Here is a 117840-nt window from a genome sequence, read left to right as displayed (position 1 = left end):
TGTGGCAGGTGGTTCTAGTCGTGCAGAACCAAAAGAGAGCAACATTTACTCAACACTAATATTTAACGGCACAGGAGCTCAGTCCTCCCTTGCCTCCTGTCACCTTACAGGTAGGCAGCATTTCTGTAGGTGTCTGTCCTCCAGACCTTTAGCAACACAGACTGAAATATTCAGTGTAGGGCATATGGCTTCTCTCTGCATTGCAGAAGTGAGGATCCGTCCAGCAGGGCTCAAAACAGGGATGGGCAACCTGGGATAAGTCAGTTGGTAGAGCACGAGACTCTTGATCTTAGGGAAGTTTTAAATGTTTGATATTTTATCGTGTTTTTAATATTCTGTTGGGAGTTGCCCAGAGTGGCTGGGGAAACCCAGCGAGAAGGGCAGGGTATAAATAATGTATTATTATTATTGATCTCAGGATCAAGCGCTCAAGCCCCATATTGGGCAGAAGATTCCCGCATTGCAGGGACTAGGGAACTAGATAACCCTTGTGGTTCCTTCCAACTCTACGATTCAATTAATGTAATTGCACCACAACGCCTATCAACCCTGACCACTTGGTCATACTAGCTGGGACTGATGGGAGTTGGAGTCCAACAGCACCTGGAAGTCCAGAGGTTCCTCATCTTTACCTTAAGCACTGTGTTTTGAGAGTACAGACTTTCAGGAATGAGGGTCCACTTGAAACTGCGGGACCGGTCCAAGTGTGGGGTGTATCTTTAGAGACACACCTGGAGGAGAAGGTGGTGGGGTTGTTCTTCTGACTTACAACAACACCCATGTGAACCTGCGCTGCCAGTAAAACATCCACAGGTCTCATTACCCTAGCAAGCATAAGGAGCATCTCCTTGAAGAGCTGGGGAGGGGAGGCCTGTGATACAGTGAAAATGCAACTAGTGGCTAATGGCTTTGACAACTACATGTGATCTAGCACTGTGAATTTTCTCACAGGGGCCAAGTCTCCCTTCTGCTCTCCCCACAGGCTAAATCTCTGGGAAGGAAAAAAAAATCCATTATAAAAGAAGATTACAGTCATCAGGGTTGAATTGAGACCCCCTCATAAACTACAGTGCAGAGGCTCCATTGAGGTTTAGGGAAGCTGCAAGTATGCTGCTGCCCTGAAATTCTTACCACCTGGTTGCCCAAGTGCCCACCCCAATCATTGTAAAAGAAACAACACAGGAGGAGGGGGACCCTTCCCTGCAGGAGCAGGAGGCTTTGATGATTTGGAGCTGTGGTTAGTGCCTGGGTGTGAATTGTGGCTCCCTGCCACCAGCACAAAGCTACTGACAAAGGGCAGGGAAAGCGCTGTGTCTCCTGAACTCAGATCAAGGGGGGAAGAGCACTAGCAGGATTGTGGTCCAGCAGTTCCTCTGGCTTTACCTTTAGGCAGGCCAGGAATTGCCCTCCAAGCCACACTGTGACCAACATATCCTACTGAGTTTGTCTTCTAAAGCAACAATACAGTAAGTCAAGATGGAGAGCACTTCAAACGCTTTTACTTTCCCATTAACAGTTCCATCACTCGCCAATAGGCCAATCCACAGAATCCTATTGCAGACCAGCACTGATCTGAATTAGTCCAATTACTGTATAAAGGGTCTTGTTCTACATCTCTGTGACAGATCAAAGAGTCTACTGGCTCCGCAATAATATTATATTAGGAAAAGGTGCCCCCCCCCATACCAGATCAAGCCACCTTTCAATTTAGTTGCTAAGTAGGTTGTATTCCTTCTCCCTTTCCCCTCAAGTTCTTCACTGCATCAGCAGTTTCAAATTCCTCTATGGGAACACTACACAGCATCCAGGCGGTACTTACAGCGAACATGGAGGCAGCTTTAGAATGCTATCCCTGTTGCATCATTAGTCCAACCAAGGATCTAATTCATAACAGAACTTAAAACATGTTAACAGGTTTTATTGTCTTTCAGCAATCACAGCAATCCTTCGTTTCCAAAGGAACAGAGCACAAGGGGACCTTATTGTGGTGATCCCCAAGTGATACACTGCAGAGGTACAACATGGAGGTGGGCAAAGGAGCCTGTGCGGCTAAGGGGATAACTACAACTCACTAAGGTGTATTTCCCTAAGGGTCACCTAGTCTAACACAAGAACTGGGAAGGGCCCATGACTCAGTGGCAAAGCACCTATCCTGCAAACAGATGGTCCCAGATCTTCAGTTTCTAGCATCTCCTACTTAAAAGGATTATGTAGCAAGAGACTGGGAATATCCCTGAGACCCTGGAGAGCCACTGCCAGTCAGAGTAGACATTATTGGGCTAGATGGGAAAATAGTCCGATCTGGTATTAGGCAACTTCCAATAAGTTCTGACTCATCAGCTAAGGCAAAGTGTATTCTGCTGTTTGCCTCCTAATCAAGCCATACAGATGCAGGATGTGGTAAAGCACTGTGTCACAGTTCAGTACCCTGAGAACTGCAGCTTCATTTTTAAAAGGGGGGAAAACAAGTTTCAAGCCTTTAAGGCTGTGAAGGCATGTTTGAAAGTGTGCAGGTAGCGCTTCAAGGAGTCTCAGTAGTGTACGGGTGTTTCAGCAGCATTTCTGGGTAGATGGACCTCAGTGAGTGTATTTTTGTGTTTTTATATTGTAAACGCCCTGTGATCCTTGGATGAAGGGCAATGTAGAAATTTAACAAAGAAATAACAAATTAGTACAGAATTATGTTTACCTTGGCACAGAAGTTTGATATTTAACTGCAAACGATATCTGAAACGTTCTTGAGAGATGCTGATTCAACCTCTTCTTGGTACTCAGAGAAGCATATACCCCAAAGTTGTTTCACTGCCTGATTCTTCTTAGTGCTAGAAAAGTACCTCCAAGTTATTCCTTCCAAAGCTACCCTCCTGCTGTGTCTTCACTTCATGCCGTTCTCTGCCCCTTCCCTACTGGCTTGCTGCGTTCAGTAGCTCCCTCTCCTTTATTCACCTCCTGAAAGTACTAACAATAAGTTCCAAATCCTGAAACCATACCAAGCTCTACAGTTAGCATAAATTACGCAAATAAACAATCCTGTGCCACCATTTGGGGAAGGGTAGGATTCTAAAACCTTTAAAACATTTTCCAAGGCCAGCAGCGGGGTGGGAGGGAGAATATAATGTCAGCTAGAAGAGATTAATCCTGAGATGGAAATCCATGACACTTCATTTCTTGGCAAACAAACCACAACCCGCCCCCCTCTCAAATGTACAGCCTTAGCAGAAAAGCAGCCTCTCCAAATAAGGGAAGATAGCAGCCTTAAAAGGATGCTACCTTTGCAAAGGTGTATTTAAAACCCATTCTTAAAAATTTATTCATTCCCCCCACCACTCTTCCTCCGCCTTTCATGGAGAGTTTCAATGTGCAAAATCACTTTACAAATTTTCTCATTCATTAATTAAAACTGACTGGTGAGGTAGGTTAATTGGCCCTTAGTGCCTCTCTAATGGCAATCCATTAAAAAACTGAATCCATTCAGGGCCTTGGGCTTTTCCTCCCAATAGCACAGAGAAGGACCAGCTCCCCTTAATCACACAAGTCCTCCTGTCTTTAGCACCTGCAAGAATTTGCCAAGGAAAGCAGACAAGTGCAGAGGCTGGAAGGTCCCAAGTGAGTCACATGCAAGCACCAAGAGGGCATCCTCAAATAGCTCTCTTCCTGTCCTTTGTCACCAGTCCCTCTCGGGGGGCTCCCGGTAAGGCAGCCCCAGGTGAATGAAGATATCCCTCTCGGTGGGAGTAGAGAGGGCCACGCCAGGCACTGTTTTGAGGCCACCGGCTCCACGCACCACCCCGCTGCTGAGGGCATGCTCCGACAGGCTCATGCCCTTGGTCTTGGCCAGAGCTCGCATGGAGCGGTTGAAGTGGGCAGAGCCAGTGAAGTAGAGCAGGGCACAGGCAAACTCACTGTAGGGCACCACAATGATGTCAAGGCGCCGGTGGCGCCGGCCTGGTCCTGGCAGACGACAGACCCCAAGGTATTTCTTCTGGCTTCCATTGTCTTCCTGACTCACCAAATCGTCTGTCAGGAAACCTGTGGGGAAAAGCACAAGTCAGGGAGTTTGGCTGGCAGAGTGCCTGAACATGTGCAGGGGACGGCGATCAAGATGATCTGGAAACCAAGCCTTATGAGGAGCCATTGAAGGAGCTGGGTGTGTTTGGCCTGGAAAGCAGAGGCTGAGAGAAGATGTGACAGCCATCTTCAAATATCTCAAAGGCTGTCACATGGAGGATGGAGCAAGCTTGTTTTCCCCTGCTCTGCAGGGTAGGACCTAAACCAATGGATTCAAGTTACAAGAAAGGAGATTTCAACTAAACATTAGGAGGAACCTTCTGACAGTAAGAGCTGTTCGATAGTGGAACAGACTCCCTCAGGAAGTTGTGGACTTTCCTTCCCTGGAGATTTTTAAGCAGAGGTTGGGTGGCTATCTGTCATGGATGCTTTAGTTGAGATTCTTGCATTGCAAGGGGTTGGACTAGATGACTCGGGGGGGGGGGTCCCAATTCTATGATTCCTGCAAGGATTGTTTTCTGTCCCCACTCAGTGGTAAGCCTGTGCTGGAGAGCTCCCTGCTTGCTAGCATCAGTACTGGGCTCCTGGCTCACCAAGATGATTGGTAGGGAGTCTCCTGGGATCTGGCGGACCGCTGTTAAGTACTGGCCTGATTCTGCAGGGGTCTTCTTATGCTCTTATCAAGATTGTGCAACACCAGGACAATTCATGGTGTTCAACATACAAGAGACCTGTACTACCTGATCATGATCAGCATTCTGGTCTCTCAAAATATATATTCTCTCCTAAAAGAACATCTGAGACATAGCTAAACCAGTATCTTGGAGAACGGCAAGAGTAAAGCCTTTCACCAAAATTTGGCTAGAGATAGTGGCTCCATTGCCCTTGTATGTTGGCACTAAGGGCAAAGAGTCCAAAATGTGAGCAAGAAGCTAATCAAACCTGCTATATTCATTAGGTTGTGGCCTCATATTTACAGTATAATAGGTGAGAAGAGGCTCTGACATTCATACAGAGAAGTATGTCAAGAAACAGAATCACCCATGTTGTTATATTATGGCAGGCACTATAAACCATTCCTTCTTATAAAGTCCTTCATGCAGGGAGCCCAACTATATACACGGGGGGGGGGGGAGAGAAAATGGTTTCTTCCAAAGAAGTCCCAGATACAGGCACTTTTAGTGCTAAGATGAACTGCCAAGACAAGCTCAACATGGCAGTGCCAGATACATATTCTGGATTCCCATTCTGCTGATTTCAGAGTGGTGAAAAGGTTCAACAGTGTGACCCCTTACCCTGCCCTGCCATATTCCAGCCCCACAGGTACCCTCATACCACTTTTCCGGAGGCTATCAAGCAGCTTGCTGAACACTCCTTGGTGCGAGTGCCCATCAGGGTGAGTCACCAGCACGTCCACATCCCCACAGGTGGACTTTTCCCGCCGGAACGAGCCACACGCAACACACACCAGCCCAGGATTGATCAACTGGGCTGCTTCTCTGACCTGCAGTGAAAGACAGTGTAGAGGAACGGGCAGAGGTGTAGTTGCTGATTTCAAGTATCTTTCCATTCCCATCCACTGTGGTGATTCAATTACCCCCAGCAGTGTGGGTAAAACAAAACAAAACAAAAAACAAAACAAAGCATACACCATAATTCAAATTCTTTTGTCAAGACAGCTGAATTCTTTTGCTTGTATGAATCATTAAATCATTAAATTTATTCTGCTTCTGCTGGGAATGAGGGAGGGCAAGGAGTCCAGCCCCTTTGCAACAGAAAATTGTACTGAGCCCAACTGGGGTTTGGGAGTTTACTTTCAATTATCTATATGCTTGCAAATTTAAACTTCAAACTCTCACAGTGGTGATAATGAATGCTAAAATTTTCAGGATGCTGAATTACATGAGTTGTTACGTATGCAGGTTAGCTAACTTGTGACCCATTTGTAGTTTGGGTTATAGGTGAAAAAATAACCCTTCAAAATTATGGGATGTTAGTCTGCTGCATAAACAAAGCATTCTGTCCAAAGCTGTAATGAAGCAGGTTGGAAAAGAGTGGGACCTGGGACCTTTTAGCAGAGAAGGGTGGTAGCAAAATATGTGACGCAGCAGAACCAGTCCTAAAGTCACCAGGACATCCAAAATTCATAAGGGATCAGTATTTTGGGCTGGCGTAAGGCTGGCTGACCCTGGCACTCTCCTCCTGCAGGGCTGGGCCATTTCCCATTTCATGGAAGGAAAACTCTTGGCAGTGAAGAGCAAAATGTCCTGCTGGAGCAGCAGTCAAACCCTAGACTGCTGGAAATCACATCCCAGTGGGTGGGTGCCCAAAGAGTCCCTCGCCCAAGAGCTTCTCTGCACCAGCATACTTCTGATGGCTTTATTTAAAAGCATCGCTTGAAGGTGATTTCAGAATTCAGGATTATGGGTATCACGGTGCCAATAATCCACCTTACTAAACAAAGACATGATTGCTGGTTCAGAACATAGAGAGTGGCATGGGTAGAGGGAAAGGAAGCAGTTGTGGGGCTGGGCGGTGGTGGGGGGGGGAGGGTCTGAGTGCTCCTTGTCAGTCTCCAGGATCATCCTTCATTAGTGAGGGATAAGCTCATTAACCTTTGCCCTGCAACATTTGGGAACAGCTTTCATGGCTTTTCGAATGCAGATCTGTCCCTCTGCATCCTCAATTAAGTTTTCTTGAAAGCAGCCAGCCCCACACAGCACCTTGGGTCTCAGACGGACAGCAGCTAATCCCCTCATTCTCTTGTCTACTCCCTGAGGTGGGCAAGAAATGGGTAATTCCATCAAACCCACAATAGGTCCACTCCCAAGGGCAGGGGCTTCCAAAAGAGCTTTAATCCTGTGCGAGGAATGATGCCCTACCTGGCAACGATGCATTCTTCAGGGGCAGGCACTGTGACTGAGTGACAGTATCATGCTGCCCAGTGCTGCCATGGTGATTTCAATGTACAGGAGAAGCAGTGATAAAGGATCACGTAACTTCAGCCTATAAGTCGACAACTTGCAACCCAAAAACAATTTTATGAACTGCCTATTGGCTTCTATGAGCACCATCCTGGTCAAACCCACAAAAGGAAGAGAGACCTGTTCAGAAAGTTAGAAAGTTCCCTTTCCCTACCATGGGGGGGGGGGACCACAAAGATTTTCAAGGTGTTATTGCACCACTGTTCTGCCATGATGCAGTCTGAGGGTCCTTTAAGAGAAAGACTGGCCTATCAGGTTGGGAGCTTACAAAAAAAGGGGTGAGAATTGCTGGTTTGTAGCAAAAAAAATAGACAGGTAAGATTTCTAGGCTCTCTTTAGAGCTGGGATGTGGAGCCTGGGGTCCACCAGATGTTGTTGGGTCTCCAAATCCCATCAGCCAATGGTCAGGGATGATAGGAGCCAGAGTCCAACCACATTTGGAGGACCAAAGCTTCCCATCCCAGTTATACATGTTTGCAGAATCTGGTATGTGCCAAATCGCCACCTGGAGAGAGGAAAGGCAAAACAGGCAGCAGCTTTGCTCATCATCCTTCCCCTTTGAACTGCCAGGAAGTCCAACTATGTGGGACCTACCAGAATCGTGGCTGCCTCAAGAGCTGATTTGATGAGGTGTGTCATGTGACCTGTTAAGCCTCAACATTGCCCTGCCCAGAGTCCTCACAGGGGTACTCACCGTCTGCTCAATTTGGGCAGCTTCTTCACGTGGCATGCGCTCCAGCAAGTCCTCATAGTGCTTCAAGCCAATGGCCTGCTGGCTGGTGAGGGAAGCCTTAGTGCGGATGTCATCCAGAGTGCGGAAGCCCTGCCCAAAGGACACATGGGACATGTATGAAGTTCCCTCCTCTAGCGTATTAGCAGGTTTTTCCATACCAGTTTCAGCAATGAAACTAAAGAATTAACTCACATATAGGGTCCTTGTAACAATACCACAATACAAGCAAAACTGCAGCACTTGTTGACAGCAGAGGAGAGAAAATTACCTGCTGGTACCACATCTGAGCAGTCTTGACTCCTGCTCCCCAGATATTGGAAAATACTTCCAGCACTGACACACTCTCACTGATGTGGTCCAGCTTTCGAAGGTGCCCACTCTCCAGGATCTCCACAATCTTTTCTGCCATCTGCTTCCCAATTCCAGGGATTTTGCAGGCTTCCTGAAAAACAGCCACAAACAGACAAAAGGCTACAATGCTGATTTAATCTGGAAATACCATCTGTTTCCAGCTTGGAGATGACTAGGCTCAGCTTGGGCAAGGGGGAATTGGTTCTTGACTCCTGAGGGTATCTAACACAGACCCTCCTATCCAAGAATCCACCTTCCTAAATTGGGATTTAGAAGCCTATGAATTTTTTGCAAATAAAATCTGATCTTTATTCTTTGACTATAAGATTTTTCTGTCTTTCTCTCAGTGCAGACAGAGGCTTCCTCTGCATTCCTTTTAAATGACCAGAAGCATAGTGTAGGCTTTCATACTTAAGAAATCTCTCTATACAGTGGCCCAAGTAGAAATGGAATAATGCTGCCAAGCCCAGGGAAGTTAAAACACAAGCAATTTGGACCTTACAACTGTCCGGTGCAACAAAGCTACTGGCTAACCACACAGGATGCAGTGCAGCCAGGAGTTGCAAGTGTGAGGCAGGAGAAGAGAGGCTAGTTGCTCCATAGACTTAATGGCTGCTCCCAAGAACATTAAGCTGCAGCTGCTTTAGAGAAGACAAGAAAGGATTTGCTTTAGAAGAGATCTATCTGAGTTACCTGATAAGAGGTGATTGGCTTGTGGTAGCTCTTGAGGGCGTTTATGGCTTTTGAGTAACCCAGAGCCCTCCACTTGTCCCCTTGGACAGAGTAGGCTTTTGCAACCTGCTCTAGCTTCTCTGTAATGCTCTGGTTATGATTAATTTTCTTGCTTGCAGAGGAGTGGGCACAAACCCACTTGCTAGTGGGAAGCGCCACAGAAGAATCTCCTGGCAAAGTGTTTGGGTCTTTGCCTGACCTCAGTGCTTCCAGTTCTCCCAGAGTGACAGCAGGCTCTTCCCCTTCAGTTCCCTCGTTGTCCAAGATTGTCTTTGGAGAGAGGTAGAAGAGGAAGCTGTGAAATGTAGCCATTATTTATGCAAGCAATTGCAAGGCACTGGCTCATAATGCACCAAAGGCAGGGAGACTCTGAAACATTAAAGGGGATTGGTAGTCCCTGTGAGATCCACCACAACCGTTAGATAGGTTGAGAGAGAGAAATAAAAAGGTGTCAATCATGTCCACAGTGACAGCAGTTCTCTAAGATTTCAGGCAGGGCTTTCCCCCTGCCTTACCTGGAGACGCTGGGGATTGAACCTGGGACATTCTGCATGCAAGGCAAATGCTCTGTCACTGAGCTACAGCTCTTTCCCAATAAAAACCCTGGCATAACCTACAAAAATGCTCGAAAGCACAAAAATGGGAATCCGCTAAGTGGGCTCACCCCTTTAACTTCTTGCTGTCCTGAGGAATTTGCTGCACTACAGGGAGTGCTGGAAACCTCTGCCTGAGATTCATCCTTCAGTGTCAGGACTGCACTCTCCATTTGAGGCTGGACCATCACTTCATCCAGAAGTTGTGATTGCTGCTTTGAAGCGTCTGACACATCCAGATACCTGCCAAGAATCAAACGTACAGCAAGGTGCAATCACTGCTTCTGAAGGCAGCCATTCTATCCATAACAAGAGTGTGAGAAAATTGAAAAGAACTGAGGAATTCAATTCTCTTTCCTCTGTGTCCATTCCCAAAATAAGAAATGGATTTCCACATAAAACTTGCCACCACATGCTGAAGTAAGAAAGGCACCTACTTCTCCGGGATGAAGAGGCTGTAGCCAGTAGTCTTCAAGATCTGCTGTGCTGCAATACAGGAACTCAGCCAGGATGCCTTCACCAGTTGCAATCCCTGGGGTAACTTGGCTAGTTTGAGAAGCCGGAAAGCTCGGTCACAGTCCATGCCTTCATCCACTATAACATGTGTCACATCTGGGGAAAGCTGGCTGCAGACAATTCCCCCGTTCTGGACAATCTGCTTGCGGAAGATCTCAGCCCTGGCCTGGCCAATTCCTGCTTGCAGCACATAGGCAGTGATTGGTTCCAACCATGCTGCTAATGAAAGCCAGAGAGAAATAGACTCAGCAAAGCAAGAGTGGGCTTCATGTCTTATCTGAGTGATGGGAATCTGACAGCCTGAAGCCATAACTAGTATGGAGAAGACCAGATCTATTGTAGCACACAGATAAGACTTCAAAACTCAATGCTTCCATTTGATTGGAACCTTCCAGGTTTAAGTGATTTCTCCCAAAGTAAACCTCTTGCACTAAAAGCTAGGCCATAGTAATCTCAAGCAGAGCAGGCCAGGCTGTCTCATAGCTTCACATGGCTGAGGAAGCAAACAGAAAACTCACCTTGCTCATTCTTGGTTTCTTCTTTCAGTACCTTTGTAGGCACTGCCTTCTGTGAATCATATCTGATCTTCTTTCTTTTGGGGAAAGCTTTGACAATTCCTTGGGGCTCCATGGAACATGGATGCCTCCTGCCCAGGCAGGAGTAAGCAGTCTTACTGAGGAAGATGGTAAAGATTGCAAGAGTTTGAAGTGACTAACAACACAAAGGTATTTGGAAACCTGAAATGAAAATCAAGCTATCATATGTCCCATGCCAACAGGTGAAACGTAACCTTATACGCAACTTTAGCTAGCGGTGGAAATGAATGAGGTGCAAGACTCTGACATGCCAATAGGGTAACTTCAGTTTCTAGGAGGCATGCCTTAGCTTGTGATCTACCTTAATGACAGAGAATCCTCTAGCAAAAGGCACTCCCTATGTTAATTCAGTTGTGTGTTTAGAGCTGGCCATTTATTTTTCTGCAACAGGTGAAAGGCTCTGGCAGATATCCCACCAAATCATTAATAGGGTCTTATTCACCTCAATTTGCAAAATGTGGTACATCCAAAGACCAAGAGACTTAGTGCTTCATAGCAGTAACATAAGGCCCCTCCCTCAAGAATTCCTGAATACACACCAGCTCCACAGATGCTACTTTTTATTTATATAGCATCCTCAGTGTGCATGGTACTTTACAGAGTATGAGGGCAGGCCCCTGGCCAGGGGAGCTTTCAATTTAAAATTCAACTCAGGATAACAGTTTGGCTCCAGTTGTTTTTTTAAAGGGGGTACAGGGCAGGCTGTCTTCAGTAGAGCCCCCAGCACAAACCAGAACATACATTCCAGGATCTGCTGCCCCTTGGGCCCTCTAGTGGTGATGTTCCTGCAGCCACCAGACTTCCCTCACACTTCTCCACAGTGGCACTATAACAGGCAAGGTCCCAAGCAACCACTCAGTTCCTGGCCCATTACAGAGCTGTCACCATCTCTGAGAAGATCCATGACAGCACGCAGGGAGGTGCTGGAGAAATTATCAGCCTCCTCCTGGCTCACCTGTTGTTGTGCTGCTGCAATGGGCTGGGAGTAGAGTGACTGCTCAGCAATTCATCCATTACGTCACTGGGGTCTCAGGCAAGCTCACAGGCAAGCCTGTGAAGGGAGCAGGATGCTGGTGACCACAGCAGTGCTGCCACTAGGGAGTCTAAATGGTGGTGGATCAATCCTGGTGGCCCTGCTGGGGCCCTGAGAAATAAAAGTGGAGGCGAGGATAAACAGGGAAAGAGCACACAATTGTTTGAGCTGCATGTGCTTAGGCTCAGTTACAGCAAGGCATAGGAACTAGGGAGCTGAGCCAAGGGCCTCACAGAAAAAATAGGATTTGAGGAGGAATTTGAAAAATTAGGAGACACCACACAGGTATTCTGGGAGACAGTTTCAAGCATAAGGGGAGAAAGGGTAGAGTATTTTGAGGGAGCAGGAGACTTTAGGATGGCTGAGGGTGGTGGAGCTGGAGGAGCCAACGTCACAAGCAGAAACCTAACAGGGTGTTGATTGTAACAGGGCTAAAGAGAGCGGAGGCAAGGGACGTGGAGCTTGTGCAGAATGCAAGAAGAGACAGGAAGTCAGAAGGAAGTGTCTCACTTCCAGAGTGGAGGGCCGGACAGATGTGAGGAGACCAAGATGAGACAATGCAAGACCGTAAAGGAGAATACTGCCGTCGCCTCAGGGAGAGGTAAACAGAGCCTGCTGGACTACGAATCCCATCAGCCCGACCAAGCAGGCTGGGAGATGGGGCTGATGGGAGATGGAGTCCAACACCGCCACAGGCCCCAGGTCCCTCTCCACGTGGCAGCGAGGCTTCGCGCCGGCAGGAATGCAGGTGCGCCGACTCCTCCTGCACCTGTGCGCTCGCTCTCTTCTGAGCTCCCCTCGGGTAGGATGAGGCCCACTAAAGAGGGAGGGAGGGAGGCGGGGCTAAGGAGACGCGCGGAGAGGCCTAGAAACGCCCCTCGGGCGGAGGAGGGAGAGCGCGCGTGCGGTGGGGGCGGGGAGCTATTTCGCGTTTTATTTCACTTACCCGGGGAGGCGCGGGCGCGAAAGAGGACTGGGGGAGGGCGGGGGGGAGAAGCAGCAAAACTTCCCCCCGCGCCGCGTTTTCTTCCGTGTCCGGTCAGGAGAGGCCGGAAGTGTAGGGCGGTTGCCCTGGCAATGCGTCCGGCGGCATCATGGCCGGGCCGAGTTGGCTGGAGCAGCTGCGCGCGGCGCGGAAGACCGCCCTGCTCGGGGACGGTAAATGGGAGCGGGGCGTCCTCGGCAGACCTTCCTCCGGGGAGCTCGGAGGGAGCGGGGAGCGGCGAGGCCCGGATCCTGACGGGCTGAGGACGATCACCGGCGAGGGACGGGGGTGGACCGGGGCGAGTACGAGGAAGCGGGGAAGGTAGAGCCCCGGGGCCAGTGGGGTGTATGCAGTGCAGGGCTTAGGACTGCCGGCTGCGGTCCACGAAAGCCTGTGCCACAATAAATTTGGTTACAACACTCTCCTGTCCCGTGTCTTCTCCGAAATAAGACTCATTGGTTCCAGTGGGGCTTGCTTCCAAGGTAAAGGGGTCTAGGAGCGATCCAATGCATATTTACTCAGAAGTGAATCCTACTGTGTTCAGTTTGGGCTTGTTTCCAGGTGAGTGTGAGTTGGGCTGTCACCTTTGCATTAAGGCTGCTTTAGTATGCGGGCGGCGCTGTGGGCTAAACCACAGAGCCTAGGACTTGCCGATCAGAAGTCGGCGGTTCGAATCCCTGTGATGGGGTGAGCTCCCGTTGCTCAGTCCCTGCTCCTGCCAACCTAGCAGTTCGAAAGCACGTCAAAGTGCAAGTAGATAAATAGGTACTGCTCTGGCGAGAAGGTAAACGGCATTTCCGTGCGCTGCTCTGGTTCGCCAGAAGCGGCTTAGTCATGCTGGCCACATGACCCAGAGGCTGTCTGCGGACAAACGCCAGCTCCCTCAGCCAATAAAGCGAGATGAGCACCGCAACCCCAGAGTCGGCCACGACGGGACGTAATGGTCAGGGGTCCCTTTACCTTTACCTTTAGTACGTACAGCCCAAGGGCTCGACTGAGGCGGCAGCCCCTGCTTGTGCTTATCTGGGAAGCAGCCCCAGTGAGGTGCCATGGGAACTTGTTGAAGGGTGGGGGTATAAATCCCTTAAAATAACAATTAAAACTGAACTTAACTAAGAGTAAATTTGCAAAGGGTTGGGCCTTAGTCATTTACGCTTGGGTCAGTCCCATTGAAATCTCTGTCCGCTGTCCCATAAGATCAAGCTGTATGATTTAGGGTGGCAGCCTGTGAAGGCCAGAATGCCACAGATGCTGTGGTCTAGACTTTTGGCTTCTCCAGCTAAGTCTTGGGGTAGCTGAAAACAGGGTCAGGGAGTGTGTCAGTAGGTGGGACTTTTCTCTACATTATTTCTGTGGATTCACTCACCTCTGCTCTCCTTAGGTATGCGAAAAATCCATTACTTGTTTGACAATGGGAAGGAGATGGCAGAGGAATATGACCTGAAGACAAACCAGCTGCTTTGTAAGCAAGCTTCCTTTCTTTATTAGGAGTTTAAAACTAGTCATAACAGGGGCTTGGCCTATTAATAGTACAGGTTGATGAGAAGTAGGAGTTTGCATCTGACAGTTGCTGTACATAGCACAGGTCCGGGTTTCATGTTGATCATAGCAAAGGAAGTTCCCAGTCAAAAATGCTTTTAGTTATAGCGCAGTTTTGAATTAGGCCACTTGTGACTCATTCATTTCATCCTCCCATTCAATTTGGTAATTATTTCCAACATAGGAGAAGTAGAATAGAATTGTACACTGGTACCTCGGGTTAAGAACTTAATTCGTTTTGGAGGTCCATTCTTACCTGAAACTGTTCTTAACCTGAGGTACCACTTTAGCTAATGGGGCCTCCCGCTGCCACCGCACCACCGCTGCGCAATTTCTGTTCTCATCCTGAAGCAAAGTTCTTAACCTGAGGTACTATTTCTGGGTTAGCGGAGTCTGTAACCTGAAGCGTCTGTAACCTGAAGCGTCTGTAACCTGAGGTACCACTGTATTTTGAGTTAGGAAGCAAATTCATACTTGACAGGACCACAGGAAAGAATACTCTTCTAGAATGAGCTTGCATGTTACATATTAGCAGTGATGCAAGTAGGAAATTTTCCCAATACTACATCTATCCTTGGACATTTGTTTGTTTCTAAAACTGCATTATTCCATAAAATTCAGCAGTAACATGCATTAAGCATGTATGTCTGAGCCAAAAAAGACTCTGTGAGTATATTTCCATGAAAGCTGAAGGCCTGATTGTTTTGACCTTGCCCCTGAGGCCTCATGATCACACTCCCAACATCTGCATATTGAGTGTGAACATCTGACCTGGGTAAGGCCACATATATCGACTTCTATAGGAGCTGAAACTCTGAGCATGATAGCCCCACCCTCAAGTTATGTGGTTCCCCATACCCATGTGGATCTCATGGGTGGGGAACTGTGCATGGCTCTGCTGCCCCTTTCAGCATGCGGGGCATAACTGAGGATAAATTAAAACTTAAAGTATAAATAACCCACCATTGTTAAATCAGCTTCAATTGGTTTTTAGCATTGGGAAATTTTCTTATTTCATTTTTTTCCAGAAAACCTACACCATGCCTAGTGCAGTTTCTTGTTAATCATGTCTTACTCCTATATCAAAATTCTCAGTCATGCAACATCTGAAGTTACTCCTTGAAATGTCAAGAGAATCCCATCCTCAAATGCAAATTTACTGAGGCTGTTTCCCTGAAAAAGCAATTGAAAGAGGTGCTTCCTTTCTGTTTCTTTGCAGTGAGGAAATGGAGAGAGAAGAATGCCTTGGGTGCTTGTGGCGCTTGGCAGGTTGAGGTGGGAGAGCCAAACTTGCTCGCATCAGGACCTCTGGATCGTGAGCTCATTAAGGAGAGCAGTACTAATGTAAGTAAGGCAAGTTCCTTTCTACATCACAATCACCTCTGAAATTGCTACGGGTCTCATTTTCCTAGGTTGTTGTTGTTTAGTCGTTTAGTCGTGTCCGACTCTTCATGACCCCATGGACCAGAGCACGCCAGGCACTTCTGTCTTCCACTCCCTCCCGCAGTTTGGCCAAACTCATGCTCGTAGCTTCGCGAACACTATCCAACCATCTCGTCCTCTGTCGTCCCCTTCTCCTTGTGCCCTCCATCTTTCCCAACATCAGGGTCTTTTCCAGGGAGTCTTCTCTTCTCATGAGGTGGCCAAAATACTGGAGCCTCAGCTTCAGGATCTGTCCTTCCAGTGAACCTTTCCTAGGTTACCTGTTCTGAATTCTGAGACTACAGTTTGGCTTCTTAAGATGAGTAGTAATGCTTCCATTGCAAAGTAACATAATGTAGCTCATCTTAGCTTTGGAACAGAGAAAGAGGTAATGCATGGTTTCTGTTTCCTTGGGATGTATCCTGGTTGAGAAACCTTACGTAGTACTCTGTTAGGTGACTTTACTTTGTGACTCACTGGAGAACACATGCCTATGACATTAGTGCTGGTATAAACTTGTAAAGCTGTCTCACACCAAGTCAGACTATTGGTCCATCAATATTACCTGACTGGCAGCAGCTACTTACTGAATTAGGAATGTTTCCAAGTGCTACTGTTTAAAATAATTTAACCAAAGGTGCCAGATCCTAAAACTTTCTGCATGCAAGGCATGTGCTGTCCCACTATGCTATGGCCCTTCCTTAAGATAAATAGCTCTCTCCATAGAATGACCAAGGGAGATTCATGATCTCACCACCAGCATGGGGTAACCAATGTTCCTTGTTGAACAGTCTCATGATACCTCTACCAGAGACCACATTGTTCCTCATCTATGAGACCTTTGTTTTCTTTCCTGTTTTCTTTCCTTCTGGCTTAAATCTAATACAGCTTTCTTCCTCCCCATTCCTCCAGATCAGTTTCATTTGTGTATCCTGAAGAAGCCTCTGACTGCTTGGAAATTATATAAATGACTTACAGACTTATAGAATTCCTGATACATTTGAAGAACTATAAGCGAGGGTGGGGGTGACCTCAAAGAAACTCCATCCTCAGTACTGCTATGTGGGTCCACATAACTAGACCAAGCACCTGAATGTGCAAAGCCAAAAACTCCCCACTGCTATCTATTCCATCTGAGTGATGCCAGGATAACTGAAATGTGCCTTTTCTCTAGCCTATCTTTATGCGCAAAGACACCAAGAACAGCTTCCAGTGGCGGATCCGGAATTTGCCCTATCCTAAAGATGTCTATCATGTTTCAGTGGAGAAGGATGAGCGCTGCTGTGTGGTCCGTACAACAAATAAGAAGTCAGTAAGCACAAGGTTCCCCTGAGGTGGGGTGAAGCTGAGTGGGGGGCTGCAGATTTTGATAAAGCCCAGGACCTGGAGAAAACTTATTGCAAAGTTTCATCACTTCTCCTCTTCCTGCTTGACAATAGCATTACAAACAGAAGCAAATGCATTTCTCAATCCCAATTTTTGATGAAGAAGTCGGGGGAAAACCATTGATTTTCCCTTCCGTTCTCTAACCTATTTTTTGTGCAATCCCTGAAAATTACCTAGAGGTGGTGCTGTTGGCAAAGAGCTGCTTCGCTCTCTTTGGCCAGTTATGTTTTTAAGTTAAAGTTCTTCTGAGGGCAAAGAATACTATTAATCAGTGACAGTAAAGGACCATGGTTGAGACTTGTCGAACACTTCACAATGAAGGCCAGGCTACATTGACCCTGTAGGCCTTCCACTTAGCATCTTTGCTATCTGACTGCAATTGGCAGGTGCAAGATCAAGTTCTTGCTGCTCAATGGCCTCCTCTTGATAGGTATGGAGATGCTTAAGTACTTCTTGATTTAAGCAGCCCTTGACTAGCCTCGACTTTCTGCAGAAACGCATGGTGCATCTTATAACACAGGTATTCAGGGTCAACCAACAAAGCTGATTACCAGTAGATTGAGGCCACACAAAAGTGGGGACTTATTCACACTTATAACTCATAAAACAGAATGGACCGATGATCACTGGCTTTGATGGCTTTAAAGGAAACATGACAAATTGATAGGGGATTTACCTTTCATTGGCTACTAGATATGATAGTTAAATGGTATCTCTATGTCCAAAAGCATAGCATCTCTGAATACCAACAGTAGAGAGCCGTTTCATTCATGTTTTGCTTGTGGGCTACTGGTTAGCAGGCCTGTGAAGAAGGGAGATAATTTTGGTTTTCACAACTGTGAGATTACCAAGAAGGGAAAGATGAGGTACATCTAGGTACATTAGATATACCTGGAGTGAACTGTTCTTAACTGTGTGCAGGATCAAATCCCCAGGATCTCCTCTTCAACAAGCAAGACATGTATTGTGAAAGGCAAAAGTGTTGGGTTGGCATCCACATCTTGAACTTAAAAGGTGACACATAAGGAGGAGTGTCTCCTGCCCTGTAAGCCTCTCTGTAGTTTAAGATTTACAGGAGAGGGCTTGCTCTCTTTTGTAGCACCTCCCTTATGGAACTCCCTTTCCAGCAAGGCCTGCCCAGCTGCAGTCCCCACCCCTGCTACTCAGAATGCCGGTGAAGTCCTTTTTCAAAAAGCTTCTGGGACTACAGATGGCTGCTAATATGGTGAATAGTGGTGGTGGGGATAAAATAATCTGAATTCAGGTTTCCTGCCCTTATTGCTAGTGGTATATTATTTAGAGAGGAGCAGAGATGCTGTGTGTGTTTGATCTTCTTTACAATTGTTGTACTCTTAGTGCTTTTACCAAAATCAGGCTTTTGTTTAGGCTAAATATAAACTCCTAAAAACCGTGTCAATTCTTGTGGCTGGGTAAACAAGTCCATGCCTGCACTTAGGAGTCCAAAGAGACTACAGTTAGGGATATCTTTATGCCTCCAACAGCTGCATGGCAGGCAGAAGTTAAACAGATGAAATCTCCACACAGGGAGATGCACTGAGGGAGAAAACTAAACCTATTGAACATTGACTATGCAGCTGTTGACAGCACAGGAGCCCTGCCAGAACACACAGCTGCCCCGAGGGACCTTAAAAAAGAAAATATTGCCATCCGCTCCAACTCATTCATTGTTGGCCCCTCTAGCCACAGCAAAAGGCTGCTCAAGTGGGATTTGCTCTAGCCCTCTTGCTGTAAAACAAATCCATTAAAGCAAACTTTCCAAACAAACAGGCAAAGCCTCTTCAGCCACAGCAGATTCAATTATTGCAGGGCAAGGTAGCAGTTAACATTACACTAGAAGGGGGCAAAGCAGCAGATCTGTTTTCCTTTGATCTCTCACAGATTTTAGTTGGAGACCATACCAGGTATTATTTTTCCCACTACTTCAGTCCTGGGGAAGGCTGGGGGGCAAAGTTGGTGTTCCCAGTGCGGGCTCCTTAGGCTCTTTGAAACACTGGGCTTTTTCTGGGACCTGCTTTTTTATTGTCTCAATCAGTAAGAAGTTAACACTTCCTTAACATGTCTTTGTGTTCAACTAATCTTTGCAGTTTAACCTTTGACACCCCTATTATTATCCATGTCTGCCACCTTTCCCAAATTTACGCAGAAGGCTCCGAGCCCTGCGGTAACATTCCTTGCTAGCAGGCAAAGCATCCAAGGCTGGTTGTCCTTTGTATGCATTTTCGCTAAGGCTTGGAAAATAAAGGGTTCATGTTTTGTGCAGCAGTAGTTCAAGCAGTCGACCTCTAAGCAGAACGGGCTTAATGGAGAAGGATTGCTTATGGGCCTGACACCAGGGAATAAATTCTCCCATTCAGTTTGGGGCACCAGAAACATGTCCATGTGATGGAGGGAATTTCACAAGGGAAGAGTAACAAAGGGGCTAAATGGTAGTAGTGCAGAGGGTGGGGTAGGGGGGAGATAAGAATAATGTTCACTCAGTTTTGTTAAGTCATAGTTGGGTAGAAGACAGACTGTTTAGATCCACCAGATACTTGGCAGGACAAAGGTGTATGAACCAGTACAGATTCAAGGTAATTGAAAATAAACAGCCCTTCAAACTGTTAGGGTTCTCTCCCACTTTACCCAGCACACTGCAACCATATTTGGAAAACACAGCTTTCACATGATTAAGAAATCTTAAGTCAGTTGGTGTTACAGTGGTACCTTGGTTTTTGAACGTCTCGGAAGTCGAACATTTTGGTTTTCGTTACAGATAGGTAGCCGTGTTGGTCAGCCATAGTCAAAATAAAAAAAATCCTTCCAGTAGCACCTTTAAGACCAACTAAGTTAGTTCTTGGTATGAGCTTTCGTGTGCAAGCACACTTCTTCAGATACACGTGTATCTGAAGAAGTGTGCTTGCACACGAAAGCTCATACCAAGAACTAACTTAGTTGGTCTTAAAGGTGCTACTGGAAGGATTTTTTTTATTTTGATTTTGGTTTTCGAATGCCGAAAACCCGGAAGTAAATGCTTCCATTTTCGAACGCATCTTGGAAATCAAAATTCAATTTTCTCTATTGAATTTGCAGACCACCCTTTGTGCCTCGGGTTTTCGAACGTTTCGGAAGTTGAACGGTCTTCCAGAATGGATTATGTTTGAAAACCGAGGTACCTCTGTATTCATATTGACTTATTAATAAAAATAAAATTCATTAATAGAGCTAGTCCAACCTTAGCTGGGGTGTGGGACAGAATGGTGTAGCCACCACTGCACCCACTCACGCTGGCAGGAATGGAACGCAGGGCACACAGGCAAACCTGTGTGGCAAACGCTGCACTATGCTAGTCTGGGGTTGGTGTAGCAACTGGACCCATATCTGGACCAGTGCCATCAACTAACACCAGTGGTGCTGACTCAGCTCCTTCTGCCCCAGAACACTCCATCTGGGGGCTTTCTGTGAGTTAGTGCCAATGGGAATCTTGCAAGCTGTACCCCTTCCTGCTCACAACTTTGGTAGGAGGATATAGAAGCTGCACACTGGAGGAGTGGAGCTGCTGGAGCTGTTTGGGACTGGGCAGAGGGAGACCTGCACAGCAAATCAGGGAGATAGTTTGCAGCCTAAATGTGCACATGAGAAAATAAATCTAAGGGGAAAACAAGCACACTTCATTTTTGAATGATGCTGTGTTGTAGTAGATTTCATCTGTGGAATCCCTCCTCTCTCATAGCAGGTGGGATATCTTAAAATGGTGCTTGCCATTGCAATTTATATGTACTTGCATTAAAAAACCACTATAGTCCCAGCAACCAGGGACATCTTCAGAATCAATCAAAATGTGTGCTTTTAAAATTAATTAAACATGCAGCCATGTTGGGAGAGTGATCAATGTTAAATATTGAAAATGTTTCTGGTCAAAACAGAAGTATGAATGCATTTCTGTTTCTCTAACTTGTAGATTAGGTTTTATGTACAGGATTACATCTTAATGAACTAGCATTCCAAAGATGACAAAAGTAAAAGCAAAAAATAGTCTTACCCTCAAATTCTCTCTCATGCTTATCTTCAGATATTACAAGAAATTCTCCATTCCTGACTTGGACAGATTCCAACTGCCCTTGGATAGTACTGCTCTGAGCTTTACTTATGCCAATAACACATTAATAATCACGGTAGGTACCTATAAGACTAATTTGTCAATGTAACTCAGAACTTTTCCTGGCCTTCCTTTTGGTATCACCACTTCTGTGAAAACTGGGGAAACAAATAGAAAAATAGGCCCATAAGTACAATGGAAAATTACAAAATTAGGAGCTAATAAGTCTCTTGAGGCTTAGCAGGAAAAATCCTAATCACTATTTCTGTTTCTGCTTCAGAGTTTAGAATGCCATAGGATTTACACATTTCCTCCTCTCCCATGAGTAACCATCTTTTTCTTATGGCTGTAATGTTTAGTGTAGATATTAAAAACTGCTTGGGTATATGAAGTAGAATGTAATAGCCAGCAAAGTTAAGTGCATAGTTTGCCAGGGGAGACTGTACAGTCCAGTAGTCTAACCAGGGTTAAGTTCCAATATGAGATAACATGCATTAAATCAGATGCATTTGAGATACAGTTTTATGCTATATTTCCTCTGTAAATTCTTATGCTCAGTGTTATTGAATTTGGGGGTGACTGCAAAGACTTCGCAAGTGTGAGAATTTCCAAGGGCTTGCAACCATGACACTGTGTAACAGCTCTGTTTGTGCTAGAGATATATGCGGCTTATTCGTTTTCACAGTACCTGAAGCCAGCAGAGATTCTGGCTGCAGAGGAGGAGCTGCAAAAGGAGCTAAAGAAGATCAAGGCAGCTAATAATGGAGATGGGGAATGCAAGACACAGTAGCCAGCAGTTGCAGAATCTCATCTGTATATATTTTACTACTTTTATTTAATAAAGGAGATGATTGGAGACAAACTTTTTGGGGAAGGACTTAAGTTACCTGAGTTTGTAGATTCTGAAAGAGCTTTCTCGCAAAACTTTTAGAGCTCCCCATCAGCCTGCTGGTGTCCAGCACAGGTGAGAAGCACCAGTCTCTTAGGAGTTGACGTCTTTGTATGTGTGCTAATTACAATTCTCGGGGAGCCAAAACTCCCATATTGGCCTGAATATAAGCCGCACCTTTAAAATTGGAGGGGAGGAAGAAAAAAAGAAAGAAATGCCCAAATATCAGCTGCTCCATTCCTCGTTGCTGCTGGCCGCATTCTGGGGGGGGGGGGGGGAGCCGTGCTGCGTTGCCAGTGGCCTTTTCCCTTCCTCCCTCTCTCCCTTCCCAGCCTTGGGGGACTACATATGGGGCGGGCACCACTATGCTGCGCTCCTGGCGCTGTTTGCCTCACACTCCTGGTTGCATACTGTAAGGTCGTGAATATAAGCTGTGCTTTCACTTTTCACAGTCGGAATTTGGGGGGGAAAGTGAGGCTTATACTCAGGCCAATATGGTATATGCATCCTCTATAGCACTATGAATTACTTTAAAGGTTCTAAAAACTTGTGTCTTTGTCTTCAAGAATATGGCAGGAGAGAGGTCCCAGAAAAAAGATGAGTACCATTACTTCTCCTACTGCATGCAATAGCATTTAAAGTTGATATAAAGGGAAGTGCAAGAACCAAGTAAGCATATCTTACATAGTTTCCAGCTGACAGTGTCAGCTGCCCGCAGTTGCCCCTCAAACTGAACACCCAACCTGTTTCAAACAAAGCATAAAGGATTTTTTCCCACTGCCTTTGCCCTAGAACGTGTATATTCTGAGCTCTCAATACTTTGACCTCTCTCAGTATATCATTTATGCCAGTTTGTACCACTATTGAAGGTATCAATTTCATTTTAATAAAAGCAAATGTTCAAATTTCTGTGCTGGTTTCTCAGTCCCGTATGTGTGGAAGAATAACCTGATCTTGTAACAATATCTGTCCATTCTGTCATTCTTCTATGAAAACTATATCCCTCCCAGCCTGATCCCAATTTTATATGTGAATAATGGCTAGAATTTTTTAATTAAACAACAACATAGGCCAGGCACACAACAGGCAAAAGGTAGATGATTATCTTTAAGCTGCAGGTTCACAAACCTTAAAAGCACAGCCTTTCCTAGTTTCCATAGAACTCTGCTATACTAATGGCAAATAGAACCAACAAGCTTACTTGCAACAAAATGTTATAGTCTGTAGAGCTGCTGTTCAGCGGTCCAGCCATTTCCCCCTCATTGGACATTCAGTATTCTTTGGCTAGGCATGCTCAGTCCTCAATGAGTTGCTGCTGGGGGCTGCCCTATAAATTTTTGTATTCCTGAAGATCTTTTAACCTTTGGGTTCTCTCCTAAGCATGCTGATTTCTCTGTCGCTCACTGAATTTGTTAGGACTGTATATCTTAATGGAAGGCTGGAGATAGGATGATCAAGGAACGTGTCACAAACACAGATGTTTGTTGGGAGTGGCTGACGGGCTAGGGTACTTGGCTACTTTCCCCCTGTTGTGTCCTACTCTTAGAAGTAACCAGGAATGGATATTGCACAAAGTTCTCGGAGGAAAACATCCTAGTAGATTGCGGTCAATCGCAGGCAAGTAATGTCCCCTTAATGGACTGCAGGTGCTAGGTCCCTTCGTTGGCACCGCAGCAGCAGTGACTGTTGCGGGAAAGCGAAATTAATGTTAGCTGTATCACAGTGTGTGATATGCACCTTTTTAATAATTTTCCCCCCTGATTGTCTTTTTTCCTCCCCCCTCAAAAAAAAAGCTCAACACCTCCATTGACAATGGGTAGATCATTGCCAGTTATTTTATACTGGGAGTAGATCGCAGTCTCTTGGGAGTTGGATGTGCCTGATGTAGTTCATTGTTTCAAAAGTTACAGCTGTAGAAATAACTTTATTTTTAGGTAAGCAAATCAATGCATTTGATCCTAGGAATCTATTCAAATTATACAGCTATTAGTCAGTCACTGGTTTTGAACTCACATTCTTTCTTCCCATTGTAAAATTTATTTAGCACATTGACCTGACAACACTCTTCTAGTGCAGCACTCCTTGTATGCAGCCAGTTAAAAATTGGTACAATTTGCACAGAGTAATCTAAGGCTTTGGTCTTATAGCCCAGTGTCCATTTATGTGGCAGTGATGAGAGTCAGTGAAGTAAGCAGCTAGTCCCATCCTCCTAAACTAAATCCAAAACATGAAGAATGGTTGGCTTGCAGCATTCAGAGGCCCAAACAGAATCTATGCTGATAGCAAAAGAGAATGCACAAGTTGCCAAGCTGAATAATGCCTTCAAATAAATTAAAATGCAACACAGAACCCCAAAATGTGCAAAATAAAATGAGGCAAGGAGACATTAGCCTTTAATGGAACCAGAAGGCAGGTGAGCATTCCTTCCTTGGGTTCCCCCATAGCACTTAGTGTGAGTTTCAGGCTGCTTGTTCTGTCAAGGTAATCATTTCCTTTTTGTGCTCCCTGAGCTGGGTATTATATCTGCAGTCCAAGCCAATCTCCATCAGGAGGTAGTAAAATCAAGGGCATACAGGGCAGATGCCAGGGTGGCATAGAGATGAGTGGTGCTGAAGCGCAGGCAATACACAGGACTGCTGGTGGGTGATGACAAGTAGAAGCTCTGTAAAGAAGATAAAAGATAAAAGATTCTCCTAGATAAGTGATTTCTGTTATTCAGGAATAAGAGCCAGTGATAAGATGGCAATCATCCAGCACCCACAAAATTCCATTGCACCCTGTAAATCTGCATCTGCATCATAGCAAGAAGATAACAGAACTGAGGTGAGGCAACAGTGAGGGCACTGCCAGTTGTCTTTCTGAACGAGACCAGCTCAAAGTGGCAGCAATAGCTTGAGAAATCGCCACTACACAGATATATCCCTACTGACATCTTTGGAGTTTGACTGAACCCAAAGCTGTTGTATCAGATCCCCATAGGCAATTCCTTGCTCTCCCAGTTAATTTGCATTCATTTATTTAGAACACTTCTTGATTGCCCAATCAACAAAGTCCCCTGGGCAGTTCACACAGAGTTCAAACAATGAAAACTTTAAAATTATTAAAACATTAAAAATGAATCAGTTCAGTTTCCTGCCTAAAAACCAGCACAAAACAGCATGTCAGCATTTAAAACCTGTACCTGGTCTCATGAAGTCATAAACACAATTCCTTGTCCTAGTACCATGACAATAGGGAGCAGCTGGCAGGCTTGTTTTGGTCCTGTAAGAACATTTGTACCCCACCCTTCTGGAGCTCAAGGTGACAAACACAATTCCCGTCCCCCAGCCAAAAATTAGTGTGTAGCAGGCTTATGCCCCAGGGAAGTCACTTTGGTGCTGCTAATGCAGTGGTTGGACTTCACCCCCAAAGGCACACTCCACTGTGTCTCGAGACAGACGGATGCCAACCAACCAGCACTGAACAAGTAAGCTACTAAGCTTCATGGCTGAGTAGGTATTTGAACTTCCATCTATTACTGTTTACGTAAAGCAATCAGGAATGAGCAGAAGTGACACACATCTCCACACCCTTAGTCCTTGTACGGGAAACTTGATATAGTTCCCCTTTTACCAACTTTTGAAAAGATAATGGTGATTCCTTACCTGTAAGCACCTGGTTTGTCGCTTATCCCAGAGACGGACCACGCCATAATAAGAAGATCCACTTGCAATCATGTGATTCCCATTGCTCCTAATGCAGTACAGGGCACTGTCGTGAGGCTCTTCCCATTGCTTGACACATTCCCTTTTGGGGAGAAAAACGTCACAAAAGACCTTTATTTTTATTTTTTTTAAATAATATTTATTACTTTTCCAACAATTTAAACACTACACACACACAAAAAATAAACAATACAATACAATACAAAAACAATACATAACACTAACACATTAAACTAACAAAACAAAACAAAAACAGTTTAAAACACATCAAACAGTTTCAATATCTTATCTTTCATTCACTTATTTCAATGACCTCCTCGCACCTCCCTTTTTGTATTCCACTTCTGTTAATTGTTTCAGCAATTCCTTTCCATCTTCCTCTGCTTTCTAACCTTTAATTATCTTAACACATTCTAACCTTATTTTTCCCTTTAATACTCTATTAATCTATTTATACTTAATTCCTTATAACATTTCTACTAAAGCCATATAACTTCATTCCAACATTTTCCTAACATTAATTAATTTTACAGTATTTCTGTAAATAGTCTTTAAACTTTTTCCAGTCTTCTTCCACCGACTCGTGAGGCTCTTCCCATTGCTTGACACATTCCCTTTTTGGGAGAAAAACATCACAAAAGACCTTTAAAGCATTCTTTTCCACATACTGGATCACCAATCCTTATGGATAGCCTGGAATGTCAGAGCAAGACACCTAGGAAATTAGCAACCAAAGCTGGTATTCCCAACCAGCTTTGATAAATAGGCTGCAAGACTGACCTTGTGCTCGTCCGTAAATCCCAGTATCGGATATAGGTATCATACCCACAAGACAGCAAGGTGGAAGGTGTTTCATAGAAAACATCCAGGACTCCAGCTCCTCGATGGAAGTCTGTCCCAAGGCAGGTGACTAGTTGCCCACTGAAAAGAGAACCGATTATGGTACTGAACATCTTTTTATTACATATGTTAGGCTTCTGTTTTGAAGCAGTTCTTCTGTCAGGGAAGATTAATGAAACGAAAGTGTTGAAAGATCATTCAAATGCAGGTTAGTTTGTATCCAGTTTTTTTTAAAGAAAAAGAGCACAGGTTGCATACCAGGACAAATAAATAATAGCCATTTTCCCTCTGAAAGTATAAAAGCCGAACTAGTATGTTTTTCTGTAAAGCAAAGAGCATTGGTAAGCAGCCCTTATATTAGCAAAGATGGAGATTAATTTAGATAATATACTAGTTGTGGAATCCATAGACACCACATTAGTGGTCATTAGAAGATCTCTGTAAATATGAAGGGGTATATATGCTTGGCTGTAGTATAGTTCTCCCTCTGGTGTACTTATATTATTTTCTTAGCACTCTGCTTCTACATCTAGCCATAACAATTTGGGGCTTCCTTGGCAAGAGAGGGCAACCACTTTGTGAACAGCAAGACATACAACTGTGTCAGAAAATAAATCTTTGTTGAGAGCACTACTATCCTTGACAAACAAAGACTCACGCAAAAGACCTCCCTGGTAGACTGAAGGAACACTTACTTGATATAGTGGAAAACAGCATGTGCTGGAAACAATTGTGCTTCTCCAAGGGTTCTATGTATTTTGTCTTTGTGCTAATAGCCCTAAGCAATCCTCTCTTGTCTACAAATACCAGCACAGCAAGGAAGGAGACACTCAATCAGTGCAATCCCACATTATGGCTGGAAGATCACTGATCAATTGTAAACGCAAGAGTTCAGAACGGAAAGCAGGTTTTCATGAAGACTGTGGACCATAGCAGTGAGCTGCATTCTACAGCTCAATTGTTTAGGAAGCTTTTGCCTGTTACTACTCCCCCCACCCCCCAGCATTCATGTAAAATGGTTACTTGTATACCTGAGAATGTAAAGCACGAACATGGCAAAAAAAAAAGTCCAGTGTTTGGAAGCATGTGTACCCTGAAAATCGCTAGGAAGCCTTGACTCCCTTTGTTGCACATACATGGCAAAAACGATATTTGCTGCCATGTGATGAGTAAAGCTGCCCTTGGTTTCTGATCTGTCCAGCTCTGAATGAGTGAAGGATTCTTCTCATGGGAAACATTTTCTGGCTCACTGCATTTTTAGGCAGCATCTCTGCAGTACTGAAAAGCAACTCCAATTTTCCAAGACTCATTTCCTTTTTTATTTTGTTCACACCTAGATGGGTTGTACTGCATTTGTACTCCAGATATGCTTTATGTTTTCAGTAAACCCTTTCTTTCAGTTCACCTAGATTGGTTCCCTTCTTCCAGCCAGCCTCTTGCATGTAATGTTAGTGTTAGAGATGACAGCATTCACTGCACTTCCATCATTATCATGAAAGCATTTCAACCTGCTCTGTCGTGAACTCTTAGCATTGCAAGACAACAATGCCCAAGGGAACTATCTAGACTTTTTCTAGTGCTCAAATTACACAGGATACAGCAGTCCCCTATCTTTCATGTCAGCTTATCTCTCATGGCAGCCTTCGGGGGGAGGTGGGGAAGCATGATACGGCTAAAATTGGGGAGGACTGGGGATGGACCATATCGTTGTTGTTTTTAAGTGTCCCCACATCACACAACCAACACTGAAAGGCAGGCTGTGTTCATTCCCATCATCTGAATCAGTCTATTGAGCAGGCTCACTTTAGATGAAAAGCCATCTGAGGCTGCTTTCACAGGGACCCAGTCTCACAGACATGGCTCGGGTTGCAGAACTTTCTGCAGCCACTTCCCCATGGCTGGAAGGAGAGGAGCTGCTTCTGCAATGCCCCACCTTATTCAGGAGGCATTTTCATAAAGGAATGAGAATGCAACTTTATATCAGGAGACAGTTAAGGACCAAATGGGCACGAAAGGCAAAAGGATTGCAAGGAATAAGAGGCTGAATAAGACAGCTGAGTAGTTCCCTTCCTTCATTACAGCTACAAGGTCTGTCTAGCACAGGGCTCTCTGATTAATTAATACATGCTCCTAATCCACCTCCCTTGCAAGAGAAAGCTGGGCTGCCACAGTTCTCACTACCACTCAGACAACAGTGTCCAATGAAGCCCATTCAGCCACTAAAGACCCACATGTTCCCAGCCCTTCTCCTCCTCCCTAACGGTCTAATCAGAACTGGTCACAAAGCACCGAGCGCCTGCTTTTCAGGCTGCCGCACTGGCTCTCGCTCCGTGGGACAATGCAGCCCCACTCCCTGAAGCAACTAGTGCCTCCCCCTCCTCCCAGTTATTTTGTTACTTTCTGCTCCTTGATCCCATATCAGTCTTTCTGGGGCACCCGAGCCAGAGGCCTTAATTCCATCTGTAATCTGGGCTAAAGCCCCATCGGGGGTGGGGGGGATAAAGACCACACAATAGGCGAAATAGAGTCCCGGGAGATGTTCAAACAAGTAAACACCGTTGTGTCAGAGGAGCAAAATTGCTGAGAAAGCAGATTAGCACCAGCAGCACTGGTGTCCCCCAGATCAGAAGGTGAGCCCTGCCCTGCTCGCCAGAGCCAACACGCTTCCATGATCACAGCACCGGCGGCCTGCTGGGGCCGGCCCATCTCCCCCAGTCACTCTCCAAAAAGCAGATTACGGAGAATAACAATTTCTTTGTGGCTGTGTAATTCCCTCCGTGACCGTGACTGTGGAACACTCCATCGGGCCGTAATGCCAAGGCCTTAGCAACCATTTAACACAACCAGTCGGCCCTAGCGATGCTCCCCCCAAGGCAAACCTCTTGGGCAAGCTTTAACATCAAGTGCAGGAATTAATCCTCATCCCTCCCCCCCCCCCCGACCCACCCACAAAACCTGAATCCAGGGGTGCTGTGTTATTGCACTTTGTGTTTCTCAAGGCAGGGAATTGCTGGACAAGTTCTTAAAACATTAACCCTTGGAGGGAAGGAGTGTAGCCCATCTGCTCTATACAATATGCAGCTAGAGGTAGATGAGGGGAAGACGTTTGCAGGATCAGGGCAGGAGTAAGAGGCAGGGGACCCATCATCTAAAGAAAGAGAGACTTCTAGCCAAAACAAAAACAAAGAAAACTGCCCCGCTTTGCAATTCGGAGGAGGAGCTGGGGGAAATGAGGTTAGTGGGAGCTATACTTAGGCACCCTACTTAGGGATGCTGGCCAGATGTATATGGAAGCATACAGAGGCAACTATATCACCACATACTGGGAGCTCTCCAGAGACCTGGCTTTGCTTCTCTGGCTTTGCCATATTCCTCAGCCTGGCTCTTGAAATGCAGAAACTCAAGATATGAAGAGGATTTCCTGTCTCTCAAAAGGAGGAACACCTGAAAGGATGATCCTTTAACTCCTGGGCAAGAACATCCTGATAAGTTGAGGTTTGCCTGTCCAAACTGATCCAAAAGTCATAGAATTCATAGAAGCATAGAATTGGAAGGGACCCTGAGGATCATCTAGTCCAACCTCCTGCAATGCAGGAATATACAGTTGTCCCATATGGGGATCGAACCTGCAAACGTGGTTACCAGCACCATGCTGATAACTGAGCTATTTGACCACATATGACTGCGATTATACTGCAGTTGTGTGACTGACAGAGTTGTCTGAAAAATGCTCCTTAGATCATGGCTGAACTGCAAATAAGCTTTCCTCTCCTACACTCACATTAGTGAAAAACTTTCCAAGTTGTAAAAAAAGAAGAATAAAGCTCTTGACAAATGCCAATAAGCAGAACAGAATTGGAAGCACATCATCTATAGAGGTGCTTCTATGCACATTAGAAAATCTAGAGATTACTTGGGCAGAGAACATTTATCAGGAATTGAGACCATGGCACTTAAGTTATTCATGGTTATAAAGTAAAATAATATTGTGTAACATTAAAATGAAGCCACCCTAATCACCTCACAAAAACTTTTTTTAAAAGCAAACTTCCAGAAATTCTCATGGGATGCTAAATATTTAACAGAGCTTCTGTCCTTTCTAATGAAAGCACTTGTGGTTTTTCTCCCTTGATACAGCATGAGTAGCACTTCATTTGGATGGAAGAGACGTACAGGCATAACACACCCTAAGCCAGTGGTTTTCAAATCTTTTTGTTGAGCAAGCCCTGTAACAAGCTCCCCCTCCTGGAAAGTGAAATAAAAACATTTTTAAACTTACAAAATTCAAAGGCAAAAATTTGCAATAACTAATCATTACTTGGAATTATTCAACATCATGGGACAAGAATGTTCACAAACATATTTCCAAGACTTCATTAAGCTTTCAGTGTCAAGACTTGAATTTGGTGAATTTTGCAATATACAGTATGTCATGAGACAGACTCAGGCCATGTGTTATTTGTGGACACTTCCCACTATTGAAACGCAGATGTCTGGCCAGCATGAGAGGGCAAAGCAAAACGCCTAAGATGGGAGGCTGTAACATTTTGCAGAATCCCATGGGGATGCTTGCTGAACCCAAGGTTTCTATGAAAAATGCTGCCCCATGTGGTACTATACTAACAGAGCCTTCCAACAGCTCTTTTTGTGTGAAACTGTAACACTGAGAAGAGACCCAGGGAGCTAAGGACATGTTGCAAGGCACTTTTGGGTGGGGGTGTGTGGATATGGAGGCATTTCAGTCTGAAAGCACTTCTAAAGGTGGTATAAACTACATTCCCATTTGTAAGGAGGATCTGCTAGTGCAAATGAGCTCTCAAGTCCGCAGATGCATCCACAGGAGCTCTCCACCCTTTATCCTGACATGAGATCTGTAGCACTTACAACTGCTACATTTACTTACTCACCCACTCATTCTCTTTTGTGTCTGAGACACGACTTCTCCATCAGCACCTCACCTACCTTCCAGGCTGGGGAAGGATAACATCAAAATGTGCTGGCAGATGGGGACTGTTCAACCTCTTCTGCTTAGACTTGACCCTGAGCCCTCTCATTTATGAACAAAATGATTTCCAAAGGGGTGCCCCTATCACTCTGTAGCAACAAACACTAGAGTCTCTCCCCTGTAAGAACTATATTGTGTCGTCACCTTTCATAAACTTCATCAGATGCATGGAGTAGTCTGAAAAGTTTAGTAGGCCTATACACAAACTGATTCAGATAAAAGCAATCAAAAAACAAACAAACACACATTAAAATGTAGCCACAAGGCAGAGAAAATGCAAGGGGTGTTCTACCCAGAGTGCAGGGGGAGTTCAGAATTCAGTTTCAGCCAGTTTCATCACAAAATGAAATCTGAATGGAAAGGGGCAATCAACAATTATAAAAGCAGTCAGTGATCAAAATAATTGTTTAATTCTGTTCACTCTTTTTGTATAAGAACTGGAAAGACCTTTCTTGTATCAGAGACTGTGGGGTTAGAGGCAGATGAAACAGAGAAGCAGTTTGCCATTTCCTCCAGATAAATGACGAGACAGCTTTAGAATCTTATTTTGGAGGCTACCTATGTGTCTTCCATAGTGTCAAGGTATTCTGGGGCAAGAGCAAACCCCAACTATATGTTCCACTGTAGCTGGTTTAACCACAGAAATAACTACATGTGTGGGTAGATTACTCATTCCACTACTTGTTCAAGTAGTAGACCATTTGTGTGAGTGGTTATTTCTGCAGTAATGTCTGTCCTGGCTCGAGCAATTCAATCATTCTGCTGCCACCCATTTCCCATAAAGATCACCTTTCAACTCCACACATCATAGAAAGGTTGAATGGCTTCTGGCTAGGTTTAAGGAAGCCAAGAATCTTGACGTTCAACTCACTGTACCCTCATCCCGGAAAAGCTTTTCTGTTTGCAACACTACAAAGAGACATTTCGACTCTAAACAATGCCCTTCTTCAGTTGGCAAGAGGCTCTTGTATCTCTTGCTACTACCCAAGCCCCTTCCAAGTGGCACAAGCATCATCTTACTAGGGTGAAGGCTGCCTGCTCAACAATTTGACTGCTGAATACACAAGGTCATCTGGCAGGGGGGAATAGAATTTAGTTTGCCAGCAGCTCTCCTGTTTTGTCACAATACCCTTCCTGAAATAGTATTCTAACCACACTACTAGCACTAGGAAATCAGCAGCACAACCAAGATTAAAAAGGCAGAACAAAATGAGATGACCTGGAAATTCTCCACTGGGTTGCTGTTGTTTTTTACCCAAACCCGGTCTTCCATTATTCAAGTTGGGTTGAGAACAGAGGCCATAAGAAGTATTGTAGCACTTTCAGGTCCAGCAAATTTAGGAATGAATTCTCAGAGGCAAGAACCTATTTCAACAGCTGCAGTGCACTAGAACTGACATGAATTTAAATTTACAAATTAGATGTATCAGAAGCTAATTTTGATGCTGATAAGTTAACGTATTCATCTCTTTCTTTTCCAGAAGTTTAGACAAAACAGAAGTGGCTAACCTTTTCAGGTCTAACAGCTGCATCACCAAGCAGACCTCTATTTCACTGCATGCACATGTATTAAAATAAAGTGGGGAACCTTTTTCAGCCCGAGGCCCAGATCCACAGTTGAGACGCTTTCCATGGGTCATTTTGCATTTCTGGCAGGTGGGTGGGGCTGCTCACCTGTGATCTCACAGTGCTAAGATCTGAGAAAAGCCTCTGCTGCTGGCTTTTACCATCGAGGAGCAAGCAGCACTTGAGTATTTAGACAACAATCTCCACACCTGATGTCATATGACTTCAGGTGACTAACAGATGGGCATGATTTGTCCAAAATGGCCTCACAGGCCAAATTCAGAGGCCTGGCAGGCCTAATAAAGCTTGCAAGCCGGGGGCTCCCCACCTACTGATTAAAGCAAACTTGTGCATGATCTTAACCCGGTATATCATCCATGCACGATCATCTACACTGGTAGAAAAAAACATGCCCAAGGCAGGCTTAATGACGTTGCCAAAATTTGATGGAAAGTTTCATGCAGTTATGTTTGGGCATTGTTCGCAGATGTTGTTTGGGTCTCAATAGCCAAATGCTTTATTTCAATCAACTGCAAACAGCATGCCAACAAAAGTCAGAAACTGGAATGTTCCAGAGCCAATATAGAATTGTGGTACCAGTAAGAAATGACTGGGTGCTTAATTTTAACCAGAACTGAATTCGCAAAGGTAATTCCAAGATGGTGTTGCCCAAAATTATTAATTAAAACGAAGCTAGGATTCTCTAAATACTAACAAAAACCTGTGAGTCCCAGAAAACTACACAAATGCTTATTCCTGCCACTGCCCCCCCCCAGCCTTAGTTCTCCATTTTGATACATTCCAATTTGTTTTTTTAAAGTCACACTGTTGCTTATGCCTATGATTCGCTAATAATATAGGGACGGAAAGCATACATGGTGAGAAGCATAGAAGAATCAGGAGGTGGTCTATGGCTTTTATGAACTCACAGCTAAAAGTTTATTAATAAAGAATCAACAAGTGTTCCTGGACCATTTACAAATGAACCCGAGTGAAAAGAACTTGGAGGTGTAGCCATAACAGGATTCTTGGGACAAGGCTACTTTTTAAAAAGTTAACGCTGGACAGCACATTGCTTATAATGCTCCCTGTGCCAGCTGGAGGCACGCAAGCCTTTCGCTACAGCAGGGGTGGCAATGATAGCGGTGGTAGCGAGGCTGAAAAAAAAAGCTTTGCCCTCTTTTCTTCTGGTGACTCTGAATTAGCCCACACACACTTTAAAGGTTCCAATAAAGAGATACAATTTCTTTACCTTTCCTGGCTCTGAGACCCTGGAAGTTTTTTGTTGTCCGGGTTGTCGTAAGGTTAAGTTCAGAGGATAAACTGACATGCTAGCTATGGGAAAAAGCCAGTTTTCTCAAATAAAGCCACAACGGTGCAAAAGAGACCCCTCTGGGGCTTTTATTTGGGAAAACAAACAGAAATGGCACCAAGCCCTTCTGCTTTACGGGCCAATTTAACTATCAAACCAACTCTCTCCCTCCCAGAGGCAAAGAAGGGAGAGAGACACGGCAATATGACAATGGCAAGAAACATTCAGGGGAGAAAGGACAAAGCAAGCTGTCTGTCTCCTTGTCTTTCTTGTTCAGGGTTCTTTTTCTTAGCACACGTGTGTTCTTGTAAAAACGATTAGATTGCAATTTGTATAACATGGTGACCCCCAAATTCAGACGTTTAACCCCTTTTCTCTGCAAAGAATGTGAAGAATGTCTCAAAGATGGGGGGAATTCACTCAAATTGGGGGGGCAGTAAGGAAAACCGGCGGGGAGTTGTGTGGGAATAAGCCACTGTATAGCTTCTTTTTGAACAGACAGCACTCTGGAGGTCTCCTTCGGCCGTCAGACAAAAAAAAAAGGAAAAAGAAAAAGAAAAATGGAGATTCCAAATCAAAACAAAGCCATCTGTTTAAATGAGCCAGCCCAAAGGGTTGGGGGGGGGGAGTGCTCTGTGTGTGTGTCCATCCCACATGTAGGTGCTCTTATTTTTTATAGCTTCTGTTGATTCTCTTGCCACCTAGAGGAAAATAAAGATTGTCTTATGACTCATGAGCATGAAACTGATCAAAGACCGAAATCTTCTGGAGGATTTTGTTACAGATATTGCAAGATGCTGTTTGAGCACACAAAGGGTCAGAACAGAAGTCAGGAGTCCAAGGTAGATTGAAGGGTAGATGCTGTTGCTTTAACTGTATAAGAACTTCAAATGCAGCAAAAGAGGGTTAAGAACTAAGAAAGTTCAAGTCTACCTAGAACTGATTGTAACCATGGTCCTATGCACATTGACTTTTAAATAAGCTTCACAGAAAGTCCATCCAACTTACTTCTAAATAAAGGTGGCTGGGACTGAGCTATAACTTGCACTAAAAGGCAAGACACCGCGAGAGTTATAAGGTAGAATCTTTGACCAAGATTTTCATGCACACGAAAGCTTATACCCAGAACAAACTTAGTTGGTCTCTAAGGTGCTACTGGACAATTTTTAATTTTTTAAATTTATTTCTAATTATTAGAGTTTGACTCTATCCATAAGGCGTATTTATACAATCCCCCCCCCCCAAATGCAAAACACAGACACTAAAGCTCTACAAAGTGTATTAACCTCTACAAAGTGTACCCAACGCTAAGGTCGGACAAGCCCCTGGAGATATACCTGGAGAAAAGTCTTACTTGTTCAACTCCTCTTGACTTGGGTATCAATCTGATAAACCCATATGCTGCCCCTCTTAGCAGTAAAATATATTAAGCTTCAGAGGGTGAAAGTGCATTCTGGTTACATGTCAGCACAGAGACAAAAAGGCTAATTTTTATATTGTGATTTTTGAAAGAGACTCTGCTTCCAAAAGTGAATATCTAAATTCTGATCAAGATTCTTTAGCCAGGAGCGTTAATATTGAAAACAACAGAAAATAAGTCAGTCCAAAGCTTTGAAAAAAGTGTATGTCTTACACCCCTTTTGAAGAGACAGCAAGAAGGTAGCTTTCCTCACATCTTCTGGAGGAGGTTCCATAATTTAATAATAATAATAATAATAATAATAATTTATTATTTATACCCCACCCATCTGGCTGGGCTTCCCCAGCCACTCTGGGCGGCTTCCAAAAAAATATTAAAATACTGTAATGCATCAAATATTAAAAGCTTCCCTAAATAGGACTGCCTTCAGATGTCTTCTAAAAGTCTGGTAGTTGTTTATCTCTTTGACATCTGATAGGAGGGCATTCCACAGGGTGGGTGCCACTACCGAGAAGGCCCTCTGCCTGGTTCCCTGTAACTTGGCTTCTCGCAGTGAGGGAACCGCCAGAAGGCCCTCGGTGCTGGACCTCAGTTTTGGAGAAGTCACTATAAAAGGCCTGCTCTGACTAGTTGAAGCTTATTTATTTGGTTATATTTCATAAGTTTTATATACCACTTGATTGCAAGAAAACCTTAAAGCAGTTTACAAGAAGAACAAAACAACAAAATTATCAATAATAAGAGTTAAAAGCTGCTATTTGAAACATTTTTTTTTTTTAAGTATAAGCTCAAAGCCAGAATAAACACATGCCAGCATTCCACAAGTCTGGATAGGCTTGCCTGAAAAGAAATATTTTTCGCAGGCACTGATAAGGTGCCTGCCTGATGTCACTAGGCAGGGAAGCTATGTCATCTACAAGGGAAGCTCCATGTAGACTGCGCTACAGCTATCCAGCTTGGAAACTACAGTGACATGGATCAGCATAGCAAAGTCTGACATTTCTATAAGAGGGAGGAAGGAAAACTTCATTATGACCAGAATATCGTAGGAGACCCTCCTGGCAACACCTCCAAACTGTTTCTCAAGAAGCAGTGGTAGGTCCTGGAGTATTCCCAATATTCTTTAATAAAGGTCTCTGTGATTTATCTTAATTGGGGAATCACAGGCAGGCTGATCTCCTCCACATCCTTACCATTCCATATCAGCATGAATATATATTGATCTCACTGAACAACTACAGGTAACTTGGTATGTTCTGAATCAACAGTAGGAATGGGGAACATGGAACTATGCAGATGTTGTTGTACTACAGCTTTCATCTTCCCTAAACTACTGACCATGCTGATGGCATTTAGAGTCCAACAATATCAGGAGGGTCTTATGTTTTCAATCCCTGCTCAATAAAATTGTGGAAAAGGTCTTCATTTTATGGATGCAATATGTTGTATAAAAACTGGCCTTAAACTTTTGCAGGATCCTATTCAAGCCCCAAAAGAGAAATTCATCTTAGAATGCACTTCTTTGCAGATATCTTTACTGGATTTCAATGAAAGGAAAGCAATACAACTTATGCTTTCCATTTTGATTAGAGGCCATGTTTCTATGGTATTTGCAAATAAAAAGCTGAATAAGCTTGAATTCATATATGAAAAGTCACTCTAAATCTCACCTGGAAGGTTTCTTAAACAAAGATATTTGAATAATATGTAGCTTTGGGATATGTTTGGAGTGATTTTGCTCAGAAAATATTGAAAGAAGGCATAATTAAATCATACTATCAAATTAAACAGGATATAGGTCAAGCACAGATACATTTCCTCCAGAATCTTCAAGTGAGGCAGATACTAAACCATTTGTTGGTGCAACAAAGATCCCTAAAAGACTACACAAAGTTTGAAAAGTCAGTGTTATGGGTGAAAAAATGTGAGAAAAAGCCAGATACACACTCCCTTCAACAGTAGCCTGGATAATAAGAATGAGGGATATAGCTTATATATGATTAAACAAACAAATGTAATGGGTCAGAAGAGGCAGGCAACAGGATAACTTTGTTGTGAAATTGAGTTTATTCATCTTTCACTGGAATAAGTGTAATGTGCAATTAATTTGTATACAGTATTAGGTGAAATATAAATTGAACAGCACCAATCCAACAAATTCGCATATGTCAGAATGTGTGATGCTTAGCGTGGCATTTACACAGGGCTCTCCTCTTTCACTTTACAGTAATATCTTTGATTAGCATTTCAAATCTCAAGTCACTTATTTTAAAATCCCTATTATGAATGAAGCAGTAGGTATTATTGTGAATGTTAATCAAATTAATCCAATTAATCTGGAATGAAGGAGACTGAAAGTACAGGAGAGAATTGTTAAACAATGTAATTTACAGCAGAGTTGTGAAGTATATTCATTATGTTAAGCATCTCAGGAATTTAATGAAATGTTATGCATATTATTTTACTGACAAGAAGAAGTGGGGAAAGAAACAACAAACACTGATCACTCTTTCTCTCACACACACTTTTAAACTGTACCCAAAAGGACATCAAAAGGGCCCCACCTAAGCACTCGAAGGGGTAAGAAAAAAGGCACCAGAGAGGAAAGGAACAGAAAACCCAACTGGATGAGAAGTGAAGGTCTGTGGCTTTGGCTTCACATGTGCCCCCTACCCCTCCTCCCTTTCTTCTTCTTCCTTGGCAAAGATAAATGAAGAAGAAGAAGAAGAAGAAAAAAGCCACAATCTTTGTCCATCCGCCCACCACTATTACCCAAGGGGGAAGGGACTTTTCCAAATAACCCAAAACCACATGTGCTCAGACACAATAGCTCAAAGGCAGGCTAGGTAGCGGACCAACCCACTTTGTACTGCTAACAAGGGGAACCTAATTACAGGAAGAGGTTAAAGAGGGGCAGATAAAAGGGATACAAAATTTCAACATCTGTTGCTATAAAGGGATAAGAAGTGGGGAAAGGCAAAGGTGTCAGTTTGGTGTCAGAGATGGCATGAAGCCAATTTCAAAGAGTTAAAAAGATCGAGAACTGAAGAGGAAAAATTAGAGGGTTCCTTTAAAAAAAAAAGCTGTCACAAGTACTTTTAAGAAAAAGATTATTCAGAAGAGGGAAGAATGTTTGGAAATAGTACAGCTAATTATGACCAGTGTTCACAGGGTCTCTGCAGAGCTGTGGGATCAAGGTGCATGTTAGAGCACAAGAAAAGTCTCATTGGATCAGGTGAATGGTCCATCCAGCCCAGGACTCAACAGTAGCCAGTTCAGTTATTCACTCGAAGAAGAAAAGCAGGTGTATGCAAGGTGTATGCACATGCATATACACACACGTTCACACACTCATTATCCATGCCCTTCTTTTCACCTCCACCTTCTGCTTAAAGACATATTGCAGAGGGTGCATTGTCATCAATACTGCCATTCATGACTTTGTCAGATTATTGTTTGTTTGTGTGCATTATTATATCCAGTGACAGGGGGATTCAGGAACCAACTGTGAATAGCATCAAAAGTGTTATTTACTGTTTTAAATAACACTAGAAGGAGAAAGTACCCGAAGTTTGTCCAACAGTTTTAAGGCACATGCAAGCTTTGTTTCCCAGTTCCCTATTGGCCACCAATCACCATGCAGGCCTCTCCTTGAGCCACATCTTTTGAAAAATACCAATCTTCTTTATTTACTTTCCACCTGAATGCATTTTGTGTACCTGACACATATTTCCCTCCTTGGGGACAGTAACCAGGACATTTATAGTACTGAGGCCACAATACGAAAGTTTAGAACAGTTCTGTTGCAATACTGGATATTTATAGCAAGCTGCTGGTTTTACCTAGGCCAAACAAACAGCTATCTAAGCATATGACCCAGATTTTTCTGGGCAATATCCCTATTTTCCTTTCCTGTAGAGCAGATAAGAGAAAGTGGACCCAGAACAAGTGACAATGGCAAACATCTTACACAGATGTCAGTGGCAGAGGTGGGGGCAGAAATATGGATCTGAACACATAGTCCAGAGTACTGCCACTGCAGCATAGTCCCAAAAGTGGTGAGCTGCATGGGTAAATAGAAACATTCAGAAGCAGCATCTGTTTCCCATCCCCCTGAGGGTGGGAGCCCTCCAAGCTCCACTAAGATTCTGTGCTATGTTTGGTGTCCAAGCAGCATGGCATAGCTTTTCACACATCCAAAGTGTTAGAAACACAGGGTCAGGAAAAAAAGCAAAGGTCATCCCATCACCAACCAAGTAAAGTCACAAACAGAAACCACACCTCTGGTGTAATTCTGTGGCATGTTCCAACTTCTTGAGCCAATGCACCAGAAAGAGAGGCACCCAAACATCTTTCTGAGAAAACAACACCCAAATGGACCACCATAGTTCAGCTAAAAGATGAGCAGCAAAAGGGCTTTGGAAAGAAACAACTACTAAGGTAGCAGAGTCCATTTGGCCACAGCCAAGCCAACATTAGATTAGAGGGGAAAGAGAGGGGTCAGGCTGGAATGTGCTTGCTTCCTTGGTCTCAGTTCTGGGATCTTTAGTAAAGCTCTGCAGCTGGATCACAATGATCAGCAACCCAACAGTGTCCTGTGGCCCCGTGAGGGCAAAGGAGAGAGACTTAAATACGAAATAGAGAATCTACTACTGCACAGACATATGTTTATCTACCTAGAAGTGCCAAAGCAGAGAAAAGGAGGTACAAGGGACTTGTCAGCAAGAGTGGGGAAAAGATATAGGGAGAGGTATATGACAAAGAGATGTGCAGCTGAATGGGCAAGAAGGTTACAGAATATTGATAGGAGCAGCAGAGGAAGGAAAGAGAAAACATGACACTTGAAAGATTAAAATTGTGAAGAAGCACAAGGCTGTTTGGAGAGGGAGGGAGGAAAGAAGGGAGGGGGGAGGGGGTCCAGTATTGAGGTGGCGAATGAGCCAGAAGCAGGAGGGCTACAAATAATAATAAAGAAAATATTCAAACGCTTAAGCTATACAAAATGAGCTGGGAGGGGGAATCTATCAATTGTTTGCTTACTACATATAGCATTCTAGAGTGCAAGTAAGCCAGGCATGTCCAAAGTCTGTTTCGGGGGCCTAAGTTACAGAAGTATTTATGGACTTGCAGGTATTCAGCAGTGACTCCTTTGGACAGTGTGAGGGCTAGCTACATTGGTGGGTCCAGAAGAGAACACAAACTCACAAAAAATAACCCTTGGCTGGAAAAAGCAATGCAGTAATAGAACAAAAATTAAAATACCAGTAGGGAGAAACACTGCTGCTCCTTCTCCTCCATAATTGCCAAAATTTCACCAACTACCACGTCTCGTGAGAAGTTGCCCCACCAACTATAGACTTCCGATTAACCTGTATATGTGAGAGACCCAAATTGTGTAGACTTTTGCTCCTCCCTCCATGTGCGGCCTGAGATGGGCAGCCCAGTGGCACAGTGCATTCCACTAAAAACAAATGAAAAGGGAGGAATCCGTGACACTCAGCAGCCACAGTAGGTAGTTTCCCATTGGTTGGATGGTTCCAGGCTTTAGCTCTGCCTGTCAGTCAGGCTTTTGCCTTATTGAAAGATCAAACTCCATCCTGCCTGTTCATTACCTTAATCCTATTTTCTACATAGCTTTATTATCTCTAGAGGCTTCCTTTGGAAAGGCAGAAAAGGTGACACAGCCACTCCTCACTTGCTCCTCGGTGCTGCTTCTATTTGAGGTAAGCCAGGAGAAGTTCATGGGCAAGGAGGATGGGGACAGAAAAAGCCAAAGAAGCCCTCATTCTTCCTGTAGTCTAAGCAGAGGAACCACATTACACGTAATTCACCAAGCACAGAGACTGTTAATCAGCAAACCCACATTGCTATTTTATTGAACAACATAACAACAAATCTTATTATCAGCACTGCTCTGACAGACTGGAAGAATTGCAAAAAGGGTTAAATCTAGCAAGGCAGGACACAAATTTACAGATGGTGAAATGAGGCAAAGAGACAACACCATGCCCAAACTTATAGAGTGAGTTGTTTGCGCCAGATCCTCCCAGGTCCATCTAACACTGTCTATACATTCTGTACTTTGTATCTTATAAATTGTGACCTGAATGTGGAAGGGGCCCAATATACAGAACATACTGGGGCCCAATATACAGAACATACCATGTCAGTTTTTAAAGAGCTGTGCGGTCTATTATTATTATTATTCATTTCATTTATATACTGCTTTATATTTGAAAGAAAAAAATCTCAAAGCCTTTTACAACCTACATTAAAACATCAAATAAAACAATCCAGAATAAAACATTACAGAAGAAAGTCCAAAGCAACAAGGTTAACAGGAAACTAAAATATTATCTTAAAGATTTCAACACAAAACATTACAAAGGGGGTTGAACTACAGAATGCACATTCAGTGCAGCAAAAATAACAACAACAAAATCTTAAACATTTCAAAAGAAAATATTACTAAAGGAAGTCAGATATAAAATGCATGCTTCAAAGAGCATAATTAGCAAGAGAATAAAATATTATCATAAGCATAGTCTACCAGTCCTTTTCCAAACACAATTCGAAGTGCTGGTTTTAACCTAACTGGCTTGAGACCAGGGTATCTATCTGGACCTGTCTGGACATAAACATCGGTCTCTGAGGTCCTGATTCACATTCTCCCACCTGAAATAAGTAAGATGCTGTTGACCAGAGATAGGGCCTTTTCACTTGTGGCTTTCATCAATTCCAGTGCCATATATGTTTGCAGTGCCAGGTGAAATCCTTTTTTTATTTGCCTTGGCCTTATATTACGTTTGAATTTTATTGGTGTAAATGAGTGGTGGAGTTCTGGAATTCTCACTGGTTTCAAAGGCTAAATGATTACCAATTTAAAAAATGAATCCAGGAATAGATAATCTAATCTCTAGCAAGAAGGAAAATGCAAGGCTAAAGTCAATTGTCCTACCTTGTCAATAAAACACAAAAAGAAACGGGTATAAGTCACTAGAAGACAGATGAGAATCAAAATTTGGAAACAAGCCCAAATTACTTTTTTTTTTTAAAAAAAACTGTTCAATAGAAGAATTTGCAAAGACAAAGTATGAAAATATATTCATTGGTGTGTGCATGCAAAGAAGAAAGTATACAAACATCTCTAATGCAGAGATCAATGACTAAGCTGAACCAGATGACTTCAAGTCTTGGCTACTTCTGAGTTAATGGTACACATTAATTTTCAACTACGGTCAGGTCTTAGAAAGTTTCCACAAGTATTCATCCCACAGGCAGATTTTTCTATTCACTGCCACAACTGTAAGAGAGTCTTACCTCCCCAAGTCCCAGATTCTCAAAGGTGAGGTATGTCCACAGCAAGCTGTTCCAGTCACAAATGAACTGTCAATTAAGAAAGAAAAAAACAAAACATTATTAGCCATCCTCTTTGTACCATTACTAAATACTTGTGTGACCACAAGCAGATGAAATACACAGAGGCCAGATGCCGAAACATTTGAGAGATGTAATGCATTAACTTCCATGCCCTGAAACCACAGCAGTAAAAAGCAAAGTGCACAAGCTGGAATAGAGTCTGCAATGGGGCTGCGGTTCAAGTCAAGGCATTGGACTAGGAAACATGGAAAGGTGTTCTTTTAACACGAGCTCTAGTGCAACTGTAAACATTATTGAGGTTTATAGTCTCAAGATAGTAATATGACCAGAAAAACTAAATGCCTACCATCATGACAATGCCAGCATAAACAGATGATTCCCAGCTCCCTAAGCCATTTTCTTTAAATGAAGGAAGGGAGGAGCATTTTTCTGCAAAATCTATTTCAAGACAAGCCATCCTACACCTACATACATAATGAACTGGCTCACATGATGTGCTAAGCCAAACCTTTGCTTTGCAAGACTGCACAAACATGTGGACTCCCAGAGAGTTGCACTCAGTCACTAGGTTCCTCCTGTCCTTTTTGCTGCCTCGCTGAGTATCATCCAAACAAGGACTTGTGGTTCAATTCTCTCCTCACTAACTACGAGGTGAAATCAAGAGCAAACATTGGCTACAACTGATGGTTAGTGAGGAAAGAGCATAACCACAAGCTCCAGTTCAGACAACATGCTAAGCCAAAGCTTTGAATACCTGCTTAGAGCAACTCAGCGACAATCAGGACCAGGGAGGAACAAAGGGGCTGCAACCGCCTCTTAAGAGCCCACAACTCTGTGCGGTCTTGCTAAGCCAATGTTTGGCTGAGCACATCGTGTGAACCAATGTAATACCTTTCTCCAATTTGCAGCACTGTTAGTGCTGATCCATGAACTCAGGCTTGCTAGAGAGGTTAAAAGCAACAAAAAAGGCTTTTATGGGTATGTTCGTAGCAAAAGGAAGAACAAAGAAACAGTGGGGTCACTCAGAGGAGAAGATGGTGAAATGCAAACAGGGGACACAGAAAGGGCTGAACTCCTCAATGCCTTCTTTGCCTCAGTCTTCTCCGATAAAGAAAACAATGCCCGACCTGAAGAATTTGGAGCAAATGATTCAGCAAAGGAAACACAGCCCAGAATAACTAAGGAGATAGTACAAGAATACTTGGCTAGTTTAGATGTATTCAAGTCTCCAGGGCCAGATGAACTGCATCCAAGAGTATTAAAAGAACTGGCAGATGTGATCTCAGAACCACTGGCAGTCATCTTTGAGAATTCCTGGAGAACAGGCGAAGTCCCGGCAGACTGGAGGAGGGCAAATGTTGTCCCTATTTTCAAAAAGGAGAAAAGAGAGGACCCAAATAATTACCGCCCAGTCAGTCTGACATCAATACCAGGGAAGATTCTGGAGCAGATCATTAAGCAAACTGTCTGTGAGCACCTAGAAAGGAATGCTGTGATCACCAATAGTCAGCATGGATTTCTGAAAAATAAGTCATGTCAGACTAACCTGATCTCGTTTTTTGACAGAATTACAAGCCTGGTAGATTAAGGGAACGCAGTGGATGTAGCCTACCTTGATTTCAGCAAGGCATTTGACAAGGTGCCCCATGATATTCTTGTAAAGAAGCTAGTAAAATGCGGTCTTGACTATGCTACCACTCAGTGGATTTGTAACTGGCTGACTGACCGAACCCAAAGGGTGCTCATCAATGGTTCCTCTTCATCCTGGAGAAGAGTGACTAGTGGGGTGCCACAGGGTTCTGTCTTGGGCCCGGTCTTATTCAACATCTTTATCAACGACTTGGATGATGGACTCAAGGGCATCCTGATCAAATTTGCAGATGACACCAAACTGGGAGGGGTGGCTAACACCCCAGAGGACAGGATCACACTTCAAAACGACCTTGACAGATTAGAGAACTGGGCCAAAACAAACAAGATGAATTTTAACAGGGAGAAATGTAAAGTATTGCACTTGGGCAAAAAAAATGAGAGGCACAAATACAAGATGGGGGACACCTGGCTTCAGAGCAGTACATGTGAAAAGGATCTAGGAGTCTTGGTTGACCACAAACTTGACATGAGCCAACAGTGTGACGCGGCAGCTAAAAAAGCCAATGCAATTCTGGGCTGCATCAATAGGAGTATAGCATCTAGATCAAGGGAAGTAATAGTGCCACTGTATTCTGCTCTGGTCAGACCTCACCTGGAGTACTGTGTCCAGTTCTGGGCACCCCAGTTCAAGAAGGACACTGACAAACTGGAACGTGTCCAGAGGAGGGCAACCAAAATGGTCAAAGGCCTGGAAACGATGCCTTATGAGGAACGGCTAAGGGAGCTGGGCATGTTTAGCCTGGAGAAGAGGAGGTTAAGGGGTGATATGATAGCCATGTTCAAATATATAAAAGGATGTCACATAGAGGAGGGAGAAAGGTTGTTTTCTGCTGCTCCAGAGAAGCGGACACGGAGCAATGGATCCAAACTACAAGAAAGAAGATTCCACCTAAACATTAGGAAGAACTTCCTGACAGTAAGAGCTGTTCGACAGTGGAATTTGCTGCCAAGGAGTGTGGTGGAGTCTCCTTCTTTGGAGGTCTTTAAGCAGAGGCTTGACAACCATATGTCAGGAGTGCTCTGATGGTGTTTCCTGCTTGGCAGGGGGTTGGACTCGATGGCCCTTGTGGTCTCTTCCAACTCTATGATTCTATGATTCTATGATTCTATGTTGCCTATGTAGGAAGATTACTGCAGCACACAGTCAGAATTATTACATGAAAAGCTCTTAGAGCTCCTTATGCAGGTTGAATGAAGTACAAAGCTAAAGGTATCAGGGCAACTGCAGTCATAATGGCTGCTTCATCCCCCATTTTTGTGGTGTAGTAAGTGTCCAACTGCCCTTTTCAGTTGGACATCCGGATAAGAAGATTGTCTCCTGGAGCGGTTTCATAAACATATTCACAGTAATCACACACAAACGAACACAAAAGCAGCAACTCCCCAGTCTCACCCCAAGTCCCATAGCTTCTTGCTGAAATCCTGCAACTTTTCAGACCGAACGTGTCCTGGTTCTTTTGTTGCTGTTCTGTTTCCCACTCCACCCTGCTTTTCTTCTGTTGCACTATAGTGTAAGAGCGCCCTTTAGAAGGCAATTAATGTGGCAACATCAAGGAAATTCTGCAGAACAATAAATAATGAGCATGGTCTAACACTATGACATACTGCAGAATACACTTCGCAAAAAAACCAACGAAACACCAGTTGAGAGGGCCCTGAGACTGCTGAACCATGCTTTGAAGAAAAGAGAATCACTGTTTTTCCTTTCCATGGCATCTAGCTTACAGGTGTTAGATCTTCTAGAAAACCAACTGTTGCTGTTGACGCTTCAGGGTTTGTGGGCAAAGAATTCAAGGAATCTCTGGTTGGTTGGCTTCCTTCCTTCCTTCCTTCCTTCCTTCCTTCCTTCCTTCCTTCCATGTGCCAACCAGAGTTAGTTTTTTCTTAGCTAATTCCCTGGACTGTGGCACAGAACAGCCTAGAACCCTATAAATGTGATATTGGTTTCCCTGACACTGTCTGTCTAGGTTTTATGCTGCTGAGAAACCGTTCTTTCCACACATATATATCATAAACAGAATAAAGTTTATGGACTTGATGTCATCCTTCGCTGGCTTAGATGGCATATACTGCTTCATTGGATGTCCTCCTTGGAATGGCACCACTTGTTCGTCAATTCTAATGTTTTCACATGGCACAAAGCATTGTGGGAGAGTGTTGGTAAACATCCCAAAGTTTTTGCATGGGGGAAGCCTGTCTCTCACAATGTTTGCTCCGCATTGAAGCTGATCATCAAATCCCAGGCCTTAATTGACTTTTGAAGAAGGCCAGTGACATATTGGTCTGGAAGTGTTGAGGGCAACCCTTAACAGCACATTTCGCACATAACTTTTTGTGAATAGAGGAAAGTGGCCATCTCAAGGTCCTTGACTGAGAGCTGTCATTAAGTCTGCCACCTGTCAAAGTAAGAGTCCTAGGTGCTTGTAAACATATGCAGATCCATCTGGGGGCTCAGTGACCCCAAAAGCAACCAGTAAACTTTGTACGAAATGATAGTTTGATTAAAAAAAAAACCTGTTTTGGTGGGTCAGAAGGAATGTTTCAGCTGCAGAAAAATGCTTTTAAAAAATCAGGTTTGTACAAGGTTTTTGTAAACATGTGGAATGCTATTGATCCCCAATGTCATTTGTGGTAATGTTAAGGAAAGTGAATGATTCACCCAATATGAAAATAGTCAAAATAATGGGTGGTATTCAACTATATTTTACTCAGAATAGACGCATTGAAATTCATGAACATGTCTATGTTATATCCATTGATTTCAAGAGGTCTACCCTGAGTAAAATTTGATAACTATCATTCAATTTTCCCCACTCTATATGCGTTTTTCTCACACAAAATGGACAGAATAGCTTCTGAGGTAAGTACCTGTTGACATGACAAGTAACTAATGAATCAAGAGCATCTGACAAGGCTGCTTTCACCCCATCGCCTTACAAGCATAGTTCTTCATTTTCTCTGTCATTCCAACAGAGATAAATTTGTAACCACCAACCATAAGAGTAAAACCATAGGTTTTTAACTAAACTGAGGAGAGCCCTAAAATATCACATGGCAATTAATTGCTCACCAGGAATACAAAAAAAGTGTTATTGTGCTTGGCCCCACTGTTGATGGAGGGTTAAAAGCCAGAAGTGATTGATTTCTATCAACCAGCTAGCAGGTTCCCTTGAGGTCTAACTGAAGGTCCAAGCTGCTGACCTGATGCCCATGATAAGAATCTGCTCCACTCCTCACAGGCTATCAAAGGTGAGATGTCAGAACACTGAAAAGCTCTTAATATGGAAACGTGAAATATAAATATTTTAAAATAAAAAAAATTAAGGATAGAGCATCATATCAACTGACACACATTTCAAAGTCGGCAAGCAATCTTCAGCAGCCCAGAACTACAAACTGAGGTGCTGGGTTTTTGTCTCTTTCCCCCCTTTACCATAAGCCATTAGTAAATAGTAACGCCAATTACTGTGATCAGAAACATAATAGCAGCTTGGAAACCACTGAAGTGGGCAATTGGGTTTTAAAGGTTTTTGCTCCCTCTCCCCCTTGCTCTGTCTATACAGGCATACAGATCTTTCAGAAGAAGTATGTAGCATCCCTCCAGAGACTGCACAGGTCTAAATTAGCATCAAGGTATGCCAACAAGAAAGGAGAAGTGGGTGGAGATCACCAGCACTAATCCCTGCCACTCTGCTGGTACAGCCTCCAAGCCAGTCTGTGGTAGGGATTAGAAATTTCTCAGCAGTTGACTTCCACATTGCTCCTTAGCTTTGCACCACTTTCCTCTAGCTAAACAGATCCTGACCCACTAATGTATCCTGCCAACCTAGTGCAGAAAAGGGTCTGTAGGAAATCTTATAATTGAAATGTTTCTGTTGTTGAGGTTAAAGAGACTGGTGCCATTTCATGCACATTCAATTCTAAAACTATGGCTTTGTTACTATTTTTTGAGAGCACAAAGGGGCTATCCACATTTTCAACTTTTTAGCTACTTTAAATGAATTCAAATCTCCATGGCCTGATGAGCTGCATCCAAGGGTACTAAAGGAGCTTTTGGGTGCAATTTCAGAGCCTTTGTCTATGATCTTTGAGAATTCTTGAAGTACAGGTGAGGTCCCTACAGACTGGAGACGGGCAAATGTTGTCCCCGTCTTCAAAGGGGGGGGGGGAAGGAAGACCCAGGTAACTACTGACTGGTAAGCTTGACATCAATACCAGGGAAGGTCCTAGAGCAGACAATTAAACAGTTTGTGTGTGAACACTTGGGAAAAGATACTGTGATTACTAAGACCCAGCATGGGTTTTTCAAAAACAAGTCATGCCAGACGAATATAATTTCTTTTTCTTTTCCTTTTGTAGAATTACAAGCTTAGTGGATCAGGGGAATGCTATGGATGCAGTGTATCTCAATTTCAGTCAGGCTTTTGAAAAATTCCCCCTGGTATTTTTGTGGAGAAGCTGGTAAAATATGGACTGGACTAGGTAACTGTTGGGTGGATTTGTAGCTCGCTGGCTGGCCAAACCCAAAGAATGCTCACTAACATTTCCTTGGCATCCTGGAAAAAAGTAGCAAAAGAACACAGGGTTCTGTCCTGGGCCCGTTGTTGTCCAACGTCTTTATAAGAGACTTGGATGAAGGAATTGAGTGAATACTCAACACACCTGCAGATAACACCAAAACTAACAAAATGAATTTCAATAGAGACAAATGTCAGGTTTAACACTTAGGCAGGCTGCACAAACATAAGATGGGGAACACCTGGCTTGCCAGTGGTAAACGTGAGCATATTACACCCGTCCTGGCCTGACTGCACTGGCTGCCAATTAGTTTCTGGGCTGAATTCAAGTTCTGGTTTTGACCTATAAAGCCTTAAACGATTCAAGACTACAATACCTCAAGGGCCGCCTCTCCCCATATGAACCAATACAACTATTACAGCTCTAGAACCTAGATATACAGTGAACTATAGGATAAGCCAGGCCGACAGAAGCAGGCAAATTGTTCATTGTTTGCCATAAAAGGAAAATAAAGATTAAAGTTGCCACTTGAATATATTCTCAGCCTTGATGTACTGTAGATGAACCCCAGGCAACCAAAAGCATCCAAAATATAGCATATGCCCTGCAGGTATTACACTTTATTTCCAGGTACCAAGACCACTTCCAGGTTGTCAGTTGTTTTAGAACTAAGGCTTAATATGCTACCCTGTCTCTTGCACCTGCATCCAAATTAACCATGTTTCAGTTCTTTTCCATTTTATCCCATAATTCTACCCATTCTACTCTATTAACCCAACACTTTCCACCAAGTCCTGCACAGCTCTTTGCATATGGGACTCCAGAATCTGGCTGCATCACACAAGCTTCTATCTCTGTTCTTCTCTCCCGCCTATCCCCACACCCTTTAAACTGGATGTTATCATCGCATTTTGGAAATTATTCTATATGAAGGATCATCGAACCAAGAAACAAAGAACCTATTACTTAGCAAGAGCCAGCAGCTGGGAAATGGGGGGTACGACAAAGGGGGCTGAGGGCGGTCTCGTTGGGACAAAGAGTCTGGGCGTCAGGGAGGAATGAACCCAAGTGTCATAAAGAAACAAGGGGAGGAACTGAGCGCACAGAGAGAGGAGACCAAAGAGAAGGACACTTTTCCTGAGCCTCTTTCAACCCCAGAGCTGTGCTAGCCACATAGACCCAAACTGGTGCAGCCTTTGAGTCCGCACCGACACGCTCTGGCAAGGGCGGCCACCAAAGCTGTCAAATCCTTCACCAACTTGCCCATCAATTGCATTCAGCTCTTCCCGACCCACATTGGCATTTTAATTACTGTTGGGTAAACTAATTTGTCCAAATGAAGGCAACTCGGCCTAATAGAATATGCAGGCTCCCTGACCTCTGACAGGCAATGACACAGGATACAAAAGGAGGCAGAGGAAAGCTTTTTTTTAATCAGAGCCTTATTACTCTCTATTACTCCAATTAGTCAAGCTCCAATGCTCTGAATTGGGGGGGAAATTGCAATTAAATCAATTTTTGATGGTCTGGAAGTGGGTTACCGAACCGCCTGGCCTGTGAATAACTGATATTATAGCAGCAAAGGTCAAAGTCTTTGTCGGCACCTGTGGGCCCCCCGCCTTTCCTGCCTCTTCCTCCTCATTGCTCCTGCGCTCCTGCTAAAGCAAATCATTAGAACATGTCACGTCTTATCGTGGCTGCCACCAGCCCCGCTAACCTAATCAGTTGACATCATTATAGAAGGTAACTCCTGCAGTCTGAATTTAGTGCTAAGGTCACACAAACTTACTGCGTCCCCCCTGCTGGAGGGTGATGGGAGGAGGGGCCCCAACAGTAGCAACATTGTAAAGGGCAGGAGGGAGGTGGACATTGCACAGCGGATGGTCCTAAGCTGAATCTACAAAACGTCATGGAGTATATCCAACTGTACACACATATCCAGAGATGATTGGATGGTGAGAGAAAGTTCATCTCTCCCAGGAAACATCACCCAACAAATTAAACTATCAGCAGTTTAGTTTTAATTGACCAGTTCCAGGTCTCTATATACCACACATGAGCATGGATGGAAATCAAACAATTAAAAGTCAGCAAGTGGGTCTCACAGAATTCAACAGAACACCCACCCCCATAGCACACCACCATATTTAACTGGTTATAACAAGCACTGTCTTGAGACCCTGCCAAAATTTAGACCAGTTATAACACATGCAGCAGAAGGAGGTAGCGGTAGAATGGACTGCACCAGTTCAGGCTGTGGGGAGAAGATACCATTTCTGAATTCTCAGCCTTGTAAAAACACACATACAAACGCTGCAACTGAAAAACACATACACACTGCGGAGACAGGTTCTAGCTGAGCCTGGACCCTGCTGGACTACTTGCAAGGAATTTATTTGTTTTTAACAGGGAGAATACAGAAATGTAATCCAAAGACTGTTTCTAAGACAGTCTCCAGCCTGAAGTGGTACAGCCCATTCTACTGCCACCTCATTCTCCCACAAGCGCAGAATCCTCATTGGGATTCAAACTAGGAATGAAACCAGACGTTGGATGGGAATCATTGTACTCCCCACCCCATGTTTCTCCCATAATGCAAATGGAGTGCCTACAGAGGAAAATCAGCAGGCAAAAGAAAAGGCGTACATAATTCTCCCTTAGCATCTAATTCTCACCATTCACTTTGCCTTAACTTTTTTATTTGATATTCTTGGTACAGGCTATTTCTGAAATATTTATTTAAAATTATTCATAGCCCACTCTATTTCCAAAAAGGTATTCCAGAGCAATTTCAATAATAGAGACAATAATGATATTTTAAGGTTTTTAAAAATCTTATTTCGTCCGCCAAGTTTTCCTGGAGACTGATTCTTAATTTTTATTATTATTGTTTTACACTGTTCAGTTTTATTTGTGATATACTGCTGTGTGTTTTTTTTTTAAACTTATTTTCATCTAGCTTTTATTGAATGTTTTCCTCAATTTTGTACTTAAATTGAATGTTGTATTTTAATTGTTCTATGTAAACTGCTTAAATATTTTAATTACATTAGGTGGCATTACAAAATAAAAACATAAAAAACACTAGAAAACCAAATAAAAATAAACATCAATGAGAGCGGTAAAATTTCATTGGAACAGACTAAGTGGACAACAAAACACCAAAAGGTCCGGGTAAACAAGTAGGTTTTTCAAGGTAAAGGGACCCCTGACCATTAGGTCTAGTCGTGGCTGACTCTGGGGTTGCGGCGCTCATCTTGCTTTATTGGCCGAGGGAGCCGGCATACAGCTTCTGGGTCATGTGGCCAGCATGACTAAGTCGCTTCTGGCTAACCTATTTATCTACTTGCACTTTGATGTGCTTTCGAACTGCTAGGTTGGCAGGAGCAGGGACCGAGCAACGGGAGCTCACCCTGTTGTGGGGATTCAAACTGCCGACCTTCTAATCGGCAAGTCCTAGGCTCTGTGGTTTAACCCACAGCACCACCCGTGTCCCTAGTAGGTCTTTAAGTGGCACCAAAAATTCACAATAGTAAGTACCAGCCTTATTTGGAATGGGAGGGAATTCCATAAGCAGGGTGCTTGTAGTGGAAATGCCCTCTGCCATGTCACCACACGCTGAATCTCAGGTCCTGATGTGCCACACCATACCGAGTATATAGGCATGTGGCACTTGCCGACATGCTTCCCCAACAGATCCAGTAGCGACATCCAACTCTGTACATATCTGAACCATTTCACAAAACAATCACCTTCGAAATGTAAAAAGTCTCCATAGAGCATTTGTACGTGGGAGTGTTTTTTGAGCAGGAGCAGTGGGTTTAAAGCAAGCCTGCAATGCATATGGAGAGCACATACTTTGCATAAAGAAGGTCCCAGGCTCAAACCCGGGTGTCTTCATAAGGCAGCAGGTGATGTGAAAGCCCTCTGCCTTAGACCGCAAAGAAACACTGCCTTTGGGAGTAATACTGGGCTAGTTGAACAAATAATTCCACCTGGTATAAGGCAGCTTCTTATAAATCAGGAACCAAGACTCACCAGAACAGCAGCTTCCTATAGGACACAGTTGGCAGGATGAGGGGGTACTTTAGGCAAAAGTGATCAACTTTTTTCTCCAGGACATCTCATTGTGGTGAGTGCACCATGATAATACAGTTCATACTGGTCCCTGCCAACCATGGGAAATGGTAGCGACCAGCTTTATCTGAAGCACCACACACACTGGATTAGGGCTATTGGAAATGCTGAAATTAGACTCTCAGCTCCTGAATTAAACCCATATGGAAAAGCACTTGGTTTAAATTTTGCAAACCAGAAAGTGTACAGAATCCAACTCTCTAAACTGCCTTCCCCCATTAAAAAAATCCTTTGGAATCCACGTTCATCCAACTTTAAATCCCTACATGTTGATTCTTTATCCATTTTTTAATCTCTGAATATAGAGCCCTTTGATGCCCACTGAATTCTGCCTGCAAAAGCTTTGACGCATCATTTTATATTTGCTTGATCAGCAGATTGTAGATGAACTTACCACATGGCTTATTTTTCCAGCTCTCAAATCTGTCTCATTACATTGTTCTGCACATTCAAACCATTTCTGTGCAGCTTACTGCATAAAAGCATAGTATATTTAAAATACAATATGTAAAACAAATAAATAAAATTAATGTATCAAAACGAACAGCACAGATGAAAGCAGCTGACACTATCCCCCTAAAGAATGGTAAAATAAAATATTAGCTTGCTTTTATAATGCCAGTAAGGAGCTAGGTCTTTGGGCTTGAGAGGGAATACCATTCCAAAAAAGAGGTACTACCACCGAGAAGACACTGTTCCTACTAAACATCAACCTGGTTTCTGCCAAGGGAAGTACCTAGAGATATTGATGTGCAGGGAGGTGAATAAAGGAGAAGGTAACCTTCTTAGTTAGCCTGGACCCAGACCACTTAGGGTTTTAAGTATCAATGCCACTGATGCTTTGTTAGGGGGTGGGTCAGGAGGTCTGAGCAGTGGGGTTTTTAAAATAAAAAACTTGTGATTTTCATTTTATGTTGCTTCCAGAACTACTAGACAAGCTGCAAAGCATAATGCTGGTGAGGCCCTAATGACCCACAATTGTAATTTGCTCAAATTCCCAAATTTACATATATAAATATAAGTGCGTATGCATATTTTATGCAAAAGTTGTACAATGGGCTTGTGCCCTGAATCTTTTAAGATAATGCCTCTGCAAGCACCACTTAACATCAACATAAAATGCCCAAGCAACCAGTGCCAGGTAACAGCCACACTGCTCCATTCTGAACCAGCAGGATCTTTTGAGTTGTCTTCAATGTTGTTGTTGTTTAGTCGTTTAGTCGTGTCCGACTCTTCGTGACCCCATGGACCAGAGCACGCCAGGCACTTCTGTCCTCCACTGCCTCCCGCAGTTTGGTCAGACTCATGTTTGTAGCTTCGAGAACATCTCGTCCTCTGTCGTCCCCTTCTCCTTGTGCCCTCCATCTTTCCCAACATCAGGGTCTTTTCCAGGGAGTCTTCTCTTCTCATGAGGTGGCCAAAGTATTGGAGCCTCAGCTTCATGATCTGTCCTTCATTCTGCATTTTAACAATGATCCAATTTGTAGCTTGCAAAGGCATCCATTACAGGGATGAACTTTGTTGTGAGTCTAAAACACCACTATGAATTCCTTAGAATCATGATGGGGAACCTGTGGCCTTTCTGATGTGGTTGGACTCCAACTGCCATCATTCCTAAACACTGGCCATGCTGGCTAGGGATGAAGGAAGCTGGAGCCCAGCAATATCTGGAGACCCACAAATTCCCCAGCCCTGGCTAAGAGATAGGACCAGATACAAATGTAATACATTAATCTTATTACTACCCCAGCTCTGTATCCATGTTGTTCTAGCTCTACCTGGTCTTTCCTCCTTGCTGCCCTGCCTAAGTCTCAACAGCTACAGTACTGTCCTTTGCCTTCTCTGCAACCCTCTTCCCTGGCTTTGCTGGTGGCCCCAAATACCAAACTACCGTTCCTACTTGTAGAGAAGCCAATCAAACTCTTTAAAATATACCTGCCAAGTATTTAATGCTAATTTATTACCAAAAAGTAGAAGCGAATAGGAAAGTCCATCATATTAGCAGAGTTATGGACAATTAGCATATTAACCACTGCTCAAAAAATCTTTACATACACAGATATATGCACTATGATGCTATTTTCATAGATCTCCGCCAGCCTGAGAGTGAATGGCTCTCTGGGTATGCATCATAAATTGTAAACAGAAGAGCTACAGAAGAACTTCGCCTGGTCCCTTCAGGTCCTGCAATGGAGACATTTGATGTGCAGAGAGAACAAATCTTGAGCAAGGAGATGTGTATATTTCCAGGATTTACAGTATTCCCCCTCCAGCACCAAAGGAGGAAATGGTAGGGACCACTAACGACAGAAGCACAGAAAGATACCAATAATTCATGTGTGCGCCGTTTCCCACCCTGGTTGGAAAATTGGCCCCTGGGAAGTGGGTGTTTGCATTTCACACCAAGGAGAGCATTGTGAGTTGTAGGGAAAGCCATAATTCCGGACCCGGGATTTGAACAGAGATGCCTCTCAGTGAAGGCTGGGTTGAAGGCTAGGGCCAGTTGCGTCACTGTTCCAAGTCTGGTTTACGGATGAAAAGCACCATCTTCAGTCTCTGGCAAACATACTGCTTTTGTGTATGAAAATTTGCTCAACCCAAATCTTTTACAGCAGGGCTGGGGGATAAATCCCAGAAGTCCAATTGCCCAAGGACCTAAAAAGTCAACCTGGTTTATAGGAATTCAGAACATTTCTTCAGCCCATTCCAGGCCTCCAGACTAAATGGATTAGAGCAAGCTATTTCACCAGGTTAAGAAAATCAAGTATTAAGCATACAGCAAGAATGGCAACTTGTGGCCATCCAGATGTTGTCTGACTCCAACTCCTATCAGCCCAAGTAGTTAGCATGGTCAACAAGCAGGGATGATGGAACAACATTTGAAGGATCACAAATTCTCCATTTCTGCCTATTACCTGACTATTTCTATAAGTCCAATGGTGGGCAATTTGTGATGCCCTTCAGCACAGAGTGTTTTGTTTTTGCAGGCCATTATATTTTGTGAGAATTATAAATGTCAGAGTTTGATTTTTGAGAGGCAGTATAATTGAATAGAAATGATGGCAATCGACTTTAAAATCCAGAGGCAGGTCCCAGATCCCAAACTTAAATACTGTATAAAAGTTTTAAAAATCCAGCAAGTTATAGATTTCCAGTATGCCACAACTGCTTGCTGGGTATGAACTGCAGCATAAAGTCAGTCATTTGACGTCACTAAAATGTCTGCAGCAGTCCTCTGTATTGAAGGAATCTCTTCCCACCCCACCCACTAATCCACTAACAAAATGTAGGAAGTCAGACTGTGCCCTGCTTTGTATAGCAGAAACAGGTGAGCACATTGGGGATACTTAAACATATAGTTCATATGCAGCAGTTCTCTGGCTATTATGCTGTTTCTTGTTTGCCTGTGGCTGGTGGGTCCAACAGACACCAGGTTGTACCGTTATCATTTCCATCCAACATTTGCATGCTTGTTGCATCTGGGCATTCCGTGGAAAAGTGAAACAGGATGCATATTATCTTGAACATATATGACATTGTTACAACTGAATCTGCCATTACTGCTGATTGTTCTGAGGCAGTCCATTTAAGATCAGTACCTCCAGCACAACCGCAAAAACAGATAGTTCAGGATAGCTTTGGAAAGCCCAACGTATCCAGTTGCTAATATTATGTCAGCTGTGGGGGGGGAGGGGTTGATTGCAAGGGCTAGGTAGCATCAGTTCACCACAATGCCATGATTTGATTGATTAATGAACTCATAAGCTCCCTCCTTCCCTTACTCCTGTGTCCGGTCAATTCTCACATACCTTGATAAACCACAGTTTACTGAACAGAGAAAACTATAATTTGTCTGCACACTGGGATTGCATGCAAGATTTGAACTGGGTTCACAATAATGTTTTGCCTAATTTGGGTGTAATGGCAAACTATGGTTTGCTACTAAATCAGGAGGAAAGCAGAGAATACAAGGAGACAAGAGAAGGTGTAGCATAAGGCTCATTCATATAGCCTCAAACCATGGTTTAGTGTTATATTTGAACCAAGCCAGTGTATTTCCATATGGTTGCTTTACTGTTCACAGTCCAACTAGGTTTAAATTCTGATAGGGGCTGGGCTGCTGAGGCAGTTCATATAAATACTGTAATTTTAGATCACCACATTCTAGAGTCATATTGGTTACAGAGCTTTTACTTAAGTCATAAGCTATTCAGAAACTGTAGGTGATTTACTGTGCAAATGAATTTGACCTACCGCTAACTAAAGAAAAATATTTAAACCAAAATTATAATGAATGAATGAGTGAGTGGTGAGGAAACTATCATGAGACTTAGCTTTTACTCGGTGTATTGAAGATTCAAGGATTCAATTTTGAGACCAAGTATGAATGCTATGCAGTGAAATGACACAAATGGGGCAGAAAACCAGGACAAATTGGCCATACACAGTCTGCTGCATATAGACATCCCTTAAATACTGCCTTGGCTTTCACTGAGAAAATGCCTGCTGAGTTTATTACTTCAAAAAAAAATAGATAAAGGAATTATAGGCTGTGGCGGGGAACCCTTATTTCAATTGCTAGAACAGTAAATCACATTAAACTACACAGTACTCTAACATTTAAACTCGAGAATACAAGAACGGGCCATGGCCTCTTTTTCAACACATACCCACACAACTGATTCTAGGTCTAAGATTAAAGTATTGATGCTGAAGACATTGACTAAATTCAGAAGTACTACAAAACCAAGGCTTCTTCTAACCTTAATTAAGAACCCACATCATAGTTTAAGCTTCCAGACTTACAAGAGGCAAACAGAGGTTTTGATTAGCCTTTTTGTTTCCCATCTGATGAGCATTCAGCTTCATAAATTTACTCCTATTTCTATGATGTGACAGTCTCTTGAGGCAAAGTAATGGCCCTAACTGTGGTCTGCCAATGGTCTGTGAATTCATACACAACAGCAAGCCATAGTCGGCTCAAATAGTGCTCTACAAATCAGTTTGAAACTGTAATCTACATCCTGGTGAGTCACATATTTTGAGATCTGACTTGGGTTAGACACTAAATCCACTAAATGGAGATCAGAAGCCTCCATTTCCATTTTAAACTAACTACTGCTTGTCCTTTCGTTCAAACTGGGAGCTGCAGTTAATTCTAGCTATGCTTATTATAAACAAACCAGGATCAGAAACGACAGCTTGAGCTTGGTTTGTTTGGTGAAAACTGATCACAGTTTGTTCTGGACCAGATGACAAGCTGTGATTACCGGGTAGTTCAAAACAGAAGTATATGCTTCTGATCACCTCCTCGTGGCCACACTGCAGCAGAGGAGGTGCATCACCCTAAGGCTCAGCCATGTAACTCTAATCTATGGTTTAAGGGCAGGGATGGGAGACCTGTGGCCCTTCAGATTTTGTTAGACACTAACTCCCATCAGCCCCAGCCATCTTAGCCAATGGTCATACAGCCAACAGCATCGAAGAGCCACAGATTCCCCAGTCCTGGTTCAGCCTAACATTCAAAGACAGCCATTATAGATCATAAAGCTGTTGAGCTATGACCAGAGTTATACTCATATGAAGAAATAGATGTTGGCATGTACCCAGAAGAGTTTGCATATCACTCAAAACAAATCAGAAAGTAAGTATGTTAAAAACTGGTTTCGGTAGGGAGATTAGTGGTAGAATTCTCCTTCAGTGACCGGCCAAGTTTTTTTGTTTTTGTTTTTGTTTTTAAACTAAATGGGAATATCTGAGAACTGGGAGGAAGGTATGTTACATCTTTGCTCCACCCACCATCTCCTGTATCTGCGGCCAGGGCTGAGGCTGTGAGAAACACCAGCAGTAGCCACCTAGTAAGGACATCCTCATTTATGTGGGACTAATATCTAGCTGCTTCAACTGCTAGGAGATTCAACTGCAGAACAGCATTTGTTGGAACACCAGAAAACAAATAGAGGGGGGACTTATATATACTTTTGCCCTGTTAGGGCATCACTGTCCATTTTATTGTGTTTTAAACCTATTGTAAGTTGCCTCAAAAACTTTGGTTTGTATGTAGGGTATAAATACAAACAAACAAACAAATTGATAGGTCTGTGATCTCATGGAAAATTCAAGCTCTTTTATTATGTTCCAAGGTGCTGTTCTTGCATCGCTGTCTGCTAGCATTCCTATCTACATTAAGGGTGGAATTTTTGTTGTACTCTTAATTATAAAGCTGTGCTGTCATTAGTTTCCTAGAACATGGGTTGTGAAGAATAACAACTCCCATACAAGATTTGTATGGAACATTGTCAGGACGGAATTACCTGGACAAAACAGGGAGGGCTTGCTATGTTCTCTGCTCAATGGCCAACTCCATAGACGAGGAACCCCTTGGTTCTCAACATGTCACCTTCTGGCCTTTAGGTAGGGCTTAATGCGTCTGCCACAGAAAATCCTTCCACCTATATGCACAGCAGTTCCAGCAGCTACTCAGAGACAGGACAGTAGAGGGAAATGTGGGTTTTCTAAGGCTTCCACAGTACTGTGGACAAAGAACACAATTTCTGTTCAACTGATCAGATGGGTCCTCATGCCCCCTAAAGCACCTTACAAGAGGCAGTGAATGGCATTGTTGAATTTTTCAAAGCTTGCTCAGGTGTAAAGCTCCAGCGATTCCTTTTTGTGACTTATTTGTTCTCACTCTCCCTCCCTCACTTGCTCCCCACTAGGTACATTCAAACCACTTAACAAGCAGGGAGGTTGGGATATATTTGTGGGAATCCTCCCTCCCTCCTCAAGGAAGGCATTTTATTTCCCCACCCAATGACAAACAAGCGCAAGAAAAAAGCCACAATTTCTAAGCAGCAGTTCACTCCCCCCCCCCCCACCTTCACTGGGTGACATTATTTTCCCTTAATTGCCTGGCAGGAATCGTTTATTTGAGGAGGAGGGATTCTCCCCTCTTCCCCCAAGGCTATATCGGGCTATTGAAGTTTAGTGGGCTTTCACCTGGAGACATTGGTAATTACCCCCTTTATTTTAAAGCTTCTACCTGTAGCTTCATACTTGGGGCTGGACACACTCTGCAGGGGAGCTTTGTTCCCACTAAATACAGCCCCTGAACAAATAGTCCCAGCAGCAGGAGCGCAGGGCAAAGTGGTAATTTTCAGTCCAGCATAATTAGCCAAGGTTCTTTTAGCCACCATCACTGAATGGAGGGACTTTGCCAAGGGAGGGTGGCCCATGTGGGAATGGCAGGCCCAGACATGCATGCAGTATGCAGACAAAAGCTTCTTGGGGGTCCAACCTGTTGAGGAGGAGAGGGGAGTGCAGCGGCACCTCTACCCAGAAAGGTCTCTCTACAAAGACCAAAGCACAGGTACCAGCACAGAAAGTCAATCTTCTTCTGGCTTTTATACTAAGCTCCAGACCCTCCTCCCCTCAAAACCAGATTAAAAGGGAAGAAAGTTGGCCTGTGCTGGGATGTCTGATCACCTATGATGTGTTAATTACCTGGTCCTTCCAAGGCTGCATTTAGGATGAAGTACTACTAGGGCTGCAGCAAAGGAACCAAGCTTGAAAAAACACTTTCCAGTTGCAAGTCAACGTGGATAAAAGAGTAAAAATAATTAAGAGCACTTTCTTTAGTGTCTAAGTTGCCCACATACTTTCACAGATGGCACTTTTCAAAAAAAGCAAACCAACTCCCCACTCTCAAGTTCATTTTGATACAGGCAATGAATGATTTATGTGCGTTTGATAAGTGTGCAACCACGCATGCAAGCATCTCAGCAACCTGGAAATGGCCGGAAAAGGGGATGAAACTGGGGCATAGTGGGTTTATGCATGCTCTACCACCGTGTGTGATGATCCGCAAAGCAACCCCCTTGCAAATCAGGGGTTGCCTGTACTATGTTGTGAAAGAATCAGACCAGGCACTTGTTTGAGCATATGAACTGGCTTTGGAAGTGGAAAGCACAATCTAATCTGGTTTTCTGTCAGTTTCTAGAATATGCATTTTGTTGAGGTGCACATCATGCCCTGTCAGAGAAAAGGGTGGGATATGTATGTATGTATGTATGTAAATAATGAACAAACACGAGCAAAATAAGGCAGTGTATCATACAATTGACCAAGCATTTGCAAACTCTTGGGTTTTGACTGGAGGACACTTTCATGTAAGTAAACACTTGGTGGTATGGAAACTTCATAGCACAATCAATAGTACCACTAAGCTGGGCAATGGAACAGCTTCAAATCTGTGTATTTGTTATAAAGAAAAATATTCCCTTCGTAATAAACAAGTTTCTTCTACACATTTTCAATAAAATATAAATATTTAAAATAAAAATTTATTTGGCACATTATCTCTGCATAAAAAAGCCCCTAAATTTATAAAGTGGCCTTGAATCAGGCACAAAGCCTTCCTTCACTCAAAAGAAAATGTACTCCAGAATTAGAAAAGTGTAAATGTAAATTGTAAATGTACTCCAGAATTAGAAAAGTGTGACTATGAAGCTCTATTTTAACAGAGAAGGAATAAAATCAGAAAGAGACCCAAAAAGTTAATGCGACTCTCAAAATTATAAGTATCCAACAGTCACAAATAATAAATATTACTTCAGCCTCCATTAGCAAAGGTATTAAAGGGTGTGGGGAGTGCAGCTCTACTGGCTGTAACTATACAAACATTTTGTTAGAAATGCCAACAACACAGAGAGGCAAAAAGTCTTTTTATTTTTAAAGTTTAAACCAAGATTTTTTCTCTTTTCATTTTACCCTGTAAACAACCTCACATAATAAGAATGCTTATTGAAATAAAAGCCAAAAATTCTCAGCATAGTAAGCAGTCTGCTGTTGAGCAAGATGCTTTCTTCTAAAAGAACCTTGATAAAACTAGCTAAGGTGATAAATTACTATTGTATCACTGTATCAAAGGGAAGAGTCTAGACAGTACATGGGCAATGAGATATAGAGACACAGACGCATAAGATGGAAGTGGAATGTCATTTGTCAGCCATGAAATTACAGTGGAAGCAATCCTTCTCTAGTCAGAGCACCCTGGCTCACCGCTGTATAAATGGAGAATTTTCTGCCATGCATACTGATGTTGGACACTTGCTTAGATGAAAGAAAGAAAATTGGATAATTTCCAGAATAATACTCAAGCTTCAAGATAGGTCCTACAGTGTGACCTCCCAGCTTATTTTCTGCTTGTATCTTTACCTAGATCATTCCCCTATTCAGGTTCTTTCATATGGACAGATACAAAATGACCAAGTATGCATCTGATCCAATGATAAGCCAGACCTTCTGGCTTATTGTCATTTACTGTGAATGAGCAGCAAGCTAGTGCACACTGCCCAACTGTTCCCATGTGACACTTGCCCTGGTACAAGCAGGATATACAAGCCAGGAAGCCTTGGCTTCCCATTATGTCTGAACTACAGATCGTTCTTTGTTGCTCCCTAACAAGTCATGATCAGCAGACTTGCGGATTGGCACCTCTGGCAATGGCGGAGCTCCTCCGTTCGGGAGGAACTTGCTCCGTGGAAAACAGGGTCTGACCGCCACAGCAAAGGTGGAGACCCATTGAAATCACAAGCGGGAGAAGCTTGTGAACCTGGGATTCGACTGGCACCTTTTGCGCCCCCCTACTCGCGGGGGATCCGGAGCGACGTGGGGTGAGTGGCGCGGCTGTTTTGAATCGACTGCTTCTTTCACGGAGTGAAGCCACATTGCTGTTGCCGGAGAGCGCTGACTTTTTCCTGTGGACAATTGGATTTTAAACAACTACTCGTGAGTAAAACGTAAAATTGGATTTTTAAACACTTTAATTTGGCACTGAAGCGGGAAGGTCATAAACAGGAAGTCCGCCTTCCGTTTTTGTAAATAGACTGAAGCAAAGACGTTACAAGTTAAAGTCTTTGAAAGCTTTTGGCAAAGGATTAAATTTCCATCGGTTTAAAATACAAAACCCCCCTTGGAAGCAGGAGAAGAGGGGGAAATTTTGGATCTAGTGAGCCTGCAGGAGAGAGTGAAAAATCAAATTACCACTGCTCTGAACCTGGGAACGGGCTGCCAGATGACGTTTGGAGAGAGTGCATTTGACAGAACGGATTTGACAGCTAGCTAAATAAGAGTAAGATACTGTTTCCATTGTCCTCTTCTGCGTTTAAAAAAGAGGAAAAGTAACTGAAAATTTATCTTTAATGCTTGAGTTGTGCCTGAAAGAACTGATACAAGTGGAGACTGTTTCCCTCTAGAGGGAGCTTTTGAAACTGTTACAGGAGTGTAACTGGGGGATTTCCAGCTGTAGATAAGGATTCTGAGAACCAGAGAGTGACCTTGGACCATTTTAAAATGTTGACAGGAGAGGCCATTGTGACTGTTTTATGTAAGATAAGCTGTTCGCTGGGACAGCTTCACAAGAAGATGGATGACATGACTTTTAAAGTTGATAATTTGGAACAGAAAGTGACTAATTTGAGTCAAAAAGCGAACACCAACACAGAAATAATTCAGGACTTGGTACAGGAATCCATTTTGGCAGGACAAATGGTGGAGGAGAAGGAGGAGGAGAATGCTGCTGTTGTTGAACATAAAGTAATACACGTGAGATCCGTGGCTTTACAGAAACAAATTGAGGAGTATAAGTTGAGGCCTTTTATGATTGAATCTAGGAAAAGTCAGACTCTGAGGAATGGACTAAAGAAGGAAAGTTGGAAAGATCCCTCTATGCAGGATTAACTGACTTTTGGGACATGGACTCGGGCCTGGAGGAGATTGAAGTTTTGGGGGCCTTTGGACTTGGAGGAATCTTGAAATATGCCCTGAAATACTTTATGGACCGTAGCTTTAACTATGGAAATTTGGCTGATCTGTTCAGAAGGAAGAAAAGGATTGACAGGTTGGAGTTTCCCCGAGATTTGCTCTTTAGCATTAAAGAAAATGAAGAAGACCTACAGAAGGGACTTGGAAAAGAGTTAAGAGCCTCGGACATAAGATCACCAGGTTGATGGACTTTATGGAGTTGACGGAAAGGACTGGCAGAATCCGAAACCAGGGAGAGGAGATGGTGGAAGAAGATTGGAAAATTTAAAGTTTATATATAGACTTATGGTAAAACTAATGAGTGATAGAAAAATGGTGGAATGATTTTTTATGGGCTTAGCAGAAATGTTATAAGGAGTTAAGCATATATAAGTATTTTAGTTTTAATGGAAAATAAGGTTAACAAATACGTTATTTACAATATGATAGAAAATGGAGAAAGATGGAAAGGATTTGCTGAAACAATTAATAGAAGTGGAATACAAAAAGGGAGGTGAGAGGAGGTCGAGGAAACAAGGGAATGAAAGATAGAGTATGGAAAAGAGATGATGTATGTTTTTAAATTGTTTTTGTTTTGTTTCATTTAGGGTTAAGGTTAGGGAGTGGGGTTTGTTTAGTTTAGTTTAATGTGTTTAGTTTTGAGTTTAGGTTGTGTTTTGCATTGTCTATATATTGTATTGTATTGTTTTTTTCTTTTTGCTTTCCTCCTTTGTCTTTTTTTCTGGTTTTTTTTCTCTCTTTTTGTAATCTAGAAAAGTAATAAATATTATTTTTTTAAAAAAAACAAGTCATGATCAGCAAGCTAACAACAAACCATGCCTTAAGGTTGACTAGTGATTGTGGCTTGTTAGGGTGAAACAAACTGCAGTCCCTCACTGGGGTGTAACGGGAAACTTGGATTTCCCAATTCACACCAAGAAAAGTGTGGACTGGGAGCAACTGAGTGGTGTCACCAGCAAGCTGCTTATTCCTTGTGAAACACAAGTAAGACAGAAAGCCTGATTTACTGTTATGTACAATTGTGAATGTTGCGTGTTGATATATGCTTCCTGCAAAATCCTGATTTAGGAAATCTAGTACATCAATGTAGAGAAAACACAAACAAATGACAGCAGAAGACTGGAGGGAAATGCTTTCTTTTTCCTCTGCTACTAACTGACTGTATTTAGGGAAGCTGCAGTGGAAGCAACAGGTGTGACAACAAATAGCTGCCCTTCGCTTTGAAATTTCAGAATCAGTCTCAAAATGCAAGAGACCAAGAATTAAAGGCAGCCTTCTGGTTATGTTCAAACAAACTGCTCCTTCCAATTATCCCCCTTTATTTTTTTCACTCCTCTTTCTGGAGTAGGGGAGGGGCAACGGGTGCTTGTTCCTACCTTCTTTTCTGAAGGGAACAAGCTGCTGGTGCCGATTTTTAAGCTCCCAACCATGTGCTAATAAATCTCCAGCCTATCCGTCACCTCTGCGCAGCCTGCACTCCTTAAAGGAAATGGGCTCTCTCCCTCCAATTAGTTGTCTGTGTCCACCAACCATGGAACAGTCCTCATTTAACTTTCCCTCAACAGGTGGAAAATCGGACAAATACAGGCACTGCCATCTTATGGGGTGGGGAAGGGGGCAATGTTTACAAATTAGCCCCCCTCCAAAAAAAGCTACGGCATATTTTGCATGAATACCAAGCTAACCACCAGCATTTCTACGTAACACCCAATCCCTAAAAAAAATAATGCAAAGGTACCACATAAAAAAGCACAGAGGACAATCAACACTATGCCTCATTTTAAGCTGCTTCCTGTATCCAAACTGTACCTTGTACTAGAAAGAACCCTACAATGATCCAAAAACTTTTCTGTAACACGGTCTGCACATTCAATTTGCTATATTTCTCCAGTCTCTGCCAAAGTTTTTCAGCACAAGAACTTTATGAATTGAACTACAATCCCAGCATCCATAAGCTTTTTTTTTTTTTTTTTCAAATGGACAGCACATTTATATATGGCATTTTTTTTGTTTTTGGAGCACTTCACATGTATCCCCTCCGTTATGCTGAAACAACTGTCCTCTATAGTGGGGCAATATTATTAGCCCTATACAACCAGTGAGAATTGTGGCTTGGCTAAGGCTACCTAGCAGCTTGTGGTAAGATTTGAACCAAGGACTTCCTGCCTAGAACTTAGGCACTTAGCCACTATGCTGCACCAGCTCTCAACTAAGTTAGCACCAAGTACTCTTGTTAAACTAATGTGATACAGAAGACAGCGTGTTTACTTTTTTTTTTTTTTACTGAGGTTATGGTTCAAGGAGTGCATAAGATTTTCCAGAACCTAACATCTGTCTTTAAACTAGCTGAAGCTCACCTATATTGCAGGTTAGACATCTATATAAACAGTTTCTGTGAGCGTCAGCAGCAGGACAATTGGTAAAAGGGAATAAAAGCAAGTAGAATGACAGAGAAATGGAAGCCAAAAATTATAGCATCTTCCAGAAGCTTTTGCTATACTATACAACTTTCAGGAGGATGCCAGAACATGCAAGAACAAAGCTGCTAGATGTTTTCATGTTCCCCTTTTTGCATTGCTGATGCAGTCTACCTTCCAGCACGTACAGCCCATAGGAATTTCCCTGATCAAACAGTGCACTTGCACAGAAAAAACCATCCTGAATCTAAAGGTTTAAAACGCCTACCACACAAATGTTCTTTAGTGTGGATGCCCCCCTCTCCCGCCACCACCGCCGCCAACACACACATACAGGATGGGGCGGTAAAATTAAGAAATACACAAATAACCTCATTCTATGCTTGTAGAAGGTTCAAACCACTAGGCCCCGTATACATCTATGAACACAGAAGGACTAATAATACCTCTTCAAGTTCTCTACCCATTTAAAAATATTTGTAAATATATATCCCAGGAAGAGGGCTTTTCCTGTTTAAAGGCATTTTGTGAAGAGGCCCAGCACCCTCTCCCCCTGGTAATGAATCCCTGTAATGGAATGCCCTACACTCCAATTAGGAAGAAATGCTAATTTTCTCCAGTTGAGCACCCCCTATAGATGTATCTAATTTGTTTCAATGCTTTCATCTCTCCCCTCCATTGCATTTTCATTTAAAGGTTATGATCTGTTTGTGCCCTTCATGCTGCGCCCTGACAAGACACCCCTATGAGAGGGCTACGTGGCCCCTGCAACCTTTCTAACCTCTGTCCTGAACAAAAACCAAAGCTATTTTTCTCCTGCCTGATGGAGGGGACAGAGAAGAGAGGAGGCAGGAAAATCTGCTGAATAATAGTCCTTATTTTTATTATCTAAATAAACATTGCTATATTGGAAGCTCATGGATTATCCAAGGCAGATTTATAATATTCAGAAATGGGAAAGTTTCAGTATAATCTGAAACCAATAGAGCACCTAGGAGAGTCTTATATATTAAATATGGTATTTAATATATTAAATATGGTATTTAATATATTAAATATGGTACTACTTCACACACTCTAAGTCTGTGACTAAATGCAGAAGTTATGGCTTTAACACCAAGCCAGTTTTCTAATTTTTTCGCTCTGTCCCACCTCTCCTCTATTGCATAATGTCTAATGTATTCTGGAGAACTTGAAAGCTTGCTCACAATTGTCACTATTTTGTGACATTTTGGTTGGCCTTATAAAGTTATTATCCCTCTACAAATCAAGCAGAGAAGGTACCACCTTTCAGTGGACCAATTCCTATTTGTGAAAACAAGTTTCCCAACATTTATAGGGCTTACTTTCAGGCAAAAGTCAGGTTTTCTGATTTCAAAAGTCTCTAAGGGGTTCCTTTACACAAGACTGGATGAGGTTACTGTTAAGTGGATTTGTAGCCAGTTGATTGACCGAACCCAGAGTGCTCACTAACAGTTCCTCGCCATCCTGGGGGGGAATGACGAGTCGGGTGTCACAAGGTTCTGTCCTGGGTCTTGTTGTTCAACATCTTTACAAACGACTTGGATGAAGGTATTGAGAGGGTGCTCATCAAATTTGCAGATGACACAAAACTGAGAGGGGTAGCCAATGCTGCAGAAGATAGAATCAGGATTCCAGATGACCTTAACAGGTTGGAGAACTGGGCCCAAACTAACAAAATGAATTTAATTAGGGACAAATGTCAGGTTGTACACTTAGGCAGGAAAAACCGGATGCACAAATATAAGATGGAGGACACTTGGTTTGACATCAGTACCTACGAAAAGGATCTAGGGGTCTTAGTAGACCACAAGCTTAACATGAGTCAACCATGTGATGCAGCAGCAAAAAAAGGGTGAATGCTATTCTAGGCTGCATCAATAGAAATATAGTGTCCCGATCAAGGGAAGTAATAATCCCACTCTATTCTGCCTTGGCCAGACCACACCTGGAGTACTGTATCCAGTTCTGGGCACCACAGTTTAAGAAGGATACTGACACGCTGGAATGTATGCTGAGGAGAGCAACCAACATGATCAGGGGTCTGAAATAAAGAATGGTTGAGGCATGTTTAGCCTGGTAAAGAGTAGACTGAGATGAGATATGATAACTATCTTCAAATATCTAAAGGATTGTCATGGGAAGGATGCAGTAAGGTTGTTTTCTCCCGCTCTGGAGGCTAGGAGCCAAACCAAGGGATTCAAGTTACAAGAGAGGAGATTCCAACTAAACATTCTGACAAGAGGTGGTGGACTCTCTTTCCCTGGAGGTTTTAAAGCAGAGGTTGGATCGCCATCGGTCATGGATGCTTTAGTTGAGATCCCTGCATTGCAGGGGGTTAGACTAGATGACCCTTGGAGTTCCTTCCAACTCTACAATTCTATGATTCTATGAACATATGAAGCTGCCTTATACCATTAGCTCATTTAGCTTAGCAGTGTCAACACTGACCGACAGTAACACTCCAGGGATTCAGACAGAAGTATTTTCCCAGACCATGTGCTCTTCCAAGAAGATTTTAGAATTGTTCGAAGATGTGTGGCATCTGCATTTCCTCTGTAAAATGATAACATTGTGTGCCAAATACAATTTTGCACCAACTGCTGGAGCAGTATCTAGATTGAAAAGGGCCAATAAACCTGGATCCTGACAAGACAGAGGTGCAGATTGTGGAAAATTCCCACAATGGCATATTCTGGATGGAGCTGCACTCCCTCTAAAGGAATATAGAGTCATTGAGGCCACTGAGGCCTAGAAGTGCCTATTCCCAGCTGTGGCTTGTTTGCCAGCTACAGCTTTTCCTGGACTGGGATAGTTTAACAACAGTTTACACTCTGATAACCTCACATTTAGACTATTGTAACGCAGTCTAAGTGGGGCAGCCCTCAAGGACAGTCTGAAAGCTGCAGTTGATGCAGAATGAGGTTCCCATAGTCCTGTTATGTCTAAACTTGGGGGACTACAGTTAGTTCAAAAACAGAGGAAGATGCTTCTGATCTCACTGCCACCTCAGAAGAGGAGATAGGGGTTCATAAGTCCAAGGATCATTCATGTAAATGCTAACCCATAGTGTAGCAGCACATCTGAAAAAGCCCATTGAGATACAGAGAAAAACAGGTTTTAAGGAACTTGTGAAGGGAATGTAACTTCTGAGATCAAGCACTATAAATAAATCACAATAGATAATATATTTATTATTATGCAAATCATGAATATTTAGGCTGGGAACCAAACAGCACAGACATTTATTTTCTATGTGATGGGGAATACTGTTCTTCCAAACAACACTCAGCCCTTGCTTCTGGAAAGTTCTCAGCACAAGTCTTCAAGTACACATGATTTTGTTTAGTGTCCTTACAAGTGCACAGAGAATCAAAGGGAAATCCTTAATTTTACAATTGCATTCTGAAGCAAATACAAGTTCTGCAGTGGATGAGCATAGATTTTAGATTCTACTTCTGCCTAGCTTAGAAGTTCCACTTAGTTGCAAACAGATGTGCCTTAACTGTATGTGAGTATGTTCAGGAAACATATAAATTAAAAAGCCATACATTTTATTGATATTGCCCACATTTTCTTGATTTAAAACAATCCACCATGGTACTATATTGGGCGTCCTTGGTAGAAGATTTCAGGACATTTGAAATGATGGAACTTGTAACTGCACAACATACAGTACCAGAAACATACAACTGCATGCAATGGGCATGTAGTTGTATGTTTCTTATATGTCATGCACAGTCACAAGTTCCTCCGTGACCAGTTACAGAAAGACTGGAAAGCTCTTAGAATACTTCCTCTGCTATTACGTGTACTGCTCCAAGAGCATAAACAAGCATTAAGAGCTCAACCCCAATATATCCTGATTTATCTCTGCACTTGCCTGTTCTACCCAAAAAAGCATGAATTGTAGGACTATTTTGAACTGCAGCTGTTTCTGCCTGCCCCCTCAAAAAAGAAGGTAGTCAAAATAATGATCGGTTGCTCAAATCCCATGTACTAAACCCCCAAAAACATGAGGAATGGGTAGGGAACACAAAACTTTGCTCTTCCCAGAGGAAATCTACTCCCCTGTCTCCCAAACACACTTTTCTATCTAGTCCATGTGAACAAGCACCCGAGTGGGAACAAGCGCTCCAGTGGGGCCCACTGCCTTTCATCCAAGAGATGTCTTTTCCCACTGGAAAATACATGCATTGTGTGAAAATATTTTAATATATTCATGCACATTCCTATAGTTAGCAGGCACAGAGGCACAGAGGGTGCCGGCAAAAGATACACTGCAGTAAGAATGCCACCTGTTCTCTCGGATGCCCACAAGCATGTAAATGGTGGGAATATACAGGATGGGTGCTGAGTGTTTATTGTGCTGCAGGAAGATTTTACTAATTACTTTCCTAAAGTCCAAAGCCGCACGCCTGTTCTCCTCCCGCCGCTGCCCCCCCCCCAACAAAGCGAAGGGCAGAGAAGAGTAAAGGGGGAGAGGGAGAGGGAGAGAAAGAGAGAGAAAGCAAGGGATGCATTTCAAAGTTTCTCCAAGAACTGGAAGGGGAAAGAAAAGCCGGGTCTGATGTGAAATCATAGAGGTCAAAGGTGGGCCTCCCTCCCTTGTGAGAAAGCGGTAAATCAGGCCGGTTTATCAAACGATCATTTTCTTTTGAAACTGGAAGGCAGCAGCTGGGACAATTCTGCAGATGTGCTTGATGAGTTTGGGACAAAAATGGGCCACTCCTCTCCCCCTCCCCTCTAGAAGAGCTCCCAACAGGGGCTGCTTCTCCCTTCACTGCCTCCAAGAACCTCCCCTCCCTTCTTGGCGGTCAGCTGAGACCCCCACCCACTGATCGCTTTTGTCTTCTTGGCCTTTGGACACACTGGCAAGGCCCTTTATGAGACCCCAATCAAGACCCCCATGACACAGGTACCTAGTAGAGATACCAGGCCCTTTTCAAAGGAGGAACAACAAGGAAAATATGCTGAGCCCATTGTCTCCAAGCGACACTAGAGGAGATGAAAGGGACGGGCCGCCCTTTCTGCCAAGGCTGTCTGCCAATCATCCCCACTTATTAAGGTCACAATGTAGAAAATTTTGACCTACATTTAATCAAAGAGTCATTAGACCTTTATAAGCCACAGGGGAAGGTGGAACTATGCCACAAATACAGAGGGAAAAGACTGTACCCTGATATTGTTTTTCCCAGGGTCAAGGCCAGCTGGTGCCACCTGGTGGCCCCCTTCCTATGTAGGTGGGTCACACCTGACTGCAGGTTTACCTGGTGGCAGCAGCAGTCAGCTGGGAAGTCACCACCCAAAATTTCTCTAAATACCCCGGGAAACTGCAGTTTTGGGAGCTCCAGGACACTGTGGGAATTCAAAATAGTGGTTGATAGCTGCCTGGCCTCTGTACACATTCCAGCTTGTCAATAATTTTCTTAAACTGTGGTTCCCAAAACTGGACACAGTACTCCACCTGTGATCTGACGAAGGCAAAATAGAGCAGAACCATTACTTCCCTTGATCAGGACATTATACTTCTGTTGATGCAGCCTAAGACCCCTATATCATTTTCAGATGTACTATAGGCAAGCCAGGTGTCCCCATCTTATATTTGTGCAGCCCTTTCTTCCTGCCTAAGTGTAGAACCTTACATTTCCCCCTGTTGATATGTGTTTTATTAGTTTATTTGTTTTGGCCCAGTTCTCCAATCTGTTAAGATCATGTGGAAACCCAATTCTGCCTGCTGCAGTATTAGCTACTATTCCCAGTTTGATGTCACCAGGGGTAGACTTTGGTCTTTCAAATTTCAGCAGTGTCCTATATGAGTCCAAAATTTGGTGCCCACGCCCCCTCACCTTCTGTTCTGCATAGCTGTGATACCCTGTGGCACTCGCTAGGCTAAGCACCCAGTGCAGCAGAACTGGTTGCACTACCCTAAATCCACCTATGGTGTCATCTGCAAATCTGATGAGCATCCCCTCAATTCCTTCATGCAAGTCATTTATAAAGGTGTCAAACAGCAACAGGCCCAGGACAAAACTCTGTGGCACCCTACTTGTCATTTTTCCCCCAGGATTATGGGGAACTGTTGGTGAACACTCTTTGGGTTCAGTCAGTCAACCAGCTACAAATCCACCTAACAGGTACCTGGTCTAGCCCATATTTTACCAGCTTATATGCAAGAATATCTTAGGGACTTGTCAAAAGCCTTACTGAAATCAAGATGCACTAAGTCCACAGCATTCCCCTGATCCACCAAGCTTGTAACTCTATCAAAAAAAGAAATGAGATTTATCTGGCTGCCTGGTATTAACATCCAAGCTGACTGTCTGGTAGTTTCCTGGGTCTTCCTTTTCTCCATTTTTGAAGATGAACATTTGCCCACCTCCAGTCTGCAGAAACCTCATCTGTTCTCTAAGAATTCTCAAAGATCATAAACATAAGCTCTAAGATTAAATCTGCAAGTTCCTTTGGTATCAAAGCTCATCAGGTCCTGGAGATCTGAATCCATTTAAAGTAGCCAGGTATTTCCTTACCACCAGGGTCATACAAGACACTCAGGTCCCAATCTCAGAAAGCAACACCGCAGATCCTACGTGTCTCTTAAAAGAGAGAATCTCAATCTAAAAGCTTTGTCTCCAAATACCTACAAAACTGTTTGTCCCATTTCACACAAGCAGCTCTTGTTTATGAAAATGTGTTATGTAACCATATTCCTTCATAATTGTTGAAAGCTGGAGAACAAAGATAAAGTTACTACATGAAAAATATGCCATATAAACAAGCTGTTTCCATGGCACAAAGTCAGTTTGCCATTGCTGAAGGTGATACAGAAAGATTATACAACTGCAACAGGGCACGGAAGATAAAGCTGTTCAACAAGACTCACTCAAGGCAGACAAACAGTTGACAATGTAAAAGGGCAGGGAAACCTTGCAATTCAGAGACCAATTTAGCTTTCAGAACAGGTCTTCACGGAGCCAGAATAAGAATGTGTATGTCCTGTGTCCTACATTAATCACCAGACAGGATAGTTTTAATGGCAGCCCTGCAACTCGATCCAGCTAGCACCTGCAGAGACACTGGCTGGCAGCTTTCACCTCCTTGTTACTGTAAATGCCTGAAGTTCTGATCAGGTTTCCTGGAACTGATGCAACACGTGGGCTACCAAAACAGTTTGGCCACATGACACTGCTCACTAAATGAAACTGCTTTAGAAGGCAATTGGCACCGCATGGCCACAAAGGCCCAAGAGAAATACGGCTGCATGGCAGGTGCTTAATATCATGACTAATGTCAGATCTCTTCAAGTTTAGCATGCACCCTTTCCTGTATATTTCCAGATTATTTCTGCTTGAATAGGCAGCAGAAGAACAAACAAAATAAATAACTGCCTCCCCAGTATCATCTTCTGGCATGTTGTGGCTTCTACCATAATGTGACGTGGTTCTTAGGGGCTCAAAGGACACATAAAATTAGGGTATTTTGATAGAAGAGTGCTTTGTTCTCAGTCTTTAGGAAAAAACAGTTATGTAATATCTCTAATGTAGTAAAATATTTTGGGCTCTCAGTCTATAAGGAATAAATTCTCAGTCTACAAGTGTAAAATCCAGATAGTTATTTGCCCTAGGCCAACACATGATTCCACACATGATATGAGATTAGCATTGCATGTTTCAGACACTATTTACTGCAACATGCAACATTCCTTCTAGAACAATGCTGATGTATATACTTGAGCCTTTAAAACCCTTTCCACATAGTTTGCTAAGCATGCCCTAATTTGCTGTCCTGTATTGGAAATAAATTGCAGCACCAAAATGCCTGTGCAGCTTATATACATCAAAGCTCAATTTCCTGCCCCTGTTTTCTTTAGCTCACTCTGATATACACTCCCAACAAACTTATCCTCTCAAGAGCTCACCCACACCAGTTTTAACATATTTTGAAGCTGCCAGCAGTGCTGAGAAAGAGCACTCAAAACTTCTTTCCCACTTTCCATATACACCCTTCATCCTCATGAGTTCTTGTTTAAAGGGTGTCCAGTGCTGGTTACACCTGAGGCAATCACATGCCAAATGGGCCCCAAACAAGCCTTTGAAGGGAAGAGGAAAAAAGACAAGAAACATGGACAACAACTAACTCTCTAATTGAAGGAGAAAGGCTAGCATCCTGCTGCCTGGGTACCTGTGCAGGTCTGTTGCGGATTCTCTTTGAACATTTGGCAGGTCGCTGCCCTCCCCAGAGAAAGATGAAAAAAAATAAAGCAATGATTACTATTGTAGCTGACTAGTGAGGCAGCCTTGCACGAGTCAGGCCATGAAAGGCCTAGTTGCTGAAAAACAAACCCTTAATTTAAATGTTAATGAAAGTGCTGTGGAGACATCAGAGAGTTATGTTTTTGAGGGTTTTTTCCTCTCTTTTTTGCAAGAAGCAGATACACCACCAGCAGAATTTATGGCCCCCGTTGCCTCCCCTCTTGCTATCCCTGCTTCATCAGGCAGTGAAGTTAAAAAAAACACTAATTTTAACATTAACTCCACACTTCCACCCTGGGATGCAATTGCTAAATTATCTGCTGGCAGGACACTGATCAAAGGTGGAAAAACAAAGGCACACTGCACAGCCAAGCAAAAGTAAACAGTGGCCATGGCCCAGGAAAATTACCTTCTCCATCCCTCCCCTTGGAAGTTTGAAAAATGGAGGAGAAAGATCACTGACTGGAAATGGAAACCTGCAGTCTTATGTGGGACCCCTGAACTGTAATCAATGTGACAGGAGAAACTAACACGGGCATTTTCTCCTTCACTTTGCAAAATGGTAGAAGAGATGGGTTTCTCCCCTAGCCTCACAGGAAAACCCTCTGCACCTGGAAATCGGAAATTAAAATCACAGCAGCAGCTGTACCACATAAACCTATGGAACTACATTAAAGGAGAACCTGACATTAGCTGCCAACTTCCTAATAGAATGAAGTCTCTCAGAATAGTTGTCTCCTCATTACAATGCTCTGACAAGCTCAGCAGAGAGAAGAAATTCATTTTAAATCTTTTCCCTCTAACCTGTGAGCACCGTCATTTGCTATGATGAAAGAGTATATTTTCTGAAGGGTATGAGAAAATGTGGCATCACTATCACAATCTTTAATATTCTACAAGATTCCACCATTCAACAAATCTAAAGCTATTGATTTAAGCAAATAGGTTAACAGGATCAAAACAGAAATATATAACAATATTGCTCCCATCATATGGAAAGGAGAATAAAGTTTAGCTGGAAAAATTACTGCAGTATTTTGGGGGGGAGGGGGGAATAGCTAAACAATCATCTGTAGGGAACAGCCCTGCAGTTCCACCTTAATAGTAAGCTTTAGATTATGGTCCATTTGGGGAAGCACTCAGTTCCGCAAACTGAACCACAGCTTTGCAAATCTAGCTGGGCTCTTAACAGTGCATTTGCCAACATCAATAACAAGTTAAACCTCCATTCAGATAACACACGTCACTTCAGTTTCCTCACTGCAGTAGCAGAGGAAGCAGATGAACATATTGCCATTATGGAGTTAGCAGTAGCCTAGGATCATAGTGCTACAAGAGATTGGCATAACAAGAGAAGAAGATCCAGCACTACTCAATGAATATGGCAAACTCTGTTGCAATGAAAAACTGCCAAACAGATTAGCTCAAAGTACTGAGGAACGCACCCCATCATCAACTGGATCAGACTGCAGACAGCAGGTGGAAACAAGAAAGTGTGTCCACAGGACTTGAGGAAAGTCAAATGTGCATTCAACTTTGCCATACACAGTGTCTGGATATTGAGCACATGCTGGTATCCTAGTCATCTGTATCACAAATGTTGGGGAGGAAACCCTGAGACAAGTGCAGCCAGGATGACCCAAAGCACCTCCAAGAATATGTTTCTGCTTTCAACCCCTATACAGAAGTGGCTGCATATCAGTACTAAGTATCCTAATTGAGCAGAGATAGAATGCTCAATATTAGCACATGATCTATAAGTTTTGTTGATTGTAAGATAAAAGCCAAATGAATCAAACCTACAATGTATTTTGGACTAAAGCAAAAATATTCTGTTTGCTAACAATTATTAATAATAGTGTTCGGATCTATCAGAAAGGCAATGTTTCAGCATCCTAAATATATATATATGTAGATCAAAGGAGAAAAAGATCCTAAAGTCAGGCAAGGATACTGAATCACCCAAAAGTTAACTCTTCCCAAAGAGATGAAACATTCAGTTTAGCTTGTGGGGGGACTCTCACACTACACTAAGAGTACTCACTCTTGCCTCCAAACTCACTTTCTTCTAGGATAGCGGCAACATTTTCTTGGAAGCGACAGGTTTATAGGTTAGCCGACACCTTCGCTCTGTGGAATTTTAATTAACTTCTCCCATCATTAATATGTTAAGGAGCAGAGGTTCTATTATATAGGGTCAGCCCGTGTTTCAGGCCTTGCTATATCAGCCGTCAAATTGAAGAATTAATGACGTGGCTAATCGGTTCTAATACTTGAGGGGTGGGGAGGGAAGAGAGGTGCAGTGGGATCAGCAGTCTCATAAAACAAGCCGAGTGATCCAAACCTGATTGCTGATGGAGAAGCCACTCTGCAAGCTTCCATTTATCACTCAGTGGGGGGGAAATGAAGCTAGGTAAATATTGTGACAGAGAGTGTGTGTTCACTCCAGGGAGAGAAGTCAGTGTTCTGACAAGAGGCCAGCCCTGCGGGTCATCACTTAGGAGGATAAAACAGTGTTCTGCAAGGGCTCTCCCAGTCACAGGAGCACATCCAGTGCATACTGCGTAAAGCTTAAGGGGATGAGCTCTGAAGAGGCAGGCTGAAGGCTTAGTGCTGGTCTATCTGATGCACATGCATTTTAAAAAAACAGACATGTCCACTGGTTCGTGCTGGCAACAGTACACCACTATGATAGTTCTTATGTTCACTAATTTAAAGGGCATTCCAAATGGTCTCCACTCAACAGTTTGGTGCTTAAAAAGGCAAGCATGTGCTCACTAATTGCCAGGGTTTGGCCCTCTGAGGCCTCCTTGGAGGAAGAGCATGTCTCCCTATGCTCAGAGAAGGAGGGAAGATACAATTCCAATGAAGGAAGAATGGCAGAAAAAAGTTAATAGAATATACAGAAATGGCAAGACTGACAAACAGAATAAGATTAAGATAAAAAAAACTATTTGAGGAAGATTGGAAATGTTGTATGGCATATTTAGAGACATATTGTAAACATATTAAGAGGTAAACAATAACAAAAGAAATTCAGCAGTGAAGAAAATTATTGAGCTATGAAGACGAAAATAAGATAGAGGGAGAAATTAGAATATGTAGTGGAAAGGGAGTCAATAAAAATTGTGTATTTCTTTATTTGTAATGTTGTAAAATACAGTGTGAAATGAAAATGAAAATGAAAATGAAATTGGGGTGGGAGGAGAGTGTGTCTCCTAAGCAGATCTCAGTAACCCAGTAACCCAGAAGAGCTGTTGCATATAGACATGCCTGCTCCAAGTCTGGAGGTCCCCACACATCTGGGCTCCAAGCCAGCCGTCAAGCAACACCCAAATTTCACCCAAGGCCATATGAGAAGAGGAGATGGTGAGCAACACAAGAGATTTGGGAGCACACCAGCGTTACCAGATAGCTGCATGTGAGGTTACTTAGGAAAAGAGGGAAAAGGTGGAAGCACCTGCCTGAATCAGGGCCTGGCTGAGAGCCAGGAAAGGAATGAGCACCCAGCTCCTAATCTGAACAGCTTCATCACTAAAGCAACAGCTCCAGCCTTCCTGAACTGAGGGAATGAACACGAAATTCAAGCAATTGATGTGAACCAGTAAAGGACAACAAGGTCAAGGTACTCCATGCCTTGGTAACTTCCAAACAGGATTATTGTGATGTGCTCTACGTGGGGCTACTTTTGAAGACGACTTGGAAACTTCAGCTAGTTCAAAATGCAGCAGCCAGACTGCTGAGGTTCCCTTAGAATGCATACAAGAGCCCTAATTCAAGGTGCTCACATTAGTGTTCAAAGCCCTAAATGACTTAGGTTTCAAATATCTTAAATACCACCTCCTTCCCCACAAACCCTCATAGGTATTAACAGAAGGGGCCCTCTTGGTAATTCCACCACCCTCAGAGGTTTGAGGGGTGGTGCCCCAGAAGAAGGCCTTCCCCATAAAGGATTCCTTTCTTTACCCTAGCCTTTGACACTAGAGATTATGTTGTTGTTGTTGTTGTTGTTGTTGTTGTTGTTGTTGTTGTTGTTATTCCACCATTCATCCATAGTTCTCAATACCCATCTATTCCTGTGACTGTAATTTGATTTCACTGCTTTTAATATACTGAAACTGAATATTGATGACTACGATGATATACACAAGAGAGGGAGAACCAGTCATCACAACAGGACAATGTTCAACTTAGCATAATTGGATGCTTTGATTCTCAACAGCCTAATGCAAGTTTCCAAAAGCTTATGAAAAAACTAGGCTCTGCTTCAAATGTAAGACAAGTTTGCCACAGAAAAGCTCATTGTAATTCAGAACAGAAAACGAGCTTCCTCAAAGAATAACTACCTTGCTGCAAGCTGCTTTTGAGGTTAAATACCTCAAAATAAAAGTTGAGTCAGGGTACAAAGCCCTTCCAAATCTTCAAGATACAAGGCACTGCTCAAGCCTTGTGTAGTTCAGTTTTGTGACTTTTGTATACAATTGTAATGTTAAGAACATTCAGTTCTTAACATTAGCAGAGTAGCAATATGATTACAAAATAACTCATTGGAACAGTTTAATTTCCTCTGTGTATCTTTCCCCAACACATCAGATTTTGTTCACAGATGCCCAGCTGTGACAAGAACAGTAGCCAGAAGATACTTCCATGTGTTTTAATGACTCTTATCAACATTCCCACAGAAAATGAGTGGTTCTCTCGTGCCCCAATGGTACAGAGCAGCTTCGGGGAATCTGCAAGTTCTTATGTACAGATACCTTTTTCATTCTGCAGCATCAACAGAAGAGGCTGTCAGAAATAGAACCAAACTATGGGCTCTGGCAATAGAGCATGCACAACAGAATCTGCTTTGCATTTTGCTTTTTTCGTTGCCAGAGGACGAGCAGTGAATAAGTTTCATATAGGAAATACATATGTAGAATGTATCAAAATGAAATTTGCTTATTTTTACAGTATTCTCAGGAACTCTGAGGTCAAGTGCCATAAACACAGTCTCAATTTAAAATATGGTTCTCTATCTTCCAACAGCACTTGAGTACGCTGCACTTAAAGGAAGAGCAGATTTTTCTCATTCCAATCCTTCCATGGATTGGTTGTAGCTAATTGTAAATCCCACCTATCTTCCAACTGTACAGGGATTTTCTATTAATTAGTTTTGGAATTAGTATGCAGAATGAACTGATTGAACTTGCTGCAGTTTTCTGTTTCTTCAGTTCCTTGGACTGGTGATTTGCCATGAGCAATTCTATGTATTAACATATCACACAGGGGGTGGAGGGTGGGATAGTATGATCATATCTATAGTATGTTTCATGGCAAAGGCCATGTTACTAGATAATGACCAACTTGCTACAGCTAGCCTGTAACCACTCTAAGCCTTCTCTCTCTTGAATCTTCTGAGCAAAACACTGTATGTTGTACTTAAGAAAAAGCAATACTGTACAGTACTTTGCAGATTGTAATTGCGATATGGAATGTGGTTGTACAAGTGGCAACAATTGGATACAGCTTGTGACACAGTGGTGAGTGACAGAACTTCTCCCATGCTCAATCACATTCCATCAGTTGCAATTAAGTTGCTTTGAGTGTGTACAGATCCCCACTGCATAATGCAGAAAGGCAAGGAAAAGATTAAAAATCAGCCAACAGCCGAAAAGCTAACCCTCATCCCTTCCCACAAAAAAGTACAACTTACTTTTTATGCTTTCATAGGCATAGAGGATATAATATTGCTCTTGCCAAAGTGACACTTGCAAGGGTATTGTGCAAGTGTAAGCTTTGGGTGAAGAGAAAAAAAGAGAAAACTAAAGATCCTTATGCAGAAAGTATTTGGTACAATATCTAAGTCAGTGCACCCCTTGACTTCACCCATACAGACCAGAGTATTCTGCAAGTTCAAACTTCTTTTTTCTAGAACCCAAAAGGCAAGAGAAACAGAAGGAAATGCTCTGAATTCCACAAAAAATATAGAGTAGTCTTATCTACCTAATTTACTGTTTCTACACAAAAAAGAGTTTTGAGTCACAGAACTCATGATACTTAAATGCTGAGTTCTAGACCTCCTGAATACTTGGTATAATAGGGAACTTTAGACCTAAAGAAAAACCAGATTTAACATGAAGTGTGCATACATTCAAATGCAACTTTTATATCGTGTTACCTTGATAATGGACTAATGGCAATGGACCAGACCCGGTCTTCAGTCTGTATGGTATGCAAACACTGCCCAGCTCTGCCTGGTGATAAGGACCAAACCTAGAGAGAGAGAAAGCACAAATGAACACCACACAACAAAAAAGTGCAAGATAAAAGAGTTAACAGCAGCTGTGTTTGGAAATGATCCCTCGCAAAGAAATCTTGGGAGCACAATTTGAAATTAGCAGAGTAAACTTAAATCAACTTCTTTACCCCTGCGATATTTTGACTGCATGCTTTCTAAGCAAAGAAATGATAGAAGAGATTAGTAGCAGCTTCTGTCCAAATCAGTCCCAGTTCCGGTGCTAAAAGCAGAGAACAATCATCTGAAATGCATCTGCTCAAATTATGTTGAAGGTCTGCATGTCAGAACAAATTAAGATTTTATCTCATCTTTATTCTTATGGTTCCTTGTCTGGGCAAATCTTTAAAGCCTTCTCTCCAAGTTTGTTGCAAAACAATAGAAGCACATGGAGAATGGGGCAGTCTAATTTCCCGTGCAGTGCCCCCTTCTGTACTAATTGTTAAAACATGCTCAAATCCCTTAATGCACATTCACACTTTGATAATACTTGTTCTCCCACAATACATGTTGTTTATTACCAGGGTAAAGTGACTTGTTTATGAGCTTTCAGAAATCTGTTACTGACATACTGAATAAAGCTTAAGCTTGTGTTCCTGACATCCTTTTGAATACCATCATTTCTTTCCTCTACCCCCAACAAATTCATCTCCCATTTTCTGGATCCTGAGATTTTGGTTTCTGATTCCCTCTCCAACTATCCCCCAATGTCTTAAGGGAATTCAAAGCTGGGAGTGTTGTATTTGTTTGTTTGTTGATAATGCTCAGGATTGCAGGCTATTCGGTGTCAGAGGGGAATTTGGCACCTAGTGTCAGCAAAAGCAGCAGAAAAGTTGAGCTCTTTTAATGCACCCCTATCTCATACAGGTTAAAAATATTGCTGGGAGCATGCTATCTGGTGCCTATCAATGAGGAATGTGCATTAGCAGCTACTCAAAGCTCAGCCCTAATCAACACTCACTATCCCTCCAATGCACTTACAGTTCCCATTAGAGACCTACTAGGGATTCCCTTCTAGCTAGGAGTCAACACAAGGAAAATGTCACTTGGTAAAAATAAAAGCAAATTCCCTGCTCATAAGGATCAGGCTGGAAGAGTGTTAGGTGAGCCAGATTCCATTTCTGGGGTTTTTAAAAAAAGACAATGAGCACAATTAAAGCAGAATTCCCTTTGACTTTGAGGATCTTGCCCTCAAGGTCACAAGATTCCAGTCGCAGGGCATCAAAGAATCCCACATAATGGATAGTTTAATTCAGTGTGATTGAAATTCAGAAACTGAGCTACTTTTCCATTCAGATCTCAGCCTGATGGGCCACAACAGGAGCACTGTTGAATATACAGTAAAATATTAAGAAATGTGTTCCCAAATGCATGTTTGGGTTAAAAGTAGGTCCTGGGTCTGAAAAGGTTGAAGATACCAGCTGTAGAAGTTCCAGCACTTTATTGTTCTCATAGGTAGGAAGTATAGATTCATAGAATCATAGAAGAATCATAGAGTTGGAAGGGATCCCGAGGGTCATCTAATCCAACCCCCTGCAATGCAGGAATCTCAACTAAGCATATATCACAGATGGCCATTCAGCCTCTGCTTAAAAACCTCCAAGGAAGCAAACAGTTGACAATAAACAATGAGTCATAATACAAATAACGTAAACAGCAAATAGAGCATTTTTGCCACTGGTTGACACTTTTGAAACACTTCACATTCTTCTGCTGCTGTTCAGCCTATCCTCTTAGTGGATTTCTTCTGACTCTCCAAATTGTCAGAACCATTTGGCCAGTGCCAGAACCATTTGGTCAGTGCCCCATAAGGAAACTATCAGTTAAGACACAGTCTGCTGGCTGCTTGGGTGGGAATTGTTGCATGCTCATTGAAAGCAGCTCTAGAGATAACCCAGATCCAGATCTTAAACTAAGAGTAGGGAGCGTAGCGTCAGAAAAGCTAGGACTGTTCACTGAAGCTGGACTAATCCTGGTCACTACCCCAAAGAATGATCTTCCATCGTAAGGGTAATGTCAGGGGAAGAAAAACACTAAATCCCTCTACATGTGTTCTCTCTGACAGCTTGCCACCGCAAACCTCAATAAATAAAAGCTCATGAAAAAATAAGCTGTTGCTCCACATCACTGTTAGCACAACTAAATTTCTAGCTAAAACACACACACACAGAGAATCTTGCATCTCCCCATTTCTCTCTAGGAAAATAAAAATATGACTCAGACAGTGAAAACTTTGGCTCTCAACAAGGGCCAGAAACCATATGGCCCTCTAAATGTTGTTGGAATCCACCTTCAAGGATTATGGGAATTGTAGTTTTTCATCATTTGGAGGGCCACAGGTTCCCAACGCATGCTCTAAATTAAGCATGTATGCTCTTTCAGCCCTAGAATCTTATAAAGGAAGGAAGAAATGGCTGTATAAATATTCTGTTCTCCAAGGGATCCTGACTCCCACTCAATTCAGCAAAAGAACTAACAGACAGAAGCCTTAAAGGGCAACGGAACCAGGACTCTGTAATCTGATTTTTGACTGTCATAAATCTCAGCAGGCCTATATAATGTCTGTGTCACAAGAGAAATGTAGTTAGTTACTCCACTTTGGGCAGGTGGCTATGAGATACATGTCTGAAACATTTGAGATAAACTTGTATAGATGTAAGAAAATCCTGGAAATGGGCAGCAATGAAGCTGAAAAGTTTGTTTAACTGTTAATCCAAAAGAGAGGGAAGAGAACAGTATTCCCCCATTCCATCTTCCGATTTTCTTTTCATACACACACTCCTAAGTATAAAGCAAGACATAAGACACTCACCTTTGCTGTTCTGTCCCGTGAACCACTCACAACGATAGCTCCTTGACAATCCACACAGTTCACTTCCTGTTCATGCCCCAAGAACTTGAAGCTGAAGGAGCCATTCAGCTTATGAAGGACAATATTGCCATCTCTGAAAAACAAAACCACAGTGAAGAAGGTGCATCTCCTTGGAACAAATGCCACAAGGCATTGATAACTCTGGCAAATGGCATGAGAGCGTCTCATATCCAAATCTACTCTCCTTCACTGAGGGTCAATTAACTGAATTCCGCTTCAGATTATCCCTGCTAATGAAGATGTAAAAGACAGATTTGAGAGAGCATGACGTAGAAGTGCTCTTCATGCTCTAGCTGGAGATATACCAACACAGTAGAAGTTTCATTTCCTAAATACAACACATTATCTACACATACATTCAACCCAGCACATGCAGACAGGAGAGATCTCACCTCTGAGACCAGTAAGTCTTGAAAATCCCTAGCTACAACAATGATAGAAACTAATGCAAACATCAAAATTGCCCTTTCTTTTCATTTATTTCAAAAACTAGTATACAGAGATATTCAGGAAGTATTTATCCAATACAGCATATACATTCTATACTTAATTTGCCACTGAAGACAACAAAGGACTTGCTCACATGTCCTAAAAGGTTTGGCAAATCCATGACCCCCACGTGACAAATGAACAAAGCACATACATGGTTTAACAGTCTTGGTCACAGTCTTGCAATAGGATAGGCCTGGGGAGGGCTGTTTGTATATGCCATACTAAAAAAGAAATACAAGCTGTGATTAAGCAACCCATACTCCGTACCAAGAGAAGCTGAATTTAGCCACATGCATAAATTATGCAAACTGAGCAAAAATCCATAATCTCTTATTTTGCATAAATTATTCCACATTTTTTGATAGCCAAGGCTATGCAGGCTACAGAAGCTCCAACTGCAACCACTGGAAATCTGTTTCAGTCAACCTTCAGTTTTTGATCATATCCTTGCAGCTGTAAGGGCCAGAAGCCTGCCCCTTAAGAGTAAAATAAAAGAAAGCTTAAATTCTCAGTAAACTGAATTTTGTTGCCCCATATAACATTTCACACTTCTGCAGAATCACAGCATGTACACCACCCTGGCCATGGGGACTGATTTGCCCAGTGATCCCCAAACAGGGATCCTTTAAATAAAAGTCAGCCACATAATGCAGGAGCTCTGAAAGTCAGTTCTTCCAGTTCTTGTTCAAGTGCACCTATAAACCAATGTTGGACACTCAACTACCATCACCCTCCTTCTTATTTCCCTATAACAAAGAGCTTACCCTCCTCCACTGACAATATGGCCATTAGCAAGCACAAAGCGGCACACGTCCTCCTGGTGGCCAGAGAAGACTGCTTGGGAACAGTGTTGCAAGCTGGTACCATTGGGATGGAGCCAATAAACTTGAATGTCTTCTGCCTGGGATAGGTAGAGGTAGTCATCATCTAGCTGCATCCAGGGCATTAAACTGGAGGGGGAAATATATTAAAATATTAGAAATTATGCTGACAGTTGACAAACATCCTAAACTCTTAATTATTATGTAACTTCAGGCCTTTCCAAATGCTTTTAAAGAATCCCATGATATATTTGTACTAACTCTAACCCAACCACCAAAGCCCATAGAATATATAGCCTTGCTGTGGAGAGGTATCTATGCTCCTGTTTGGTAAAGCTGTAAGAAAATATACAGAAGAAAATGTGACACCCACCCAAGTACTACCCCTCCATCTTAAACTGTGATTTTAAACTGATGGTGCTATTTTACTGCTGGTGTGAAGCGAAAGCTTTTACTTTTGCTTTTATGTGATTTATGGTGTTACCTTTTTTATGATTATATTTGTTAACTGTCTTTGGAAAGGGGTTTTCCCTAAAAGCAGGACAAAAAATATATTGTTTGTTTGTTTGTGTTTTATACCGCCCTTTGCCCAAAGATCACAGGGTGGCTCACAACATTAATAATATTATTAACATTGTAATCCAAAGACTTGGAATCAAACAAGCCTCAAATAATTATTATCAAAAAATATTATGTTAATAAGTGATCCATGTAAAAGCAGGCAGTTCTTTGGAGAGCTGGAAACTTTGGTGATGTTTAGCATTTTAAAAAATCAGAGACTGGATATTGTCTTCCTTGCCCACCCCGTATGCTACTTAATTCCCACACACACACTCTAATTTAAGTAGCATATAGTGAGGAAGGGGAGAACACTCAGTCTCAAAAGAGGAACTGAGAGGAAAGAGAAGCAATTTATCAGCAGCAACTTTAAACACTCCTGTTTAAAGTTAGCTGATTCACCATTTTCTGCTTGTAGATATTCTTCCTGCATAGTAGCAAGCAGCTTGGACACTGAGATTTCAGTGATAATTTGAGAATAAGACTTGACACACAGAGCATTCAGGGAGTTTTGGTATTATAGTACTGGCAAATGAAAGCAGGTTGCAGAGAAAGCAGCATCAACAGCTACCCAATCTCAGAATGCCAAAAGTTAAAGAGGCTCAAACACTGTGTAACCAAAGAGATGCAAGAGCTGAACAGAGACAAAAAATAGGATGAACTCCAAAAGACAGAGAGAATTCTAGCTGAAAATCATGGGGCAGGAGAAAAGAGAAGGAACCACTTGCTTGCGCTTCCATCTGAGGAGTGGGATTTTCTGGCAGCGTCCACGCCTCCAGTTCTGAGAAACCTTGACCCTTTCCTTCACTGGAACACCAGCCACTCTGCAGAGAAAGAGTAATTAAGAGAAAAGTCAGGGCTGGGTAGGACTCCATCAGATAACTGACATAACAGAAAGGAACTAGATGACTCCATCACTATCCCAGTGCTTGAAGGAAGAAGGGAGATAACATTTGCCAACCAATGCCACTGTAGTATTGCTGAAAGCTACCAGAAGTAGAACTACATCAACATGAGCAATTTTCAGTTCTCAACACTCTTTTTTCCATCATGTTTTTGTGCCTCCTTAAATCATTAAAATTATGACCTGCTAGTTTATATTTTTAGTATGTTAGGAATTATAAACCAGATCATGATAGATCCAAGTCATAACTATACAGCCACAGACTAGTTTTGCTACAGATCTCAAGAAGACAACTGCATAATAATTGTCCCAGCAAAAGAAAAACATCCAGGAATGAAAAAATATACGTCTTTCCTCATGCAGACAATTACAGATTTGAAATTACAGGAGGGCAAAATTTTACTAAAATTGCTAAATGAACATATGACTCAAAACAGCAACCCAGACCAACCTTCCAAAAAATTATGCTCTGTCAGAGAAGGCTTAGAGGACATGCTACTCAGGAAGGTTGACAAAAGCTTTATTTTCTCTCTTACGCAAGAGCAGAACAGCAAAAGGAAATACTGAATATCGCTGAGATACAATCATGTTAAGTGCCACCTAGTGACTAATCTATATAATGGCATTATCCATACATCCAATTCCTCAAGAGATTTACCTTTCAAATAAAGTCATTGTCAACTTCCTTTTAGCAATTAAGGCTGTAACTCTATGCACTTTTACTTGACAGCAAACTTCATTAATGTAATGGAACTTGCTATGGCACCAACTTACACAGGACTGCAATGTAAAATGTATTTTCCATTTTAATTATTTCACATGAGGTAATGTACCAAACGCTCTGCTGAAACACGAAACAAATCAAGATATTGATTCCCATTTTAAAAAAATCCTTTATTACAGCACTATATTTAGTGTGCCAGTAGTTCAGTTACACTTCCACTTGCAGCACTGGCACATACCCTACACTTCCAAATTTTGAAAAGCTCATTCCAAAAAGAAAACCAAGCCAGGAGTTTTCTCCCCACATTCCAGAGCCATAGCAAATAGTTTTTTTCCATTTCAAAGTATGTGACTTGCAATGAAACTTCGCACACAAGGGCATGAGCCCAAAAGAAATGTGCAAGGTGGAAGTTACCAACTAGTCCAGGTGCTAAGCCAGCAAGGTAGTACTACCAACCCATTTCATCTCTGAAATTAGGCACAAACATGATCACTCAGGGAGGCCAAGGAGGTTTTATTTTAACACTACCAAGAGCTAGAGTCTAAATTTAGCAGCCGGTGAACTGATAAAGCAAATAAAGAGAATCCTCTAAGAGCTCTGCATGAAAGAAAGCTACTTTAAGCAGGCATGTGCAACAGTGGGAGGAACAAAACTGCAGGAATGCTTTTGTCCTGGCTTTGTGCATTCCAGCACCAGGCTCACGGGCACCAACCGCTCAAATGCACGGCAGGTAACAGGACAAGAGCTATTGTGGCTGTTTATTATTAACACAAACTTGGAAAGGATTTCTGTTCTCATGGAACTAGAAAGGTGAGTTCAGGCTAGTTAGCTAGTGACCACTTCAGTGGGGTAGCCTAAGCAGGTGTAACGGCATTTGTTCACGTTCCATCCATTACCCTTTCCTTGCCCTTTCTTACCTCCCTCTGTTGTCGACCAGTGTTGAGATTTGTATTGTAAGATCTCTGTGGCAGATACTTCTTTTTCCCTTATGTTACTCTTTACCCAGTACTAAATCTTCCTTTTGATTCAAGGAAAGAATCAGGGGCACATTTATAATGGGCTTTTGATTTTTCTTCATTTTAGCTGCAGCTTGAAGTTTCAAATGTCAGGTGCAAGAAAGGTGGGCATGGTTTTCCCTAAAAGTCCTGATAGGTCAGTCTCCAGGGACTGGCAGGCCGAATAAGGCTTGTGGACTGGAGGTTTCCCCACTCCTGCTATACCATAAAAGCACTAATGCACATTTTGATGGTACAGTATAAGTAAGTATAAAACTCCATTGTTGCCTGCAGCAGCACTGTCCATATGTAGGCAGCTGGAGCTTAAGGATTTATTACAAGATCCTTTATTACTGTTGTAAATTTCCCCATCCCATGTAACTCAGCCAAACCCCTTCTGTTTCACCATCATGAAGTTGACCTTTAAAGGGGAAAGACCACAATACTAGAGGTTACCTTAAATTCCATAAAGTCTTCTGGACTAGTAAAATTAGGTACTAAATGAGGCCAATTCTGATATAAATGTGGGTTAACTTATAGACAGACCCAGTAGCAAACAGCAATGGCTGAGAGCACTCTACTCTTCAGCTCTCAACAGGAAACCACTCTTGCTTGCTTACATGGACCACTACCCAGCACACAGCTACAGGTACATAAAGGTGCATTCCTATGCCCAATTACCTGAGAGTAAACCCCCTGAATGGGGTTTCCTTCTGAGCAGACATGCATATAATTGCACTGTAAGTCCCACCAAATCTGTGGGGCTTAATTGCAGCTAACTCTGTGCTGGACGGTAACCTCCAAAAGGACAAATAGATACCAACTGCCTCCCCATGGCATTTCCCCTTACACTGGAAATGCAAGACTATAGCAAGCACTGTCTCTAAGAAAATCACAGCAGTAAGCTAACCCTTAAGGACAGCAGTAGAAACATGAACCATGTTCTGCCCCCAAACAACAAAAAAAGAAGTCTGCAATTGGAGATTTGCTAGCAATTCCATCCATCAAACATGAGACTGAATAGAAGATGTCTAGTTCCCCATTAGCGGTGGGGGCTAACAAAGAAGAAAGCTCTTTTCATGCATCAGTGGATAGAACTAAAAAAACATGAGGCACAGAAGAGATTTAAAACAATGGGTGAAGTAAGGTGCTGCTTTTAAACAGTTTCTTTTCCTATCCTAATAAGCTGTGCTAGAACAAGTGATCCTAGAGGGATATTAATCACTGGCTACTGAAGGACTTGAAGTTCCCTGCAACTCAAACCAGAATAGTTGCCCCGGCAATAAAAGTATTTTTAATACTGACTTAACCATATTGTTTTAATAAAGTCAATTAAGTTTAGATCCTGTTGGCCCGTGAAGTTTTTCCATCAATTTTTAGGAGCATGGGAAGTTCAAACCTGCCACGTATTCCTATGTATTTTAAGCAATTATCACCTTCACACTGACTTTAATTTCTTTTATCACAAAGAGAAGCTTCGCTGGGGAATCCTATACAAGTCTACTAAGTAGTAAGTCCCACTTTGTTCAATGAGGTTTACTCCCAAGCACAGGAGCCAACTCCTAGGGGCTGAGGTCCCTTTGCCCCCCCCCCCCCGTAAAATATTTGAGGGGGCCACACCCCGCAAAGTTTATGGACACTGCTATTCAAATGGTGTGTGTGTGCTGTGTCATGTGATTATGTTGGGTGGGGTTTACCTGCCCCCCCCCAAAAAAAATTATTCAATGTGGGCATCCCTGCACCCAAGGATGTATGTTTAGGATTGTGGCTTTATTTATGTACTTATTGATACTTTGTTAACTAAATGGGACATGGGTGGCACTGTGGGTTAAACCGCAGAGCTTAGGACTTGCCGATCAGAAGGTCGGTGGTTCGAATCCCCGCGATGGGGTGAGCTCCCGTTGCTCAGTCCCTGCTCCTGCCAACCTAGCAGTTCAAAAGCACGTCAAAGTGCAAGTAGATAAATAGGTACCGCTCCGGCAGGAAGGTAAACAGCGTTTCCGTGCGCTGCTCTGGTTCGCCAGAAGCGGCTTAGTCATGCTGGCCACATGACCCGGAAGCTGTACACCATCTCCCTCGGCCAATAAAGCGAGATGAGCACCACAACCCTAGAGTTGGTCACGACTGGACCTAATGGTCAGGGGTCCCTTTACCTTTCCCTTACTTTGTTAACTGAGTTAACAATTACTTTAAAAAATAACACATGTAGAATTTCTTCATCAATGTAATGTTTGAAACTATTAAACATGAAGCTTGATTAGATACATAGCAGAAGAAACAAGAGCAAGTGCACCAAGGAGTGCAACTATTCTTCTTGACCATCCCTCTCTGTTCTTGATGACCTGTATTGTTTAAAAAATGACAAAGCACCCCAAAGGAGAAAAAAATATCCCTTTAAACAAACATCTCTTATAGCTGTTAATGCATGGGAGAATCTCTAACCTGGCCCTGAGGCCTAGCCAGACTCTAGTATTCCCAGCTCTCTTTCCATCGCCTGGGGCTCTCCCCCCCCCCATCTCCCTCCCTTTTCCGGCACTTTGTCACCATTATAATTTGACTGCATTCCTGGGCATGTGACCCACTTTAAACAAAAACACACAGAGATTGCCATCACCTAAGAATCTTGTTTTTTACAATCAGGAAAAGAGACTAGAGGGTCGGTTTGCAGTCTCTGCGCTTTACCTCCTACTCTGGTCCAAAATGGCAAAAAAATATGTCCACTGAAAGTATGAGGAAGAATTCCTACTTTAAATGCTGATGTTTTGCAAGAATGTCTTGGACCGGGTATTAACTTCCAGTTCATGTCTGAAATCTAAATGCCCATGGATTCAGATTGAGTTCTAATTGTTTTATCTATTTGCTTGGATATTTATATCAGACCCAACAGCAAATTGTCAGGGAAACTCAGAAGATCGGGCAATAGCATGACAGTCTGGGTGTGGGGTTTAAAAACAGCATAAAACCACAAATAAATACAAAAATCAAATTTGAAGTTAAAATAAATCAAAAGGCATGAGAAAATGAAAAAAGTGCCAAAATGACTGTGGTAGGCACCAGGTAAACATCTGGGAAGAGCATTCCATAAGCATTCTGTATTGACACAGAAAAGACCTTTTCCCTTGTAACCTGCCACAGCTTACCCAGTAACAACGCTCATCGAGGGCCTCCAATGAAGATCTTAGGTCCCAAGTAGGCACATATGGAGACAGGTCCCAAGTAGGCACATATGAAGATCTTAGGTCCCAAGTAGGCACATATGGAGACAGGCACATATCGAGACAGGATACCCTTTAGGTATCCTGATCCCGAGCCTTCAAATTGTGCCTGGAAATGGATCAGGAGCAACTGTAATTGGCGAAGCACTAGTGTAATTTGCTTACTTAGAACCTTTACAGTGGCAGCTCCCCAAATGTAGAACTCTCTCCCAAAGCAAATTAGACAGGCTCCTTCTCTCCTGTCCTTTAGACAAGAGGTTGAGACATTTTTGCTCTGCCGTATTTTCTTCAACTCTTTTATTGTGGTTTTTTAACTGCACTGATATTTGATTATTTCAAATAATATTTTTTTGGGCTCTTCTCAGAGCCAAAAGTCAGTATAAGCACCAGTGTGAGGCCATTTTGTAGACGCTGCAATAAACCATAGTTTCTCGTGCTAAGAACAAGCCAGAAAACCCTTTCACGTTCCTCCCCAAACATGACTGCAAAAATGAGGTAAGAAACTTTCACTTCTATTTTGATTAACCACAGTTTAGTGTTACATCCAAACTCTAAACAGTGGGTCTTAAGTGTTGTTTGCTGAAACAAGCCATAATTAGATTAACTACTGTTTCTTGGTTTCAGATGAAACAACCGCAGTTTAGAAAAAAGCCTGAGGCTTCCAATCCTCTTTTTATAGTCATTGCAAAGGATAAGAGAAGGGAATGGTGTCTGAGCTCCAAAATCACTGCAGTTTGTTCCTATCATGACAAACCATGATTTACTGTGACATCCAAGCCAGGTCTACAAGTCTTTTATTGGATCTACTTCCACTAGGGAATGCGCCAGCTTTTCAGATTTAAAGGATTGCCTGCACATGCCCACCAGCAAAAGCTGACTTGGAAGTTATTACCATACCCTGCCTCCTTTCTCCTATGGTGCTAACACAACAAATAAGCCTAAACCTAGTAAAGCACCATTTTAGGATGCTTACAGAGACAGGATTGTACTTGAACCAAATAGGAGCGCTGGCCCTCTATGCCCTCAGGCATCATGCTGTCCACATTATGAAGAGACAGGAGCTTTCTTATCTACCATTTATCCACTCTGTCACTCTGAAGAGCTATCAATCTAGCTCAGAAATATTTCTTTTTCTTTATTTTCCTAGAATCCATGTTTAAGCAGCCTAGTTCAGATGTCCTAAACTGGTAAAAACGTAGGAGGGGAAAGCAATGCAGAGGACATAGTACACAGACACAAGATTTAATGTTAATGTTCCCCTTTTAAGCTATAGATTTCTTGTGTTAGAATCTGAAGCAATGTGTAAGAAATGAAGATATTATCACCTTATTGACCCTACATATTTATCTCTTACTTTAGTCACCCGCTTACAACACTAGTCGATTTATTCAGCACCAAGAGTCACCTTAGACAGATACCACATCAAAAAGCTATTCTAACTACATCTTCTTTCTCCTTTCTTTGGCGATCACTCATAGCCAAGTAAGATTGTCTTCCATGGATATGGTCTTAACAGTGTGTCCATAAGCGACTGTGGAGGCCAATTCTGGATCCACATGTCCTTCAAAAGTAGGGACATAGGTTTCCAGGTGGAAGTTGATCATGGTGAGGATTGGCCAAACATGCCTTCCTCTTAGCATGTTTCTTATTTTTGTCCTGAGTTCATGCTTCTTCAAAGACCATGACGCATTTGGTAGAGGCTATTCTTCAACTGGAGCGCTTGCAGGTCAATGTTCCCAATTATCTGGGCTTATACTGCATTTTTTTAGATTTGCCTTGAGAGAGTCTTTAAGCCCCTTTTGTTGTCCACCGGCATTTCGCTTTCCACTGTTATAGATATAATGCAATAGTAGATAATCTATTAGCCCCTTGGGTAATCTGACATAGGCCTAAAACAGTTTATAAAGTATGGTGAGGAGTCAAATTATTTTTATTTGTCTCCTTATTCCCAAGCCAAACATCTCATAACACCATGACATTTGAAACGTATCTTCACAATAATTATTTTAATTTAATCTTTAATAAATCTTATTTTATTGATGTTATACAACCTTGGTATGATCAAAATTCTTGTAAAAATCCATGGATGACACTAAAATGCATTTGAGCTATATGTAACCTGGAAACTATATGTCACAGCTCTTTCAGTTTGGAAGCAAGTCCTACAAAAATGAGACAACTTAATTCCAAACAAGGATGCTCAGGTGCAGGGTGTTTGCTTAAAAAACAAAACACTATGTTCCACCGCTCAGCTACGGCTCACCCCAGGTATATTTTTATTTCTGAATAGGCAAGTTTAAAAGGGAGAGCTAAGGCCAAGAGTAAGATGACAAGAAGGTGTACGATGAATAAAACAGAGTCCAAGTTAACTACCACATTGCTGGTCATAAAACCGCAACGGCAAAGAATGCTCTGGCGTTCAGGGAAGGGGGCTCATCATTTCTGACAACACCAGGAAGCACTTTAGAGATGTTGCTTTACAAGATCTGAAGGGAACTTTCTTACAGACATTTGGTTACTGAAGGGCAGCATACAATTCTTTCAAATTATGCACTCAGTCACCACGTGCACATACTGTAATACAAGACCTCTCTTCCTGCTGCAATGTACATTTGGGCAAACTATATTAATATCAAATGGCCCTTTCCTGCTCCTGCAGGTGATTGATCACAATCTCTTTCTCCCTGCCACCGCCTTTAAAGAAATGCTAAACTCAGTTTTTATCATCACACAGAAACCGTTAAACAAAACCTTTTGCAAACTTCTGAAGACGACAATAAATACAGTTGTGAACCTTGGCTTCCTAGCTCCCATGTGCTCTGAATCAAGTACTGCAAATTCCATACTTAATAGTAAGTTCAAATACTCATGTGGACATTTAGAGATTTTTTTTACCCTGTTTGTTAGAACACTGCACAATCCACCATAGATCATGTTAGAGACTAATACCTTAATCAATCTACTCCACCTGCAATACACAGCTGTGCGCAGTACAGAAGCTCATTCCATGCTGGTCTCCTAGGAATTCAAAGGATAAAAAGAGAGAGCAGAAGCCACAATGTATGCTCACATAGAGGGCAAATGGCATTCTACAATTATTAGATGGGGCACCTCCAGTACAATAGGAAAGCATTAGTAGTCGTGCACAAGGCTGGAAACCTGAGGCATCCAACTCTTGATGAGTGTACCAAAATGTTCTGAGATTATTTTCATCCTTGTACAGGAATAGTCAGCAAGGATACTCTGCCAATGCCTCCCTCTCCTAGGCTTCTGGAAACAAAATAAAACTTCTAATGTAATACTCAAACTGTAATTTCCATTTTAAAAACTGACAAAAAAAATGTCAAAGTAGAGAAACCTGACCAGAACACCATCAAACCCTTGGCTAAGTGAGACGATAACCTCCAAGACCAGTACACTGCTTATTTGTTTGTTTGCATGCTGTCATTCCACCAAACAGGGCTCAAGGTGGCTAGCTAACAGTAAAAAACAAGTAAAATATAAAATAACAAAACATTAGCACACATAGGTAAAGCATCTGTAAAACGAACAAACAAAACTGGCTGTTGAGCAAACTGCAACATTTACACTGGCAAAACTAGTGAGCTTATAGATGCTAGTTCATTTCTGGGCCCAATTGAAGGTGCTTACATTACTTCTAAAGACCTAAATGACTAGAGCCCCAAACATCTGAAAGACCATCTCCTTTCCTACAGAACTCCCTCAGGCGTTGTATAGGAACCCTCTTCATAGTTCTGCCACACTCAGACATTGGTGGGGGTACAGAATGGGAGAAGGCATTCTCTGTGGCAGCTCCTAAGCACAGAGGCGCACCTGACACCCTCACTATGTAGTTATTGCCATACAGGTTAAGTATTTAATTCGTTCCGGAGGTCCGTTCTTAACCTGAAACTGTTCCTAACCTGAAGCACCACTTTAGCTAATGGGGCCTCCTGCTGCTGCCGCACCGCTGGAGCATGATTTCTGTTCTCAACCTGAAGCAAAGTTCTTAACCCGAGGTAATATTTCTGGGTTAGTGGAGTCTGTACCCTGAAGCGTATGTAACCTGAAGCGTATGTAACCCGAGGTACCACTGTATACTGAAAACACAACTCTTTACCATTACTTTTGACACATGATATATATACACACAAACTAGGACCCACCTTATGCTTCTGAATCAAAATTGTTTCAACTGATTTTAATATTGTCTTTTTATAATGTTGTTGCTCACCCTGTGACCTTATGGTGAAGGACAGGTAAGAAATCCAGTAAATAATAATAGAGGCCAAAGGTATATTTGAATAAATATGTAATTGCTTACATGTCAGAATAAGTATGTAACTGCCTGCCAGCTGAAATTCAGCAGAGATGGGGCACCCATGGATCTTTTCTGGAAAGAAGTTGGCCCAGTAGCAGCCATCTAGAACAGCAGCCATCTCTCAGTTTCCTGTCAAATGCAGCCTAAAGCTGGTTTGAAATGGATCTAGATAATTCACCTCATCCAAGAACACCTGGAGCTGAGGTACCACTACATACTCAAGAACCTCATCCAAGAATATTGAATATTAGAGATTAGCTGGAAATAATCCCATATGGTTGGATTTGGAGAGGTGTTAGCTCAAAAGTCCAAAACTAATGTTGAAAGCAATATTAAAACAAACAAACAAACAAACAAACCCTGAAATTTGCCAATAGAAACCTGTAGCTGTGACTCTGACTACCACAACTTATTTTCAAAACTTGTTCCTTTCTGAAGTCCTTAAACAAGACAAATATAAACCTTCATAATTTTACCTAAAATTAACACACAACTGGCAACCCCTAGTCACCATCTGCACCTGCACACAAGATCTGAGAAATTCAAAGTTGTTGTCTGCTTCACCATAACTGTGGGCCCAGCTTATCCCACCCATAGCTCCATCTGCCCCATGATAAGCATCTGTTATGTGGCAGGAAAGTGGTTATAGGTAGTGTTCGCTGGCAGGAGTATAAAACCCAAGTCCAAGGACCAGTGTATGCTGTACAGTGTATTACTGTACATGTCTTCTACTGCAAGCTAAGAAGCACATAACCAGTTCACTGTCTGACCACAGGCAAAAAAAACCCCAGTACTACTATCACACAATGTGCTCAAATCTAGGAAGCCTTATAATGCCCAGGGATAAGAAGCAAAATACAGGAAGAGGCCAATTCTAAACATTTTCCCACCACTCTTCACACAGTCACACTCATAATGCTATTGAGGTATTTTAAGAGTCCACTATACAACAGGAAAATGCAATAAAAAAAAGCCTTTAAGAAAAGCTAGTGAACATTTAAAGTTACCTCGAGAGGTTTATATATGCTTTCATTTGTACACTTTCCTCAGTTGACTGAAATTTCAGATTATTGTTCAGCCTTTCACTTTAGAAATAAGAGTAGAGGCCCTACCAACTACTGCACCTGTTATGCTGTATACCTGACCCCCTCCTGCATCCAATGTAGAGCTTATAGTTAATGAAAAAATTCAAAAATTCATTTCCTCAGAAGGAAGGACAATATAGCACAGCAAGCAGATCCCAGGTGCTGAAAGATACAACAATCCTACAGCCCTCACCCCTGCCGATTTCAATGTAACTATCGCCCAAGACACTAGTGCAAAGGGAATTTCCTTTACTACCTCCCACAACCCCAGGTCTTGATGTGTCTCCTTGGTTTTCCATTCAGCAACATTTTTAAACAGATTAGCATAATAGGAGATTTTTTGGAAAGAGCATTAAGTTCTAAAGCTATCTTTAAACTGTTCAGGGCCATCCAACTAATGTTAGTCAGGCCCAGTAGAATCTGTTTGAACTTTAATAATTATTTCATGGTTCTTGGCTCATGATTAACTGAAGATTTTGATGTTTTTAATTCAAATGCATCAGATTTTTTTAAACACTTCAGGTTCTGCCCCTATGAACCTTATAAGATACACTCAAATGAAAGTCTGGATTATTAAAAATAAATCCAAGATTTATCTAAGAAAAACACCAAAGCAAATTAATGAAAATCATCCAGAGAGAAGTTCATCTGGTGAAAAAGTGAGATCATCTGGAGCAGGCTTTCTCAACCTCAGCCCTCCAGGTGTTTTGAGACTACAATTCCCATCATTCCTGACCACTGGTCCTGCTAGCTAGGGATCATGGGAGTTGTAGGCCAAAAACATCTAGAGGGCCGAGATTGAGGAAGTCTCAATCTCATGTTACAGAGGTCCAATTGGTCTCGGCTAGAGTTGGGCATTTAGTGTCATCTGTCCAATGCTGTGGAAAATTCTTCCAGCAATGATTTGGCAGGTATTCTCACTTTCAGGCATCTCTTGAAGGCTCTTGTACTGACAGGCCTTGCAGCTGTTTATTTCTTTTTTTTTTACTAAGTCACCTGAATGATTATCTGTATCTTTAATATTAAGTGAGAATATTAAATTGTGTCTTCTAGTGCACACCACCTTGATATATTTTATGATACGCCAGTACAGAAATACTTATTATAAATAAATAAATAAAATACCACATAAGTTGTTAAATACCAAAACAGCTTATATAGTTTTAATATGGTTACGAAATCAAAGAAAGACAACTTTCTCTCCGTTTAACTACTATTAAAGGATATGTCAACACCAGCATTCACCAGTTACCACTAATCCTTTAACCAGGATACAAAGCTGTGTGTTTGTCCTGTGTGTGCACGCACATGGGAGAGTGTGCATGTGTGGGAGTCTGAGATGACCATTCTTGCTTTAGGTCACATCCACCACTGGCATTAGTCCCCAAGAGTTGGCCAAAGGTGAATGAAACCCTCAAACCAGAACATGCAGACCAGCTGTTGCCTGATCAACATGGACTGTCAACAGCTCTTCAATATCTCAAGGAGGAGTCTCTCTCCAACCTACTACTTCAGATGTAGCTAGAGATGCCAGCGATTGAACTAGGGGTCTGCATATAAGAGATGTATGGAGCTAATAGCTCCTCCCCATACTCCCCATACTCCAAACTACCATTGATTCAATTGTCACTACTAGTAAACTGGGTTTTATTAAATATATAGCATAGCATCTACATGATGAACATTTCAGCTGGTCAGTTACCAGCTGAAATGTAATCTATTTAGATGCTATGCTGCATCTGTTGCATCCAGCTACCTCATGGGGCAATTTATGCCGCAAATTTCTTCAGAAAACAAAGGAGGCGGGGAAGTAGTGAAATTTTCCTCACCACATGTTGATGATATTGGCAGTTTGTTTCCCACACAATTACAAATGCAATGATCCATGCGCATGAAAGTGCAACATTATACACTTCCCAGTTTGAGCACTTCAGAAACAAACCCGGAGGACAGGGTAAAGGAAGATAAAGCAAATCAGGAACACAGTAAGTTCTTTGCTGATGTACTTTAAGTGCATTGTTTTAACACTGTAATTTTGCATTAACTCCATCCCTTAAGTAGAGTTTGAGTAGAACTTAAACATACTAATCAGTAATTAAGCATAGGTCAGAAAAGAACCAATCTAATTCAGCTGTGATTCCAGCCTTGCTACACTTGAGGGGCACAGAGTACCCCGAGTAATCACAGCAGGCCCACAACTACTACCAAGGCAACAGGAATACACAACACCTTTAATCGACCTTTAAATTTCCTGCATATTAAAACTGAAAAGTCCATGCTGACAAAGAAGTAAACTCGCTTTTCTTCCACTTTCTGTATCAGGTTATAAATTATTAAGAAATGCCCTATCTGAGACTCAAGGCAGTCTGGGATGTCACATGGAAATGCAACTAGACCCAAGGGCTATTAGGCATCTCTGGGTCTCAAAGTGTTGCCTTCTGTTCAGAACCAGGGCTGTACAGACAACAGACAACGCAACCGAGTTCAAAGAGAGTCTGAAGTCAATAAGACTTACTGCCGGGTGTGTAAGGGTTGGGGCTGCGAGAAGGAAGCCCCCCCCCCCCCCGCTTATTCTGGAAGCATATATAATCATACAATTGTAGAGTTTGAAGGGACAAGCCCACATCTACATCTTTTTGAGTGTTACCTAAAGCGTGCCTCCAATGCTAAATTGTAGTGAAAACAGGCATCCGCTGCCCTAAAAGCCTGGGTTCCTTGCAAGATTGTGGGATCTAACATTGGATGGCACAGATCAATGGGTCCAGGACACAACATACCGTGTCTAATAAGGTACCTAAGGACAGTATGTCCCGGGACAACAAAACTAAGCACAGTTCGGCCCCTGAACTGATTGTGTATCCCAGGCTGCTTCGCGCCCATTACGAGCCCCGAACAAGATCTCCGCCCCTCCGCCAGGCCATCCGGACTCCTCCGCGGGAATCCGCGGCGGTCATCCTCCCTCCCTCCCCCTCCTTCGCCGGGCCCTGGCGCTTCAGGAACCCCCCACCTCCCCTGACAGAGCGGGCGTGGCCTTGGTTACAAGGGCGCCCCTTAGCAACCAGCTAGGCCGCGAAGCCCCGTGTTTTCCCAGCCGGCTTTTCCCCAGCCCAGGCGCTTACAGGTCGGCGCCGTGCGCGCTGAAGCCTGCGTTGAGGCAGGAACGGGCGAGTCGCCTCCACAGCGCATCCCGGCAGGTGAAGCGGCAAAGGCGGCGGCAGGTCTGGCCCAGGCGGCCCAAGGCCCGCGCGTCCAGGTACGAGCAGATGAGCAGCAGCAGCTCCTCCGGCAGCGCCCACAGTGGGCAGCGGCTCTCCGCCTGCGGGGGGCTGCCCGGCCTCCCCATGGAGCAGAGGCCTCGCCGGCCCGGGCCCGGCAGCGACAGACTCGGAAACGCCGCCGCCGCCGCTGGGCCCGGGTAGGCCGCCGCTTGTCGGGGGCGGCGGTTCCTCCCCGTCTGGTCGGTCAGTCACATGGGTACGTCCCGCCCTCGGGAGACCGGCCCTCGGTAGTGCGTTCATTGGATCCGCGATGGTTTCAGGGTGAGAAAGGAAAGAAACAGAGGGACTCCCTTTTGGCACGGCGGGGACACGTTTCTCTCCTCAGGAAACATATCGTCATGTTACGATCCGCAAACTTCTCAAATTCTGGAATAGTACTGTTGCAGGCAAAACCCATCTCTGCAGCCCAAACGCCAATAAAAGAGGACAGTGCTAGGGCAACGTGCCACTTCCTTTTCCATTGGTTGCAGGCAAGTCTCTTTTAGACACACAAGCACGTTTTGCAATAGGGGGATAATAACATGCTGACATATTTCACAGGGTTGTAATGATTAAGACTGAGGTGGTGTATGCACTTTGAACATGCCAGAAATTCTATATGAGTGCTAAGCTTTTTTTTATCTCTGTGGTGCAATCCTGTGCTTGTTTACTTCCCATTGAAGTAAGTGTTCAAGCATGTATGACTGCAACCTGTGTCTTATAAATTCCTTACAGGATCAGTTCCCCAAAGAGAAGATGAGCATTGCCTGGGCTGTTGTTTCAGAATTATGAATTAAGAAAATTCTGTACATGCCAAAATAGGAGGATGTGGTTTGTGTCATAGTAAATTAAAGCCAGTGGTAGAATTTACACCTATTTTATGGTTGGAGGTGCTGGTTATGTACACATTTACTGCTTAAAACACCAGGAGGTTGTCTTCTCCCCCATCCCTCCACAGTGTTTCAAGTTGCCTTAAGTTGCTGTACAGACCAGAGGCAGGAATATCTTCATCCAGTGCCCATGACTTGCTTAGCTTCCATCAGCCAAACTCCAACTCACTGAAGATGTCATTTGTAAACACAGTTTGTTAACTGGCTTCCTGCTGAAATATAGCATATAGACACACAAGCTAACTACAGTAGTGCAATGATACAATAAAGTATGTACTTTGATTTTGATACAAATGTGTCTTCAGAGCCTTTCTGGCCATTCCTGTAAGCTCTCAGAATATGTAGATATTGACACCTGCTTGTCCAGCATGCAGACTCCACTTGGGCCTTTGTACTCACATACCGGAGGATGCAGGGAATAACTAATGCAAATAATTAATATCCAGCAAATTGGACATGTTTCAAAGTTCCTTGTGAATAAACATACATTGTTCCCTCTGGACTATCTCTGTCAATATGGACCAAGCCATCCTCAGGGCAAGTTTTATTCTCTGTGCAACTTATTACCAAGTACAACCATTTCCTTTTGTGGGAGAAAAAAAAGGATACATTCAAAAATACTGTCAGGGAAGCTAAGTCTGTTTCTGGTCCTTGGCAGCCAGAAGCATTAAGATAACAGGAGTGCTCTATTGCTGTACTGTAATATTAATCTAAATGCCTGATACAATTGACATATTTTTTATTTCAGAGTCAGTGGAGCTAAATATTGGCAAAGCTACTTTCTTCATACTGTTTCCTTGAAATGGATCTATTACATGCTACACCATTTCTAGCTGAAAAACAAAACATTCTTCATGTGTCAGATGATCATCAAAGATGCACAAGATGTTCAGAATGTGAGAAGAAAAGGTTGGGATACAGTCTTTGTTACAGTTTTTGAATGGAATAAAATAGCTGATGCTAAACCATATGCTGCAACGTTTCCAGTAGTATATGGCAATGTCTGTATTAAATATCCTTTTGGACCTGATGATGATTGTAGACTTATATGCAATACAACTTGCAGACAATGTTTCTTCAATAAAGCAGAGTTGAAAACAAACTTAAGACAGACAAGTGTGGTTTTCAGTCTTCACATCAAGTAGAGCAACTAGTTAAGTAACATACCATTTGATTCAACACTTTCCATAGTCGCACTGTCTCCTAGGATCAAGCACCAAGTTAAACCTCTTCTTTCACCTCTGAATTTGAAATAAATTGTTATATTTATAATAAATTCTGGAAAAGTGTGATATGAAAGAATAAGAGTTATTAAAGATTACATCAAATTGAGCTAAGAAAACTGGAGGATGCCATCAGCATAAAATCATAGAATTGTAGAGTTGGAAGGGCTCCCAAGACCCATCTAGTCCAACCCCCTGCAATGCAGGAATTGCAACACATGAAAAATGGCCATCCAGCTTCTGCTTAAAAACCTCCAAGGAAGGAGTTCTCCACCACTCGTGGGAGTCTGTTCCACTGTCCAAGAGCTTTTACTATCAAAAAGTTCTTCCTGATGTTTAGTTTGAATCTCCTTTCTTGTAACTTGAATCCATTGAATTTGGTCCTAGGTCATTAATGAACACTCAGCTAACTTGGATATGTATATGGAAGCAGAGTAATTAAAGATTCAAATACCAGGTGGAGATACATTTGCATGAGAAGTAATTTACCACTCCAGTTATTATAAGATCTTCACAGGTAAGAACATCAACAAACCTGTTCTGTAGCAGCCACAAATTCAGAAAGTGTGAGAGAGAATTTCTTGAGATCACTGAGAGGAAAGTTGGTGAGAAATGCTGTTATCGTCTTGTAAACTCCTGCACAACCTGCAGTAAACCAATTTGGCATATAAGCAGTATATAAATTAATAATAATAGAATATCTGTATGATACTCATGGAGTAAATTAACAGTCACCTGTCCGAGAAAGGTTTGTATACAAAGTTAATCATATAATAGCAGAAAGGATGTTAGGCATGTCCAAGGATATGTAAATCTGTTCAGCTGATGTAAATCTTGTAGCCATGAGGAGGGAAGATACTCAAGTTGTTTTATATACTTTGTTGAACATACTAATTTTGATAGTCTATAACAATACTCAGAAACAAATTGGTTCATACACATTGATTTAACAGTTTCATCAACATAAGGAAAATCGTTGCCAAAATTGGAATTCAAGCTTTAACATACCTTCCCTTCCATGCACTATTATGGTTGCTGATGTCACAAGCTGCATCTAAGGAATCTGGAAACATGCTTTCTGCAGTCTGGCTCTCTGCCTCTTCCCCACAATTTTGCTTCCTCATTTCCTAAAGTTTCTGGAGTTGTGGCAATGTGTCTCTTGATGCATTGTCTCACTACCCTCTCTCACTGCCTCTCCCTCAAACCAACCCCCTGTCATCTGTCCTTCTCTGAATATAATAATTTATCTGGTTTGATGGCTTTCATTACATTGCAAGGAGATTTGTGGTCATAACAAGCCTCACTGTGGAAGGGTAATGCGTTTTCATATATTTCACACTGCAAAGATTGGTGCTTAAAGGAAAGCATAGAAACTGACAGCAAATATGAGAATACAGTATGTGCAGCAGACCAGCTTTTTCTTAGTGTGTAGCTGGGTTGTCTTTCTCAATTCAGATTAGGGTAAGAAGCAAAGCCTCCGTTTGTGTGATTCCATTTGTGTTCCAATTAACACAACCTTTGATACTTGGGTGTGGGGGATATTCCTTTTTGTCATCTCTTCCATGCAAAATATAATGCCTGTACTGTGTTAATATAAGCATACATAGATTGCAGTTCCCGGAAATAAGTTTCTCCACATTTATGAGCGCACTGTATGCAAAAGGCTCATACAGCAGCTTTTTTTTATTATGTTTTGCATCACATGTAATGTACATGTGTGTAGTGCTGTACACAAAGTGGTTCACAAAGCTTCTAACATAACCAAAAGGCAACAGGCGTAAGAACTACCTGTTCATTACCTGACTGCTGTTTTTATTTGCACTCCCTTTTTTCAAAGGCTTCCTCTTTATGCTGCTGGAGCTTTGTACCTTTTCAGCAAAAGACACAGGTCATGCGGATGAGATTTTTCTGTTTTGTTTTTCTTTCTAGCTAACACTTTTGTGTATTTCTGAAATTCAAGACACCTCTGATACTAGCAAGGTACTTATCTGTAACGCCATCACTTTGAGGGATTAAAGCCAGTTACTTGTTACACACTTAGATCAAGAGTTATCTGAGTAGAGAGGCTGTCCTGTTAGGGTTGGGGAAATCTGGTTTTGATCTTGAGTTGTTTTGATTTTCTCTGAGAGCAAAACCATGTTATTTTAACTCCTGAATAAGGTGGGCTACCTGGCTGTGTCTCTTTCTCTCTTCTTTGGCAGAAAGGATTAGAAACTTCCACAGAATCAGCTCTCTATTAAAGCAGAGTGCTCTCCATTGAGTGGCAAGGAATGGAATTGTTTTCAGATTATATGTGTGTGTGTCTCTCTCTCTTTCCCACATCAAAGACTTTGATGGAAGTTGTTCACGCTATTGTCAGGAATGCAGGCATCGGCACAAAGGTGATTAGCAAAATTGCTTTTCTACAAGAGAAGCACAAAAAATTATCAAGGGATTAAGGGGGATAAAAAAGTTTTCATTGAATTCGGGGTGCAGTCTTCTCCAAATCATGGTTCATGGGTTTTACTTCACAAAAGTAGCCCATGACAAATCAGAGCAAATAGGTCTTCTGCATATATGTATTTATTAGAAAGAATTATTTGTTTCTACTAAAAAAAAGTGTTGGTTCTTATCCTCCAAGGTGTCCACCAACTATTCATTTATTTATTAGAGCAGAAATAGGCCTGTTACTAACTTGTGATGTGTGTAATTAATTAAATAATGAAATACTATAGAGCTGTGACCATTCACTGAAAAACACAATTTGTAATCTAAAATATTTTTATAACAACAGAATTTAGAACAATAAAATATACTACCATTATCTCTTTCTCTTACACAAACAGTTCATCCAAAATATGGTATAGCTCCACTCATCCTGATATTTGACATCTCCCAGTTATTCAGATACTTTCCCCAGCTACGTCCATATAGCAGTGGGCAAGGGATATTCAGTTCACCCCTCTTAGAAGACAGGGAAATAGGTGTATGATAAAGCTTAAAGATGTAGGCTTGATTGGACAATGGCCTCATGTGTCTTGCCTCCCAATATACTCTGAATAGTACCCCAAATAAGCATATGAGCAAAAACATATGAGTGACTTTGGCTTCTGTCCACAAATCAGTTTAGGCAGAGTACTAAACAGGCTAATTTAAGTTATCTAAGCTGCCTGGCATTATTCAATTGGTTTAAGTTCAAGTACTCCAGTTTAATCTGTTTGTAGATCAGGTTTCTTAATTAGTGCACAAACCTTAATTCATCCTATTTAATCAATTTTTATTTTATTGCCTCTGTTTACTAAAATGTTCTTAAGTATCTGTTCACAAAGAGATCATTTTAACTTTAATACAAACGATGTCATCTCTCTCCCTGCCCCAGGCTATATCAGGCTGTCACTCACCAGCCAGCTGTGGAATTCTGAAAGATTCCATTTAAAATGCTTTACAATTCCAAATGCACAATTTCTAATGCCACAGTGTGACTGCCACACAGATTGAGAAACGCCCCAACCCTTCAGGCTTCAAAGGCCGGACATCCTTGATCTCCAGAAGGAATGTGTTTGAATCCTGGGTCTTTTTAGTGGGCTCTTACAAAGATATTTATTTTAGGAGAGGGTTTTTTCCCCCTTTCACACTTGAAGCCTGACCTTGCTTTTTTAAAAATCAATAGCAAAACTCCCATGTTCTCCTTTGGTAGCAGAATTGGGGCCCATTTCAGTGAAACATTCTTTAGGGGTGGGGGGGTTGGTTGGTGGTTTTTTTTTTAGTAGGTTGCCGAAAGCTTTTGTCATGAACAATTAGAGCTTCACAGAAAGAGTGCTTGAGCCTACCTCTTATTTATTGCAAAGGCAAGAGTCAAAGAAACAGCCCGTAGACTGTGGTCTCCCCCTCCCCTTCAAGAGCTACAGCCCTTTCACTGCTTCTCATGTGGGTTACTTTTGTTGGGTGCTTCTCCTTCAGATACAGAATTATAAGCAACTGTCTTGTTCGTTGCAGAACTGATCTATAACTGCCTATGTTAAGAAACAGGAATTGATTAAGTGCTTGCATTTTCTGTACTTTCCCAGGAAAGAATGGCTCTGTGACTGTGTATTCTCCAATATCACCTTTGCTGATCAAGGTGTTTGTCACCTGCCTGCCTTCTTCTTTTCCTTTCCATTAATTATATTTAGAAGGTTAGGATGGGAGTCAGAAGAGTTTATAATAATGCAGTTCTCTGCATGTCATCTCAGAAGGAATCCAGTACACACCACTTGTAAAATATATATAAATGTACATCCTTCTTTATAGTACCTTTTCACTTTAATAGTTTAAGAGTAAATTTTCACACCCGCCCCAGGAATAATGTTTTCTAAAATATTTACTTTTTAAAGTTGGGTTTTAGAGAGTGGCTTACAAGATTAGAACCAACACAACTAAGATTGCAATCCTATACACATTCATGGTAAAAGGGTGGGTATGAAGTAAGGTATGCTCCATTGAACTCAGTGAGACTTAACCTCTGGATAGACATGTATACGTTTGTGCTTTAAATCATAAAGAAAGAAAATCTGGAAAAAATAGGTAGGTTCTGTGCTTTATAAGCAGTAGACTACTAGGATACACATAAACAATATTTTTTATTAAAAAATCTATACTTGTTGGGTGGCATGATACTTGAGCATTCTTTAGGCTACTTTTGATAATACAAAGTGGGATATACATTATTGAAGCCATAACAACACATCTAAACGAGTTGTAAAAGGATGCCAGGTGGTGATAAAGGGAGGCTGGTTTAGCCATGATACTGGTTACTTTCATAAAACATTTATTAAAATAAAAACAATCTCTTGCTGGACATTATATTGTTGGGTAGTGTTGGTGGGGTCAGTATTTCTACTTGAGGAGCGGCCGAATACCTCTTGGTCCCTCGTGGAGTCTACTTTGAAGTAGCCTTGATTTTTAACATTTGTTCAAGCCAGCCTCTGATTTTTCAGGTTGCAGGCACAAAGAGTTGATGGTACAATCCTCAATAAATTTATGCAGCTTTTGTACAGCCATGCTGTATAATGTATCTCATCTCCCATGGAAGATGCTATTTTTATGTTTGTTTGTTTAGATCCGAAAAGAACCCCCATCCCTAAATGAAGAATGTTTTCCTTGGGGATTGTGAGTACTGTAAACATTCCTGATGGCTTTAACGTCTGCTGTCCAGTGTATGGGTGGGCAGTTCACACAATTTTTGAACACGCACGTGTGTACAGCATGTCAGATTATAAATTCTGGAAGAGGTTGACTAAACTCACTTGCCCAGCCCAGCCCAGCCTCAGCTACCTTAAATCTCTGTACTGGAAGAGAAACATAAAAAGGTGGCTTCTCCACTGACTTCTCCATTCAGCTCTCTTTTTCTAATGTCACAAGTAAACATAGCCTGTCTCTTTCCTGAAACACTTCAACATGGCTGAGTTCTTACACTGAGTCCAACATGGGTCAGTTACCAGATCTGCCACTGACTGGACCTGAGGCCTGTGCTTGCTGGTGTTCATGATGGCAGAGAATGGTTTGCAATATATTTCAATGCCATCTAAGTAAAGTTATGGCAGAATGGAAACTGAGCACCACCCGTTCCACAATCAGGTGGCCTTTGGTAGTTATCACAATGTGTGTGGGGCATGCTGTCAATAATCAGTGGCCTTCATTGCATCTGATTACCGGTAAATTCCATTTGCCAATGTTGACAGAAAGCTTCCCATTCAAGACAGACAGACAGACAGACAGATATAGTTATATTTGAAAATTCTAACCTGCCTTTCTAAAAGAGACAAAATTATAAAATATAATACAATAGCTACAACACTGTTGCATTCTTACCTTTTCAAAGGTAAGTAGCAGGGCTGGCTCTAGACCAGGGGTAGTCAACCTTTTTATACCTACTGCCCACTAATGCATCTTTCTTGATGATAAAATTTCATTACCTTCCACCAGTGCTCAATGGAAGGAGGATTCAGCTTGTGCCGTAGAACCCCCTGCCGCCCACCTAGAATCCTGAAATGCCCACCAGTGGCTGGTAGGGACCAGGTTGACAACCCCTGCTCTAGACCATGAGACAAAATGAGGCATTTGCTTCAGGCAGCAGATGCTAGAGCAGGGGTAGGCAACCTAAGGCCCAGGGGCTGGATGTGGCCCAATCGCCTTCTCAATCTGGCCTGTGGACGTTCCAGGAATCAGTATATTTTTACATGAGTAGAATGTGTGCTTTTGTTTAAAATGCATCTCTGGGTTATTTGTGGGGCATAGGACTTCGTTCATTTCCCCCCCCAAAAATATAGTCTGGTCTACCACATGGTCTGAGGGATGGTCGACCAGCCCACGGCTGAAAAAGGTTGCTGATCCCTGTGTAAGAGGGAAGTAGTGGGGGCTTCTACTGTTCCTTCTGAACCTCCAGCTGCTTCCAACTAGTGGAAGACAGGACTGTGTGTGTCACCCACTCCACCTTGCAAGTGCAGTGGAGGGCACTCACATTGCTAGTTTTTAGGTAAGATTGAACTTCCAGTCTTTTCAGCTTTTGTATAGAAATTGGGGCACACGGTCTTCTCTGCCTCAGGCAGCAAAATGTCTTGGGTTGGCCTTGAGCAGCAGTAGCAGCAACAACAATGTGGGATAGACAAAAAACCTAAAGAAACTTCAGAAACAGAAATGCATACAGTGAATGAGCAGTCTGATGTACTGGAGGAGACTCAATTAATGACAGTTGTGAAAACTTAAGGCTTGGAGGAACACAAAGAAAGACGAGATGGTTAACTTGATCAGAGCACCACCAGAGTGGTTAAGGAGGGCAAGGACAGAGAAGAGACCTTTGGATTTGATAGCAAGGTCATCTAAAATGTAACAATGACAATTTCAGTGGCATATAGGGGATGGAAGCCAGATCACTGGGCAGGGGGTTGAGACAAGAGTTAGAAGAGAGAAAAGTGAACAGCATGTTTGAGATATTTGAAAGTCAAGATTGGCCAGTAGTTACAGGGTGAAGGTGGGTCAACATAATGTTTTCTTGAGAACGGGGGAGACAATGTGTATTTTAAGGAAGGAGTCAAAGGAGAAAGATGTGATGTTGATGTGATGGGAGATGGGGATAATGGTAGAGGAAACAGAAACCAGGAAGCAATAGGATCAAAGTGACAAGCAGTGAGGATAAATGAGGAAAGCAGAATGGTTACTTTGCCAAGGGAATCTGTGATAGTGGGGAGCACTAAAGGTACAGAATGGAGCAGAATTTCCTGAAACTGAGGCTGGCTTCTCCTAAAAAGCTTGAGTTGCTAATCCTAAGACCCTTGCTAAACATGGCTCCTTTCTGGATGACTGAAACCCTGCATTTCCCCTGTAGCACTGTGTTCGTGATAGCACCAATCCATCACCAATAATATTATATCCAGATCCTATATAAAGGAAAGTAACATTCTTGCAGGGATGAAAACTCTAGCTTTGGCAGTTGTAAAAAATATAAATAAATAAATAAAATCAAGGGAAAGGTGTGCTTCCCTGCTGGAAGCAGAAGCACAGCCTCAAGGAAATAAATAATGCAAAGAAAATACAACAACCCAAATAAATAATACCCCCCCAAATGCTCTGTCTCTGTTTCCCATCCAGTGTTGTGCCCACAGTCATTTTACAAAAATCAAATCTAACATATATATATTCAGTTAGTATAGTCCTGCGTTTCCGTGCGCTCTGGCTTCCATCAAGGTGTTCCGTTGTGCCAGAAGCGGTTTAGTCATGCTGTCCACATATGCTATCCTGCACTTTCCAGAGCATTTTCCCTTCACTTTCCTAATCACAAAAGGTGTTCCTAGACTGTTTTGGAGTGAGATTCATTTGCATATCTGCAAATTCAGGTTGTGCAATTAGAGGTGATTTGGATCTCTTTCCCAGCTCACTTGCTTTCTCCAATTTCAGATTGTTTGCAATAAGGAAAGTGGCAGGGAAATGCACTGGGATGTGTGGGGTAACATTTACTCGATGCAGTGTCTAACCTCCCTGCAAACAAATGGGAGTGAATGTTAAATAAATAGCTGACATCATTCAATATCTCCAAAGAAAAATCAGAATGAATGTTCAGTAAGTAGGCCATCTGGAAAGTGACCCCAGAGTCTGGTTTGGGGGAGGGAATGGGTTTGTTGCACAAGAGCTCCAAACCAACTGTTAATAGTGCAACACAAATTTTTTGTTAGGTGATTGAACCTTGGTCTACCTGATTCTGCAGATTTACAACCTGAGGCTGCCCCTTTAAGGCTTGATGCACTGACATAAACATTTGCCCTCCCTTTTCAGAAGAAAGAGTCTGCTTTACACCCTTCCAAGGTATGCCTCTCATCTCTCTGCCTCCTCTCCCTTGCACCATCCCTCCCCACTCTACTTCAAACCCTGGGAAAAACCTCACTAAAGAGACTCGCCGACCAAGGGACCGTTTCGTTGCATTGTGTTTTCCAGCTAGACCTGAACAGACTGAAATCAATGCAGCTCCCTCCATCTACCCCCCTCCCTTGTGCTTTTCCCCCTTTCTTTTTTCTTTTTTTGTTCCTCTTAGTTTGTGCCCTCTGCCTTAAACAAGCCCAGTTTAGTTACATCCCCATAGCAATGAAGTGTCCAGCAGCTTCTGTTTCTTGTAAAAACACAGGTCTTTTTCATGGGGCTCAAGTGCCTCGTCAGTTCAAAATGCCCAGAGAGCAAGGGGGAGCGCAGCTTGCAGAATCAGAATGCATCTGTTTTAAGGATTTCTAATACACTCATCACCATGGTATCTGAGTGCTTTTGTATCAATATAATACATGACACCAGGCATCCATTGTGGTATAGAACCGCAGAGCAGAGTTACTAGAAAATTACATGCAGAGTTACTAAAAAATAAGCATGCAATTGTGTGTGTGTGTATGTTTGTGTGTATACATGTATGTACTTATCTTTCATCAGAGTTGATGTCTAACACTGCAGTCAATGAGACTTACTTCTGAGTAAAGATGTTTGGGATACCCAGTGCTTTTTTCCTAAAAAAAAGAGATGTTTAGGGGATCTCTCATTTTAAATCAAGAAAATCACCATTTTATAGTTCAAATTGGGAAAAATAAATACAGTAAATGGACAAAAGTACGAAGATTCACAAAATGTTTAGGGGTATACATACCCCTGCGTACCCCTAGAAAAAGAAGCACTGGGGATGCCATTGCACAGCTAATATTTTGGGCTTACTAGAGGCAATATAACATTCTCAGTTGAATTGGATGACACTAGGATTTGACTAGCAGCTTAAGTCTGCAAAAATTTAAACCCACATATATTACGTCCATGGTTAACACCATTATCTGAAATAAACTGGATAAGTTTGTGCCAGGCACTAATGTTTTAAAAATGCTTCCACTTTGTACCACTTTTATTTGTGTTGATATAAGTTTCTTGCTGTTATATCAGGAGCTGTAGAGAAACTTGAATGTGGCAGAAAATTTTGAAGATTTAGCTCATTGCAGAGCAATCTGTTCCTTGAAAGAAAATGGCAGGCTGTGCATTGCAAGTGAACATGCTCCTGTTGGTGTGGTGTCAGAACAAAAGTGGAACAAATCTGCAACACCTAGAGCATGACCTGTATGTAAACACCATTGGTATGACTGGATCAACAGAGCTATCCCTAGCTATAATTTCATGCACAGACATTTGGCACTTAGTAATTACATCAAGAATTGCACAGTTGAGCGGCACCTCATTTTGTCTAAATGTTTTTGGTGAAGGTGCACAAATCCAAAAATAAAAAAGAAAGAAAAAGGAGGAAGGGTGGTGGGCAGGTGCTTCTCAACTTATCATCCTACCTGTGGAGATGACCTGTTTCCAGAACGGTGGTATTGGCTTGTAGAGCTATCCAATCATTGCAAACAACAAGCATGATTGCAATTTACTTTCCATGCTATCAGGAATATTATGCCTTTTCTTTGTGTGCATCCTGCTTCGTAATGTCCAAACCAATGGATATGCAATGGGTGCTTTGGATATTTGAATACATTCACTATAACCCTTGTAGTAGGTATCCTTTTTTAACCCCATTAATTTTTTATCAGTCTTTTAATTAGTGCCAGAATGCCTTTGTAGCTATAATTCAAATTTTACTTAGACATAGGTGTAGTGCTATAACACCATAATTGCTATACAACAACATCGTTATAGAGCTATAATACTAGAATACAATTTTTAAAAAAAATGTAGGGGGAAATTAAAAGATCGATTTAATAGGGGGGCATAAAATGGCCCCCACCACAAAGGTGGTTTTTAAAATGTTTTTATTGAGTTTTTCTTGGGTACCAATGGAAGATACAGAGGCTCTACCTTTTTAAGAAGATGGAAGAATGGTGTTTGAAGCATCTACATATGTGGCGATTATGCTACACTTCCATTCTGCTGAAAAATGCCAGATTTACTGTAGTTTGAGAAAAGATGGAAGACCAACAGGGAAAATCTATGATGACAGTGATCAGATGCCAGTGTTGTGTAGATTTCCCCAGAAAAAGTGAGTGAACAAAGCATAGCAATCACTAATGTCTAGTGTGGAAGTGCCTGGAAATGTTGATGTGTGCCTTCAGCCACATACAACTTAGCAGCCTGACACCTGTGATACTAGCTTCTCTCTTTAGCATGGTGGATACAATGCAAAAGGGTTGTTACAAGTCAGACTAGGCAGGTACAATGTGCATCAGAATCACTTTATCCTTCTGATAAATAACTTGTGCAGGCACAGGAAAAAGATAGTGTTGGTTTTTTGTGCAGCCTTATTATCTATTTCTAGTATGTCAGAAAGGTTTTAGGCCTGTAATTTTAAAAGTACACTACTAATTATTTATTAGTTGCTTTACTTATAATAAATAATATACCCAGTTACAATCCAGTTATATAACAAGCGCTATATCCCCAGCCTCCCAAAAGTTTAATAACCACAGCCTCCAAAGGACACCTCAAATTAAAATGGTTAAATTCTTCTGGATTTACAGAGGAATTCAACTCACCCATATCAGGCAGTAAGGAGGTTGTGTTATCTTGCGGTAACACATTCCATAGTTTAACTAAGTGCTGTGTGGAGAAGTACTTTCATCTATCTGTCCTGAATCTCCCAACATTCAGCTTTACTGAATGGTCCTGGGTTATAATATTATTTATTTTATTTATTAAATTTGTTAGTTGCTTCGTCTTTCCCAAGACAACCCAAAGTGAGTTAGTATGAGTATTATGAAAGAAGGTGGAAAAGTTTGCTCTATCCACTTCCTCCGCATAGTGCATAATTTTATAGAAGTTATAATAATCACTATTAAGCTTTCCTCAGTGGGCACTTTGCTCCATCTCTGCGATCATTTTGGTTGTCCTTTTTCAAACCTTTTCCGGCCCTGCAAGATGCCTTTGGTAGTACAGAAAACAGAACTGTACCTAGTCCAAATGCAGTCATGCCATAGATTTGTATCGTGGCAATATGATATTAACAGGATCCCCACCCCCCCACCCCACAAGCACAAAAAATAAATAAATCCCAAAATGAGCCCTGAGATGGAATTCACTCTTTCACAGCTGGGGCAACATCATCATCAAGCCATCCACAATGACCCCAGTACAGTATCTCTTTCCTGGTCAGTTGCCTTCAGTTTAGATCCTACAGCTCAGCTGGTAGAGCAGGAGACTCTTAATCTCAGATTTGTGGCACGCTGGGCAAAAAGAGTCCTGCATTGTAGGGGGTTACACTAGATGGCCCTCGTGGTCCCTTCCAACGCTACAGTTCTATAATTTTATGATTCTATTCATGTATATGTGGTGTTAGGGGCTTTTGCCACAACGTACATCACTCTACACTCGCTTGCACTAAACCAATTTGCCATTTTAATGCCCATCCACCCAGTTTGGAGAGGTTTTAATGGAATCAAGCGGTGTATAAATTTTGTTAACTAAATGAATCCTTTTTGAGGCCCTTACAATCCCTTTTTGTTTTTGCCATGCTGGACAATTGGCTGTCCTCAGCAAACTTGCCCACCTCACTGCTCTCCCCGCCCCTTCCAGGTCATTATGAACAAATTAAAAGTACAGGTCCCTATCCCAATCCGCAGCGAATTCCACTTCTTATCATCCCTCCATTGTGAGAACTGTCCATTTATTCCTGTTCCCTGCTTCCTGTTCTTTAACCAATTACTGATCCATAAGAGGACCTATCCTCTTATCCCATGACTGCTAAGTTTACTCAGGGGTCTTGGTGAAGCTTTATTGAAAGCTTTTTGAAAGTCTATGTACACAACGTTGACTGTATCACCCCTATCTATATGCCTCCTTGACACTCAAAGAATTCTAAAAGGACTTATCCTTGCAAAAGCCACCTTGGCTCTGCTTCCCTTGATCAACATTAGACATTTTGTAAAGGAGGAAGCAGCACCCATAGCTATGTTGGGCCCAAGCTGGTAATGATTTTTAAAAGCACTCAATTGTGCTTTGAAGACAATAGGACACCAATCCTGATGCTGGAACAACATAGAAAGCTGCCTTATGCTACAGCAGACTATTTGCCCCATCTACTCTTATTGGCAGCAGTTCTCAAGTTCTGCAAGTTCTCAAGCAGATGTCATATAATCTGCTGTAATCCCCTTAAACTGAAGATGCCAGGAATTGAACCTAGGACCTTTGGCAGAAAAAGTATGTGGTCTGTCACTGAGCTACAGTCCCTCCTCTAGTATGCTCCAAGGTATTCGTATTTTAAAACAGACGGTTGCAGAACAACCATCAAGGGCAGTCCCACAAAAGGCACATTCCAGTAGTCTAGCCTCAGGGCATCTGCACATGCTAAGATTGTAGATTATTACCTACAATCAATGTTGTACAAAAAGAAGATTTTGAGTAAATGCAAATGATCTGCCTTTCTATCAGTGGGGTTAAGTAGGGCTGGTCCTGCTACCACTGCACAGGGTGAAACAAATTATCTATGCCAGCAGATTTTTGAATCATAGAATTGTAAAGTTGGAAGTGCCCTCAGAGTCATCTAGTCCAACTTCCTGTAATGTATGAATCTTAGCTAAAGCGTCCATGACAGATGGCAATCCAACTTCCGCTTCAAAACCCCTGAGGAAGGACAGTTTTATAAATCAATCCAGTTCATTTCCATGCCAGGAACACCAACCATTGGTCCCGACTCCATCCCAGCTGCCAGCACTTTGCTCCCTTCTCCTTCCGCAGCTGCCACAGCCCTCCACAAAAAAACATCCCTGAGCACGCAAAGATCCGGCCATTGGCACAGCCAGCTCAGCTCCCGGGAGTCCACTGTTTCCTGAGGGAGTCCATTCCACTGTTGAACAGCTCTTACTATCAGGAAATTGTTCCTTATATTTAGTCAGAATCTTCTTTCGTGTAACTTGAAGCCATTCATTAAGGTCCTACCTCCAGAGCAGGAGAAAACAAGCTTGCTCCTTCCTCCATGTGGCAGCCCTTTAGATATTTGAAGGTGGCTAACATATCCGCTCTCCGTCTCCTCTTTTCCAGGTTAAACATACCCCATACTCAACGGTTTCTCATAAGGATGGTTTCCAGACCCTTTTATTATCTTGGTTATCCTCCTTTGAAAACATTCCAGCTTGTCAAGATCCTATTTTCCAATATCCTTCTTTGTACCATTAAAAGGCAACAAATGGTCAATTATTGGTTTATGATCAAAGTTTTACCACTAGGCTGGAGTGGAAAGGGGAAACAGAAGGGAACCACTGGGGTAATCTGTTTCAGGGGCCAGAATACATTAGGTTGTCTCTGAGGTTAGGATGGAGAAGGGAAAGCATGTAAGAAATGTGAATTACTATTGTTGCCATTGTTATTGAATTGCAATTCCAATGGGATTTACAATAAAAACAACTAAAAATAAGTATTAAAACAATACAGAAAACAACTAAAGGCAGGTTTTTAAATAATACAAATAAGCATCCAAGGCGTGTGTGTGTGTGTGTCTTACCTGTTTAGTGAATATATATATATATATATATATATATATATATATATATCTTCATCCTGCTAGAAAAGCTTGTTGAAATAAAAAATATCTTCTATTGTTTCTACATACTATAAATAGTGGGTGGCTGTCTTATCTCAACAGGGATGCTGTTCCACAAAAGAGGAGCAGCCACCTGCCTTATAGGAAACATGAACCGCTCTAACATACGCACCGTCCATTTGAAGCACATCCAAAGCACACCTCCCCAAAGACTCCTGGAAACTAGTTGCATGATGGTGCAGGGGATTGTATCTCTATGAGGGGCAAGTTACAATTCCCAGGAAGCTTTGGGAGCAGGAAATGTGCTTTCAGTGTACGGCGTGCACAAAAGTGTGGGTGCAGGAAGAAGTGGGACTCTACCAAACAGAGTTACAAACAAACACAAAGCTCCACACACAATTCTGTAGAGAGAGCAGAAAGGGATACCTGCAGCCAGTAGGCTCATATAGTCCAAACCCCATCCTGTCAATAGGTACCCTAGATCCCCAAAATATATCTAAGCATTTCCATCCAGCAGTTTTCCTAATGTTTAACCTCTCCCACTTCTATGGAATATCAGCCTTTGAAATATTGGAATATTTTCGCCCAGTCTTCTTTATATGACTATCTCCACTTCCTTGTATTTTCTTTATCATTGCTCTCTGAATGCTGATTATTCTTAGAGGTGGGAACTTTCAGAGTTTAAAAATAAGGTTGTGAGCAGGGTGGGGTTGAATTTTTGGATGGGGGGCTGCTGCTGACCTTTTCCCATCTAGCAATTCTTCTGTCCCAGTGCAGAATGACAATGGGATCCCAGTGACAGGGCAATTGGAATCCCCTGTTTACATCACAGCAGTTTTGGTGGGATTTTGCTGCTTACCCCGCCCCCCCCCAATCCTCCAGAGCACCTTGCAAGCAAAAACCAGGCCCGGCTTTCCCAGCTCGCTCCCTTCTTCTTCTTCTGTTGTTGTTGTTGCAGTTGCTGTTACTGTTTGTTTCCATTCGCTCCCCTTTTATTCTCCGTTTCTTTTCCCCCTTTCTTGACTCTGACGGGGGCTCCCTTTTGTGCACAACAAGCCCTTCTGATCTCCATGAAAGGCGAGCCCATGTCATTCTTCCAGATCATCATTGTATGACATGTTTTTATATCAGGCTGACAAAGGAGCTATTTGATCAGGGGGTATGGTGTGTGATTGTAAGAAATTCAGCTTGCCGGTGGTAACCATTGTTCCCCAAAGCGGCTCCCTGACCCCATTCTATTCAAGAGAAAACTCCCTTGGAGTGGCCCCTATTCATTGAGGAACACCAGTCCACAGTCT

At 42.4% G+C, this 117840-nt stretch overlaps 3 protein-coding genes and 1 long non-coding RNA gene across 14 annotated transcripts; 2 read left to right on the top strand and 2 right to left on the bottom strand.

Annotated features, from left to right (window-relative positions):
* Nucleotides 1-1897: 1897 nt before the first annotated feature.
* POLL (DNA polymerase lambda) lies at nt 1898-12572 on the bottom strand. 5 transcript variants are annotated; one of them, XM_081007083.1, is made up of 10 exons: nt 11469-11854; nt 10436-10590; nt 9839-10136; nt 9473-9644; nt 8770-9078; nt 7994-8167; nt 7687-7815; nt 5344-5512; nt 3904-4029; nt 1898-2958 (listed from the first exon to the last, which is right to left on the bottom strand). In XM_081007083.1, exons 1-10 carry the CDS (start codon nt 11525-11527, stop codon nt 2939-2941), a joined length of 1611 nt encoding a protein of 536 aa, XP_080863209.1. In that variant the 5' UTR covers nt 11528-11854; the 3' UTR covers nt 1898-2938. The 5 variants fall into 5 exon arrangements, with proteins under 5 accessions (XP_080863209.1, XP_080863207.1, XP_080863205.1 ...); XM_081007081.1 differs by lacking the exon at nt 11469-11854 and adding an exon at nt 12493-12572 and having other exon boundaries at nt 1898-4029; XM_081007079.1 differs by having other exon boundaries at nt 1898-4029.
* Nucleotides 11989-22772, top strand: DPCD (deleted in primary ciliary dyskinesia homolog (mouse)). 7 transcript variants are annotated; one of them, XM_081007098.1, is made up of 6 exons: nt 11989-12147; nt 13913-13993; nt 15290-15414; nt 16667-16800; nt 20948-21050; nt 21660-22772. In XM_081007098.1, exons 1-6 carry the CDS (start codon nt 12018-12020, stop codon nt 21762-21764), a joined length of 678 nt encoding a protein of 225 aa, XP_080863224.1. In that variant the 5' UTR covers nt 11989-12017; the 3' UTR covers nt 21765-22772. The 7 variants fall into 7 exon arrangements, with proteins under 7 accessions (XP_080863224.1, XP_080863225.1, XP_080863223.1 ...); XM_081007099.1 differs by lacking the exon at nt 11989-12147 and adding an exon at nt 12189-12294; XM_081007097.1 differs by lacking the exon at nt 11989-12147 and adding an exon at nt 12189-12348.
* Nucleotides 22773-23767: 995 nt separating this feature from the next.
* FBXW4 (F-box and WD repeat domain containing 4) lies at nt 23768-100526 on the bottom strand. Its single transcript, XM_081007091.1, has 9 exons — nt 100296-100526; nt 86661-86756; nt 85318-85503; nt 84002-84134; nt 81073-81167; nt 43031-43096; nt 26348-26488; nt 25508-25649; nt 23768-24525 (listed from the first exon to the last, which is right to left on the bottom strand). The coding sequence occupies exons 1-9, from the start codon at nt 100517-100519 to the stop codon at nt 24409-24411; spliced, it is 1200 nt and encodes a 399-aa protein (XP_080863217.1). The 5' UTR covers nt 100520-100526; the 3' UTR covers nt 23768-24408.
* A 258-nt stretch (nt 100527-100784) lies between these two features.
* On the top strand, nt 100785-102425 carry LOC308477958. The gene is made up of 2 exons (XR_013986767.1): nt 100785-100924; nt 102072-102425. It is a non-coding gene; the product is annotated as an uncharacterized lncRNA (long non-coding RNA).
* Nucleotides 102426-117840: the final 15415 nt, after the last annotated feature.

Source organism: Podarcis pityusensis, assembly GCF_964106645.2.
Source record: "Podarcis pityusensis genome assembly, chromosome: 5".
NCBI lineage: Eukaryota > Metazoa > Chordata > Lepidosauria > Squamata > Lacertidae > Podarcis > Podarcis pityusensis.
This window is presented reverse-complemented; position numbering and strand designations above follow the sequence as displayed.

Excerpts from the sequence above, each read along its gene's own strand:
- DPCD (XM_081007097.1), top strand. The coding sequence starts at position 12,204 with ATGGGGCTGATGGGAGATGGAGTCCAACACCGCCACAGGCCCCAGGTC. Across the intron at positions 15,415-16,666 it reads TTAAGGAGAGCAGTACTAAT|CCTATCTTTATGCGCAAAGA; the intron begins GTAAGTAAGGCA and ends CCTTTTCTCTAG. Across the intron at positions 21,051-21,659 it reads ATAACACATTAATAATCACG|TACCTGAAGCCAGCAGAGAT; the intron begins GTAGGTACCTAT and ends TCGTTTTCACAG.
- FBXW4 (XM_081007091.1), bottom strand. The coding sequence starts at position 100,519 with ATGGGGAGGCCGGGCAGCCCCCCGCAGGCGGAGAGCCGCTGCCCACTG. Across the intron at positions 43,097-81,072 it reads GCCATTAGTCCATTATCAAG|TTCATTTGTGACTGGAACAG; the intron begins GTAACACGATAT and ends CTTAATTGACAG. Across the intron at positions 26,489-43,030 it reads AGAATCTGGGACTTGGGGAG|TGGGCAACTAGTCACCTGCC; the intron begins GTAAGACTCTCT and ends TTCTCTTTTCAG.
- POLL (XM_081007079.1), bottom strand. The coding sequence starts at position 11,527 with ATGGATGAATTGCTGAGCAGTCACTCTACTCCCAGCCCATTGCAGCAG. Across the intron at positions 9,645-9,838 it reads AGCCTCTTCATCCCGGAGAA|GTATCTGGATGTGTCAGACG; the intron begins GTAGGTGCCTTT and ends GATTCTTGGCAG. Across the intron at positions 8,168-8,769 it reads AGCCAATCACCTCTTATCAG|GAAGCCTGCAAAATCCCTGG; the intron begins GTAACTCAGATA and ends GCTGTTTTTCAG.